Source organism: Tympanuchus pallidicinctus, unplaced genomic scaffold (assembly GCF_026119805.1).
Source record: "Tympanuchus pallidicinctus isolate F22 unplaced genomic scaffold, pur_lepc_1.0 scaffold1, whole genome shotgun sequence".
Lineage (NCBI taxonomy): Eukaryota > Metazoa > Chordata > Aves > Galliformes > Phasianidae > Tympanuchus > Tympanuchus pallidicinctus.
The window spans coordinates 76,143,190-76,278,640 of NW_026294618.1; the positions used below are offsets into that span (position 1 = coordinate 76,143,190).

At 40.7% G+C, this 135,451-nt stretch overlaps 5 protein-coding genes across 10 annotated transcripts; 2 read left to right on the forward strand and 3 right to left on the reverse strand.

The window, feature by feature from the left end:
• Positions 1–27,827: 27,827 nt before the first annotated feature.
• MEMO1 (mediator of cell motility 1) lies at positions 27,828–51,842 on the reverse strand. The gene is made up of 9 exons (XM_052673372.1): positions 51,693–51,842; positions 41,954–42,035; positions 40,303–40,371; positions 38,258–38,370; positions 36,803–36,914; positions 36,180–36,322; positions 34,952–35,028; positions 29,727–29,831; positions 27,828–28,502 (listed from the first exon to the last, which is right to left on the reverse strand). Exons 1-9 carry the CDS (start codon positions 51,751–51,753, stop codon positions 28,371–28,373), a joined length of 894 nt encoding a protein of 297 aa, XP_052529332.1. The 5' UTR covers positions 51,754–51,842; the 3' UTR covers positions 27,828–28,370.
• A 5,790-nt stretch (positions 51,843–57,632) lies between these two features.
• On the reverse strand, positions 57,633–61,796 carry DPY30 (dpy-30 histone methyltransferase complex regulatory subunit). Its single transcript, XM_052673457.1, has 5 exons — positions 61,641–61,796; positions 61,419–61,491; positions 61,285–61,332; positions 60,054–60,196; positions 57,633–57,867 (listed from the first exon to the last, which is right to left on the reverse strand). Exons 2-5 carry the CDS (start codon positions 61,452–61,454, stop codon positions 57,795–57,797), a joined length of 300 nt encoding a protein of 99 aa, XP_052529417.1. The 5' UTR covers positions 61,455–61,491; positions 61,641–61,796; the 3' UTR covers positions 57,633–57,794.
• A 2,229-nt stretch (positions 61,797–64,025) lies between these two features.
• SPAST (spastin) lies at positions 64,026–95,602 on the forward strand. Of its 5 annotated transcripts, none has more exons than XM_052673217.1 (17): positions 64,028–64,628; positions 68,553–68,639; positions 69,854–69,937; positions 74,948–75,043; positions 80,919–81,106; positions 81,947–82,080; positions 82,370–82,463; positions 83,912–83,986; positions 85,599–85,670; positions 86,178–86,253; positions 86,815–86,906; positions 88,170–88,249; positions 89,019–89,061; positions 89,689–89,768; positions 92,010–92,080; positions 92,881–92,921; positions 94,216–95,602. In XM_052673217.1, exons 1-17 carry the CDS (start codon positions 64,223–64,225, stop codon positions 94,336–94,338), a joined length of 1,842 nt encoding a protein of 613 aa, XP_052529177.1. In that variant the 5' UTR covers positions 64,028–64,222; the 3' UTR covers positions 94,339–95,602. The 5 variants fall into 5 exon arrangements, with proteins under 5 accessions (XP_052529202.1, XP_052529211.1, XP_052529194.1 ...); XM_052673224.1 differs by having other exon boundaries at positions 68,556–68,639; XM_052673242.1 differs by lacking the exon at positions 74,948–75,043 and having other exon boundaries at positions 64,026–64,628.
• A 5,319-nt stretch (positions 95,603–100,921) lies between these two features.
• On the forward strand, positions 100,922–112,698 carry SLC30A6 (solute carrier family 30 member 6). 2 transcript variants are annotated; one of them, XM_052684251.1, is made up of 14 exons: positions 100,922–101,028; positions 101,823–101,909; positions 102,730–102,814; positions 103,719–103,761; positions 104,558–104,623; positions 105,052–105,132; positions 106,332–106,367; positions 107,422–107,516; positions 108,316–108,364; positions 109,188–109,307; positions 109,578–109,680; positions 109,961–110,008; positions 110,554–110,622; positions 112,180–112,698. In XM_052684251.1, the coding sequence occupies exons 1-14, from the start codon at positions 101,026–101,028 to the stop codon at positions 112,675–112,677; spliced, it is 1,383 nt and encodes a 460-aa protein (XP_052540211.1). In that variant the 5' UTR covers positions 100,922–101,025; the 3' UTR covers positions 112,678–112,698. The 2 variants fall into 2 exon arrangements, with proteins under 2 accessions (XP_052540211.1, XP_052540220.1); XM_052684260.1 differs by lacking the exon at positions 100,922–101,028 and adding an exon at positions 101,327–101,520.
• Positions 112,699–118,207: 5,509 nt separating this feature from the next.
• Positions 118,208–131,677, reverse strand: QPCT (glutaminyl-peptide cyclotransferase). Its single transcript, XM_052699837.1, has 7 exons — positions 130,888–131,677; positions 127,252–127,398; positions 124,848–125,129; positions 122,180–122,356; positions 121,239–121,338; positions 120,634–120,750; positions 118,208–118,626 (listed from the first exon to the last, which is right to left on the reverse strand). The coding sequence occupies exons 1-7, from the start codon at positions 131,221–131,223 to the stop codon at positions 118,481–118,483; spliced, it is 1,305 nt and encodes a 434-aa protein (XP_052555797.1). The 5' UTR covers positions 131,224–131,677; the 3' UTR covers positions 118,208–118,480.
• Positions 131,678–135,451: the final 3,774 nt, after the last annotated feature.

The following is a 135,451-nucleotide window of genomic DNA, read 5'->3' on the forward strand; positions in this document are numbered from 1 at the left end:
CTGAAGGATGATTGAAAAGCTGTCAAGGGAATATCTATGCAATGACTGTACAGGGAAAGGAATATGAAAGGAAGGTGGAAGTGTGAGCATAGCAGCCTCTTGCCCATTCCTCCCTAGCTGCTGCTCCTGTGCAGTGAATCCCACACAGAGCCGTAGGGAGAGGCGAGGATCACTGGTCCTGGCTCCATGACAGGGGGACAGCAGTGCCCCGACACACACCTACCATTCTGTATCACACACATAAGCTATGCAACTGTTTTCTTGGCTTACAGTTGACATTGTCTTGCTATTTACGAAATCAATAAACTGTTTTTGTTTGTTGGGCATATGTTCTTGGTTAAAAGGTTTACTGAAACATAGACGTCCATCACAAAACATGTGGATGTCTTTTGGTTCGGACGGTCGAATTTTTAATGTCGTAGGAGGTCATATTCAATTAGAAATACCATAGCATATTAACAACACATGTACAGCAGCTTTGGAATTGATAATGTGCCATAACAACCTACTTAACTTCATGAAAGGTTTTAGAGGCTTTTTGTGAACTGATGTACGAACAAGAACCAGCACACATTAATTGTTCCTGCAGCCTGCTTTTGAAGATGAAAGTGCATCTCCATGCGCTTGCCCAGCTGACGCAGACACCAAGCAGACATCTCTCCTTCTCTCCTGTACTCTGCTAGGAAGAGCTCTCTGTGATTGTGCCACCCACTGAGTAAGCATTTGCCTCTAGAAACTTCTAAAACACAATATGCATTGGTAACACAAAACAGAAATTTCTCAAATGTTAGGATGCTTCAAGCAGCATCCTAACATTTCCATTTTTCTTTCCCTCTTCTAGAACTCGTGGTCACTCTTCAAATACTGATGCTGTGGCTCAGAACACGCTTTTCTCAGAGTGCCACATACAGAAAAGCCTATCACACTGAGAGCAGATAAAATCAGATTTCTCATCATAACAGCACTAATAACCGCATTTGATGACAACAGCGTGGGGCTGTGGAAAATGTAAGGGTGCAATATTTATGCAACCAAATTCAAGTTTTGAAACATCTTGGCGTCAGAAATTATGCCAGATCGTGTCACTTAAAGCAGTTCAGAGCAATATGGAAACTATTCTTCAGGTTCAATTCATCAACAACAAAATAGATGCAATTGAAGATTAAAAAAAAAAAATAGCAGTTAAAGTAAGTCAATTAGGCATTTCAAAAGAAATACTTAAAAATTGAAAAGAATAGTATTATACTAAAACAGCTGAAAACTACAAAGTGTAAGTTAATATATCACTCAAAAGAGCAAAAAAGCAACTCCTATTTTGCCTATATTTAATTTTGTTGGAAGAGAAAAAGCTGCTAATCAATTATTTGCATAGCTCTATCTGAGCTTGGCTGCTATATGGCATTTTCTGATTCCCTTTCCATTTTAGCATGTCCGTTCAAACGTTCTATCTTATCTTCTTTCTTTTTCAGCTGTCCTTTTAGATTAAAAAAATGGCTTTTTTTTTACTTTGAATCTAACAATGAAAGATGACCAGAAGATATATAAGTATGTTTCTTTCTTTTTTTTTTTTTTTCCTCGGGCAGGGGAGAGAACCTTCTCAGCTTTGTTCTTCAACAATTTCTGAGCCAGACTCCTCTATTAAAAAGACACAGAGAAGTCATCAATAAAGATTAATTCCACATTGCCAAAAAATGACTAAAAACCATGAAAACCTATTTTATACTATGGTACTGTAATGAATACCTTCAACCAGCTGACTGTTGGTTTTATGTTGTGAGCTTTAAGAAGTCAAAGAAATAGAAGGAATGTTTTTCTGTTAAAAACTAAGGGTACATTATCGTTGGTTCACTAATTTCAAAATGTGGACTCACTGGCCAATGATCATTTTCTCTTTCTTGGAGCCAGACTAATCAGAATATATCATCGTAAATCTAGCAGCTGCTGTGTTTTACTTGTTTTTTTTGTTAGTGAGATTTAAGTTTCAGGTTTTGTCTTCATTTTGTAAGGACCAAGTAGTGCTCATCCAGATTTGATGTCCTTCATTTCTATTTCTGTCAGTGATACAAACAATTCTTGTGTTTTTCATTGTGGAAGAAAAGTTCTGCCATAAAGGGATGCTGCAGCAGAAAAGTTCGCATGATCATTAGAGTCACAAATCAAATGCTGAAGGTCTTTCTCCTCCACACAGAGATTTCCTTTTCCTAATTGCAGTGATTTCAAAGATGCGTGCGGTAGGATGCTGAAGTAAGCTTTGGGGAAGAATTCCTTTCTGGCAGATTTTAAATACAGAATGCCTTGATGTCTTTTGTTTGGTTCTGAATTTACATGCTCCTAGAAGAGTTTTCTTCTGCCTACCTGTGTGGCAGGTGGCACTGGAGCCTTCCAGCTCCCTGATGTTGCATGAAGCCATGACTCACAAAACTCAAGTGCTGTGTGCTGGCTGTTGGAAACCCCTCTAACTCTCTCTTCACAAGGCCCTCAACAAGTGGGCTTGCCATGGTGCCAGGGCTGTGCAGGCCTGGGGCTACAAACAATGGTGAGGCAATGTGATGACCACAGCCTTCTGCACTGACCAGTGGACACCAGGAGCCTCTGGTCTGAGCACCTGAGCTGCCCTAAACTCTGCTTTGTGTGGCTTTACCCCTCTTTGATGAGGATTATGTTGACGTGGCTGCCCATGTCAGAAGGAAAAAAAAAAAAAAAAAAAAAGATTTGAGATTTGTCCCTTTTCACTCATTGTTTCTGGAGATATTTGAAGCATGGCACCACTGTCCCACTGAGTGCCAGTGGGGTGTGGGTACCTAACCCCTCGAGGTGCTCTGGAAAATCCCAGACAAATATGAAATCAAGTGGTGCTCGGCTGTCAGCACACATTCCAGCAAAGGCTGTATGTCTCTCATTTGCAGGCTCCAGACTGTCTCTAACCGTTTGTGCCTCTCTTTTTAGCATGAGAACAGTGCTGCTTCAGGGAGTAACGGCACATTTCTGGGCCATTATAAAATAAGACCCTTGCTGGTCTGAAGATGCCCTGGCCAGCAACATGAGGACAACAGATCCCACTGAAGATAGTTTCACAGTCTGGGTGTCAAAATACCTCTCAAGGACTGGGCTTCCTGTACAAGCTTTTGCTATATTCTTGGTTTGCATTTCACCACTCCTTTTTTTCCAATCCTTTGCAGCAAGCTATTTTTCATGAACATTGAGCCAGCAGGAACCTACCCTGCTTCAACTTTATGGGAGTTTTGACAATTGAAATGCACCCCATCATGTGTTTCAAAGCAAATCTCAACAATTCTCCTTCTATCCCCTTGCTGCGAACTGCCCAGACATCTGATCCAAATTATGGCTTCAGCTGGCAGCAATAGGCATTTGCTCAATGCAAATCAATTGCTCCAAAGTTTATTTAATCTGTGCAATACTTTTCAATGGAAGTTTGAAGCTCAGATTGGTGAGAACTCTTTGTTATCACTTACTTCCAACTAAAGACTATGAATTTCTCCACTGTTTTCAAAAGAAATGGGAAATTAATTTCCTTAAAATTTCTTTGTTTAATGGGAATGTATCAATCCCAATGCAAAATTTAAAAAAGTGGAATTGCTTAACCTAAAAATGGGATATTGCGGTACAAACCTCAATTTCTTTTCAGTTGTCTCTTAGTTTCCCTTTTATTGTTACACTGCAAATTTTATCATGCCAGATGGGCCATTAAAAGGCTATGTCCATAACACAGAATCACAAAATTGTAGGGGTTGGAAGGGACCTCTAGAGATCACCTGGTCCAACCCGCTGCTTAAGCAGTTCCCTACAGCAGGCTGCACAGGAAGATGTCCAGGCAGGTTTTGAGTATCTCCAGAGAAGGAGAATCCACAGCCTTTCTGGGCTGCCTGTTCCAGTGCTCCATCATTCTCACAGTAAAGTTTTTTCTCATGTTCAGTTGGAACTTCCTGTGTTCCATTTTGTACCCGTTGCCCCTTGTCCTGTCACTGGGTGTACCTTTTGATATCTTTTTGTCTTTTCCTCTGAATTTGTATGTTAGGTTTTGTTTGTTTAAATTTTGATTTTCATCTGAAGTTAGAATGAAAACAAGATTCAAAATGCAAACGTTTATCTCGGGTCAGGAATTTCTTTCGTTCTGAATTTGATCACAGATCTGTCTGGATGATCTCATTAGTTGATCTTGTATCACTCACTGGATCCCAAAAGATCCACCTCCAGATTTACTTTCCTCTCAGGCTGTGTGAATCTGGACTAGGACACATCTTTCAGTAAGAGTCCATGCGGCTCAAGGCAGATGGAGTGCTGTTATAGTTGATCTCTGGTTGAAATTCCACATGCAGGCTCTCTCAGATAGTGAAACTGGTGGCACAGAGTGCCCTTGCCCAGCTGCCCTTCTTGGGGATCCACCTCTGCACGGGCACTCACAGCTCATCACTTATTTCCTCCAGCATAACAGAGCAAAAATGTATGCAAGGCATATACATCAAAGGGCGCCTTTGCCACTTAAGTATCCTCAAAAAATTATACACAAATTATCCTGAGCTGTGATGTACCCACAGCAGGTCCCATATATGTCTATAAGCCTTATTTTTCAGGCTGCCTAGACCTTCCATTGACCTTGTCTTTATCACAGCCCCTCTGGGGCAACTGCTTAGAGCAACACATTTTTCTGACCCTTGTATACCCATTGTTTACCCAGTCAGACGGAAATGTCCAGTCCTTGTTTGTGGTAAGAGAGATTCTGCAGCAGTTCCCTTTTCCATATCATTTCAGGCTGGGCTTTAAAGTCAGCTGAAGCTGATATCTCCAGACTGGGCACCTTGTGATGGTTCTTCAGTACATATCAAAACTTTTTTTTCTGATCAAGGCTTTTTCTGAAATTCCTTTCAATATCCTTTGTCTGAATCAGTTGAAAACTTTGTTCAAGATGGATGGATCCCAGAAACAGAGGCAGTGCAATATGGATTTCATACTCAGATGTGATGCAAGGATGCTGCTCAGATGGAGATTGGGCTTGGAGGCTGGCCAGATGCAGATGGTGCATGCTACTCTCTCAGCATGCATCCCAGCCTCCAACAGGATAATTCCTTGTTTTCTAGGATCTCCTTGTTGTGGGAAGCCAGACAAATTCTTTGAGAAAATCACCCGTTAGCCAACTAGCTATTATTACTAAACAATCTTTCTAACCTTTTCCATGACAATTTCCTTGAGCACAAGGCTGACAGAAGTGATTTATAAGCCAAATTTTTACATAACAACCCAATCTCAAATCTTCACCCATCTGACCTTGAGGATAGCCAAGAAATCATCACCCTTCCGCTGTAAGACTTTGTGCCTCCTCCCTCCCTAAGTCCAAACATCTGCTGTTCTTTCCATGTTAATTAAAGTTTGTATTTGCTTTTATCTCTTCTGGAAAGCTTTGGGTATTGGTCACCTGAATTCATTTTACTGGAGTAGATGGGTCTGATAAGATTTGATGTTTGCTTTGAATCTTTCACTATTACTACTGGAGAAGCAGACAGAATTTCGCTTAACTCTTACCCTGCTGTTACTGCGCCTTGTCTGGCCCTCGTGTTCTGATCACCTTATCTTTTTAAAGATATCATGATTAAGAATATTGAATGAGCTTCTCTTTTTGGAGGCAGATCTGACTTATATATATTTAATGAGGAGAAAGAATGGGTAGACTGCTTCAAAAATAAGCAAAACGAAATAATTTTATTAAAAATTATGCTCCCAACGTATGACTTCTTCTAACGGAAAATGTTTTGTCCTTTTCTAAAATAAAGAAATGTGAAGTGTGTGTTGTACAACACTGCAGTGATTTATCTATTTCTCTTATGAAAGTTTATGTCTTTCTGTAAAAATTTCCTCATATCCATTCCTTGACAGTATAGATTATCTGCACTTTTTTAAACTTCTTTTTTTTTTTTTCCCCTAAAATGAGGTTTTGGAATCATTCTGAAAGAGAGAAACTTTTCCTTTGGCGAAGCCCTAATGTTGCAAGGTCCTGTTGTAGGAGATTATTCTTTTACATCATTGTCTCAAAGCTTGCTGGGGACACAGATGGACAAGTCCAAGCAAGTCCTGGGCAAGGGTTGAGAAATCCTTTGTCTGAGGGAGGCAGATGGACAAGGCCAGAGAGAGAGAGATAAGCTGCAGATTAATGGCCAGGAAGTGGTCTTTTGTGTGGGCTTATCTCAAGAAAGATGGCCATCTCAGGAGGTGCTGCACATGACTTACCCAAGCACCCAGGAATGCCATGATGGCAGAAGAAGGATAAAAAGGGGGACCTATGACCATGAGGTTGAGGTTTTCTGGCAGCAGATTCCTCATGAAGAAGAAGAGGTTTCTGACATGAGAAGCCTCACGACCTGCCTCTCTCCCTCCTGGACTTGCTCTGCGCTCTACCTGCATGCTGAAGAAGAACGAAGGTGTCTGCCATCAGATTCCTCACTACGGAATTCCTGCATGCTGACAAACTCCTGGGCCTGCTGCCTGAGTGCTGCTGCTTCCTCCTGGACTGGCTCTGTGACTTCTTCCTGCTACCTGCTTGCTGCCCAAGGCTGGCCATGCTGCTGCTGTTCTCCCCCCCTGCTGCTTTTGCTTCGGACCTTCAAACGTCATGCAACGGGACTGCTGCTGATCCTGGTGGTGACTATCCCTACTTTACACTATTCTTGCTTTTTTCCTATCTTTTCTATTGCCCTCCCTTCCTTCCACGTCTCCCTGATTAGGATTTATAATGGACCAACATTTGAACCGTTGTTTCTTAATCTCACGCCAGGTATGTTATATTAAAAGAACCTGCTCTCCCTCCTATAAATTGGAGCGAGACACTTGTGCATGGATTTTTCTCAGCATTATCATGGCTTCAAACTTTAAACAACTTCAAAAATGAGGCATTATCAGATTAGAGCTCAGGATCTTATGGGTTATGGATCCCCCGGTCTCACTTTGGAATGTGAAAGCAATTAAGTGACTGTATCTTTAGCTCAATCAGCTGTGGGTTGATTTCCACCCTGCTATCAGCCACACATAGATGTCTTGGGCAAGCACTTGCTCACCTGCATCATGCTTTGCCCTGGCACTGTTGCAGGTGACACAGTTGTCTTCTCAGCTGCTCTGCGTGGTGGCAAGAGCAAAGATACCTATGTTTGACTGTGCCCTGCATCACTTTTTTTGTTGGCATCATGGTGTCTCAATAGTTTGTCATGAGTTTCCTCAGAAGAGTTCACATTCTGCCCAAATGTGCTTTGTGCCAGGGAACAACCATAACAACATCTTGTAAAGTCTGGTGAAAGCAACACCATCAGATGCATCTCATTAGTTTTCCTCATAGACGTAGCTTAAGGAGGAGATTTGATCCAACTGCCATTAAACTAAACAGAGCTGTGCAGGGGGTCTGAGAGAGCCATTTGTGTTCAGAAGGAGCAACATCAGCGCTGATATTTCTTAGCTCTTTGCCCGCTCCAACTGAGGATGTCTTATGAGGTTAGAGAAGCCAGGAAGTGCAAGAAGGATGGGAGGCAGGCCCCTATGCATAAACTTCCACTGCCATTTTACCCAGAGGATCTGTGCCCAGTTCTCTGCTCCTCAGTTCAGGAAAGACAGGGATCTTCTAGATGGTCTTAGCAATGCCTGCTTCAGCAGGGGGTTACAGGACTTACCCTGGGAACAGGAGTCAAGGGTGCTTTAGTCACAACATGCCCTGAGGAGGACAAGCCCAGCTGGTTGTTTGAATGGATCTGAAAATAGAACAGAGGTGTGACTTGTTTCTGGATTTTACCTTGTTTTTGTTGTTTGATTGATGTGTCCTGGGACATGTCTCTGTACCTAGGAACTGACAATTGAAAGTGGTACAGACTGAAGAGAATGCAGCTGCTGTGCATGTTGAGCCAATGGAGATGCTGGTGTAGTGCCTATTGGCAGTTTTGGTAGTTAGTCTGAGCCTTGCTGGTTGGCTCCTTTTTAGTTTCTGCAAAAAATATTACTCTTGAGAGCAATTCAATGTTTGGGTCTCTGCATGTACACTTCATCAGATAGACTCATCTTTTTTATAGTGCATGTTCCAAGTGGAGATAGATTTATGTTTTGTGCCATAGATGCACTTGAGTAAAGACAATTGAACTAATGGTTTAATGAGTAGGGAAGAGATGTTTTACTTAAGTGTGGTGTAGAACTTGCAGCTCTGGCTTGATCTGATTACTGTTCAGGAAGTGGTTCCAGGTTGTTTATTGGTGTTTTGAGTTCCTCTTTTGAACACTATAATATTTAATTAATTTTTATGTGTCTTTTATATAGATAATTTGTTCTCTTGGCAGATTCTTTAGTGGATGATTCTTTATTCTGGAGGAGTGATTTGAAACACTCTTAACTAGAAGTTAAACAGGAGACATTTGGAACTTCATCCTTTCTGCTAAGTGATTTAGTCTTGGCTCATGGTTGGTGACATTTCCACCCTGAGGAAAATATAATTCACCAAGTTTTAGTATCACTCTCTCTGTGGTCCATTGAACAAGTTTTAGTGCAGGGATAGATAATTTATTGTCTGTCTTTATTGACTCTAACAGAGCTGTAGATAAGAGTTGGAACTAGTACTTGATAGGTTGTATTTTTTTCAAACCTTTTCTTCCCTTATCTTTCTAACATTCAGCATACACAATACACATACTTTTGTACTGTTGGGATTTTTCCTTGCAATATGGTTTTTCCTCTGTTTAAGTAGTGCTGGGAAGTATGAAAGTGAATATTCATGTTCTGTAAACAACACAGAGAGGACGCAGCCCTGGATCTTTGCCACAGTGTGAAGTTCTGGGATCCAGAGGGCTAACAAGAGATGTAACCTTAAGCACTACCAAGAGTACAGAATAGGAAAAAAGAATCTGATAGGAGCTGTGGGATGACAAAGTTTGGGGTAAGTCTGCTTGGCTCCTGACACCCCCAAATGTCTGCACCGGGTCCTTTCTGCCTCATTCTGGGCTTGAGTGTGGGGCACAGAAGGTAAATGGCAGTGTCAAGGCCCTTATGGGACTGGGTTTTCCTGGACCTACATTTTGCAGAATGTGTATCCACTTGTGGCTCATCAGATCTCATCAAGATTCTTGCAGCATCTCACCTGTGGATCTGCAAGGATTGGACAGGATTTGATTCTCTTGACATTGCCCACTGACCCAAGCAGTCGTACTCCCAGGATGTCACTCAACATTAGTGGTTTGTCGCTTGAGTTTCACAAGATCTGTTGGCCTCTTTCTCAGGCCATCTGAAAGAGACTTGGGGAAAAGTCTTGCCACTCACTGATTACCAGGCCTCTGTCCTGAGGCTTATGGAGAGAAAAGAGGAACCTCTGGGGGATGAAGCAATGAAGGGTTTTGTCCCTTCTCTGGCTGTTATAGTTAGGCGAAGAGTTGGCAAATAGACTGCAAAGTACATGTGGTTTGGCTATGAGTCCTCATCATTCCTCCTTTGTTCTCGGTTGGGTTTTCTCTCTGAAATATGCGGCTTTGGCCTAAAATACATGTGGTTCTTCCACTAGGTTGATTTCTGTTGATGGGAGGTGCATTGTGGTTGTGAATTGAGTGATCTTTGGTCTCTTTTCTAGGTGCTTTTGGAGTAAAGGCTGCATTTGTCTCCTGTGTTCTATTATTGTATAATGCTTAGGAAATGAAACAGGGCTTGGCCTTGTCAATCCCAATAACTCATTATTAAAGCCTATTTTAACTAAGTCTTGGCTAAGAATATTATGAAATTGCTTTTCTGGCCTTTTCATTTTGCTCATTTTAGGCTGCATGTAAGAAAAAGTTTCATTTTTTAGAGAGTGATAACAGGATCGTTTCTCACAACAATCTGTTGTGTGTCTCTATCATTCCTGATCACACCATCTTCCTGAGCAGACTTTTTCAGTTCAGGCAAATCTGAAATTATTCAGATACTTAGAAGTTTTCAAATGGACTGAAACTGATAAACTTCAGCATGAGATACTGAAGACCTGGTAGGAGTCACCTCAGGACAAAGCAATCACTGCAAGAATGCAGTTGGCAAAAAAGGTGATCTGAAGATGAGAAAATGGAAAATGTAATGGGTAACTTTAAAAAGCATAGTATGAAGATGGGAAATTGTCAAATGACTGAAGGAAATTGTCCTTGAAAAAAAAAAATCCTGATAGAAATAGTTGAACAAATTGCAAGTATCTGCCAGACAAAGAAGAGTCAGCTTAGATTTGCCAGCCATAAATAATGTTAAACCAGTTTGCTGTCCTTCTGCGAAAGGAATAGCTCTTGTGGAATTGGAAAAAGCAGGAGTTTCCTTACCTTGTGTTTCTATCCAAACCTTACTTAGATCTGTCTCATTTGATACTCTCAACAAAAGTTAGGGAAGCATGAGTTGGATGAGTCACTTTCGGACTTTTCTAATGTAGATTCATGAGAAAGCTCAGGATCCTCCCTAGTAACTCTTAACTACAAGCTACATTTCAGAAACCCTTTAAGGTAGCCCTTGTTGAAGCCTAAAGGCAATAATTTCAAATCACTGGTTTACACAGCATACCAAGGATCAGTACAGAAACTGCACACCAGCCCTCAAGGTAGCCACTAGTGGTCCAGTGTTAAAGTGTAAATAGAGGTGATCACGTTGGAATCTCTTCTAGATTTGCTATGTTATTAGCTAATGAATGTAAAGTACATGGTTCTACAAAGCCACAGATCACAGCTGACAATAGAAAGGTACGAAGCTTTCTCCAGAAAACAATCAAAGAGGACTAAGACACTAACTTAAGCTGAACTCTATCAACAGTGCTGTTCTGCTGGAAGTAGAGCAAATACTATTCTTGTAATGGTGAGACTATAGATTGTAAGACATAAGAAATGACCATTCCACTCTACATAGTGCTTGGTAATAGTTCAGCTGGAATATTGCCTGTGCTGCTCTGGCTTATCTGTCTGTAGCTGGCAAAAGCCCAGTGAAGAGTAACATGATTAGTGATCTAGAAAATGCAATTTCTGAAGAAAGATTGAATGAACTGGGTTCTCTAGCCAAAGGAAAAGAAGACTGAAGAATTCAGGAAGTTCCTTTGTGTCCTTAAATATACATGAAGTCGCTGTATGAAGAAAAGAAATAAGCTGTTTCAAAATGAGAAGGATAATAAATAATAAGATTGAGTTACTGCAAAGAATATTTGAGATAAACATTAAGAAACATATTGCAATGCTGGCGGTTATAAAGCAAGGCCTGTGGGCTACACAGCGCTGCAGTTCTTTGAAGCAAAGGTGCAAGAGCACCTTAGGGTGAGGGATTGACTGGTCTCAGATGCCCTTTTACAGCCTTTCTTTCTAGGAGCCTGTGAAGTTGTCCAAATTGAATGTTAAGAAGATAACTTCTGCCAGTGGGTTTCAGCCAGCCAATGTAGCCAGCTGTCCGCAGCTTAAGAGGCAGGATAATTTACAACTGGCAGTTCTTCATAGTACTGCTTTATGGTATTACAAGCGAGTTTGCATTTTATTTTACTTGCTAATGACGTAGATGGAACTATTTATAATTCTGGGTTGTATCTGCTATTTGTTTTGCACCTGGGTTATATCTCAGTTGTATTTTGAACTTTTTATGACTCTGTGCATTTTTGCTTCTAGCAATCTACTTCTACATCATCGTGTGTCTTGAAATTCTTGTCTGAAATCAGATGGGCATAGTCCATCTGAACAGCTTTTATTCTAAACAGATGTTGTTGCCCCACTGCTTATGCACTTCTAATCCTAAATGTTCATGGGCCTGTGCTAACTTCATGAAGTTCAACAAGGCCAAGTGCAAGGTCCTACATCTGGGTCACGGCAAACCCAAGCACAGATAAAGGCTGGGAGGAGGATGGCTTGAGAGCAGACATGAGAGGAAGGATTTGGGAATGTCAGTTGAGGAAAGATTCAACATGAGCTGGCAGTGTGCTTTTGCAGCCCAGAAGGCCAATTGTATCCTAGTTTTCAAGAGAAGTGTGACCAGCAGGTTGAGGGAGGTGATTCTGCTCCTCTACTCCACTCTTGTAAGAGCTTTCCTGGTGTACTGCGTCCAGTTCTGGAGCTCGCAACACAAGAAGGACGTGGAGCTGTTGGATCAGGTCCAGAGGAGGGCCACCAAAAAGGTCAGAGGGCAGGCTGAGAAAGGTGGAGCTCTTCAGCCTGGAGAAGAGAAGGCTCTGAGGAGACCCTATAGCAGCCTTCCAGTACCTGAAGGAGGCCTACAGGAAAGCTCAAGAGGGAGTTTTTATGAGGGCATGTGGTGGCAGGATGAGCGCAAATGGCTTTAAACTGGAAGAGGGTACATTTAGACTAGATGATAGGAAGAAATACTTAAGGGTGATGAGATACTGTAACAGCTTGCCCAGAGAAGTTGTGGATGCCCCCTCCCTGGAGATGTTCTCAAGGCCAGGCTGGATGGGGCTTTGAGCAGCATGGTCTAGAGAGAGGTGTCCAGACCTGTAGCAGGGGGATTGGAACTAGATGATCTCAAAGGTCCCTTCCTACCCAATTCATTCTGCGATTCCATGCTGAAGAGCCTGGGTCCCAGCACTGATTTCTGAGGGATTCTACTGATCTTACAACCATATAAATGTAGGATGGTTTGGGTTGGAAGAGACACCAAAGTTCACCTAGTTCCAGCCCGCTGCCATGGGCAGAAGTGCCACCCACCAGCTCAGCTGTCCAGGGCCCAATACAACCCATCTTTGAACATCTCCAGGGATGGGGCACCACAGCTTCTCTGGGTGGCAGTGCCAGGGCCTCACCTCGTGCTGAACAGAGAATTCCTTCATAATGTCTGGACTAAATCTGTTCTCTTTCTTTAAGATTTAAACCATCCCCCCTTGTCCTACCACTATACTCCCTGATAAAGAACCTCTCCCTGCTTTTATTCCCCTTTAGATACTGGAAAATCACTATAATATCTCCCTAGATGTCTCCTCTCTGTTGATAAAACTTTGTTTTCTATTATTCAACCACTTATTAATACATAAAATGATCTTCCTTTTAGCCCCATGCAATTGAATTCTTTTACAAAAACTTCAAAGCAACAGCATGGCTTTACTCTGCACAGTGTTTGTCTGTGTGACTGCATCTATTCTGTGCCATGTCCCTAAGTGGAAGTCAGGATTGCTGATCTGTTTCCTGATTTAAAAATTAGTATTGCATCTGTCATCTTTCATTTCTATGTCACCACAGCTGACATATTACATATGAGTAGATTATATGTCTCAGTAGTAGTTTAAAGACTTTATATTTGGGTTCCAGCTCTATTCATAGCTCCTGTGTGAATACCTGAGACTTAATTTAATACTTTATGATCCCTTGTGTGAGTACTGCTCAGATAAATAACCCCCTCACGAGAGGTACACACTGCTCAGGAGTGAACGGGGAATGCTGCTTTGCTGTGGGTTCCCTGAGGTGAGGGCTGTGGGCTGTCCCCACGGACGTCCCACTCCTGTGGCGGGACACAGAACCTAGTTCAGGCCTCACTGTGCTGCATGCAGCCCTGGGAGCCATGAGCCCTGAGAGCAGTGCCAAAGCAGAGCCCCAGTCACTCATAGGCTCAGCTGCATTTTGGGTCTGGCTGGTGCTGGAGTTTAGGCTCCCTGGAGCCGTGGGGCTGCTTCCTTTAGCCTGCCACTCTGAGCCGGGACTGGCTAGCAGCAACCAGGGCAGACCTGTGGGATGGGCTCAGCACCTGGCTGAGAGCAGCCTTCTGCTGTTCTTGGGGAAAGGTTTAGTCTCTGCAGCTGGCAATTTTATTGCAAAGGGAAGGAGATAGGAAACATCACACTTCTTACCGACTTTGCCAAAAGCACTTAAAAACAACTTCAGAGAAGGTTGTGACCCCCCCCAAACGCCTTGCTTAGAGTGTACAACATCCCCTTGTAAGGGAGTTAAACCAGACTGATGGCAAAGGGGAGAGAAATCTTCTCTGACTTTCTGTTATTCAGAACTCCTCAGTAACAGTTTGGAGGCTAATTCAGTGTGACTTGGAGCTGACCATGGCTGAGCTTATGTCCAAGCCACAGAGCTGGGTTCTGCAGCTGAAAGCTTGAGTTATTACAGCGTACAACACAGTCCTTCCAATTAAACAGCACAGGCACAGCATATGGCAGGGTATGAGACCTACTTGCCTGCCTTAGGTATTCCTTGTGGAAGAATGAGCTTCACATGCCAGAAAATTGATTGTTTTCTCTGTTTTTGAGTCATACATGTGTAACTCCAAATCCATTTCTATCTTTAGGAAAGGAAGAAGACACTCAGTTTTTGTAAACTTTCCTTTTTCAATTCAATTGATCCATAATCAGACTAGATCCATCACGTCACTTTCTTTACATGAAGAAAGAAGTGGGGGGGAAGAGAAAACCATCCTTCCCACTCTTTTTATAAGGAGCAGGAAGAATGAGTGGACTATGTGTGGAGGGCCCTGCCAGCACTGCTGTGTTCCTGTTGCTCTCTCATGTCTGTACACAAGGCCTCAGCGTGTCAAGTCTTACAATGATTAAAGATAGTACAAAAGTCCTGCTGTCATGGGAAAACCACTGTTTCTATGAAGTGCAACCTACAATCTACCTGAAACAGCTCCTGCCTAAGGGGAAAACACAGGGCATCATCTCCTGTACCTGTAGATATAACTGCACATTGCTCTGCACAGTGACTCTAAAGGCTTTGGAGGGCTTCAAGTGCAGGAATGAACTGAGCTTGAAAATACTCGTATATTGACCCTGTACTGCCAGCTGCCCTGGGCATGCATCTATTTCCATAGACGGGGACAACATAGGTAGCACCAGGTGCTGCAGCACAAATCCTGACAAATTCTTAGCAGCATCTCCAGAGCAGGTCAGATGCAGCCACATCTGGGACAAACAGACCTCAGGGTTGTAATTTCTAAAACGTGCCCCTGATGAAGTACATGCTCACTGAGCAAGCCAATACAGATCTTGGGCCAGACCAGTCATATTCACAGCACTGCCAACTACACAGCCAAAAATCTCAAATCAGACTCTCTCTTTGTATGAATGAACTGGGCTTATGGCAATGGGATTAAGAAAATACCAGCGACTTTTTGCCTTGCTTGAACCCTATAATCAAAACCAAGTAACTATTTCCAGCTTTTCTCAAGCATCTGACATCTAGAAACTGAATTATTGCTTTTATTCAAGCCTGAGGTTGCCTTCCATCCCCTGGGTTGTGGATACCAGGGCCCTCAGTCCCTCCAGTACTACAGTAATTGCAGAAAACCTACTCAGCTCCACAGAGCACACCTGTAGCAGAAAGGCAGTTCTGCTTTTGGATTTTGTTCTTATTAGCTACAGGATGAACTTCCCTTCTCTGACAGCCAGTCTGGGAAACCTCATGCCACCCCATAGATGGGTTCAGCACAACTACCTCATTGGAGAGGAATCACCCACAGTTTTTCTATAAGGGTCACAGATGAAGGCACAACAAAGACTGTGAGCATGCAGCCAATGCCTGTATCATACGCTCACGAGGCAACAGGGCCTTGTTTCCACCAGGTTTGTACTGGGGCAGCTTTATTCCACAACAGCAGCTTGCTGCATCTGCTGCAAAGCACAAAGAGGACAGGTGGGAGGATGTGTGACTCAGAGAGCTGTCAAGGGCCTGGTCTGTGTTCCTTGAATTATTTTCCCTTTGCATCCGAAGGCTTAAAGAGCAACGTTCAAGTAGACCTGTGCTCCATGCCCTGAGTGCACTCATCCGTCAGCTGCACAGCCAGGCCTCTTCTTGCAGTGTCTGATGTGGCTTTGAACGTCCTCCAGCCAAGAAAGGCTCAAAACCCTTGTGTCTCATTTCCTGAGCATGTTTTCAAACCACTAATTCAAAATTCAGGCATTACCGCAGTGCCTGCTTTATATTTATGCTTTTAAAGGATAAAATGAGTGTTGTTTTGTCCTGAAAATACAAAGCATTACCACTGGTCCTCAAGGTAGGACACTGTGCTTGAGTGCTAAAGTTGTAGAGAAGTGTGCCAGATCTTTCCCAAACATCCACTGCCCAGGGATGCTTCACATGGAACTCAGTGACCCCAGCTGGTACCTCACACTGGTAAGAAACAACCATACAACGTTTAAAAGGAAGTAAAATGAGTGAGTTTTAATATGAATGTTGCTTCTGCTGTCAGATGTTTTTTGATTAAAATACCACCAGAAAATATGTTCAATAAGATTATACATTTTAATGGAATCTCATTGCATAGGATTCTATTACTTAAGACATTTTCTTAGAGATCTAAAAGGCTAACCTAACTGGAAAGTCTACTAAAAGAAACCAGTTTTGTAATGCAAAACTCTCTTGTCCCAGGATTTACTTTTAGTACAGCGTTTTTGTAGATTTACCACTGCTGAGAAAACCTTGTGCACTGTCACTCTAAATTTAGAACTGCATGCTGCAGGAACACTGAATAGTCTGTTCTGATCTTCAGGACAAAATAATATTTTTACTTGAGCACGAAACAGTGCTCAATCCTCATCCCTTTGTGGTTTCAGATAAGGCAATCTGGCCCACAGCAGACAGAAAAAGCCTTTTTTGAACTGACATGGAACAATGTTTTCTTATTCCAGCATAAATTTAAAAAACTTATTCCTTTTCAGGTTGAGTATTTTATGGTTCCAAAAGAGAAAAAGATAACAGATAAATGTTTATTTTGTCATTGCCAAGGAGTTGCTTAGTGTTGTCCTTAACTCTCCAAGCATGACACCACATCCAAATAACATTTCATTTTATCTGAGTTGTGAAGAAGCCCAACCACCTACCCCTAAACCCAAGGGGATCCATCTTATCATCACGCAGGTCACAATGGGAACAAGATCCCACACTGACACCCTGCTTGGCTTCCCCCTATTGCCAATGCCCTGACACACCAAGCTGCAAATACTTCAGACCCTTGCATCAGGCTGGATGAGCACAGACTGCTCACTTGTTGTGGACTCCAGTGATAGTGGGCAACACCAGCCTTTGGGAGCTGTGCTGGGAGCTCCCTGCCAAGGGTACCAGGCACCAAGACCAGAGGGTTGACCTCCATCAACATGAGCCCAGATGCCCTGATCCTGGAGACACTCAAGGTCAGACTGGATCCAGCTCTAGGTGTCCCTTTTACATCTATTCTATGATTCTCTTTGAAACTGCCCACGAGGGGTGCTGTGCTTCGTGTATGTTTTTTTCTTGGGTTTTTTTTTGGTTTTTTTTTTGTTTCCCTAAGAAATATCTCCTGAGTATGGAAGGAGAAAAATGGTTTGTGCCATCGGCTCTATCTGCAAACTCTCTTCTGCTTCTTGGCACTGGAATTTATTGGTGGTGTTTTGGCACCATTGTGCACTCTGGCTGAGAAGATTAGTTGTTTTAGTTGTTTCTAATTAATACCGAATTTTAAATAAGTTTTCCATATAAATTAGACTCTTACACACTTCAATACAGCCAGATGGACGGAGCCATCTGTCAGAGATTAACACTCACTAAAGGCCCACTTAGTATTAGAGAAAAAAAAATAACAGTTCTGTAGAGTTCCAGTAAAATTTTTGCTTTGTACATGGGTTGAACAATTGCATGTGAAACTGTTCTTGTTTTCAAAGATCAGCATTTATGATTGCTTGTATAATACTTTGCTGAACTCAAAAAAAGAAATGGTTGCATGATTAACCCATTTTTACAGCACAGAGACAATTCTGAGGGCCACTGGTCTGAGATGACACTGTAAATTCTGCAAAAAACTTTGGAAAGCAAGAGATTGTGTGGCTCACATACGTGCAGATAAGTGGCAAGCAAATCAGGAATCGTTGTGGGAAAGGTTTAAGCCCAAAGTCATAGAATGGCATAGATTTGAAGGGACCTCATAGCCCACCTAGCCTCACCCCCCTGCAGTGGGCAGGGCTGTCACCACCAGCTCAGGCTGCCCAGGGCCCCATCCAACTTGGTCTTGTGATGGGGCACCCACAGCTTCTCTTTATTCAGAGCCAGGGCCTCTGAGTAAAAAATTTCTTCCTAACATCTTTTAGTTTGAAGCCATTCCCCCTTATTCTGTCACTATCAGACTGTGAAAAAGCTGGTTCCTCTCCTGTTTATAATCTCCCTTCAAATACTGGAAGGCCACAATGAAGTCTTCCTGGCTAAACAAGCCCAATTCTCTCAGCTTGTCTTCATAGGGGAGGTGCTCCAGCCCTCTGATTTTTCTGACTCTCCTCTGAACCTGCTCCAACAGCTCCACATCTTTTTGTGCTGGGGTTTAAGACCTGGTTTTGGTACTCCAGGTGGGGCCTTACAAAGGCAGAATACAGGGGAAAGTCTTTAACTTTAGAAGACAGCCCTAGATAAGGTCAGCAATGCAGAGTTCACTGTAATTTTGTTTGTCCTGTTTCTGTTGCTGTCAGTGTCAGCTAGGATGGTGATTAATGGGATCCTTTTTTTTCTGTTTCTGGAAAGGTCAGGTGTGGTCAGATAGGTGACAGAACAGCCACCACTTTTGGACTGCTAAAAAAAAAAAATGTTACCTGAATTTATCTTAAGGGGTCATCTAGATAAACACTTTCAAACTGGTTGTGCTCAATGCAATTCACCGTATGCATTTCTACCACTGACAGAAGCTAGCTCAGGATGAGAATCTGGGAGGCATGACCAAAGTCACACAGCACTGACCAGATGCAGGCCTCACTGCATAAAGGGGACTTGAAAAGGCAAGACAACCGGAGATCACTTGGCTTCGCTTCAGTGACCAGAAAAACACTGTAAGAACAAACCAGATGACACGAAAGATGCCAAGCAGATGAGTGATGGCAAATGCAGATTAATGAGGAATAAATATGAAACCCACTTCAGGTTTCTCCTATAAGAGGGTAAAAGTGGAAGTTGTTCTATGTGAGCAATAGATGTGCTTTGGCTGCAGAACAGCTCAGTTTCCTCCATGCTGTGCTTGCCAGGGGGAGTTGGCCGACTCAGGTGATCAACCCTGTCAGATATGTCCAGAGTTGGTCATGGAATCATTAGGGCTCTACGGCTGAGAGCATGGAGTACAGTTACTGAGTTTGCAGATGACTGGGACAGGAGGCCTGCCAGCATGCAGGAGAGAGCTGAGGCACTCAAAATGGTCTTGCTGAAGTAGAGAAACTGTCTAAAAACAGGAGGTAGGGGGAAAAGGACAACAGACAGTGCGAGCCTGGCATGGGCTTCTGGATGAAAAAACACTTGACAAAGCAACGCCTGGCTACATGGCTTTCTTATGGAGTGGAGGTGTTAGTGCAAGTCACAGCACCTTATTGTTGCAGGGAGGGTGAGCATCACATCAACTTGTACCACACAGCAGCAAAGTGTAAGAGAACACGAGGCGATGTTCCCTCCCGTGGCACCAGTCTGGGCTCAACAGAAGCACCTCCTCAGGTGCTGTACTTCAAGGAGCTGAGTACCTCTGCCTCTGCTTTTAAGGATAAGGAAAATAAGGCGCTGCCTGGCAAACACCAGGTTTTCAGCCATATGTAGAGGCTGTGAGGAAGACCAGTGCACTCCTCTCCACACTGTGTGCCCACCGTGAGGGAGTGGGGGAACAGATGCCCAGCTAGAATCCACTCTGATGAAATCAAGATTAGGCTCTGCTTTGTGTCTTTGCTATGTTGCTCAGGGAACTTGTTAGAAAAATATTTTGTTTCATTTATATAACAGTTTAGAACATCTTAATCTCTTTCATGAAGTGTACGTGTAACAGATACCTGAAGATTTAATTACACCTCATTTATCAATTAAATGGATGCACGGCCCCCCTCTCCAAGGGAATCTTTTCTCCCCTGCAAATTTCTTTTTAGAGTCACACTGCAGGAGGTGATGTATTTGCCTGCTGTGCCAAGGGGAAGAAGGCAGTTAAAACAATAGACAGTTATTCCGATCTGTAGATGAGAGAGCTGAAGAAGCTCAAACCTCCTTTGAAAAGTCCCAGGGGACAGAGCCTGAGTGCTATTCCTAACCCACACATAAAAAGAATTGTGAAATCCCTTGGTGAAAAATCAGCCATGGCAGTGACTGCACAGCCACACAGCTGCACTGCACCATCAGGAGTGCAGTCAGCAGATGGAAGGATGACATTATCCCACGTCACACCTGGGCACAGCGTTCACACTTGGATCCCCTATGTTCAAGAGGCACACTGAAAAACTGAGGCACATCAAGGTGGTAAAAGGGGCTGGAGTCCTTGATGTATGAAGAAAGACTGAAGATTTCTTCCATTCAGCCTAGAGAAGCAAGAGCTCAGGCTGTTTCATCCAGTCTTTCAGTACTTGAAATGCATGGGTAGAGACGATGAAGGCACTGTCTTCAGAAGGCATGATGGGATGGTCATGCTGTTTCAGACCAAATTACATCTCTGCATACAAGAAAAAGCTCTCTACTATGAGACCAGCTAAAGGCTTTGATATGTTGTCCAGAGATGTTGCAAAATTTCCTATGACAGGAATCTGCAGGGCTTGGCATGACAAAGGTTGGGATGGTCCAGCTGCCTTACTTTCAGTAGGCACTGATGCAGCTCACTTACTCATCTCGGCCAAGCTGAGCTTTGCCCGTTTTCTCTCAGCAACCTCTGTTGCTACAGGGACACAGCTCTGGGATAGCACCACATGGGCACAAGTCTCCCTGCTGCTCAAGGCATGTCCCTGGCCTTCAGCAGCATGTGTCTGGAAAGGGCTGGGTGAGGCACGATGTACCACGGAGATGGGTGCCACCAGCAGAAAGGGCAATTTGGCCATAGAAAGGGAGGAACTTGGATTTCAGAATGCCTTCGCTGGCCCAATGCTGTTCCAGCTGGAGTCAGTTGAAAAAAAAAAAAGAAAAAAAAAGGGAACATGGCTTTTCTTTTTGTCCGTTCCAGTCCAAATTATTGGTCTCTCACCTTCTGACTTCATTTTGAAGTTCTGCTTGTTTAAAATATGAGCTAGGTCCAGCCTGAGATTTCTCTCTCAGATAAGATGAATTTAGCAGCTAAAAGAAACCCTAGTCATGGGAAAGCTCAAAGCTCATCTGTCAAGAAAATCAAACCTAGCAGTGCATTGTTGTTGTTGCTGTTGTTGTTTTTCCTGGCTCCTATTCCTTTTTTAACAAAATAATCTTGTAAAATCAACTGGCAGATCAGATAAATGAAACTCATGCCTGGGGTCAGCTGGCACAGACATTTGCCTCTGGATGCAACGGGAGCACCTTTCCTTGATCCCAGCTCCATCCAGCTGCAGGAACCATCAGTAGCACTGACCCATGCCTTCGCTTCAACGCACAATGGCTGCATTGTGGGGTTTGATCCACCTCCTGTTGATGTCAGTGGGAGCTCAGTCAGATTCAGGTGTTCTTCTCTGAGTTTTGCAGGAGTTGGCACCCATGTAGAGACAGATGCGCTCACAGGCCTTGCCTGCACCATGTACCAGAGCTGGGCTGAAACAAGGATTTCAATATCTGCACTCAGCATGATTCAGGACTTGGGCTCAGCCCACTGAAACCCATCAGATCTTTGCCACTGAATTCTACAGAGATGAGATGGCATTCTTAACACCTCATCCTCTAACTCCACTTGCACCAAAGCTCACAGGTAGCCTTTCCTCACACTACACATAGAACAAGGCAACAGGCAAGCAGTAGGACAGCCTTCAGCTGGAACTCCCTTCTAGTCCCTACCTGAAGAATGGCTTTTCTGAGGCAGCAAACAAACCCAATAATCCATGCATGAGTTGCCAGACACAAATGGGTCCATGTCCACGGACTGAGACAAAGCTGCACAATCACTACAACTCTGAACAATTGCTTATAAGAAATTTGTAAGTAATAGATGCTGTTGCCATGCTTTTCTGTAGACGGTAGGTAATTCAGTAGGTGAACATCTCCGACATGATTTTTTTCCTCAATTTTTTTTCCCCCAAATATTGTAAATTGACACTTAAAAAAATGAGCTTTTAGACTTAGCTACAAAATTCAGAACAAACCAGAAAATGAAACATTCTGATATTTTGCAAATAATAAACTTCTACGGACTAGCAAGGACCAGAAATATCACAAACCTCTACCAGAAAATCCCCATCTCTCCACTGGCAGCTTGCCCTCCCTCGAGACGCACAGAAGCCCAAAGAAGCCCGACACTGACATCTAGCGTCAACCAGGCCACCCATCCCTCCCCCCGAAAATGAAATTTAATATTAGTTTAATATTTATCACCTACTTTTTAAACAGAGGTACTGAGGACCCAAGTCTCCCTTTGTGGTCAGCATTAATCAGATCACTGACGAGCTCAATCGTAGGCCAACAACTATTACTGAAGATTTGCAGCCTTCTATTTTACACGCCTAAAGAACAACTTAATCCACTCCACGTGGCTTCAAGTTTCTCATCCTTTTTGTACAAGTCCACAATAATAAATTTATACTTCCTCACTGCACGTTTATTTGCATTACTACTGTAAAAAAATCATAGGGATGTGAAAGCACAAGCTGTATGCTTGCTTAATAGTTTTATGTTTTCACAACCACATGGAAGAGAAATAGAACCAGAAAATGGCCTTCAATGGCTGCCAGTTTTTGAGCTTGCAGGAGCAGCACCTCAAAGCCTTGCGTCCCTGCAACCATCCACAACTCAGGGCACTGCAGCCCTGGCCTCACTCTGATTCCCACTGCAAAACCATGGAAGACTGAGCTGCTGTCTGAGCCCCAGGGCACAGTCCTGCGCACAATCTGTTCTGCCTGACACAAGGCCACTGGCCCTGGTGGCTCCCATTATGCATGGAGGAAGGTGACCTGTGGGCCACAGGATTGGAAATGGGTGGCTGCTGCCACTGTGACCTCTCCCAGCCATGTTCTTCCACACAAGGATCATGCGGTGAAAGAAGGGTGCTCCAGACCCCAGCAGTTTCAACAGACCTTAAGCAAAACTCTGCCTGCAGCAGAACAGACTTTGTTTAAGCTGAGACTCCTGCTGAAGGTCACACATCTCTTCTTGGAGTGATGGCAGGATTTCAAGACTTGCAGATCAGCAGAGACTTGCCTTTAAGCAGAGCAGGTCTGAGCCTGGACAGAGGAGCACCCACTTCCCTTGAGCAGCTCCAGCTGCAGGCCTGCAGAGCAGCCTATGCACCAGCCTAGCCCAGCATTCTGCAGGACGGCAGAGTTAGGCACACACCCCTCCATACAGCTGCTTACATCCTTTATGTTTTACATAAATACATATTTCAGTGAACACAATAATAGTCCTGATGTTTCCACAAAGTACGTTTGTATCTGCTGCAGTATGTGCTTTCCACTTAATTACAATTATTTTCTTACACAATCCCAGCACTCTGGACAGTGAAGATGCTCAGAAATGCATGGGCCACATGTAGTCCACTGTTCCACCCTGCATCCCAAGTAACTCTCCTGACAGAGAAAACACTGAGCACAAATCAGCACTGGGCACTAACCACAGACATTTAATTCAGAACTACTTGAACGCAGCACTCAGCTTTCAGCCCCATTGAGAACATTTCTCCCACTGCGTCACTTCTCCCTGAAAGTATCACAACACTGGTAAGCACCTTCCAGCTGTCTCCTTTACAGTTGCTATCTTTGGCAGGATTGTCTCCCTGAGTTGTGATTGTGAAGGAAAGTACGTCGTCATTAGAGTCACAAGACTTTAACAGCAACTCACCTCAGCTAAGCTTCAGGGCTCACTGTCTAAGCCTTTGTAATTACCTATGGAGACAAAAGGAAAGCAATCAGGTCAGCATTCCCCTCTGTGCTGCAAGAGCTCAGTAGAAAAATATGATGAGTGCTTTTAACCCAAGGAAGAGTACTGTTGTTCTCAGCTCTTTGCAGAGCTCAGCAAAGCCATTTTTCATTAGTTTGAAATTTACCACAGAAAAATACCTGATTTTAGATTGGGAGAATTCCTATTTTAACACAGTGTTTTATTTTCTTTTCTCATAGGTCTTTGCTATAAACAGCGCAGATACAAGTGAAGTCTGTAATGTCGCTATTGGCTTTGCTCACAGCAGATTTCATGCTCCAGCTAACTCTGTATTGGGATTTGTTTGTTTGAAGATAGGAATTGCATAATTTTCCTTCCATGAGCAATGAAAAATGCAGACAGAACTGCTCATTAGGAATACATATTTGCTACCAGTAGCAACAGAGATAACAGGCCTGAAACAATTATTTTTGTCTCTTAAATCCACCAAATGCAGCCACCATCACCTCAGTGACCTGGAGGCAGTGAGGGGTTTCCATTGTCATCTTCACACAAAGGCAGAGGCACCTTTACTTACCTGTAATCTGAAGGTATCAGTGTAGGACTGTCACCCTTGAGTTTCACCAACATGAGCACAACTTGACAAAAATGCCCCCAGAACACCCCTGCCATCTGAAGCAGCATTAACAGACTGCCCACTGCTGCAGCAAGGCAGGCAGCACTTGTAGCACTTCGGCTCCCAGACCTGACTGTAAACCAGCTGATGGCACTAAGAAGGAAACAGCACTTATTTTCTTCCCATTGCTGCTTATTCTATTCATTCTCTTGTCATTCTCAAAAAGATACAAGTCTAAAAAAAAAAAAAAAAAAAAGCAAGTAACCTGATAGACATCTCTCTAAATTTAGCTCTGTCATTACTATGGCATTTTCATTCCAAGAGGTGTAACAGGAGAGGCATCGTGAACCTTGCACTAGGGAGTGCTTAGACCAAACGGGTACCCAGACATGCAAGGAAGAGGCAAATACTAAGTTTGCAACTCATGCTGGAGTAAGATAACCTCAAACAACACCAGGAATCTGGAAATGCCAGTTGTGTGCAGGGACAAATTCTTTTCAGAATTGGATAAAATCAAATAAGAGAAATAATAAAGAGAAATCTTGAGAGAATAAAGAGCTCTACAGTTAATTAGAATGCCATTGAGTTTGCATTACTGACAGACTACAGCCAGCTCAATCCTACACACCAGTTCCAAGCCATAAAGTTTTGCAACCACTTATCGAAGAGGCCACCTGGCTGTACTGTATGCCCAAGCAAAAAACATCCCACATATCTAAGGAACAGTAAACTGGATCACAATGCAACAGTATCGTGAATGAATCTATATGAACTGGAACACAGTGCAACAGTAAACTCCACCACAATGAGACCCTATCACAGGCCAGCTGAAGGTTCAACTTCAGCACATTTTTCACAGAAGTAGGGAAGGTCACTGTGCAAGGGACTCCAAATTCTCCACAAGCATTCCATGAGTAGTTTGGGCAATTTCTGACACAGATCACATATCAGGGGCACAGCTCCTCTTGATGCAGGAAAAAACATTCTTCTTCTGGTAATAAGTGGGAAAAAACACATTATGAAATGAGAAGAACCTTGCACCAACCACTGAAGACGGGTACCAAGGGACCAGGAGTCTGCATGTGCCAACATCAGACAGCAGCAGGCTCTTGCTGCCCTCACTGCCCTTAACACACTGAACATCTACACCAAAATGTTGTCTGGGGAAGAAGTACTGCTCCGTTTCAATGCCAACAATGCGGAGCTGAAGAATCAGGAATTAAGTAGACAGTGTTTTAAAACACCTTCTAAAGACAGTATTTTAAAACAAGTCCATAAAGCTCTACTGTAAACAGCATGAAAACAGAAGAATGAGTATTTTGATCAACGTCGATCGATGCTTTCATGAATCAAATACGTTTCCAGCATGCCAAAATTTGCAATAATGAGTCACTTCCCTGGATGTAATCATTGCACCAGAAGAGTGGTCAAATCCTGGTAATCCTGTGCAAAGAGCGGCCTGCACAGAAATGACGAGGTGGTCTGTGGACAACACTGCTGCGTAAAGCAGACCATCTTTGTCTCAAAATGCTATGCTTAAATGTGGATTTGAGTGAAAACAACGCGTGCAGTAAAGCTAACAGCGGAAACCGCAGTCTTCAGGCAAGATCTTCTCAGTTTGTTGTTATTTTTAGTTGCTTTTCCTTCTGACATTTTAAACAGACACACCAGGAAACTTGAGTGGTCAAGTCAGCTCCCTCCAACCCCACCAGAAGTCAGGACCCAAAAAACTGAGTTCTTTGAAATCAGATTGATACATTTGATTTCACAAACAGTTAATACTGGAAAAGATATAAATCTTTTTCCAGTTACAGCATACTTCACAAAGTTTAAATGCCTCTGAGGGGGCTTCTGAACTGTCAGTGCTGGTATTAGTAGGCAAAGAAAGTCCCATTTTAATTAGAAACTTTATTTTGAAATACATTACACAGTTTACATGTGAAGTGCTTTCGCTGTAAGATACTTCAAAACATTGCACTGAGCAAAATGGCTGACCGGTTTCCTTGAAGCTCTTCCAGATATGTTTTGTTTTTATTAACAATATCTTACAGAACTAAGATGCAACTTAGGCATTTGTATTCAGAAGCTATTACTAGGTTTACCTTAGGGAGAAAGTACATGCTTAACTGTTCCAGTTAACTATGTGCTTCAGTAATGATGTTAAGGATTTGGCATTAAGACTGAAAGAAACCTGAGTCCTAATTAAAACTCATATTGAACAAAGATTAAAAACAAAAAAAACCTTCTGAAATTACTTTTTTAATAAGGCACAGTCAGACATGTATTTATAAAGACTGGCTACCAACTCAGTTTTACTTGCACAGCCTCCTTGCTGCTGTGTCAAAAGCAGTCTGAAAATTGTTTGACCTGTCTGCTGCTGAGAATTTTCAAGAACAAGGCAGAGCAATAAGGCAACTAAAAGAACAAAGAAAGGAAGTTCAGCATTTGTGATGGATTCTGAACATCTGCAGAGTAGTTCATTCTGTAAATGGAGCATTCATCTGTTGTTATTAAAATGGTGGTCAACTGCGACAAGGAAAATAGAAGTGGTGCAAGCAAGGCATGTTTGCAGAAGGAATATTGCAAAGGTTATTTTTTGTTGCTGCCTGTGAGGTTTTTGATCCCCCTCCCCCACTTCCAAAAACTCAGGACATTTGCTATGTTTCAGGTGAAGAGCATGCAGCAATTCCCACAGCTTTCCAAGATAATCTAAATTGAATTCCTAAATTTCCCTCCATTACCCAGGAAAGCTGAACATAACAGGAGTTTGCTTGACAACAGGTCAAATATCAGTGAATGAAATCTCCATTTAGATAATGAGCCAGAACTGCCATTCTATTTTGCATTTCTTATTAGAATGAAAGAAAACCTTCAGGAATAATAACAATTCAAACAATTATACCATTATTTTGGAAGAAAGTTCAAGAGCTCATAAGATACCTTGTTGTTTCAAGAACATGAAGGAACTCAACCCTCAGAGGAAAAAAAAAAAAAGGAGGAGAGGAGGGTGCAGGACAGAGGAGAGAAACCTTACCTTCCCCTCCCAGTTAAATCCTTGAGGAATAATTGCTTGAGAGTACCACCGTATGGCTTCTGTGGCCTATGAATGCTTCACAGATACTCTAAAAAACTATCATTTTAAGCTGCTTGCTTTCAGTTTAAGTCACTTAAAATAAAAATACCGCATTCATTCCCCTACGATAACCAAACCAAGAAAAGAAGTCATTAAAAGCATTTCTGATACAAATTTGTATCACATATTAAAAGATATCTTATAATTCTGTAAAACAATTAAAACACACAAGTTTTTAAAAATTCTTTCGCACAGCTGAACTCAGTGCAGATTTAAGATAAAAAAATCTGTAAATGAAATAAGCATAACAAATGTTGAATATAAAATACATTCTAAAGTATTTTACAGAATGGCTGAATTTCAAGCAAAGAACTGAGGATAAAGGATGTTAATGACAAGCAGCCACATACAGAACACAAAGCAATAAGTTTAAATCAGACTATTTTGGTTTGTGTAGCCCTTTATTAGCAACTAAAATAGAAGATATCTGTTGTACATCACGGGTAGTAACTGACTATACTGGAGTTTTATTATATTCTAATACAGGATCATTTATAAATGCGTTGTTTTCCTTTTTTCCTTTTATTAAAAAGCTTCCACTCCTTTTTTTCCCCATTTACAACTTGCAAAACTATTCTGAAAGCTGAGTACATGTGCACAGGTCTGCAAAGAGTGCAAATTTAGGATATGGTAAATGCTTTACATGTCGCACTTGTAAGGACTGTCTGCCACCCATGCCTTCACAGCTATTATCTTTCCTAAAAATCACACAACGTTTTGATACCACTCTTCCTTCCATCGTCCTAAACAAGAAAGCATTTTTAAATGAGTTGAAACTAAGGAAGGACTACACCTACTAGAAAAGAAGTTCTATTAGTTTGAGGTTTCAGTATACCCAAAGACCAGGGACTGTATCTTTGTAAGGGCTAGGCTGGGACCCCGTATACAGAATGTGTGCAGGTGCCATCCCTGAGCATTCAGCAGTTCAGTGAACCATAAGTGCTCCAGCTGCGTAACTCACTGAGCTGTCTTGCCAGTTTCGACACTGGCTTGATTGAGCGTAATTCAAAAATGAAAAGCTCATATTCATTCCATTCTTCTGGAGCTCATTGATAGCCTGGAGAGAGGAAGGAAAAAAAAAAAGGGATCAGACCTCAGTTCTTTCCCCAGCCCCTTGAGGGCTCTGGCCCCCCAATGTACTACATACATCCATGCAGCTCTATACAGCAACACCAAACAACCTTTCAAAATAGATCCTTTGCAAACCACTTACACCTCTATGAGGAATTTATACAGAAATACAAAAAAAATTGTTAACAGTTTTTAGACAGTATTTTTTCCATTGAAGAAAAAGAAAACACCTGAAATACATTTTGTGACAACTGGCAAAAGCAAGCTAACAGAGTTTAGCCCAGTCCCATTGCAAAACTCATCATTATTTGAGGCTGAGTTAAATATTTCTGCAGTTAAGCCATAATACTGAATTTTTATACTCGCATCTCCAAGTATTGATATTGTTCATATGAACTTCTAGAGACCACACTTTAAAAGGCTCTTCTAGATGTTCTACACAGACTACGTTTCCAGAGAATTATATCTTCCCCTTGTAAAAATGTTAGTGTGCCTTATATTTTAGATTTAAATTGTATTAAAAAAAAAATACAGTGAGATTCTAGATTTAAATTGTATTTAAAAAAAAAATACAGTGAGATTCACTCAAGCATTATGATAAATCCGCAGCACTCCATCAGTAAACCAGCTGTGACCCATTTCAACTAATAAGTTAAGGCAGGTTTATGCCTGCACTGCATCAAAGCAAAGAAGTATAAAATACCAGTTAAGCTGAACTCTAATTGCCATAAATTTATGAGTTAACGGTGCACTGCACTCATTCTTACAGAAGTGCCTTTGCATCATATTTGCAAACAATGTTGTCACACATCACAAGGCATTCACAATAGCTAGCTAAATGCAATACTGAAGAAGAATATACACAGAAAGTGCATTTCTAAGTACTGACTCGGAAGAATAAGAACATACTTCTTCACAGAGATGGATTTTATTTTAAATTGCCAAGAGAAAGTGAATAACTTTCATTGAGATTCAAAAGGATCATGGTACCTCATCTCCCTCAGGCAACTGAAAGCCTCAGGCTTTGTAAGAATATTTGTCTACGAGCAAGACAAGGAAATTAGAGACCGAACTGAGAATGCTTGGAAAAACAAATTAATTCAGGACTTGCCATTTTAGAGCTAAGGAATACTTCAGCAATATTACATGTAAAACAAATGCAAACACGTTGCTAAACGTTACACATCTTAATGGATCAGACGTTACTTACATTTAATAATACGCCAATAGGATGTCTTCCACATATTGTATTATGGTATTTCTTCAAGTAATTGCTAAAAGATACAGGATCTAGCTGCTCTATAATGTTCATACCCTGAAAAAGAATTGATAGCAATGATTATTTTACACATTCATAAGCAGGTACCTGTGTAATCACCTACTTATGAACACAGAGGATTTTTATTCCTCATGTGCTCTACTTTCTATCGAGGGCATCTCAGCATGTGAGGGTCTAGCCTGCAGCCTTCCTGCCATCAGCCCTTAAATTACAAAGGCAGGAACTCTTCCAAATCTGTCAATGACCCAAAGATCTGTGATACTCTCCTTACAGGTATCAATGAAGTTCACATTAAAAGTCTCCTCTCGTAGACCAGTTGACTCCCACCTCCAAGGATCCCTGCTTTCATAGGATTTTGTACTGCAATAAGCAGACACAGTTACTAAAAAAGCAAAGCAGGAAGAAGTTTCTCCTCCATCTGTTTTCTCTGCTAAATCTTCCAAGACAGAGCACTTCCCTGGAACTTCTGGATGTCAAAAAGCTCTAGACAAATTATACATGTGCAAATCAAGCACACAGACTGATGTTTCCTAGACATATCAAGCACACAAACAAGGCAGTTGATCTGGGCACAGGAGTGCCATTTGCTTAGAGCATAAAAATCAGATCCAGAATATGTCTAAAGCACTGGCAAGTTGGGACACCACAGAACCCTAAGAGCCAGGAGACCATGCTTCCATATTCCACAGGGCCATCACATTAATACATTCCTTTCCAACCACAATGAGACCCACGATGACATGGGGTCTATAGGAAAGCTAACACTTGCAAGGAAAACAAAACCTCCCACGTGTGCAAATATTGGCATTCTCAAAAGCAAATGGAATCTTGCAACTACACACACAGCCTACTCTTTTCCTATCACCAAACAGCGAATCATACATGATGAAAGCAGTTCAAAGCAGGTCAAACACTGCTGCTGCTGTCCGGGTTTCACCACAGTTTTGTTTGGCTACACCAGTGTCCATCTTCTGCTGCTTTTCCTCCCTCTGAAAATGATTAATTCTGTTCACCAGGCCAACGAGCCCCAGACACTTACTAATCAGTAGGACACATAGCTGTGCTTCTTAATTGTAGCTGAAGAAGCAGGAAGGTTTTTCTCAGAGACCAGAAGAAAAGCATACACTTTGCATGGGAACAATGGGAATTTTATATTAGAACGCTACATTAAAAAGGAAGAACAGAGATAATTTCTCCAAAGATTTCTTCTGTTTCTGTTTCCCAACCACTTCTCCTGATTTTGTGAAGCATAAGTGATAAAAGCAGAAATCATGATGCAGGAAGAAGTCTGTCTGAAGTCTCCACGTCAGGAGTGAAACCTCTTTAATACTCCGTAAGGGTGTTGGCTGATGTGGCAGATATACTAATTATTCAGACTGGATCACAGCCGAGAATGGAGCTGGAGATTCCCATGAGCATCAGGGGAGGATTAGAAGACAGCAACCATAACCATCGCTTACGTGTAATTTTAATTAAAAACAGACGTAAGATGATTTCATAAAAAGATTAACTTTACAGAAAAATAAAAGCAAGCTATACTGACTAACTGCTGGCAAGAGCCCAGTTCTTGTAGTGTCACAGACAAGGTGTTCAGACCCCTGGCTGGTAATCAGCTGTTACTCACACTCTAGATCTACAGAACTTAAATGAACGCCAAAAACAAAGGCAGCTCCTCTCTAAGTAGCAATGACTATGGATACTGCTGCATTTCTAAGAAGTTTAAGAAGCACGTACTCAAATCATGCATTTATTGCTGAATTGTACATGTGAATATACTAAAGATAGCAGAACCAGATACTGAATGAGCTCAGAAGAACATATTTCATCCATTAACAAACCATTTCATGACTCTAAAAGAAAGGCTGCTCGCCTAAGAAGCTCACTTTATAGCCATAAATCACTAGAACATACTGTGCACGGGTATTTGAGCATGTCTCAAGTGAATGAATGAGGATTTATAAGAATGCCACATAAGCTTATTTCCATGCACAAATCAGCTCTGCAAGCATTTAGAGCTACACAGTTCATCCCAGCAAATATTAACAGAGCTCCATACATTGCTGAGTTGATACAATCCATTGGAGATTGGCAGTAACCACTATCCTATCAGCATTCAGCACCACTGGACATTCCAAACTTCCAAATTTAAGAACTGTGGCAGAACCAAGCTTGGTTCTTCATCTAAAATGACTTTGAGGAACAAGAGAAATACTTCAATCAGGTGGTGCTTTGTTTGTTCCAGAAATAAGTATGAAGCTAGTGAGAAACTTTCAGCATTTGGAATAACTGCTCTAAACTCAGCTCAGCTGAATTAAAAATATATGACAAAAATGTAAACTATCACAAAGCTTTACAGGTTATCACATAGATATTACAGCATATATCAGTTAACCAGGCATGATAAATGGCATCTACAATTACCTAGCATGGTGTATACAATGTAATTAAACACACTTAACCACCATTATCACACTTAGGGAAGCAGAAACTTGGTGTCAACACTAGTCAGTCCAGCTCGCCTTGTACACCAGAGTCACCCAGACTAGGAGATAAACATAAAAAGTAACGGCTGGGCACAGCAGAGACTGAAGAGGCAGGCAGTCAGGCTGGAAGTCATAGTCTTGCATTACACCTAAGCTAAAAAGACTTCTCAGGTTGGAGCTCTCTGGAAGTACTAACACACTGGAGTGGTCGGTAAAAACCACCTCAAAAGCCAGCCGTGCTGTGCACTGCTTCTCCACAAAGACAGCTGGCTGCTCCTGAACAGCTCCCCTTCCAGTATTCAGAGGAACAGAATCCTGCTGACTCAAGTGAGATTCAAGGCTTCACAAACAGACACAAAGTGAGCAACCTGGCAAAGAAGGTTGGAATGCATAGTCTGAAATCTCTGGTCAGCCACAGTCGAAGAGTAATTACTCTTCAATGATGCACTGCAGAATACTCTGCTCTTATTTAAGAAGCAGGCAAGTACCAGGTTATAACATACAAAGACAGTGCTGTACATCCGCTGCTTAATTACAACTGTCCATTTGAGGCTTCTCCCTGAAGGTACCCCTGTTAAAGAGGAGGTGTGGTGCCCCTATCAGTGATCACACTGCAAAGCAACAGAAGGGGCACATTAAGAGTTGCTGGGGAGAAACTGACATCTGCCCAGCAATATTTACAACTCTGTATCTTCTATGCTCGAGTCTCAAGTCTTTAACAGAACCACAGTAAATGAGATTTCTCACAGTGATTAAGAGGTTGGAAAAGCTCTAGTGCCAGGAATGGTGAGGGTTGTTTATACACTAGCTAGGAAAAAGTCACACACATATACCTAAGATGAAGTCTAAGATCACAGTTCTTCCATAAGGCTATTTCTAAAGAAAACTCATTTTTATCTCAACACAGAATACTTTCCTGCTTACAAAGTCTGCTGCTTTGCTGGCTAGTAAATAATTGTAAATTATTGCCCTTAGCTAGCAATAATTTTATTGGATCAGCAATCACAAAGGGTGACATCTCCTCTGGTTTTAAAACAGCTTTGTCTCTAACTTCATGCTATTTTCTCTATGGAGAGGCCCAGAAGTTATAACCGTAGTCTCTGCAGCACACCAAGTGACATTAAAAAACTCAATACTTGAGATAAACAAGCAAACAAAAAAGTCACTGAATGGGGCATATGAAATTGAATAGAGTCATCCAAAAAGCTGGGAGAATATGACAGGCAAATCTTCGTGGCGCTGTGCTTCATGTCCTATTGCTAGAAAGAAATTCCCTAAAATCACTAAAAACATCACTCTGTATCAAGTTAGAACATGGAGTCTTACTATGGAATTATGTTTCACATATGCATGATATGAACCAACAGGCAAGAAAGTATACTGCCACAAAGCATGGTTAGTTTTCCAGTTAGAATTAAGACAAAGACAGTACTTTTCAAGTCACTACACTGTGTGCAGTAGACAACAATTTCACCAGAGCTTCAAAAATGTCATTTCTTTTTGGCTGAATAACTACAAAAAGAAACAGCCCAAAGCAGCATATTCATCAAAAGTAATTAAATTCCAAAGTCCAGCCTTCTTCACAGAAACAAGCAAGAGGAAACTATGTTCGCTAACGCACTTTTTCTCCTACAAAAATATGCAGAGCTGCAAGTTCTGGGACTCTACACAGAGAAACCTCTCAACTGACAATAGGAATTAGTAAAAATGGCATTGAGTGAAGGCAAATTTACTGCTTCTATTCCAGCAATGATCGGTGAAAACCAAAGACGTCAATACAGATACACAAAGAAAAAAACTCCAGAGCTCTCTCCAACATATTTTACTCATTTCAGACAGGAGAAAAAGAGATAATGAATAAATGCTCCTTAAATAACAATAGCTGCCTCTTCCAAAAGATTTACAGAAGTTGCAGAAACGATCCAATATTTTTAGTTGAATTTTGAAGCTGTGTTCCCAGGAAAATTACTTCTACTCTGAGTTAAATATTATTTTGAGGGTTAACACATTTTTTTTTTCCTATTTAAAAGGAAATATCTGACTCCTATGATTGCAAAGAAAATGTAACAAAACCGGTATTACAGTCTCTTGTGTATTTCACATACATTCCAACCATTTGCCAAACCTAGAACATAGTATGGTCTAGCATTTTTCCCCAATCAACCGTTACAGAATAGAAGAGAGGTAAGACTGCTCCCCCAAGAAACAGGGACTTGTGTTTACCTCTAGAGCACAATCCCCTACAGCCTTTCCTCTTCATAACGGATGATGCTGAAACCTTTAATACAATCATGAAGATCACAAAGCTGTTTCAATATGCAGCTATCAAGTCTGTACTACCACAATATTTAATAATTTTTGCTGTTTTTCATAGGCATAAGAAGGTGCATGGACAGGAATTCACTGGGGGAATTGTAAGTAGGTAACATGCATGTATTCTCATAAAATATGCTTATTAGATTACACCCACAATGTACCGTGCACGCTCAGTAAAACAGAAGATATTAGTAAAAAAAAAAACACAGTTAAGTTCTTTCTCTGGTAAGCAAAGGAAATGCACACATACAATAAAACAGCCAACCTGTAACACTTTGTTAGAGAAGTTTCCGACGTGTTCAAAGTAATGTAAAGTACAGGAGAAACTTGTTAGTTCCACCAAATCTGAAAACTTACCATTTTATCTAGGTGCTCAATGGATCTATAAATTTCTCCTTGGGATTCATCATAGTAACTGTAACGGAACCTCTGACCTTGAAACAAAAATCATGTATAAAATAAAAAAGGGAAAATTTGTAGCTAAAACACTCCCTAGTACTTACAAATTAATTGAAACTGTAATATCTGTAAGTAGTACTCTTCATTTGCTTTACACCTTTTAGCTCCACTGAGAAAATTTTAGGGCTACCACAGAAGCAGCCCAGAAGCCAAGCAAAAGAACTTAAGAGAAGGGCAGCTGTACTTGAAAAAAAACCAAAACCAAAACCAAACCTGCTCTGTAGAACTGACACTGCAGTATCACTTAGTAGTGGCCTGTGAATGCCTTGGACTCAACTTCTATAAGTTTACATGTAAAGTAACATTTCTTTTTGCTATTCCTCTTCAGACAAAAGGTCAACCCTGGAGTCAAGCTACTACTGCTCACACAATAATACCCACTGTAAATAAGGTTACAAGAAAAAGCTCATGATAATCCAATTAAACAGTTCTAGATGACTCATTGGCCACAGCTGAACACAGGTCACTCTTCTACAGCTCCACCTATTCCACAGTTCAAAGATGAGTAAAACATGAACTTGGTTATATAAGGTGACCGAAGATGACCATGAATAAAAGGGAAGAAGGTCTGCTGTGTAACATGAAACATCTTTGTGAAGCAGTTCCCCTTTCCAGCAATTGTTACAGTAAAGGGAAAACAAAGCATTAAAGCAGAATGACAGATGTCAAGGCTTCTGGAATCTATCTAGTTCTGCCACCATGAAGAGGGATAACTCTGCTGAGTTGGCATAAGTATTCCATTTGCTAACTTACCCAGCAATAAAATATACAAAACTTATTTCCAAAGGGATGCTGTCATGTCCAGTGAATTGTAAACTAGTTAGTTTTGCAATATCCTTTGAGATGTTTAAGAGTAAAAAAAAAAAAAAAAGAAACTTCAGATATTTCATTGTAAGTGAAAAGATATTTATAAACTCGTATTTCTTCACCACTTCTTTGCTACACTGAAAAATATACTATCACTTCATTTTTGTCTATTGCTCCAACTTTCATTTTTTTTTTTTAAGTTTCAAATACACATTTACCAAAAGTTAAAATGTCAAATTGTGTTTCATGAAAGACATTTTTTAAGAAGCAAATACAAAATATTAATCATACTGCTGTCATGGAGAGATGTGAAACTTACCCCAATGGCAAAAGTCAGAAGAAACCACAAAGAGGTTACTAGGATCAGCTAGGTATTTACTGAAGAGTTTTCCAAATTCCTGCTCTTTTGCCTCACTCAGTGCTCCGACCAACACAGGAATAATAGTAAACTCATCCTTATGGCTTGTAAGCAAAAGAAAAAAGGCTGTAATTTAAATGACATCTTAAGGTGCTTTAGGACTTGCTAAAAATTTGCAGAACGTTTTAAAAGGATGTTTTAGAACTATAGTACACGTGATAAGGATCACACTCCTAAGTTGCTTTAAAACCTGAAACCACTTCAGTTTCAGAATATAAACCCCTCCCCAAAACAGCATTTTTGCTGCAAAATGGAAACACTAGGAAAATGAAAAGACACATTGAAACCAATAAACAAAAAGAAAATCTCCGTGTACAAGTACTGTCCAAATGTAGACTATTTTTCCAAGCAAATAATACTTGTCTCTGACCCCTCCTCCCCAAGGTTTTCATTGAAAGATGGGGAACTATGGTAGGAAAATCCCTACAAAGAATATTACCTCTTCCGTCTGTACTTTAAATGTCTCAACTGCATTTTAATGCACATCATGGACCTCTTGTATGAGAAGTAATTAACCCTAGTACCTTTCCATGGCTTTAGCAGTATAAGGCAAATGCATTTCAATACTGTGTTCATCTTCATCTGTCTGTAAAGACATACGCTCAAACATTCCGGTCTTCCACAGTTCTCCATAAACTGAAATGAATCAAAAATATTTATATCATTCACAAACACACACAAACAATAAAGCAAAATATAGTGCACCATTATCAGAAATAAGCCTAGTAAATCAAATTACTTGTCTCCAAGAGCTGTCAACATAAAGCATTTGATTTCTGCATCAATTTAAGATTAAAGTTATGTTCAAATCATAAATTATTTAATTCACAGAATAAAGGCGTGTTAAATCAAGTCACCTTGTTAGTATTGAGATTTTCAGTTACTGTACAAGATCTAATAATAAAGCTTCATAGCACAGTAGAACATAAGAAATATACATGCACTGCCTAGACTTTCAACTCTGATCATATATATATATATATATATGATGGTGTAGTTTAGGAAAATATATACATATTTTTAAAGTTGACCAGCTGAGCCATTGCTGGATGTATTACTACTACAGCTATTGAATTATGAGGTCTAGAGAAAGCAAAATCTGATTAAGTAACCCACCCCTATAAGTTAATTTTCATTCTCCTAAGCAAACTTGGTGGTATGCAAACAGTGATCTCTGCATTTGAAAGCTCTACCTGGTGGGTCACCTGATGTAGAGAACTGCCTCATCCTCCATTACAGAAATGCAAAACCTGAAATATTTGGTACCTAAGGAAGATTTTGCAGGCACCACACAGGAAGCCTGAACTAGCTTGGTTAATCAGTGATAACGAGATAGCAACATAAAATTGGCTAAATACCACTAGATTGCTAATTAGATACTGTATAGTTTAGATATACTTTGAAACATACACAACTCAGAATATCACAGCCATCCTCACTGCATCTTTAAACTTACTGTCAAAGACCAGTCTTTCATGGACTAAGTCCTGTAGGCACTGCATCAGTGTAAAAAATAAGTCACATGCAATAGAGCATCCAAATAAAGGTAGTTTTTTGTTCCTTTATTAGAAATACACTCAAGCCAACTACAGCACTGTGTTTTTTGCAGATAGGATACTTCAGAGAATGCTGGAGCACGCGTGTGGAGGGGCTATTAATTTAATGCAGCACTTGTTAATTTTGTGATTGCTTTTTAAGATTTGTCAAGAAGCACAAACTCATACTGATAAAGATTATTTAAATAAAGACTGAGAATTGTTCACACGCAGGAGCAAAAGGCAATGATCTTAATATATTGGTGCCTGCAACCACCAGGATCATCAAGAAGTCAGCTTTCATTGGAGTAAAAAGTTTCACATTTGTATGCCACACAAAAGCAATGATGTGCCCAGCACCACAAGGGTCCTGAGCACTGCACTGTCACAGCTAATTCTAAAGCCCCAGCAGTCAACAGCAAGTAAGCTTTATTGCACACTTACTCTTTTGGTCAATTCGGAGATCGTACAGAGGCGTTCTATAAATGTCCACACTGGAAAGTGCACATCGGGAAAGGGGCACGTGATGGGAAGGCCCAAGAATGAAAATTTTTCGGCTACAACGATCAAGAAAAAAGGCCCAGAATTTAGACAACAGCAATTGTACAGAGACTTGGTTTCGAGTGACAAGTTCCACAAAAATGCTGACATATGAAGTGATACTTTCAGCAGTTACCTGGTGGTTAACAGCAGAGCTTTATTCTATTATGAATCAGACCACAGATCAATCCTTGATCCAGCCTCACTCAGTTACTCAGGAACAATCATAAGACCAGTGCAGTAATACTTCATGTAGCTTTAAACCTCTTAAACAGATTATATACCAACACTAATCACCTAGCAACTGACTGGAGTCATCTGAAGGCAGAATTACACATGATAGCCCTTTGGTCCAAGGAATGAATTGAAAATCTAACTCAACCTTCAGTTATACACAGTCAACGATTACAGGTATGCACTCTCAAATGAGGATTATAGATCTATCATCTATTCAGAGCTGTTCAATAGTTTACTTGATGAGCCTTTACTTCACGCTTTACCAAATTCCACTTTAAGCTAATCTCAAATGGTGTATTTGTCCAATTGTTGCATTAAAAACAGGGATTTGGATCTACACACTTATAGCTTCAGCTGACATTGCCCTGATATTCTTCCACCCATCATCAAGATATTTCATGAAGTCATCAGTTCCTGGCTCTTGCTTAACTATTAGGAGCTCTCCTGTCACAGAACTTCAGAAAAATCTACAGGAAATTCAGCTTTTCAGAATCAGGATCACATGATATTTCTGCACTGAACTAAAGTGGTGGAGACATCAAAAGATTTTCAATTCTTCTTTCTTACATGTGAAATAAGAGCAATACTAAAACGCTGTACTTGTTTACAGAGCTCATACAAACCAAAAAATCTAAACGTGCAATAGTTCAGTTGAAAGATTAATTACACTCTAGTGAATTCTAGACATCCCATGCAATAAAACAGGAACTGATCCAGCAAGTTCAATTAACTCACTGTATCACTGAACCTGGGGAATGCAACTTGATTTAGTTTTAGAGAAACCAGTTCTCTGGCACACTAAATTATCTTCACTTTGTTTACAATAGTTTAGAGTGCATGCTAACATTGTCTTTGGGAGTATGACATTTATCTCATAAGCAATTGATAGAGCCAGTTTTTAGACTGGCATTACAAGATCCACACAGTGAGTGAACATTGGAGATGTTTTAAAATTCTCATTGAACAAATGTTGCTGTCAAAATAGGCAAGACCTGTATTTTTTACTAGAATAAAATCTCTTCATATTTTTAGATGAAGACACAGACTACAGTGGGGGTAGTTTGTTGGTGGTGTTTCTTTTTTTTTAATTTTGGGGTTTTATTTCTAAGCCTGTGCCATTAGTAACACAAATCCATTTAAAACTATTACAATAAGTAACTTTCACTGACTTCAAATATTATATACATGCAATGGTTACTTTTTCTCCACAGCAGAAGAGAATCCTGGTAGCATTCAGCCCACAATCCTGCACTGAAAAACCGATGCAGAATTGTGATCAAATACTTCAGTATACTTAAAAGAAAACAAAATCATCCACAAAAAAATAAAATGGAAACTAAGGTACCCTGTGACCAGTAAGATACAAAATAGCTCAGGCTCTTCGAAAAGCAATGGAACATTGAGTAGTATAGCAAATTTTATATTATTATTTGTTGAAAGAACACCTTTAGCATCTCCCTACTAGAAATGTAGCTGCCAATAAATCTCCACATTTTTGAAAATACTGCTTTACATGTTCTTCCTCAACAATATCACACTATTTTTTTTTTCCCTAAGATTCAAACAATTTGAGCACCGTGAGGTTTAAAGAGTAGAAAATGAATGTATAAGAGACAAAAAAAAACAAACAACCAAACCTAAAAATATAAGGAGAACAAGTAGTACTGCATAGACCTCATTGTAAGATTTCTAAAAGAGAGTTTAATACTTACGTAATATTAGGATCTACTTGCTTGTAAGCATGGGCTGCACAAGATCCACAATAGGTATAACCTGCATGGCTGTAAATCAAGTTAAACAGTATTAACTATGTTTAACATTTTTGTAAAACACACATAATATTTATATTTTTATTAAATATTAGCATTTTCATCCCCTAATAGCTAGAAATAGCAAGAATAATCCCCAAACCATCTCATGGAACAGCTGAAGAGCACTATTCCAATACTGAATGCATGCATGACGTATTTGTAAAAGAGCTAGCAGTAAACATGCAGTAGGCCTCCTTAATCAAAGCACCTTTCATTATTTATAAAAGATACAGTAAATCCACTGCATAACTGCATACTGTCAGAAGCTCACAGTAATGCTGAGAGTGCAGCCATAAGATATGGAAATAATACAATGTTGGAGGAAGTCTTCCTAACCAGACACGTATAACTCAATATGGAGGACAGTAGAAGAATCTGGCAAAAGCAGACTATGTGTTACAACTGCAAGGAGAATAAAAATATTAGGTCAACGATGAACACCACCCTCAGCAACAGAATAAGTGGGCACAAGGAAGGGAGTGGAATGCAGCATGATGCATATACACAGATAGTATCTAGAGCAGGTTATCCTCAAAATTATCCCTGGATTTTACTTCAAAAGGGTACACTACTGTAGACTAGGCGGAGAAAAGGGAGACAGAGTGAATCAGCCAGGTTAACAGAGCCTTCAAAAGGTTCCATCTGACGCGAGTCTTTCTGTCCTTCACAAAGATTTTATTAGCCATATTCCACCATTAGAGATATCAAAACAAAGGCATAGGTGAATGAAACAATTCAGCAAGGCCACAGAAGTATCTCCAACGGTTCTGGAGAAAGAATTCACCTCATCTAAGCTGCAGCTAGAAAGTCTTTCTCCAGATATTCCTGCAAGAAAAGAGCACGGCAGACTGGGGACAATTTCTTCCATTGATTCAGTACTATTATGAAATACTTCTAACATCACGTTAACACTATGATCCAACAGGAAATACAGGAAGTGAATTAAGGTGCATTTTCTAGAATTTCCTTCCTACTCACAAGGAATTGGAATACTCAGCATACCTTTCTTATATGTATGCCTTCACTACAGTCATTAAATTTAGTTCTACCTAAATAACTTAAATGATGCTTGTTTCTCCCGTAGACCAAAACAAATAAAACACACCAAAAAAAAAAAACAAAAAAAAACCACCCAACAAAAGCAAACCATTTTTGACTGCTGGAAAATGTTTCAGTGCAGTTTTAGCTTTGCAAAGTTGTTTTCTCTTTGCTGACTTCAAAAATAAATGTACGCATGGCTGTTCAGTGCTATAACTGCATTGAAAGAGTCATCTTAGGCTACCGCTCCATCTCTTATCTTAGTGGATCACAAGGAAGAGATTATTTCTTCAATCCATCTGCAAAACAAAACTGACTATATACTAAGATGATCATGGATTTATGCTACTTCCGCTTCATTTTCTAAATATTATCTGGAAAAAAAAACAAACCATCCACATGACATTCCTTTCAGCTATAGTCAAGATTTTCCCAGTTTTCAAAAATCACTCAGAATAAGTATGTATTTAGCAAACCAAATATTATATACGCCAAAAATAGTCTTCAAACTTACGGTGCAATAATGGCTCTAGCAGGTCTCTTTGTGGACTGTACTTGAGAAAGCCAGCCTTCTAGTTGTGCATTCAGCTGGGGTCCTATGAACATATAAGGAAAAACTGAAGCCATTAAAAAAAAAAACAAAAACCAAAACAACCATATATATAATTTATATTTATTATATATATATATATATATATAAATAACATATATAAATATATAAAACACCTCCATAATCAATAATTAAAATAATCTTAAACTTCAAGGCCTGTGTCTCAGTCCAGAAAAAGGAAGTGTAAAAACCAACATGCCTGTAATGTTCAAGTTTGCACTAGAGAAGTTCCAAACTCCCAGTCCTTGAAGTCAATTTATTCTACATCCACATGCTGTCTGGATAGATGCACATCATTAGAAAGCATGGCCACTGATCTCAAAAGGGAGCTCAGTAGATTATTTATTCTTCCAGTAATCGTATTCACAGAATTTAGTAGTGATAAGACAACATATGCCAAGAAAAAACAATATTGGAAGATGGTGTGCCCTATACATATTGAGATGATGATGGCCAACAGTAGTATGATAGAATACAAAGCACAACGTAAAGCATGTTGTAAGCTGGAAGAACTGTAAAGAAGACAGCTTAAAATAAATGCTAGTACTAACTCCACAACAGCTTCCAATCATACACTACAAGTACATATACTTCTTGACATAAACTTAGCTACATATTTCACAGACCAGATCTCATCCCCTCTCAAGAGCAGCATACAGCTACACAAAACATTGCCAATATGCCAGCTTTTGTAGAAGGGGGTGGTAGGAGGGGAAAGGACTTTCTTTGTGCTTGTAAAGATTCCCATTTTCTTACATGTAGAAGCTGAACACTTACTGCAACTCCTTTCCCTCAATCTACAATCACCTCCAGGGCCTCAGATGCAGCCTACACCTTTAATGTGGCACAAGTGGCATGCTGCAGTGCTGTAACCTTATAAAGCAATGAATCTGTCCAAAATACCCACATATCAATTTAGTTCTGCTGCTTCTACTGCACGCTTTTAAAATTAAAAAACAAAACAAAAAAACACCTTTTTTTTTCCTTAATTCTCCCAAAACGTGTTCAAGAACTTTCTAAAAAAAGCTCTTTAGGAAAGAACTCCTTGAAACATCTCCTAACCAGAGTCTTAACCAACCCATGAATCAGCCCCAGCTTCGCCCTTCTCTCCAAAAAGGACTCGGTGCAACTCTACAGCAGAAGTGCCAGGAGCTTACAGGCAGCCTGAGATAGACTTGGACTCACCCCCAGCCAATGTGTTTGGCCTTCTTTCATTCCTTCTCCAGCAGCTATTTTTGATTAAGAAGGCAGTTAAGACGATTTATCTTTCATTAAGACAAATCAGGTAACTCACTGGACAGTTTGAACACAAGGTGCAGAATCTTTGGTAGTTTTCTAACACTCCATATGATTGTTCAGAGAGGACCAAAACCAGAACTTCTGCTCTTACAGTGTAGTGAAGTAAGGTGTCCTGTTTGCTCGGTCTGCTGGTACAGACTTCTCTTTCTACAGGCAATAAAATCACTGACAAGTCTGTGTAACCCAAGGGATGGAACTTCTATCAGTGTTTACTCAAGGATGGAGTAACAGGTTTTCTTTCAGCCTTTTCTCCCCCCTTTAATGGTGACTTTGAAGATCATTAACTCAAACCTAATCCTGCAGTTTCCCTATCAACTAATACATCTTTTTGAAATTACTTGCATTAGAAAATGTAAGTAATCAAATCCTTTTCCAAAGGAAGCATGCAAAGGAAAATGAAATAACAAACAAACAATAAACCCCCCCCACACATACCCATCCAACCTTTTAGTAAAATAAAACCCAAATAAACCTCAGTGCCCCCAGGAGAACTCGCATTACTGACAGGATTACCTGCAGCTCCCTGTTCTTACAAATATTTTCAGGGGGATATTCTAGCACTGTAATTTCCTTGTTAGCACATTACCCAGGGACAGAAAGCTACTGTTAGCATCAACTTAAATCGTTCAGAGAGGTTTTTCTTTCAGTTTATCAAACATGACAGCGCTTAAGGCTAAAGTCAAAATATTTGAAATGAATATATACAATATAAATAAGCCCACATTATCACAGTAGGTATGTTCTGCCATATGGGATGATATAATAGGAGACGAATAGCACCGTAAGTTTTCTTCATATGTGAACGTGAGTTAAAATAGAAAAAAGCTTTTGCAAACAGTCTCCAGATAAGTGAAACAATCAACTCTTCAGCTGGCAGTGTTGCCTGTCTAACCTTGCGCTGCAGGGGTGGGAAGGAAGAGGGGTTCCTGTCTCTTCAGTACCAGGTAGAAAGCCCAGCCTGGGAAAGCTGGCAGATAGAGCAACAGTTTGGCTTTTTTTTTAGGCCTCAGAAAGCCTGCTGAATTCTGTGAACAGTCAGCGTGCTTCAGCATTAATACTGCAAGATGAGACCTGTCCTTGACTGAAGAAAGATTAAGCAAAAACCATGAGCTTCACTGAAACAAGTAATATTATGACAGGATTTCAATCCTCTGAAATAAGGTATAAGTATGCAACTAAAGAATGTTGACGTTATCTATGGATATTTCACATCCTGTTTTGTTTAGCAAACTGGCAGAAATTCCACCAACTAAGAATAATTGTGAGTACAGACCAAGTCTCCAGCAGACAGATGTACAGGGACAGCTACAGACACAGTTGGTTCAAGTTTCCTGCCTAGAAGCTGCACTTATTTTTACAATCAACATCATCCAAAGCAGTGAGCAAAAAGGAATCATTCCATTAAAATAATGGTTAATAATGGTTAAACGGTGTTACCTCATGTATCAAACATGCAGCACTCACACACTTTGGTTCATCACCTCTATTTAGACTCTTCACAGTGCAGGCTTTGTAAGCTGCACCAAAGCAACACATGTTCCACATAGCCAACCTTACATTGCTGGATGAGACTGAAGCACTCATATGCCACAGCCAGCAGAATATATTGGAAACTTGCTCTGGACACAGCCACCACCATTACCAGTGCAAAACCTCTCTTTTCAGGCCGGTGATTTGAAGTCTCTTTTACAGTGGGTGTCACTTTCATTGGCAGAGCATAAGGCTCAATCAAAATTCTGAGCAGTACATGGGACACCTGTCTGATCTCTCAGTCATGCATATATAACAGGTGCAGCAGTACAAGTAGTGGTGGAGCACAGTGACAGTAACACTGTTTATAACATGATTTGTTCTCAGAACATGGCTAATTACTGCATATGTACTGTGAGGAAATGCAGACTCTGTCCCCAGCTTTTATGCTTCTACTTTCAGCTTTTGCCCATCTAGCCATGCGCTGTTCTACAGGAACCAAACCTCTTCTTCACTGCACCTTACTCCTTGGATCTTCTCGTTATCTTTACCTATAGATGGGAAAGTCTACAGAAGTAATTCTAATACATTCTACAGCAGATATACTTGTTAAGTCTCTAGTCTTGTGTCAGGTTAGAAAAACCGAGGTCAGTAACAGTGAAACCTTGGGGGCTACCACAAAGCAGTTTCATGATAAACTGGAGGAACTCCTATGCCTGCATTTTCAAATGGGAGTCTAAACCAATCCAACTGTCAGGCAGACTTCAGTTTGGAACGTGACAGAAGACTGACTAGTTTCTCTTCTTAGTTACAACTGCAGAAATATAACGGTTGTTTTAAAAACTACAGGTTCCACTCGAAAAAAAAAGTGCTTATTTCAAACGGCAAACGCCAAATTCTTGAATAAAAAACAGGCTTTGTACTGACAAAGACTGGAATTTGTCAGGAATAGGAAATGGCTTTCAAAGGCTTGTGTTGATAAGCACATTCTCTGCTGCTGTGATATAGACTTTTCCAATACTGAATACTGATGAAACACTGAAATCAGCCTAAGAGCAAGGCAGAAATTTACTTAGGCGAATTGCAGGACTGCAAAAGAAAACATTAAAATACAAATGAAGATTAGACTTACGATACATAAATTCCTACTTTACACACTGCAAGATGAACATAAAACAGCAGGTAATGCTTGAATGAGGGAATATAAAACTGAAGCCACAACACTGAAATCTGCTTTGGTGGCAGTTCCCACGGGCACGTGCCAGCTTTCCTGTATTCTACCAGTTCTAATTTGCTTCACCGAAAGCTATTGGGAAATAAATAATCAAACACTGTCTACATCCATTAAGAACATCAGCCAACACGCACCTACTTTATGAAATCCTCCCCAGCTAGGCCATTCAGAGACAAAACAAACGACCTTCTGTTCTGTAGCTCCAAGAAAGTGATTTAGACTCTAATGTGAAACACTTAGGTGCTAAACGTAATCAGAATTTGTGTAAGTATTCACAAGGTGATACTTGCAGGACTGTTTTAGGAGCACACCAAACATAAAGCTCTTTTTCAATTTTATTTGCACCATAAAAGGTGAAGCTTTACTTTCTTGGAGTGTCTTGACTTCAACTGTGTTTAAGTGATCCAGCTAGAAACAATAGCCAGGGAAGTGTATTTAAAATTACTTCAGTATACTTTTGCACTGCACAATGTTGAATAGAGAAGTCTGCACGTTAATGCTGGATCTCTTACAAATTAATCATGGAACACAACAACGCATCCACTTTTCCCATAAAATTTCTAAGAAAGAAGATCAAAAGGGGAGAAACATTACATGCAGTCTTTAACCTCTCAAAGCAAATACTGAATTCTTGAGATAATACAATTAGTTGTTCACAGATTTTAAGGTAAGAACAGTTGTGCTTGGCTGCATCTGAAATGTGCCAGCTAATGTCACAACAGTAAGACTTTGTGGCCAGTAATTAATTATCTTGCAAACATTATTAGTGAAAAGAGCTGTGTACAGCAGCATCAGGTCACTATTTCCTCTCATTTCACTGTCCCTCACGTTTTCTTTTTCTCCTGGATCCACTGCACTTACCCAAGACAAACAACATGGTGATGTTTACATGCATTACTTCCGCAGTATGTTTATGAATGCGCCTTGGTGAGTTACTCCAAATTATGGGAGCGCACCAGGCTTACTGGCACACCAGATTATGGACTTCCAAAAAACTTGGATGAAACAGCAACCAACTCCCTTAGCCCTCTCCCATACCCGCATTCACAGTCTAACAGCTCACAAAGCCACTCGCATCATTCACTTTTGGCCCCTTCTACCACCACAGACACTCGGGCTCAGCAAAGCACTGAGCAGCGGCTCTGTGCTGAGTGAAGGCAAGATGCCGTGGCTCCAGAAGTCAGTGGGAGGCACCCCAGCAGCCACATTTGTCTTCAGAACGCATGCAGAAGGCCTGGCAAAGACCTGACACTCATTCGAGAAGACAGTCGCTGAGTAGAAATGGCTGTAACTGATGTACACGCTTTTTTCTGATAGTGATAAGAAATGAACACAAGACAACCATAAGGTTCTACCCCTCACTCAAATATCTATGCAGAGATAGACTATTTACTTGGCTCATCACACAAAGTAACTCAGGACTGCAATGGCCTTTCAAGTCAATGCAGTGATTACTATGCCAACTTACATTTGCATTAAAAAGCATACAGAAATTAAGGTCAAAGGATTTGGTACAGGCTACCAGAGCCACACTTCTGACCACAAGGCTTAGTCACAGAGAACAGAAATAAAGCGTACCTAACACGATGACAAACCCATTTTACAGGACAAATTTCAACTCATGCAGTATTGTCACCTACACGGTCAATTTGATTTTGCTCACGTGATTTGGAACAACTCACTCACGTCCTTTGTGTTTCAATTGTATCAGGATGCCACTGACTGGAGAAAGGTTGAGACAAGAGGACTTATCACACACTCTATTAAGGAGTGCTGTAGTATTCGATCAGCACTTCTAGGAGCCAGACAAGGCAGGCTGGCTGCCAGTAAATGAAGTGTGTTAAGCACCCCGTGTGACATCTCATCTGTAACGGCACGCTACACATAACGTAAGAAGGAAAGATAACCGGATACACAAAAAATAATGTTTATCCTCATTTCAGGCATGCATGGATCAATGTCCCACAGAACTGGCCAGGTTGGCTGGGGCCCTGCGCAACCTATCTAGTACTTGATCCAATGGTTGACAATGCTGCCTTGGGTAGAGGTGCTGGAACCTGACAACCCTTGAGATCCTTTCCAACATAAGCCACTCTATGATTCTATCTAGGAAAGCATCTGTCCTGCATTTCAAGCCACGGAAAATTATGCAATTTTTGTTTCATGTTGTCCCTAATCGTCTCCTTTTCCCTGCTGGTCAAAATCAATTTCTCAAGAGATCTGAATGCTAAGCAATTGAATTAACCCAGCAGGATTTTCTTCCAAAAATAAATCAGTGTACAATTTTTCACCACAGAATGATAATACTTCAGAAATATACATGCATCTGTTAGAGCAGAGCAACAGGTTCATCATTTTGTCTACATTAGTATGCCTGTATCTAATTTTCGCAAGCAGTTTTAGCAGCCACCATACATCAGGTTGCTAGGCCAGAGAAGCAATGGCACGTCACGTACTTTTTCAGACTTTCAGTAAAAAAACAACAACATACAGACAGAAGTCTGGAAGTGACAAAAAAAAGTTACTTAGATCAGTAGCCTACTCTTAGCATTGGTCACAACAGTACATTTTCAAAGCTTACTTGCAGAGCTTCCCTTTTTCAGAGCTGCTGCTAAGTTGAAGGAGGAACATTGTTCTTAACTGTCTGACCAAATACATCTCATTAGACAAACGCTCTACAAGTCCACATCTAAAGTCCATTAATATACTACTCAGACTGATGTGGGACAAACACGAACTTCCCTACACCAAGAATTCTAGAAGATATGTGATATTCTATCATAATTATCATCATCCAGAACTCAACTGCAGAAATTTATTAAGGAAGTTGCTTTTTAAGTGTTCTTTTACAATAGCACGGTACGGATGTAGAGTACTTTGGAAGTTAAGCACTACCACCACCATGAAGCGTCCCCCAGCTTCATTGACAAGCAGAAGTTGCAGTGCTTTCTGCCTGTGACATCACCCTCCCTCTCTCAACAACGAAGTTGTTTACTTACAGCTAGATATGACACACTAATGTGTAGGCACGCCTAGATGTGCATAATCAGGCAGCCAGTCTCAACAGCTCTGAAAAGTTTGTTAACATCACACAATTAGGTGATGTATTCTCACTAGAATGTAGCGCATGTTTATATTTTCCAAGGCAGAACACCCAAGCAGTACATATTCCATAGCTGGAGAAAACAAAGTGGAATGAGGGTTTATTTTCAGCTGAAGCAATTGTTGCCCTACAAAAACGATTGGTCTTCAATGAGAAAGAACAGTATTTCTTGTAAACCCTTTTAAGGGCATCCTTTCAAGGATATCCTTTAGCCACAATTCTGTTTTCCATTTCAGATCTGTTCTTCACCCTCTTCTCCCTCAGCTTTCAGGGTCCTCTTCTCAGCTAACTTAATCTTTTTCCCAGATCAGACATCGACTGTCAGATCTTATAAATTTTTGAACATGTCCTTCAAGAACCACATTTCTTGTTGCCCCTTTTGGACAGATGTAGCAGGCTAATAGTCATCTTATCTATGGAGCGAGATGAGGGTTCCCAAAGTACCTGCTTGCTCTGCACAAGGGAGCTCAGCTCTATTGAAATAGAACAGTTTTCAGGAAATGGGAAGCTTAAATGCTAACCAGTTGAATATAACCCATCAAATCGCTTCTGGGCCTGGATGGTAAGCACAGAGGGTGTAGGTAGAAGAACTTGATTCCTGCAGAATCACAGGAATGCAAAGAACTATCGCTATTCTAATTCCATGGTAAACAAATGCCCTCTTGGTCCTCATCTGTTTCCTGCTCACTTTTCATAGACCCTCCCCAAGTAGAATTCAAGAATGAGTTCCCAGGCAGCAAACTACATGTAGCCCCTATCTGCAGCCTCACACACCCTACGTAAATGGCACACAACAGCTCTACAGAAAGAAACATTAATAAAGTTCTCTCATTTATAAAAGAATCCCCCCAAAAGGTAAAAACATCACCCAAAACTTGCAGTCTATGCAACATTATCCACCAACCCCAAAGCCACACACTAGCAGTTACAATTTAACTTGTCAGAAGTACCATCAGCACAACTAGTTAGAACATGATTCCCTTTAATATCCTTGTTTGGTTGTTTTCTTGCAGGGAGGTGCCTGCCACCCTACCCAACCCCTCCCCAGCCATTAATAGCCACAGGCAGCCAGAGAGTTTCTGGATGTCCCACTACAGACAAGTCCTACTGGCCAAACTGGTCACGCAGACCTACAGAGATGTAGTCCCACAGAACTACCTGCTGAATTCACACAGGGAAAAAAAAAACAACAACAAAAAAAAACGCCGGCAAACAGTAGCTATGCCTCACGAATTAATTATGATGCAAAAGTAGATATTGTTTTATTTGCAACCTGGAATGAAGCCAGCATCAAAATCAAAGCTACAAGATATAGCTAAGGTCCTTTAGCAATTCCACATTGCAAAGCCATTTTCTGCCATATTAATAAACAAAACGACAAGAAGCACAAACAGATGTGATGGTGTCACCCAGTCTTAACATTCTGATGTTCTCACGTTTAAAAATACCTTTGACACAGTCCTGTTTGCTTGCTAGAGGGCAACTGCCTTTCTCTCCAAACAACTGGAAAACTAAATTCAAGCTGTCTGCTCCAGACACAGTTTGGAGGCCAGTTGTGCAATGGACACAGCCATTATGCCTCCAACGTGAGGCTCAAAAGGAAGACAGTCATTCTCTATTGTTGTCTGGAAGCAGACAGCCACAGCCGACAGCCCTGCTCCTTATCTCACAGCCTGCATCTTCCGGTATCACCTCCCCCGTGTATTTCTTTACTTCCTTTCCAGGTTTTTTTTTTTTGCCTCATACCTTATTCATTACTTTGGGAAGGAGAGAGGAAACCGCTTCATTACAGCCAGGAGAAGTCCTTTATAAATATCAGTTTAGGATTCTGAATACACAGAGGGCTTTGACTGCACCCTTCCCCTATCTCTGCAACCCAGGTGTTCTCTACAAGAACCTCTCGCTCACCCACATTTCTGCAACGGTCTTTATCCCCAGGGCCAACAGCGGACTGTCTGCTGCACGTCATTTCAGTAACAGCTGTGGAAACGCAAGTGGGATTCCCACACAGCTCCAAAACCCAGCAGAGGGTACCGCCACGCACACGTGCATAGAAACAGAGCCATTCCTGACTTCTGACGTGAGGGTGGGGAGCTCCCCCCCTCCAACGCACCACCTCCTTTCTGCTCTTTTCGCACCAATATCGCATTTAGAAAAGGCACACAGCCCGCTCCGTACAACCGCTAGCACAAGAGGAGCTTCGGAGGAGCAGCCACGAGTCGGGCCGCAGGAAGAGAACGAAGCCTCCTCCTACCCCCCAGCCCGGCACCGACCCCTGCAGCACACGCTCCACACCCTCTAAACCCCAAGGAGGAACCCCGGGGCACTCGGCCCCGGACACAGCGCCGGGAGGGGCACACGGCGACACGAGCGGGGGGGGCCGCCGACACGCCGCCAGCCTCGGCCCCCGCTTGCCGCGGCCCCCCGCCCGCCACGTGCCGGCCGCGCCGTCGGGGCGGGGCTCGCCGCGCTCCCCGGCCCCGGCGCAAAGTGCTGATTCAGCCCCCACCCCCCGCCCCGGGCCGCGGCGCCGCTACCTGAGGCAGTGTACCAGCTGCCGGCGTGGCTGGCCTCCCGGCAGAGCACCCGGTTGGACATCTTGGTGCCGGAGCCGCCTATGGTGTTCGGGGGAGCCGGTGGGGGACGGGCCCGGCCGCGGCGGCGGCGCTGCTCCCCCTCCTCCCCCGGCGCGGCCCGGGCCCGGCGGGCGGAGGCGGCGCTGCCGGCGGCGCCTCCGGGCGGGCGGACGGGCGGCGAGCGGGAGGGGGGCGCCCGGGGGCGGCGGGCGGGGCGGCGCTGGCCGGTGCCGCGGGGCCGCGCTCGGCCGCAGGCGCTCGCCCCGCGGGAGGCGCCGGGGGGGGAGGCGGGGACGAAGCTCGAGGCTGCCGCCGCCAACTCCGCGCCGGCGGGTGGGGGACGCGGAGAGAAGGGGGACGCGGCCGCGACTGGGTTTGGCCCGGCTCGGCTGCCGTGGTCTAAAGGCCGCGCGGGCGCCGCTCCCCCATTGGGCACGAAAGCAAAAGCCTCGCCGCCATTGGGCGCCCGGCCCGTCCGTGCCCGCCCCCCGCTTTGACAAGCCCGGAATGGAGCGGCGGCGGCGCCTCCGGGGGGAAGGCGGAAAGGGGCGGGGCCCGAGGTGAGAGCCCCCCGCGGATTGGCCGGCCGCGTTGCCGTGGTTGCCGCTTGTGCCCGCGCTGATTGGCGGGGCCGTGTCTCCGTGGTGGAAGGGAAGATTACGAGCGCGGGTCAGATGAGGGGAAGGCCGCGCCGGGGCTGGGGGGAGGGGGTAGCGGTGCCGCGGGCAGCCACGCCCCCAGGCCCCGTCCAGGCCACGCGCGGGGCTCGCGGCGGCTGCTGCCGTTGGGGGCGCGCGACCCTCCGTGTGCCGGCCCGGGCCGTGCGCGCTCCCGTTCCTCGGGGTGCCCCGTGCCGGGAGCGGCGCGCCGGCCGTCGGTGGCTCCCGCTCTCCGCGACGGTCACTTCGGTGCGCCGCCGCTTTGTTCTGCGTTTAGCGAGATGTGCCGGGCTCCGCGCTGCTTCCGCCGAGGGTGCCCCGGAGTGTCTGTCAGTATTCTTCTGCGGACGGCCCTTATGGCTTCTCCATCGGGGACGTCAGATCCCAGCGGCAGCGGTCGCAGGCTGACGGAGCAGAGTTCTCCGGAGGACCTCCTTGGGCCGAAGCTCCCTGTTCTGAGGCAGCGCGATTTCCCACCCGCTCCCGTCCGTACGTGCACGGCTCGGCTTTGCCACTGTGGCACGGGAGTACTGTGTAGAAGTCTCTAATTCTCGGCTTAGTGCTTCCCCACCCCTTTAATGGACTGCTGCTATGGAGACGCCAGGCTTAGCTCAAAATGGCTAATAAGGCGAATTGGAAAGAGAAGCGTGGCCGGTACGAACGGGGGAAGGGAAGAGGTCCTTTTTGCCACTGCTATATGCGATGCGGCCAGGAGAGAGGGGAGGGCGGCAGCCATCCGTGTGCAGAGGTACGCCGATGCGCTGTGAGGTGGGAAATGTCTGGGTCGGCTCAGGAGATGCATTCTCCTCCTCCCCGTGCCATTTTGTTCTTTGAAAAATCTCGCAGCCGAAGCTATAAATGCAGGCAGAACGCACGACTTGTTCGTTTTTTGAACGGCAGGACAAAAGAAACACGGGGATACAGGCACCGCTCGAGGTGCATCCGGTGGATCAAAAAGGCCAGCGCTGCGGCTCAGTGCTTCACTTCGTTTCCATCAGCGAGGATCCTCCCCTGCTCCCCCACCATCAGCCTCACCATGAGGGGCTGTAACACCTGGGGCCTGCACTGAAAACAGTGTTTGTAAGGGGTTGTCATGAGGAGATGGGCACTGACCGTCCCAGCAAACACCGTATGTTTTCAAGGAGCCATTACTGCTTGATCCCTTCAGTATGCAGTTGTTACTTTAAAAACAAAGGTTGACGTGGACTGTAACTGCTGGCTGGACTAGGAATATTATCCCACCAAACTACTGTAACACAAAAATATCTTGGCAGTTAATTTTTTTTTTTAACTGGGAATCATATGGCAAATCTTTTACACAAACTTAAATGCTGTGAATATTTCCTGAACTGACTATCAATAACGTAAACCAAATGCATCAGAAGACAAAATAAGGGGGCAAAAATCAGAATTGTGATTATATGCTACAAAAAAGGTTATGCTGGTGTATAGCTAAAGCATTTAATGCACTGTTGTCCCACAATCCAGCAGAGGAATTATAGGTTAATAGTACTTTTTTTTTTTTTAAATTATCTGGTATTTGTCTCTATGATTTAGAGGAAGAGCTTTCATCCCTAAGCACAAAGCAAGTAAAATATAAGAACTTCCAAGTGAGTCTAGACTATTTAATGGATAAAAACATTGCTATAAGATTACCATTTATAAGAGGTATCAATGCCATGTAACTCAGTGCCTTGATTAGTTCTAGACATGCAAGCACACCCACACGCACTCCTAAGTGACACCATTCATATGACCACAGCAAGCGACTTATTTGCTTTTCCAATACAATAGGTCGTAGATCATTATCACACCTCCAGCTCTTTCTCTGCCCTATTCTTAAAGTCATATTAGAATTCTAGAATTTTCGTAAGAAGATTAACTTCTCACACCATTCTGAGTTTGTTTTATAAGCAAGCTATGTTTTGTAAGGGCTTTTTTTGTTTGTTTTATTGCCTTTCTTTATGTATCATTTTTGATTTCTTTCCTTTTTCCTCTTCAGCTTGCCTTTATACATTTCTTCAGTATTTCTCAGCTTTGTTGTTGAATTCCCCTTGGGATGAATCCCTTTTTTCCTTGTGCTTCCTTTTTTAAACCTTTGCTTTTTGCATTGACAGTTATTTCTTTGATTAGACGTTAGGTATAGATTAAGTCCCGTGTGGCACGAATATGTTATCAGCGTAGATGCAAAGAATGACTGTATCTCAGTGTTAACAGGTCATAGAAGACAAAGGCTTTTTCAGATACCTAGATTGTGGCATATGCCACCACTTGCAAGAGCCTATTTGCTGGGGAATCTCTGTCCTTTGTTACCAAGTAACACTACAGATCCAAAACCCAGTAAAAGTGGAGGACATCCTCCTCAATTTCTACCTTTTCCTCACAAAGCCTGTCATCTGCACTACTATGGGAGAAATTTCCACTGGCAAGGGTGACACGGCTTAGTTTCTTTCATCGTTCCTCATCCCAGGTAACATAAAGCAGTAGTCAGTGATTTGTGGGTTCTTCTTCATGAACTTTTAATCACTGCCTCCTGATCATGAATAGTTTCTTTGTTTCTTTTAAGGGCTGGTAGGGAGGCAGAAATAAAAGCAGGCAGCTCTTCAGATAAACAGGAGAAGGTGGTGCTGGGGTTCCTGGTGCTCAGCACACAGAGGAATGGAAATGCTTTAGCCACAGGCTGAGGAACTGGACTCAATGAGTGCTGTTGGAGCATAGGTCGAGAGCTTCTCCTGCTTTGTTTGCAATTATTCTGAACATCACTTGTACAGGGAGAGGTGACAGGAACACCTGTTCAGCTCAATTTCAGTCATGCCTTCTCTGATGTGCAGGGCAGGGCTGAGTCAATGCATAGACAGATTCCTCAAGTCAGCATTCTCTTAAGCACAGACTCTCACTGTATGTATATTTCTGCTGGCAGTTTTGTCCCTACCTGGAAGCATGAAGGCAGACTGTGGCAAAAATGACTTGCAGTTTGGTGTGAACTCAGCAGCAGGGTTTTCCTAAAGTACATGCTATGCTTTGCTTGGATGACTCAGGTCTTCAGCTGGCCCAGTTTTCTAGCTCTTTTGTTTCCCTGTCTTTTTCTCTTGTTCTCTTACACATGCTTTATTTTGAGTTCTTCCCTATCTTGCTTTCCACATTGCCCATTTCCAGTCTACACCCTTCTCAGGAACTTGTTCCCTGCCATTGATATTCTGATTCTTTCCTCTTTACAAACTGTCATTGCCAGCTGTCATTCACCACATGAGGAACCTGTTGTTGCTAGCAGTCCTTCCTTCTAGTGTTAAAAGCAATAAAAGCAGCCCCACCTAAGCTTCATATTTCTTAAGAGAAATGTTACCACTTCCTCTATAAAGTGATAGCATCTCAGATCATTTAAGAGGATAATGTATTTTTTTTTTCTGGTTACTGAATGGTAACTTTTGTATATTAGATCTGAAATGGTCATCTTGGAAATTGTGCTGTACTGCTAATCAAAAATTGCTTTATTTTCTGCTGAATTTTATTACCCTTTTGAGGGTATGCTAATTCAGTTACCCAGGGGACTGCAAAGAAAATGAAAAAAGCAGTTGTTCAAGAGATATGGCTTTCATCTATTTAGCAATGTTACTAAAGTTAGTGTTTTCCTTCATTTCTTTAAGCTTTTATCTTAATCATTTGCAATGCCTTACATCTATTCTCCATTTTATTATTTAGTTCCTATTTTTATAAAAATAATATCATTGGTATATAGTTTATATTTCAAAACTAAATACATTTTACCTTGAAGCCTTCAGAACTGTTTTGTTTTTTTTTTTTAAAAAAAAAAATCATATTCCTTTCTTTCTGACTTAAAATGGGATGCATGTGTCATACCTCTTCATATATATATATTTGTTTCTTTGTTGCCAGGAAGAGTTTAAACAGGTAAATGCTTTAAAAAATGTATCATTACTTTCTTCACTTTGAAAACTAGAATAATCAGACATGATCTGATAATAATAACTCACTATCTTCTTCCTGTTACAGGATGTTTCCCATGTGGGTAGTCCTAGTTGCTGAAGACCAGTTCACAAGTAAAGGAATATGGTTGCACTTTCTTACTGACGTGTCACACCCTTCTATGAGTTGATAAAATACCTTAAGAGCTCCTACATTCACTGCTGCTGGTAATATTTCACCTTATTTTCTTGGACGAAGCTTCTCCATGGAGCAGCTACAGTAAATATATTATTATCTTGTGAGCATGGCTTTTTCATTCTCTTTATCTGGTCTCATTGGGAAAGCAACAGCAGGTTATACCACGTACCAAACATGGTGGTGCCAATTGAGTAGCTGGCATGCTGCTGGAGGAGTGGCTTGCCTGAAAGCTTGTACTGATGCCTGATGAGCCAAGAGCTGTTTTCAAGCTTTTGTGCAGCTACCTGAAGGAGTCCAGTGTAGCCCAGCAGTCTAGCCCATGCACACATTGTCAGTAACCCAGTGAGCCTGTTCTCCAACTACAATATTCAGATTTTCATGTCTTTGATGGTATTTTTAAATGCTTTTTTACTCTGTTAATTCTGTCTTGTTTTTTCCCCCAACATTCTTCTGCCACACCTTTCTAATATTGTACACTGAGCCCTGTAGCCTTCACCTCTTCTGAGGGGAATACAGGATAAACAAGAAAGGCACAAAAAGATGTTAAGAATAGAAAATGAAAAGAGATGTTAGCAAAACTAAGGGGGGAAAAAAAACAAGGTTTAGTCTTTCACTGAGTTAGATCAGAATGATGCTTGACAGAGAAAGAATGCACCAACTAGGATTAGCAGAACAGAGAATTGAATTACTGAACTGTTAAAGTCCCTTTAAACTTTCCGTCAGCTAAATCCAGCACACCAGCCACAAGAGATCAACAACAAATGCTTAACAGCACACCATTAATAAAAGCACCTGAAGTGTTGGACATTGTCTGCAGGTGAAACTAATCGTGTTTTAAACTGAAAACTTCCCAGTGTTCTGAATTAAGTTCTCTACTTAATCCATCCACAAAATGAATTCTAACTACTCTTAATTTACATTGTGTTTAGATACCTTGCACAGGAAGGTGCAAAATAAATTAAGTTACAGACATTATGACCACCATATAAATTGTATTCCTTTGTTTCTTGCATACAGATGACGTATCCCCAGTGAAGTATTCAGCCTTTCATCCAGTAGTGCAGTGTCAGTATTTTATTTTTAAAGACTCTGACTAGCTAGTTTAAAACAAATGAACAAATAAAATGTCAAGTGTTCTTTATTAAATAACTCAAAAGGTAAAGCACATTGTGTGATTAAGAGAGACAATACTACTACTTCCAAAGGATTTTTACAGCAGAAAACAAGTTGTGACAAATAAGCATTTCGGTCTAGCAGCCAAATTGTCCTCATTATAATGGAGTTAATTTCGGTCCTCAAATTGTGACTTGTTTTTTAAAAGATACGCTGCTAGAAATTCAATGGGATTTGGCGGTCTGTAAAAAAAAAAGTGTAAATCAAAGCAATTAATTTTTGTTATATGAAACTGGGTAGGTGAAGAACTAATCGCCTTCTCTGAAAAGCAACGTAACTCCTCTCAAACACCTGGAGGCACTGCCTTAGGGACAACCAACTACCCAGACCAACTCAGGAAGTTTCCAGTTTACACCTGGTCAGTAAGTTTTTACTTAAGGAATCCTGGTGGCCATTAGTTCCATGCTATTAAATTGCTAAAACAGTTACATACCTGGAATGAGGGGATACAGTATTTGTGCTCACAGTCAGTACCTTGTTGTAAGTTGGATGCATTTATCGATTTCTATAATTCATACTGCATCAAATAACACTTAATCAGTTCCTGCTTCTTTTTCTTCTTGTGATTCTTGTGGCATTTGTGCATTACAAGTGTTTGCGTAGTTTCTGGCAACTACTATTTCCTGGGCCCTTAGCCCAAATAAAGCACTAATGTGCTTTAATGTCCTCAACCCCATCTTAAAAGTTACACGGCTTAATTATGTGACCTATGAAGAATCTCCTCCTTTTTTTCCAATTATGAATTTTCTACCTAGCTCAATTTCATTATTGTATCAGAAGAGATGGAAAATGCAATCCATCCTTGCTATTCATGATTAATCATATTTCTAATATATTTTCTCTCAGGCTGCAGTACTGTCTATTCAGTCACACCCTGCACATTCTCTACTTTTTTACATTGTGCCAGAATACAGGAGAACTGGAATTATGCAAAACATTCAAAATACAAGAATGTCAAAGGTTTAAATAATGACATTGTGTTTTTATCCCTTCAATTTCTAAGTCACACAAACTGTAACTAAGTTCCAACTCTTCATTTACTCACAAGATATTTTTGTGAGGGTAATTCTCAATTTATAAAGTTCCTGTGCTATTATTTACAGGCTGATCAACTCCAAAACAAAACAACAAAAAACCCCAAGCTGTTCTGTAAAACCCAGTATCATTAACAAACTGGCACTCATTTTTTCAAGTTGTTACAAATGATCCTTTCCATGATTATCGTGTTGAGCTTTGTTCACCACAGAAGTTCACCATTTACTTTCACTCTACGTCTTTCATCATTCAACCAGTTCCTCCCATATGAAAACTTTTCCTTTTGTCTCACAGCAACTTAACTCTCATTAACAGCCATTAGTGACAGACTGCCAGAAGCTTTTTGGAGATTTAAACTGACTCTGTCATCTGGATTCCTGTTTACATGTGTCTGTTGATTCCTTCAATTAACACTAAGAGACTTGAAGTGCTGATTCCTCCCCAGATGAACTCAGTCTGCAGCAGACCTCCCACCGATGGCAACTGAAGATCAGCGTGCTGCCTCGGGAGCAGGGTGTACCTTCCTACATGCTCTTTTGTTTTGCTAGAAGCCTGTACAATCAGTTCAAATTCATGGCTCCTTCTGAGATTAAGGCACCGCTGATGGTTGTTCTGGCTATAGGTACAGTGAGGCCATTCATCCATACCAGCTTTGGAAATGTTATTTCAGCAAAACTGAGAAATGGTTTATATGCAGTGTGACTCATAGTTGAGATAGAAATTCATTTGGACAAGATGAACCACTTTATTATTGTTAAAGAATATGCTTCTGTGTTGCCTGATAAGAGATTTGAGGCGCCTTAACAGAACAGAACAATCTTTACTCAAAGGATGAACTATTGTTTGTTGTATTACTGTGTTAACACCGCAGGGTCAACCTCATCCATTAAAAAGTGTTTCAAACTTCTTAGGAGAAGCTATGTCCAGGCCTGATTTGCATTTGTTTCTTTCTTTTGAATGGCAAGCAGAACTCTTTATAATCCCACACGATAGAAATTTTGTTCAAAATTAGAACAGCTTCTTCCCTTGTTTTTATAAGGTAAATTAAGTGATAAAATTTATGAAAAGTAGTCTTTTCCCTACAAAAACTTTGCAGTAGTAAGCCACATTGTGAGCCAAGAAATTAATTAAATAACCTTAACCATGCCATATGCAGCTAAGTGAGGATCACATCCTGCTACAATCACAGCATTTTATGAACTTGTTGAACTTGTTTCTTACATCTGTCAAGCTAACGCCATATCTGGTGTGTGAGATCAACAAAGGTGACAAACTACCCAAGTTTGAGACCTACTTTCTTCCTAAGGACAGAAGGAACATTTCAGTATCTTACCTCTCTTTTGCAAGAACAGCAAGTCCCTGTAGCAAGATAGGTACAACAGTCTGATCCAAGTAGGCACGTGTGGGTAATGACTGAAGATCCACCTTTTGCTTCGATGTTTTCTCTGCGTTTAACTTCTCATTTTCCACTATTCTCTGAAGGAAAAGTGAATGAATATTGGTAATAGCAGTCAGATCTGCTTTGAAGTATATGGGCAAATAAAGTACCTGTTTCTCTGCAAGCTCACTGAAAATAACTTCTTTACATCTTTTAAGAAAATGTAAGTGTGCATTTTTCCTTGGACAAGCTTAAACCAGAGGAGTCTCTGTACAGAGAAAACAGTCTTAGGAAGGTATAACTTTAACATGACCAGCTCCAACTGAATGGTTCCCGCATGCCTCCACTTCCAACACAAAATGGACTCTGTTAATGCCAAACACTTAGAGACCATAGTAAAGTATAGGATAATTTAAGAAAAGATACACAAAATGGTTCCAGGTGCCTGAAACACCTTGAAACTATGAACTCCAGTTAAAGAAAAGACACACTACTGCTGCCAGCATACAAAACACATTAAACACCATCTACAGAGATCTACAACTATACAACCCATGTCCTATGACTGCAGTGGAAATGGAGGAGTGCAGACAGTTTTCAGGGAGCTCGGTCACTCAGGATGTTTGAGAAGTTTCTGCAAAGTCTTCACATACAGCTTCAGCTTACACAGAGATGAAAGCTCACAAACAGCAGTAAACAAACATCTTAGAGTTATTATTCCAACCCACGCTGTTACCCGCGGCAGAGGCAGACTGGACTCTGTCTGCTCTGTCGGCACAAGTAATTACAGGTAGCTTAGATTACTGTGATCCCATGTTCCCATTTACAAAGATATTAAAAAATCCCTCCCTTTGATACTTTTACAGAAATGCCATCAACTCCTATTCTCCTCTCTGTAATGAAAGCCTGTCTGCCTTTTAGCAGCATGGTCTGTTACTGGCACAGACAGCCATCACAAGACACATCTCAAAGGAATCTCATCAAAACGTTCATTACTTACTTCAGCAGCATTCTGTCCCACAGAAGCAGCACAAGACAACGCACTAACAGCTGACAGTGTAAGGCAATCTGCTGGTGCAGATCCCAACTCACTTTCTTGGGAACACTGGCTATTAAGTTCAGACCCAACATTCAACCTCAGGACTGTGACCCCTGCTACACTTGAAAGTAATAAAGTCTGCCTTACCTCTACATTTTCAGTGAGCCCATATTCAGAATGGGGATTTTCTGGAACCTGTAAAACGAACACACGGTCAGCAACGCACAACCGCTTATTTCACACACGTACTGACAACGCACACCAAACGTTTCTTGCCGTACCTGCGGCTGCCCCTCCATGATCTGTTCTGCCTCCATGGTTTCCAATGTGGGATTTGCTGGATATTCAGGAATCCTGGAAAGCAACAACACGAACCGGTCAGTAGGCTGAGATCGAGACGAGACAAGCGTAGCGTTTTCTTTCCCTTCCCTCTTCCGCTCGCGTGTCCGCTTTACAGTACCAGTACCCCGGGACCCCCTCCTGCTACACCGCACCGCTCTCACCCGCGTAGATTCCTCTGCACGCTACTTCGCGACGGGACGGCAGAGCCTGCCCGTAGCAACCACAGCCACCGGCGCAGGTGTCGTAAACTGTTCGGACGTAAGTGAAACAGTCGCTCCGCAGCCGCCGCGCTCCAACAATCTGCGCCTGCGCAGAGCGAAGCCCCACCCACCTCGGCCGTCCGTGCGAGGGGAAGCGGGACAACGGCGGCAGCGCCCACAGCAGTGACGTCACTTGGGCGGAGCCTATCCCGCCACAGCCCTGCTGTTGGCGCTCCGTTGGGCGGCGGGTTGCTTTGAGCGCCCGCTGCGAGGGGAGGTGGGTCGGGCAGCCTGGTTGCCGGGAGGTGCTCGGCCTTAGGGCGAGCAGCTCTGAGGGTAGCATTAAGTTTTGCTATAATGTTATATCAGCCAGAAAAGGTTTCCTGACGGTACCTTCTATGCAGCGGCATTTGGTTTTGAGGTAGTTGCACCATTCTAATTCCTACGACTGCAGTGACTTGCCTGCCCCAGTTCCTGAACCTTCTGCTGAAGTGCCGTGTTCTAACTCCTGTATTTTGAGTCCCTGATGTGCAGGCTGAGCTCTGCTTTTTCACAGAAAAGTCCCGTCAGGCAGACGAGTTGATGTAGCCATTGCCCACTCCTCAGTGCAGGTCTCATGTCTTCACTGGTGCTCCTCGGGGCTTTTGCTGAGATGGATTGTCTCAGCCAACAGCAGAAAGCCATCTGTTGCTCTCATTTGGCTTGGCTTCCTTTGTTTGTCTACAGCTTTAATTTACAAAACACACACACACAAACTATTGCTTTCATGGCAGATTATCAATTAAAGTAGTTCATGGATAGGTCCAATGAATATTACAGCCAGCTTTAAATAGGAAGGCAATTAAACGGACTCACAGATGACTGAAATATTAGTCATAATAATGAACTGAGTTTTTTAGGTTCTCACTAGAAGCATTATCACAATTTCTGACACGTCTACTTCTTGAACTGTGCTTTGGCTTAAAAAATAATTCTCTTAGCAGGTGCACTATTTAGCAGTGTGTAGTTCTACATACCATGACAAAGTCAGATGCCTTACGGAGTTTACATTCTCAGTGTTTTTAATAACAGTAGCTGTAGAGACTGAGTCGTCAGGATTGTTGGAGACTCACTGTCCACACACTCTTCCCCTTGCCATTCAAGCTGTCCTTCAGTTTGTTAATAATTTATTCACTGACTGACTCTCCTATTATTTTGCATAGGAACAGGATGATGGTGTACATAACAGATGGGCAGTAGAGATGGTACATGGGTAGTCTGTCACATGGCTGATTATACATGACTTCTTTTGTGTACTACGTAATATTAACGCTGCTTGAAGTTTCTAGAAGCTTGTTGGTATTCCAAAACCTCTGTCAAATTTTTAGGTAATTCAGCTTGTTAATGTATAGTTCAACTCATAATTTCAGTTTAACAAAATAAGAAGTGGGGTTTTTTTTAGGTTGTTAAGCACATCATTTTTCTTAACAAAGAAAAAAATACTTAATGAACATTATTGCATTTTTTTGGGTGCTGATAGGTTACTAGCTCCATCTAATAAGCATTCTAGGCCACAAATATGTATTTTGTTGTATATTATTATATAATTAATTCTGTAGTTTAGACATTAATAAAAACTAATACTCTTTATTAAAATACAATAACTCATCTATTTATTTTTAAAAAAATACACATTACCAGGGCAAATTTCGTTACTAAAAATACCTGTATGTGGCATAAACAAGCAATGAATAAATAACTTCATTCATTTTTCATGTATTTCTATACTGTGGGGGCAGTGCAGATTACTGTGTACAGTGCTGTTGTGTAGTAGACAGATGGTCAGTCGTGATGCAGAATCACTGCCTCTCCCTGTTGTGTGTGTGTAAGGTGTGATGGGGTTGGGATTGGAGCAGAAGAAAGGATGTGCGATGGCATTGCATGTGCCAGATGCAGATGCTCAAGCAGAAGGTGGCGATTATGGCTGTCTGCCCTGGATGCCAGACTCGTTGTGCCAAAGCACTTGGAGGACTTAAGGTAACAAAGGCACTAAGCAGCTGGGGGATATGTCTCAGTGGGAAAGACCCATCAGGCAATAAATATTGCCGTTGCTAAATAATTGATAAGGCTGACTGGACCAGCGGGGCATTCATCCTCACAACGAGAGTAGAAGGCGTTGAGGTTTATTCCCAGAATGACGTACGTGTGCTTGATGTCCGCGCGCAGCTCCATTACTCCTCCCCGGGACTACATTTCCCAGCGTGCATCGCGGCCGGCCTACGTCTCCCGCGGGACCGCACGCAGCGCCGCGTCGCACCGAGCGCGTTGTGCCCGCCCCGCTCCCACCCCGCACCGCCCTCCGCGAGCTGCAGAAGCCCCGCGGCGCCGACCCCGCCTCCTATTGTCGCTGCGGCTGCTGCGCCTCAACAATAGCGGCGCTGAGAGCGCTGCGCCTGACCGCTGTCAGCGCTCCTCCCCCGGGGTCGAGTGAAAGGGGCGTCGCTCGCCGCCGCCATGGCTGGTTGTTGTCAGTCGCTGGCGGCGGGTTATGGCGACGGCGGTGAATGAATTCTCCGGGAGGCAGAGGGAAGAAGAAGGGCTCAGCCGGCTCCAGCTCCGCGCCTCCCGCCGCCGGGGCCTTCCCCTCCGCGCCGTCCGGGCCGGCTCCCCCCGCGCCGCCGGCGGGGGCGGCAGCGGCGGCAGCGGCGTCCCCGCACAAGCGGAACCTGTACTACTTCTCGTACCCGCTGTTCGCTGCCTTCGCCCTGCTCCGCTTCGTCGCCTTCCAGCTCGGGCTGCTGGTCGCCTGGCTCTGCGAGCGTCTCTCCCGCGGCGCACTCATGGCCGCCAAGAGCAGCAGGGCCGGCGATGCGCCCGAGCCCGGCGGGGCGGCCGAGCGGGTGCGGGCGTGCCACAAACGGGCCTTCGAGTGCATCTCCATGGCGCTGCGCATCGACGAGGACGAGACAGGTAGGGGCGGCGCCGGTGCCCGCGGCCGCTGTGCGTCCCGACCGATGCGGGGTTGCGGGTCGGGAGCGGCCCTGAGGAAGGGCGGCCCCGTAACCTTAATTACGGCCTTCGGTTCGTAGCTGTGGGGTGCGGGTGGAGCTGGCCCCCGGTTTAACGCGGCCGCCTGGGCCGGCGAGGTGGGTGCAGCCCTCCAAGTACTGCTGAGGAGCGGTGGGCGCGTTGGAGACTCGTTCCGACAAACAGGCGCCATAAGCAGCCCATTCGGAGTCACTAGGAAAAGGCTCGTGCTTGGGCAACTGCTGGTCTGCTTTTATTTCTTCATTTGACAGGCTTTCTGTGGTTTAAAAAAAAAAAAAAAAACAAAAAACAGAAACAAAACAACACTTCTCACAGTGTAACTGATAGGTGGGCTTCAGGAAGATGAATGCAGATATGAGGGTGCTGCACCTGTCTTTTGTGCTTGTTTTTGTCTGGAAGGGTAAAACAACCCAACCAAATCACAGTTCTGCTTGTGTTTTTATTTTGGCTACATGAGTAACAGAATCACAGAATGGTTTGGGTTGGGAGGGATCTCGAAGCCCACCAGTCCCAGCCACCTGCCATGGCAGAGCTGCCCCCCACCAGCTCAGGCTGCCCAGGGCCCATCTAATCTTGCCCTGTGTGCCTCCAGGGATGGGGCGCCCACAGCTTCTCCAGGCAGCAGTGCCAGGGCCTCACTGCCCTCTGAGCAAAGATTTTTCCCTTTGACATCTAACCTAAATCTCCCCTGTTTTCATTTAAAGCTATTCTCCCTTATTCTACCCCTTTCTACCCACGTAAATGGTTGATTTTCCCTCCTGCTTTATAAGCTCCTTTTAGTACCAGAAGGTCACCTTCCATCAGGTGAGCCTTCACTTCCATCCGCTGAGCCTTCACTTCTCTGGCCTGAATGTTTGGCTTAACTGCAGCAGCACAACTGTCAGCACCCAGAGGCAGCCCTGCTGGTTGTGCATGTTCTAAAACCCTTAGGGAATGTCAGCAGACCTCACTCTACCCTTTTGACTGGGTTGTCAGTGCAGCATGCTAAAGAAGCAGTAACACTGAAACCCTTGTAGTAGGCCTCTGCTGGAAGTGGCCTGCTGAGCACACCGTCTGAGCTCCATTACACTGAGGGTTTGGGAGTTGGCAGCATTAAGCTCTGGGGAAAGGAAAGCACTGTGAGTGCATTGAGGTCAGTTCAGAACAGATGCAAGGAGCTCAGTGGTGCTGATGGCAGCTCTGTGCAGTGGCCAAGGCTGAATTGCTGTTATAAGACACAGCTATGGAACAGGTGGCTTGCTGACTGGGAGGGGGAACCTGCAGATCTTCATTTGTCATTGACTTGTTTTATAGGTATTCTTAGAGTTATCATATTTGAGTTAGTTGCACAAGGTGTATACTTTACAGCCAATACAGCAATCACAATTGCATTAGCTGTATCATTGAGAAGGAGCTCGGTTTGCTTTAATGCACAGATTGACTGCTCATCTGTTTTGCTCATACCACTGTTGTATGTTGTACCTTCTAACTTGTTTGTTATTTAAATAGCTTCTTGTAACTTTCAGTAAAAACTGTGTAAGGCGTAGTACATGAAATGGTTGGAATTTCTGGATTAGTTAATGTTGTGTCAGTTATGTGGAGTTTTTGCTGTTCTGGAAGCTCAGTAATTATGATATCACTTCAGATAGTTTTTGTGCTTGTATATTTTTTGGGAAATCAGTGTTAATGTTTTGGCATTTTCAAACTTCAGCTCAGTGCCCTGTATTTCTCTGGGCAATTCCCCCCTCCCCAGAAAGAATGGTGTGGTGGCTGCCAGCCAGTGGAAAAGGGTGGGTAGGGAGCAAGAGGGGTAGAAGTGAGAACTTGTGGGCAGAGAATAAAGGAGTGAGGGGGAGGGGAACACATGGCAGAAAGGCACTCCCTTAGTAACTCCCCACAAGCAGACTTACACCCAGCAAGGTTCTGAGCGATGCAAGCCAGCCCCCCCACGCACATACACCTGCCCTATTCTGCCTCTAAGTTTTTGTTTCTGGGCGTGATGTTACACAATATGCGGTATTTCTTTGGCCAGTTTGAGTTAATTGTCCTGTTCTCACTCCAGCTTTATCTCTGGGGGAGTGGAGTGAGCAGAAGAAATCTTCGAGGCTGTGCAAGTGTTGCTCAGTGACAGTCAAAATGAACAAGTGTCTTGTCAAGACTTCAGTTACAGATCAAAACACAGCAGTGCAGGCTACTGTGAAGAAGACTATCTCATTACAGTGAATCAGTGACTTCTGATGAATGTGGCTTTTTTCGTGCCTTAGCCCCTGGGAATGTGTAAGTGGTTCTGCGTGGGCACAGTGCTGCCCTTGCAAGCAGCTGGGTTGGTGCTCTGCTTTCAGAGCTTCCTTCTGTTGGAAGGTGGAGGTGAGATTTAATGATGTGCTTGGCACGCCTGGGACTGCTCCTCAAAGGAGCAAAGTGACTCAAGCAGTAGTAAGGGTGGCTGGAATCACTTCATGTTTCTTTTCTAATGGTTTTAAGCAGCTTTAAACTTGCACTGCAGTTGACACTATTTCTGTAGGTGAGAAGGAAAAATGTAAAGAAAGGAGGCTGCAGGAGAGATGGTAGCCACACAGCTTTTGTTATTTCACTTGCATAGCTTTTCTTAACAGTCAGGGTGTGTGAGACTGGTGGGAAACAAGCAGAAATGATTCCCAAGGTGTGCAATGCATGCAGCTGTAGAAAGGTGCTGCTCCTGCTTTCTGTGTTGGTAAGGAGGATGAAGTATGTGGTTAGCTGCACAAGAAAAGCTGCCAAAAGTTAATAAAAGATAATAATCTGGACAGGGAGGAGGAGTCATCTTAAGGTTTTTCTCTTGAAATGTATTGAAATATTTTCCTGGCACTGAAATTTTGTAGAAAATACACCTGGGACTGAAGTTATAGAAAGGTCTGAATAAAGAGGCAACACATTCACTGCTAGCTGGCACTTATGAATACTTTTGTTACCTCTTCTGAAACCAAGGTCATAATATGTGAAGACTTCATTCTAGGTATTTCTTGTTCTTCTAGCACTAGGGGCTTCTTAGTGCTCATCAGCACTAAGAACGTAAGTCTATATTCCTTGCTGGAAAGGTATGTTTAGTTATGGCACTGCTCACTTGAAAAAGCATCTGTCAGTATGCAGCAAGATAGCTTTTGACCACAGGATATCTATAGGGAGGGAGGAATTACGCAGATCTGAGTTACTTTCAATAGATCATTTGTTTTCAAGGTGCTGGATAAAACAGACAAGGGTGTAGGCATGAGGATGGACTTATTCTTTTCAAGACTGTGTATTTTACTTCATGTACGAGTTGACATACACCCGCAGTACAGCAATTTCATGATAGAGTGGAAAAAAACCCAAATATACCCATGGCAAATGAACTGCTCTGGGCAAAACTGAACCACAGGTATCTGATATCATGTGGGTAGTACCTCAGGCTCATTACTTTTCTTCTTGAATTTCAATACTTCTAGTGTTACTTTGGTATTAGGTGTCCCTGGAAGATTAACATGCATGTCTTGTTTTGATGTTTCAGAAGGGAAACAAATCCACACTTCACCATTTCTGTTGTGGTTCTATTTCTGTGTCGGCTTTTTCTTTCTCTTCCTCCCCACAGGGAGAGTGATCTCGTTACGCTAGTCGAGGTATTTTCTAAAACGGGCAAAAGTGATTTGAGGCTGGTGTGATACCTGTTGTTAATAGAGAAGCTCATTTGGAACTAGAAGTAGATATGTAGTTGACGGTGTCCCTTTAAGTGTTTCCTAGAATTTTGTCCAAATAAGTCTTCCTTCACTTTGCTTGTTTTGTGGCATTATATGGAAGCATTCCTGAGCTTTAATCCGTTACATAAAATAATGGGTTCACTTCCTTTTTAAGCAGGACAAAAGGAACAAGCTGTTGAATGGTATAAGAAAGGAATTGAAGAACTGGAAAGAGGAATAGCTGTCTTAGTTGTTGGTCAAGGTAAGCCAGTTTTGAGTCTTGTGAAAAAGATTTGCTTTATTGATCAGTACTGCTTTATGGCTTCCTCAAAAATGAGATACAATTGCTAAATGTGGTAGGTGCTAGGAATGGTTTGCTGTTTCTCATTCTTGTTTAAGCTGTGAGTGAGCACTGGTCCATTTCTCTGTTCTGCCTTAATGTTCTGTCTGTAATGGAACTCTTGCTTCAGGTATTACAAAATAATCAGTTCATCTAAGAAAAAAAAAGTTGTGAGTCAAATGCTCAATTTCTTAATATTTTGGCAATTCCTTTGTGTGTTTTGATTTGGTTTGCCAAACCTGGCATTCTTGAATTAGTTCGTTTTCTCACTTATTCAGAATTTTGTAATCTCTGCAGTATAAACAAGGAAGAAACAGTAAAAGCCTCACTGATTTGGATTAGCCTAAAATTGTCTTTCTAGATAGCTTATGTCAAAATATCTGAGCACTTCCAACAAAGGAAGTAAGCTATCTGTGTATATAGAAGCATCTTGAGCTGTAGCATAGGAGCCTATCTGTAACACAGAGAAATAGTTGTAGGGAAAGGTTAACTAAAGATCTCTGTCCTCAAAATAATTTAAAAACAAACAAAAAAACCTCCAGGGCTGCTTTAGCAGACTGCTGGTTTGTTCCTCAGATGTGTTCCGAAATGTTTGTGAGCAGTGTGTGCTGATGTTTTACCTATGCAGCATCACCATTGGCATTTGATACAGCCTAAATTGTGTAGTTAAAAAAAAAAGTTCAGCTTGAACAGATCTTATTTTAAGTAAGTAGTAATATAAATATCTGTAACTCTGAGTACTTTGAAATGTAAAGGGACACAGTCAACTGAATTTAAATCTCTTCATATTATCATAATAGTGATTTTAAATTGTATTTGCCTCTCAGTCACTTCTCAAGCTTCTTAAAAACCTATTTTATTTGACTCTTTTTTTAAGAAAAATGTGGTGGAGAGGAGTGTATGTTAGTTCAGTGTGAGATGTAAGAGAATAGATGTCCACCTCTCTATGAGCAGTATTGTGAAACATTGCAGCAACAAACTTGAAAATCTTGATTAAATAGGAAACTTCATTAGTTATTTCTTAGTGGAGGGGGCAGCTAAGGAGTGGGAGGAAGAAGATGGATGGCTGGATGTCAGTGTTTTAGCAGTTTAAAAAGTTAATTTGCCAAGTTTTAACATTGATTTTTCTTTGTAAGGTGATCAGTGTGATCGGGCTCGACGTCTGCAGTCTAAAATGATGACAAATTTGGCAATGGCCAAGGATCGCTTGCAGCTTTTAGGTACCAGTTAAAATTCATGACTTTGGAAAGTTTCTCATTATTTGCACAACTTGATGGAATCCATTTTTCCAAAATGTCTTTGTGATATTTATGGTGAAGGAGTCATTGTCTGTAGGATCTCCAAACTAAGTAATGTTTTTCAATGCTGTTGAGTTTGAAATTTCCTGCCCTTAAACTGGGTGAAAAAGTTATTGAGAAGTCTTCATAGCTTAGCATTCCGAACTTGTAAACTGGGGAAATGTTGTCAATGTTGGAGTTGGTTTAGGGCTTCTGTATAAGAACTGTAGTAAAACTTGTGATGTGTTGCTGATCATAATCAGCACTAATAGTGCACCTTCTGTAAGTGCAACTTTTTCCTGAAATTCTGCTGTCACAAAAAATTCTGATTATTGGTACGTACTATAGTAATAATTCCTTAGTATTATGAAGATCATAAGCTTGTGAAATACTTATTCTTGTAATCTTTATCTGTTAGTGTTCTATTTTAAGTCTAGTAGGTAAGATCACTTCTTTTTGGAAGGATGATATTGCACAATTTTGGCTTTATTAAAATTGAGTTTTTTGTATAAGCTGTTAATGGTCAGAGTAAACAGGGAGGGTTGGAAATGGCATCTTACTGTGCATGGTATAAAGTCAAAAGCCTACAAGTGCACAGATTTTTGTGGTATATCCTCCAACCTGAGAATTTTGGAAATGCGTTCGGTCAATGAAGTGGAAATAAGGATATTTAGTGTTCTTTTAGGGAGAACTAACAAGTGAATGTACTTGGGCTTAACTTGCATGTCTGTAGCTTTCATCTTGCACTGTGGTGTTTCCAGTTCCATTAACTCGCTCTCCTAGGAGCATGTAGAGCAGCTGGAAAACTGATGTTCCTTCTGCTTGTGCTTTCTGATTCTGTCATTGTAAATGGTGACTGGTGGGGGTGTTATGGCAGCCACAAGGAAGTGAATTCTTTTTGTTCCCCTCCTATTCCAGGTGTCCTCTAACCCTTTTCCTCAAAATGTGGAGGGAATATGTAGTCAAGGTTCCAGCTTCTTTGCTTTGCTGTAGGCTTTTATCTGTAGAACCTTCGTATGTCCAAGAAAGTGGCTATGTTATTTTGTTGGGTTTTTCTTACGCTCAGATGAGGTCAAGCTGGTGTCTTCATCTTTTCTACCGTAATGTGTGATCATGTGATATTTGGATTCTTCATTGAGAGAGTAGGTTGAGAGGTAAATGGGTAGAATAGTGTTTACTGCCTAAGTTGGTGTCAAATATGTATTTTTGAAATTATCCCAAGCTTAGTACTTCAACTTAGTGCAAACTGAACATGAGTCTCAGTCTGCTTCCAACAGTATGTGTGAGAGTAAAGCTTAGGAAGGAGCAAGTGAAGTCATTTGCCCTCTGTGAAGGAAAAAATGTTGTTTTGAGAGGTTTTCCAGCTGCATTACATCCTACAAGCTTCATCATTATGGATCTATTTAAGGAATATTTGTTATAACATTTAACCTACTTTCAAGTATTTTAAAGCTTCTTTTAAATTACACATCATTTTACCTGGACTTGGTGGTAATTTAAGGTAGTATAGAGTTGAATTATATGTGTTATTTCTAAATGTAGCTTGTTACTTTTAGTAACAGATATCTGGAAGTTTTCTGATGGCTTGTTGATGCTTTTGCAACTGAACTGAACCAGAGGCTGTTGGAGCTGTTAGGATTCAATGAGGTTATTTGTCCATGAATTGAGCTCTGAAGGTCAAGGAGTAAACTCTTTTTTTTCTTGCCCTTAGGAGTTTTCTCTATTTCTTAATGGTACTTTATTGCATTAGCTAGCAAGATAAAACAGGCTTAAAGTAGACAAAAATATCAAATATTTTGTTTGACAGACAAAGACACAAATGCAGATTGCTAAACAGAAATTTTATTCAGTCAAAGTGATGCCAGTAATATAACTCGATTTTTGCTTTCTATACTTGGGTTTTAACTGTCACTTAGAAGTACTCAGTGTTTGTCTTTCAAAGTGTTGGGTCATCAGTGAAAGGTGAAGATGATGGCATTGGTCTTTTAACATTTGAACAAGAGGATGTAGCTACTTACATGTTTTGATCCCTGTTGCATCTGGAGTGTAAATTACTGTATTGAATTCTGTTTAAAGTTTTATTGTGACACAGTTTGGAAGCTGAAGTTATGCCAGGTGTGCTTTGGAGAACCTCAAGGTGACCCAGTCTTTTAGCCAGCAGAATTGGGTATTGCCATTGGTCTGCCCATCAGGTGGCTATCAAATTTGACCACTTGGTGTTGGTGGATGCCCCTTTTTTGATAGGGATTTGGTGCACTGTGGTTTAGGGAATGTTAGCTGTGCAGCTGCTAAGGTGAGTGGATAAATCCTGCTCTGGTAATCTTCACAGACCAGGTCTGTCCAGGATGGCTGATCACTCAAGTTAGGATCATTATATTTGATACATTTAAGAGTCACAGGAGGTTATTTGTTTTCTACAATCAATACATAAAACTTATCATTTTTCTGTTGCAAAAAATGGGTAACTGCAATGTCTGCACAATGCAAGTCAGTTCTAATGCTGAAAGTGCTTAGTAAGAATATGTATTCTCCCATTTTGGGGAGATTTTCTGTTTGGGGACAGGTTGTCTGCACAAGTGTATTTCTGGATACTATGTGTGGAATAATTTATTTTGGTTGAAAGAAGGTGTATATGGCACATAATTTAGATACTTTTCATCAGTCTCCTATCTGGTAATAATTCTGGCCAGGTAAGGACATGAACTTTAAGAAACATGTTTTGTGACAACCCTGCTTTTTTGGAGATGATGGTGCTTTTGCTTTAGGGTTGTGTTATGTGATAAGTGATTTCCAGTAAAAGAAAACATTACTTGGAATGCTACACAGATAAAAGGACAGCTGCTGCGGTGTTTATTTGGTAGGTTTATGCCAATGTTGTACCATTAGGGAGAAATAATGAGATTCTATGAACTGTTGTCAGCCTTTCCAATTTCTAGGAAGAAAACATTAAAATGAACAGTGATAGAGACCTCTGAATTCCCTGAGATAATATTTAATAGCTCCATTTATTTTTTTTCTTTATTCTGGAGGTCTCTGCAGCTATTCTGCCTTTGAAGAAGTGATATGATTGCATTATATAATTTTATGTGGCATATTCAAATGGCATGTTAATATGTAGCACGCTGGGAGGAATTGTGTGAATTGGAGGTGGACAGCAGTTGGGTTGCTTGGTGATGGTTGCAATTCTGGAGTTCCTGAAGACATGAAACTGTTCTGGAAGTGTAGCAATTGATAAATATGCTAAAACCCCAGTCTGAAACTGTAGTATTGAAGCAAATAGGGCTTCCTGAATTCCTGCCCAAGCCAGTTGGTTTTATACTTACTAGAGGCTTTTTTGTGTGTGCGTTTTGTGAAGCTGAGAAATGTTATCTGAAACTTAACTGCTTATCTAGTATCTTGCCATGTCCTAATTTTGTTTCCCAAAACTTTGTATGTGCTTCCCATTTAGAGTGTGTCGTTGGGAAGGGAACAGACTATTCTGCCTTCTCCTTCAGTTGTGCTGTGCCCCCTGTGTTTACAGTCAGTCATGCTCAGGGAGCTTTTCTGAGAAATGAAGTTTCAGTGCATGTGCTGGTTGGCAGCTGTTCTTGTGCAGCCAGCATTCTTGGTTTTACTCTACCCAACTTTTGAATGCTTTCAGCTTGCAACATAATAAACTCTGGGTGCATGTGCTAATCTGAACTTTATATTTTCACACTTTCCTACCATTACTGACTTTTCACTCTATACTGCATCTCATTCAGTTTGGATGTTATTCTACGGATGTTAACACTTTACATCTTTGCACTCAATAGTATTAAAGATACTTCTTGGGGAAGCTAGGGTGTAAGTGACTGTGAGCAGGTAAAAGAAGAAAAAAGTGGGAAAAGAACTGTAATAGATGAAGTGAAATTTAGGAAATGATTTTGCTTATTGATTATATGATCTGCAAGCTCTCAATGGTGATTCTCCCCCTATCCAGCATGAGTGTTTTCAGTAGAATTCAGCTTCTTTTGTATTAAGTTCCTGTATGTTGCCAGAAGACTTCTATCCTCTGCCTTAGCTGCCTGTTTTCCTGCAGCTTCTTTGTGATGTGTGCCTTGCAGTCTCACTGATGGTTGTTTGCTTTTTTGAAAAGGGGCAGAGTTGAGTGCAAGGTAGAGGTGGGAGGGCTTGTAAAGGGGCTGTAAAGTGAGAGCAGTGGTAAAAGCAGTATTGGTGAGCTGCACTGAATTAATGATCCTGAGAGATGATTCTTGATTAGTGCAGGCTGTAGCCTTGCACCTCTTTGCTTTGTGCTTTGGATACTTTATTGTGACTGGGAGTTCTTTTCTTTCTCCTTAATCTTTAATCTTATAAATCTTGTATTTGGCTATTTCTGAAATTAATACTCTTTGGGAACTCAGCTTGCATGACAATTTTATCGACTTTCAGGGCAACTGTAATTATAAATCTTGAAGACATTTGAATGATATCTGTGTGGTGTTTTCCTTGAATCAGTGAAGATTTTGTAAAACAGTGGATATTACTGATTAAGCAAAACATTTAATATGCAGAAATTTGAAGACTCCTTGCAGTTGGTCAAAAGTAAGGCCTTGGGGAGGACTTGCGGAAATGGGTTATCAGCACAAATCTTAGTAGATGGAATTAAATTAATCCTGACCACCGCTTTTGGCAAGTAACTGCAATCACTAAACTGTAAAGATTGCTGTGATGAACTCAGCCAGAAGCGGCTAGTTTTTAAGCAGTTCTCAGTCACGTGTGCACTGACAGCATTTCTTACTAGCTTGCTAACTGTGTAGAATAGATAGAAATACTCTTTTTATTTTTAACCCGATACTGAATATAACAAAGCCAAAGTTGACATTTGTGTGTTCAACATACATGAGTTTTCTTGGTTCATTTTTGTTGTTTTTTTTTTTTTGTTTGTTTGTTTTGTCCTTTTTTCTCCCTCTCCCTCTTTCTACTGTGTAGAGAAGCTGCAGGCAGATTTGCAAATTTCCAAGCCGCAAATGGAGGTCTATAATGACAGTACTAACCTGGCATGCCGCAATGGACATCTCCAGTCAGGTGGGTTTGGCTTTACCAGCACCTAACTATTCAGGGGATATTTTCCAGTTTCTGGTGTGTTACAAGGAAAATAATGTGCAATGCTATGTTCTGGCCCCTCAACCCGTTTAAAAACCCATTCCATATTTCTGTCTAAGGACTATGTGAATACATCTCATTCTATCGGTGTCTGTGACAAACTCGTTTTATTTTGTAGTGCGCAGTTCTGTCTTTAAAATGACTGTCCTTGCATCCTCTTCATTAAATCAAGTATTAGAATCTGAGACTACTTACGAATGCTGCATTTCAGAAAATAAATTTGGATGTTATATACCCAATAGCATTAAACCTGTTTTAGAAAGTGTTAAAAAACAAATGTAGATTATATATTGTGCCTGTATAAGCAGCTCTTTGGTTAGGGTATAGTACAAATTAATGTACATTTGCATTAAGTTCCTTTTAAAATACAGGGATTTATAATCTGCAAAAGCAGTAAGCAGTTAAGATGGGAAGGGGGAGAGATGAGGGGACAGCTGTGTTTTTTGTCATAGAAAGATGGTTTTATCCTTTGCCAGAAGACTGCACTAGGAACACTAAGCTCTCGGAAGCAAACTTGTGTAGAATAGAGTTGCTGTGAGGTTTGTGAATTGTCTTCAAGGAATGTGTTGAAACAGCAGCCATAATCATGATTGTCATAATCGTGATCTCAAATGAAAATTTATACAGTAGACTGTGATGAGGTTGAATAAAATAGTGAGCTGAGAAGCAATAGAAATCACAAGGCTTGCCTACTGAGGAGCAGTATTCAGGTTTTTAGAGTAATTAAGTTTAATCATGTGGTTTACAATAAGTTTTGGTTTTTTTATTCCATTTCTGGCTCTGAAGTCTTTTTCAAGCTTGTCTTTGTACGTTCTTATGTATGAGGAGTTGAATTAGTAAAACTGTTTTGTTCAGCACCTCTAGACTAGAGCATGTGGTGTTTTTGTTAAAATGGCATTTGTCAAGAAAGATTTAGCAAAAATGGCTCTCAGGTATAATTTCTTACTTAAATAGAATTTGAGAACACGTTATCTTAAATGATCCAGTATGTCTGGATTTTTTTAGCTGACTGGCATAAGATTGAATGAATGAATGCATACACGTGTGCATCCACATGAGAGTAGATAGCAAGTTCCATCTGATTCAGTATTAACAGTTTTTTTTCTTAAAACACATTCCTTTGTTTTTGTACCTTTTTGTCAACATCTCAAAATTGTATGGTGCAGGAGAAGAAGGTTAGCCTGAGCTTTCTTTCCTGTTAAGACTGTTACTTCTGTTAATTAAATGTTAGTACAACAGCATTGGTGCCTCCTGGAGAGAAAGAAACATTTTGCCTGGTCTGTGACAGGTGTCTTTATTTACAGAAGTTTCTGTAACAGAATTGTTCTGCAGCAGTCATTGCTGGTAAGCATATGGAAAGTGATAACAGTGAATTTACTCATGTGGTAACATACTTAGGTGATTTATGGAAGTTGCATGAGTGAAACACTTGTTCAGAACTGTTCTACAAGGAGCAGAGAAGCAGCTGTGAATGGCCCTGTGAAGGGCATTTTCTGTTTTTGTTTTGTGTGTCTCTTACACTGTTTGAAAAGATTCCCATTCCTCCAAGGCTGCTGCTGGGGTTGGAGAAGCTGCAGGCTGTGTCAGATTGGGTGCAGTGGAGGCCTTCTGACAGAACTTCACTCACAGGGAAACTTGCATTTACTCAACTCTGTGACAACTGAGATGAGACAGAAGGAGGAAAGAACAGGACATTGAGATAGTTAGGTACCAAATATCTGCTGACTGATTACATTGAGCAAGGCTTCTAAAGGCTTGCTCCATCTCCATTTACCTTGTAAAAGATACATTTCATATTCAAAATACGTACGAATCAGGGATTTACCCAAAGTACTGAACCTCTTCTGCCATTCTAGATCCCTGGAAGAGCTTCAGAAGTCAGCCTGTCAGTAGCTGTTGTGGCCATTCCCTAGTAGACTGTATGTGCTCTGTCTCCTTAGTCTTGTTCAAGAGAATGTGTTGCTACTGCAACTCATTTTGAACTACCTTATCAATTCTGCTTCAGTCTGTTGATCATCTTGCCTCTGTGCTTTCTTAGCACATTGGAATGAAGTTAGTATTTTCAGTGACAGCAGTACTGGAAAGAATTAAACTACGTGAATAAAGCAAAACAGCCAGCTACTTGGAGATAGGAGGGCTGCTATTATTGAACAAGCAGAGGTACAGAGCCTACAGGGTTTGGATGTAAGCTTTGTTTTTTGTACCTGCATAAAGCATTACCTGTGCTCTTCCTTAATTAGGCTGTGCTTCTTCTGAGTGCAGGATTTCATTAGGTGTGATGCATGGTCAATCACATATTTAATGTCAAGAAAGGGCTGTTTAGCAAAGGAGGTGAGATGTAAGACATGTTCTTTTCTATTTAACTCCTAAGGTGTTTAAAGACTTCATTTGTATCTTAATTCTACTTGATATTATCTTCTTATGTTTATAGTGCACAATTCTTATATTTCCAAACTGGTACTGATTTGAGATTCTTGCTTCTTTCTAAGTGCTATTTGTATGGATTCTAGATGGACATACTTGATTCTACCACAGATGTCTGTGAATTTGTTACACTTGTTTTCTAACTTACCTGAACAGCTGGAGATTCTTGTTGAAAATGTGTGTGATGAGAGTTTTGTAAAACCTCATTGTAGCAGTATATAGCCCTCCACTTGCAGGAGACTGCCCAGGTGCTTGTCTTAAGAGTCAGCCTTCACGCAAAACTTTTTGTCCATCCCTCTTGTGCTCATAGTGGTCTTTAATTAGATTTAAGAAGATTTAGCTGGATCTCTTTTTTTTTTTTTTTTTTTTTTTTTTTCCCTTCAGATGTGTATTCCTCTTTGTATTCTGGGTGGTAGGGTTGTTTTTCAGTTTCTCAGAGGTTACTGTCTTATCTCTAGAACCATGTCTGTGATGGGGGGCAGGAGCCCCACTGGCCCGGAAAGGGAACGGAAAGGGGAAAGGACAGCAGCAATGGTCTGAGGAGGAAAACAAATTTTGTTTACTAATTATAATAGTGAAAACACAAGTTAATTGGGATTGAAACTAATAAATCAAATAAATAAAAGAATTTTCTGAAAACCGAAGTTCTTCCTCTGATCTGCTGGGGAGCAGAAAGAGTCCTGTGACTTGCAGTCAGTTTTATCTTTCCCACTGACCAGAAAATGGAAATGGGGCAGTGGTGTCTTCTTGGAGCTATAGTATGTTTCTGTTTACCTGTCCCAGAAGAACTGTCAACCATCCATGGAACTGCAGGATGAACTCTTCAATTCCCAGTGCTCTGCATGATGTTACAGTGTGGAATACTAGTAACAGAAATTGTAAAACCATGACATCAAGCTAGATGGGGAAGATTATTAATCTTGCAAAAGACAGCACAATATTGTTGTTATTAGAGTAACTCTAATATACCATTTTTACATTTGATCTGTTATTAGTGAGATATGCCTTCTCAAAGGCAGTATATTTCTGGTTCTTAACATAATATTAGTACTGCATAAATAGCTTGTATTTTGTTTTCACTTCATAAGTTTTGCTTACATGTCTTTAATCGTAAGCATGAATTGGCAATATTCTCTGAGTTGCAAAAATTACATTCTTAAAAAAGCCTTTATTATTATTAGGAAGGATCCCAAAATAGAAGAACAAATAGCAATAAGATTTTCTGACACCATAATTTGGCCATAGCAGCTGTTTGACTAACGTGGCTCTACTGGGAAAGCATCCTGCATTGGCATAGTTGTGCTGGCATCCAGGATATGGAGCATGGGTATGGAGGTTCTTGTTAGCCACTGAAGTTTTCTGTTGTCTTTTATTACTTGATTGTACGTAGTTGAAAAAATTGAGTATTATCTTTGAAGAAATTATTATTAGGGGGGACCACTGTGATTGTCAAATCTGAATACTTTTTCCTTACAATTGCTGTGTATATTTTGCTGTGCAGTGTTTGCAGAAAACATATAGCTGTGTGTCTTAAAGACTTTGGTTTGTGTAACACTATGTAACATTTCTAGACCAGTGGATTTTTTACAGTATTTATTATTATTTTGAATTTGAAGTCCAGAGGCTACATACAGTATGTTTTCTTAGTTAATTTATTTATAAATTGTTGATAATATATAAGCAAAGCCTCCTTGTGGAGGTGAAACTGAAGAACTATATTCAGAACTGTTTCTGCAGCACTTTGTGTTACCCAGTAGGACTGACCACAGAATGTCTAAGTTTAGTAGTTTTGATTTCTGAAGGTACAAGCAGTGTAAAAATTTGTGTTCTTAAACCTTTTCATGTTTGAAGTAACAAATTGTGATTTGTTCTAAATGTTTCTCTTTTCCATGTTTTGTTCTCCCTGTGTTTCCACATTCCTGAAATAATCGTTACCCGTGCAATTTGTATGATGCTAAAAATGGCAGTGTGTATGTATTGCTCTTCATAGATAGGGAAAGCTTTGGAAAAACGTGAGGGTTGAGCAGCATGTTAGAGTGAAGGAGCTGGAGAAAAATTACTGTAGCTTCTTGAAACTGCCCCATATTGACTTCAAAACCAGCTGTGCAAATGAAGCTCAGAAAATAAAATTTGTGTCATCTTCTGATTAAATTGGAAAAGTTAAAATGAGTAGCATTTTTAACAGATTGATAAGCTGCTTTTTGAACTTGAGCTTTGAAGTATGCCTCACTCGAAGAGCTTTTGACTCAGTAGTTATTGTGCAGGAATGACTAAGTGAAAACTCAATTAGTTCAGATCTGGATCTTTGTGTGATTTAGTCAGGAAGCATCTTACAGATACAGTTGACTGTATTCTTCAAGTTCTCTCGTATTTTGCATGTGCATCTTCCAGTACTGTATTCCCCCCACACAAGAAGACAGATGCTGTGCCTGGATTTTCAGCAGTTAGCCTGACCAGTCTTTGTGCCTGCTTCTCACCTCTTAGTCTGTCTACATCTGTGTCTGATGTTCTACACCTGCCAGTTCTGAGCCAATGAACCCTCTTTCATCCTGTATCCCACAGAGAGAATGTAGAAATCAAGAGCTATTTGTTTACTCTAGACTGGAAATGTCTTTATTTAGAGTTTAATCACTTGTGGCCAAGATGTTAAGATGAGTTAAATCTGTCACCAGGTGCAAGACCTTTCTGCTCCATCATGGAGGTGAATTGGAGCAAGTGTAGATGAAATGATATTACACCACTGAATTGAAATATTTTAAGATTCAATTTGGACTATGGGAAACTGTTTCAGTGCTGTCCACACAGAGTTTATTTACCCCTTGAGACTCCTGAAGTGGAACAAAGTTGTAAGCAAAAGGTTTTAAGAGTTTATTCCAGGTATAACTATTTTAGTTTTCCCAATTTAAAGTGTTTTGGTAAAGCTTCTGTGTGTGGAAAGTGCTAGACAGTGCCTGATAACATCACTTAAAGAATGAGTGCTCTGCATCTAATGGCTTGAAATTCCATGTTTTCTTGTAATGATTGTTTATAGAAGTTTCAGGGAAGGAAAGTATTCTGACTGATATTCTGTTGATTTCTATCTTAGGAAATTGATGGTGCTTTTCCCTTGCATAGGGGACATAGAACTTAGGTGTCATCAACTTTTATAATATGGCAAGATAGTGTTGATACTGAGAGCTCCTAAAAATTTGAAACTTAATTTTAGAGGAAAGCTATAGCTAATATCTCCTTAAGAGTGTTAAACCTCTTTATAAACTCCTGTTAATCTAATACAATACTGTATTATATGTCAACAGTACTATCTTTAAATTAGGGTTCTTATTGAAGTTACAGTTGCTAAAAATGTTCCCATGACATTTGGTTTTCTTTATAGAAAGTGGAGCAGTTCCAAAAAAGAAGGATCCCTTAACACACACAAGTAATTCCCTTCCACGTTCAAAAACAGTTGCAAAAACTGGATCCACAGGCCTTTCAGGCCACCATAGAACACCTAGCTACAGTGGGATATCAAGTGCTTCTGTGTCTAGACCAGCAACAAACCCTACAACTTCAACTCACAAGGTATGGTGACAACAGGTATAGTGGTGTTTGCTGTGGAGATCAATGTAAAATCCAGAATGAACTCTACATTTGCTGCTTTTTTTGCACTGTTGTGATATGATTGCAACAGGGTTTTGAGGAAAACAAATTAGAAAAAAACACCCACCAAGAGCAATAAAAAAACCACAACAAAACTAAGCAACAAACAAACAAAACAACCCAACACTTAAATCATAAACATCAAACTTTTGGCTAAGCCTCTTAAACTGGACTGCAGAGTGAATTTTTGAAAGCAAGAGTCTTGGAGAGTCTCCAAAGTCTTGGAGAGCAAGGGGATTTTTGTTGTAACAAATTGTAATAACAAATGATAATACTTTGTTATGAAATTGCATGGGATGCTGAGGAAAACTGAGCTGGCATAAAAACAAACTATACTGACAGTATGTAAAAGACTGGGGGGGAGCTCCTACTCCAGAACTGTAGATTTTATCCCTACGTTTTCCTTCTCCTAAACATATATACTTGATTGTATTAAATCGTAGAATGGCTTGGATTGGAAGGAACCTTAAAGATTCTGGTTCCATATTGCAACCAGACTGAAAAGCAAATTATTTTTAAATTGTGGTTGGAATACAAAAGTAAGTTCTGTACTATTAAGGCTGAAAAATGCTGTGTTTCTTTTGCAATATATCCTGCCTTTCCCTCCTTATTTTCTCACTTTGTCATGCTACTCCCATATAATACAGTAGATCATATTATGACATATATGTTTAAGCATGACAGCACTACTGTTTGTAGATATTTAGTACCTGTAACAGTGTAAAATGTATCAAGGCATTTTATGTTCTTCTTCCTCTCTAGGCTGCTCCCAAAAATAGCAGAACAAATAAGCCTTCTACTCCTACCCCTGCTGCTCGAAAGAAGAAAGACATGAAAATATTTAGGAATGTGGACAGTAATCTTGCTAATCTTATCCTGAATGAAATTGTTGATAGGTAAGTTTGAACAAAAGTAGGCTTTTTGCTGCAGAAAGCCAGTTTTTCATTCAAAAAATCTCTGTGCTCTCAGAATGAGAACTAGTAATACGTTTGTTGTTTCCTTGTTACCTTAGCAAAACAAGGAATACTCATTTAAAAAAAATGCATATTTCTTGAAATGTGTAGCAGTATAAGTTGTAGATTTTCTCGAAGTAGTTCTTCATGGTCGAATACGTTTAATTAGTCAGCTGCAGCTGAAAAAGAATCTCTCATTGTTAGACTAATTAGTATTCTGTTTCTTTGTTAGTGGGCCAGCTGTCAAATTTGATGATATCGCAGGGCAGGAACTGGCTAAACAAGCTTTGCAAGAAATTGTTATCCTTCCTTCTCTTAGACCTGAGGTAAGCAGTTTGGTGTTATCACTGTGGCAGAGTCAAAGAAATGAATTGTGCTTCACACGTGAAGAGGGGATTCTGATACGCTGTCAGTGTTGAGTAAGATAGTTATCCGTAGCTATTTGATGACAGCCTTCCTGGGAGAAGTGTCTGCATGTTCATACGTGTTAGAATATTGTGATGAATTTTCACCTTTTGGTTAGTCAACATAGGTAGGATAAAGGGATTGAGGTGGGAGCCTGAAAATTAGTGAAACTGACTGTTGCAAATAGTTATGGCTATGTGTGGAGATGTAGAGGACAAAGCCCAGAACTGAAAGAGTTAAACAGAAACAAAATGCTCCTTGTAATGAAATAGAGGAAATGCATGTTGGTTGGCCATCCGACAGAAACTGGCAGCCATTTCTAATGATGGATATTATGGAAAAGAATGTCTATTGACAGTGGTCTTCAGACATGGTGCACATGCAAGTGTCTCTGTAACCATTCATTTTGTTTGTTTATTGGAATTATTAGAAGGTAGAATTAAGGAGTAAATCAGGACTAGAACTCTGAAACTTTTGAACCTGCTAAAATGTGACAACTACAACAGGTGTATGCTGTGGGAAAGTGTCGATTTGCTTGCTGTCATAATAACTGAAGTAATTTTGTAGTGTAGGAAAAAATCCAATGCTGAGTGAGATGGAGGAGATTATCAATGGTGTGTTGAGAGGGTAGGTGGAGATAGGTAATATTTTAAATAGTTTTCAGGTCTCTAGGTTTTCCTTTTTAAAAAAAACCCAAATATTTCATATGTAGTTAATAGGAACACTGCTTTAACTCTCCTACAGTGCATGTGCTTGTGCACATACCCACGTTTTTAAATGGAAATTAATGCTTTAAACTTGATAAGCTGCTCTGTCTCAAAGAATGTTTCTTGTGTTCATTTCATGGTATGTCTATACATGGAATGATTGTGGTGAAGTTTGACTGTTGTGTGAGCAAGTAGTGAGGTGCATTAGGGCAAGGCAGTAATGAAATGTAACTTCTCTAAAACTCTGTACAGTTGTAGCACTGTTACTACTGCTACCAGTCCTATCCAGTGAGCCATTCCTAAATTTTTAACCATTTTCTTGCAGAGGTAAATCATAATCACATCTTTTTTCCTGTCTTTCCCCTTCACCCTGCCAAGATTGAATGGCTTGCTTTTCCTTTGTCATCACAGTTAGTTAAAAGCAGTGTGTTACTCTAGGAGCTAAATGGTGGCTGTGAATGCCGGCAAGACAATGAAACATCTTTTGGTGTTTAATAAAATTAAGGGGTGGGGGGAGGGAGGGAGTGTAGCAAACAATTCTCATTCAGAGTTTAAAGGAATTACTGTCTTGAGTCGATGTGATGATCTAACCAAGTGTATATTTACTGTTTGTAACACTTAACTTCTTTTTGAAGTAAACTTATGATTATGTATTTTTCAAGTTATTTACAGGACTTAGAGCTCCTGCACGTGGATTGTTGCTCTTTGGCCCACCAGGAAATGGGAAGACAATGCTGGTGAGGAAAAATTCTGCATACGTGGGTTGGTGGGCTTCAAATGTAGCCATTGGGGTGGCTGGCATTCAGGTTTTCTGAACTTCCTTGGTTCTGTGTGACCTTCTGTGTTGCATTATTTTGTGCTATTCTTAAAGCAGTATCTTTTGTGTAAGTTAATTAAATTCTGCTTTACTGGGAAGCTAATGGGTGTAATGTCACTGTTATGCTATCAATGCAGTTGGAACTCGAACCAGAACTTCTCCAACTTTATGTGCAGTAGAAATGCAGTGTATGTACATGCATTAAATTTCCTGGACTTCTTTGGTATATTTTACTTTCTGAAAGATTTAAAACTCACTGCAACACTGGGGAGTTTTGTTGACATTGAAGGGCTTGGATTAAGATCACTGTGGCTTACACCAGGGTGTTCCTGACTGGAGAGGAATGTTGGTGAGGTTGAAATGGTTGTGCTCAGTGGGTAGTAGAATAATATCCCTTAACTGGGTACTTCCAGATCTAGTAGCAAAGGGGTTTTAATAATAAACATGAGTTTTGTAGTAACAAACAATACAATGTCCCTGGATAAGTCCTTGCAGTATTGCCTTAATATGGAAATGCAAAATGATGCATTTTGTGGAAGGCCGAACTGTTCTCAACTGAATTCTCTTCAGTATCACAAGTAATATCTTAAACTAGCAAATCCAAGTTTTGTTTTCTGAGAGAGGAAAAGTAACATTGTTTGTATGCAGCAGCAATTAAAACACTCTGTTCTCTATCAAAATATACAAGAAATGCAGACAGTTTTTTGCACTGGAGAGGAAGCACAGTAGCAAGTTTTTTGCCTTCCATGCTATGTGAGAAACAACAATAGCTTGAGAGCTGCCTGGCATCTTCTTGTTTTATGATGTGCTGGGTTCAGGGAGCTGGAGAGATGGCTGTGCATCAGCCAGGGAACGTTGTGACAGTGCAGCTGAGCTTGGCACGTCCTCCCTAATCACGTGGCGTGCTGCAGATGCACGCTGCCTTTGCTGATTATGAAGCTGGATCTGCTCTGAAGCCCTTAATGGAAATACTGGGCACTTTTCTTGGGCTCTTCTGTTCTGTTCTACCTATTTGAATATAATTGCTAATCAATTTAAAAAACAAAATATAAAGCAATACCACTCTCACCCCACTCGCACACAAAATGCTTGTAAAACCAAGTAATAGTAACTTCTTGAATATGGTTATACTGTTAATGAAGAAGGTACTCTGAGTATGGTAAAAATGTAATTTTAATGCGACTTGACTCATGCTACTCTAAATTGCTTCTCTAAATGAGTTGAAATTGTTGTCAGTGCTTACTTATGATACGCTAAAAGGAGCAGGAGACTGCTGCTCTTTGGTGAGCAAATTGTAGATGGCTGTGGAGATATTGTGATTAGAGAAGTATAAGGAAGTCTGGAAACTTTTGTAGTGGTTCTGTTGCTTCTCTGTTCTGATTTGTGTGTAAGTTGTCTTTAGCACTTGCATGGTATTCCCTCTGAAGGAGTAAGGATTTTCAAATCACTATGGAGAACATCAGTAATTGCTGGAGAAGTAAAGAGGCATCTTCAGTGTGACATTTTAAAAAGCATATTTTTTTCTGCCCTAGGCCAAAGCAGTTGCTGCAGAATCAAATGCTACTTTCTTCAATATCAGTGCTGCAAGCCTAACTTCAAAATACGTAAGTATTAGCTGTAAACTGCATTAATGAGAAAACACATGCCTGTGACTGGGGCTTATAAAGACCAGAACTTCTGATAACTCTTTAGTGAACTGGTTCCCTATAGTGACTATGAAGTCTTCAGAGACTTAACTTGACAAGTTAAGGGGAAAAAAAAAATTGTGCCTGTGATAAGACAATTTCACTGGATTTTTCCTGTTTAGAATGGCACTGACTGTGACAGAGATGAGTGGTATTTGTTTTCTCCTCCTTTAGAAAAAGTAAAGGAAGCTTTTATAACTTAAACACCAAAATCTCTGATGTCTTAATTGTGATCATAAGTTTGAACCTTTCTTTTAAAAGAGAAAGAACATGACTGTATGTAATACTGAACTAGTAATAATAATAGAGTACATACCAGTGGATTGTGTGACTTCATCAGCATTTTTTCCTGTAAGCCTTTATCTTAGGGGTCTTATAATAAATGCTTTCTAAATTCCTTCCAAAAACAGTTTGTTATTGTTTCAGGTGGGTGAAGGTGAGAAATTGGTGCGTGCTCTATTTGCAGTAGCCAGAGAACTGCAGCCTTCTATAATTTTTATTGGTAAGACCTTAAATGTTATTGACCTTTTTTTTACTCTTTTTAAACGTATTGACTTTCTAAATTTCAATTACCAGTCAGAATACTTTGGGTAATTCTATAGTGTAGAGCATATGTCTTGATTATGACCTGCTGGCTAACCAGTAATTCCAAACACATGTTAATTGTTGTTACTGAGGTGCTAGTAGTGGGAATTGGTGCCATCAAAACCATAACAGGCTGTACAGTCTTCACAGAGAGAGTCCTTTTGGTATTTAACTTCAAGCATGAAAACAGGTTTTGCTTGTTCTGAAGAACAGTTTATATCCAGCAGGATTTTTTTTCTCATTTGTGTGTGGTATGAAATGTTTAAATAGCAACACGCAGCATGGTAAACCGAGTTAGAAAAATAAACAAGCTTTTGAGCTTACACGTTAAAGATAAAAGATCTGTCTGTCTCTTAAGGAGGAAAAAATACTTGATCTTCCTTGCTGGAGTCTATGTTAGTAAAAGAATTTAAGCAAACATGAAGACTTTAATGGATGTTAAACTAAGGCATGTTTCCTTTTTTTATTTCTTTCTTAGATGAAGTTGATAGCCTTTTGTGTGAAAGACGAGAAGGTGAACATGATGCTAGCAGGCGTCTAAAAACAGAATTCTTAATAGAATTTGATGGTGTAAGTATCTAGTCTAAGTATTGCATGATTTTAGGTGAGTTGGCCAATGTCATGGTGCCAGTACAAGCTGCAGATGAAACACGAATAGGATTTGGCTGCTAGGACTTACCTTGACAGACAGTGTGTGTTTTGTTTCTTTTTTTCTTGCTGTTAATTCTTTATTTTATTTTTTACCTACATACTCTTGTCCTTTAGGAAATTGAGTCTGGCACGAATAAAGGAGCTGTGAGAACAAAAAGATTGTTACCAGGAAAGAGTGATATTTCAGGGTCAGGCAGCATTCAATCTTTGTTTGCAACTGCATGTTTTGGCGAAATGCGTTTCTGGCAAAGCAAGAGGATTCAGTGGGTTTTAAGTAGAGTTGTTGCATTGGTTGTTTTTGTTGTTGTTGGTTTTCTTGCTTTTCTTTAAGAATTCTGTCTCACCAAAGTGTGTACTTTGTTAAAGTGTAAGGTGAGATTTGAGGGATGATAATTTCAAAGAGTCTATTCTGGATCATTGGTATACACAGCTCTGACAAATCAGAAATACTCAAATATAGAAATACAAATCAGAAATAATTTTTGTGTTAGCGTGCTTTTTATTGTTCGGTTTTTGTTTGTATCATGACCTAGAGATGACAAGATGCAGTTAAATATATTTAGCCTCATTGTGTGTAATATCCAGGAAAACAAAATGGATATTTCATTGTTGTGGGGGAACCCACAAATGAACGTCAGAATGCTTTTGTCACACAGCACTGATATTTGTATGGAAAAATCTTACTTCATTTTCTCATAATGCAGTGGAATGCTGTTGCAGCTGTGTAGCAATGATAATGAAGTACAGGAGGAGAAGATAATTGTATAGAGAGACATAACAAGATTAGGAAAAACTTGTCCAGAGTGGGATGAATCAGGGCAAATAGTACAATGTGGCAATAAGATACAGAAATTACTGTCCAGGTGTATTCAAACAGGGTTTTCTTTTAAAATAAGGAGGAGAAAATCAAATGTCATTTTCGAGTTAGGGAGACTTGAGATCAAGGTGGAGCTTTATTACACAATACTTCGGTGGATTGTTTTGGGCTCACTTAGCAATGAACTTGAGCACTTTGTCTTGTGCTTTTTTTTCCTTTGAATTTAAAACATTCTTTAGATAAATATGAAAGCATTAAAAAAAAAAGACATACAGCAAAATCCTGTTGGTGCAGTGAATCAGTGGCAAGTTTTTATAACTGAAATGTGTATACTGAAAACTGTCTTGCATGTCTACATTGTATAGGTGCAGTCTTCTGGAGAGGACAGAATACTTGTGATGGGAGCAACAAACAGGCCACAGGAGCTTGATGATGCTGTTCTCAGGTATCAGAATGTCTCTTTTTGAGTGTGATCATGGGATGCTTGTTATGAACAGCTGGTTTTGCTGCTTAGTTTCTTGATTGTAAATTTTTACTAATTAGGCAAAGCTGTTTGACAAGAATAAATTTAGCTTCTCAGAGGTGCCTCTTCTCTTTTGGGATACATCTGCACAAGCATGACAGTTAGTTGTCTAAAGCAGCAGTGCCTCTTAAAACCAAGTCAGTATTTTGTAACTCTTTTGCATCTCTCACCCTGCTTTTTTTATTTGGAGCTTGAAGAAGAAATTTGATGAATGAAATCTAGTACTTACTCTCCATGAATATTTGACTTCTGATGTTCTCTGCAGTTGAAGATTTTGCTGTATATTTGCCATAGGCCTTTTTTTTAGCTAAAAGCTTTCATGTTTGCTTGTCTATTCACTTTTGACCAAGGAAAGTAAGTTTGTCAGCACTGTCTGAACAAATAAATTGCATTTTTAAAAATTCCAAAGACCTCTTGTGTGCACTGAAGAGATGCATTGTTGTTAGTGAGAGTCAGTGATGTTTTTACTTCTTGAGTGTTTCCTCTTTGGGAGGAGTTTCATGACCTCAGCAGGAGTAAGGTGACAACAGCAGCTCATGCATGTTGATTTTGTTGTTTTTCTTTTAAACCTAGAGTTCTGCTTCCTAGAATTAAATGATGGAAGTGAAATCTTGGTATCTATCAAGCTGTTAGATCCATATGCAATAGAAAACCAGAAAAGCATGTGTATTTATACATGTTTTTTTTCTAGACGGTTCACCAAACGGGTATATGTATCTTTACCAAATGAGGAAGTAAGTACTGGTTTCCATGATTTACTTTGAGATATATTTTCTTTGAATCAAAAACAGAAGCCTCAAAAAATTAACTTGCCCTGGATGATTGCAGTTTGGTGATTTTAATTTCTGGCCCAGCCTGGCCCCATAAACTGTGCTGTAATTCTGGCAACTACCTTAAGCTGTTGCATTTTTATGCTTGCTACCAGCAAATTTAGTAGTAGTTACTCAGTATTAGTGAGATGTTGCTTACATACTGGCAGGCATGGACAAGTCTGATTTAGGGCTTGCAGGAGCAGGTTTGGTTGGCAGGAGAGAATATTTATTGCAGAAGATAAAGGTAGCTTTCTTAATGTGTTATTTTCAGTTGAGCAGCAGATTAGGACTTTTGATGAGGATTCTAACATGGTACCGTGTGCATCTTTAGAGCCAGTGTGATCCTTGTTCTTACTATTAGCAAAACCCTCTCTCTTTCTCTGAAGAGATTATTTTGTACACTCTAATCACAAAAGCACTACAGGCAAGTTTAAGTCAGTGAAGCACAAAAGCTAGCCCAATGAACACATAGTTTTGTTATTGTAATAAAATTTAAGTGTACCATGAAAAAAGCCAGTTTTACATACGATAAATGTATCATCTTTTCAGACGAGATTGGTTTTGCTAAAGAATCTTCTAAGCAAACAAGGAAGTCCGTTGACCCAAAAAGAGTTGGCACAGCTAGCAAGGTAAGTATTTTGTAACTATACTGAGTAAATATACTCATCTGCTAAACTCATTCATGCTGTTTTATTCCCTCTTAATTTGTCTGACACTGATCTTCAGAAAGTGACAATACTGAGAATGCGATGTGTGCATTCTGGAAGATGCTCTTCAGTAAGAGGATAGGAAATTGTTTTCCTTTTATGATTCTGTATCCATTCACATATATATTGCATATATATATATACTATATATACTTTTTTTTTCCACCCCTACACTACGTAACTGGGTTTTTGTTGTTGAAACATGCTCATCAATACTTGTATTTCTGAGAAGTGATGGAGATGCTTCTCTCCACTGATCTCCTCTCCCCCCTGTCAGTCTAACTCTCATTCATAATGTAAAAAAAAAAGTACCCGTTTTGCATTTGTTATGCATTTCAAATCACAAGCAAGTTTTCTTTTGTTCTGTTGTTGGGATTATCGAAAATATTACCAACATAACAGAAGAAGTACTGAGTAATTTTGTGCTTTTCAAATTTCATGTTTGTTTGAAAAAATCAATTTCCTGAAAATTGTTTCCTTTAGACGCATCCTAATGTCTTCTTCCTTTTTAGTTTGTGACACCAAAACTGCACCTCATACTTAAAGTAGTGACTGTTTCACTTATACTCAACATTTCTTTTGTCTGGTTAGCTGTGCTGTGCAAACACTCAGAATACAGTTGGTCCTTTTGGCTGTCAGGGCATACTGTTGACTCATACTGAGTTTACTAACAAACAACCTGAGAATTTCTGCAGGTCTGTCCTTCAGTCCCTTGGCCTTCAAGGTATTCAGGATTGTGCTGTCCCACGTGCTGAATCCAGGATTTGCTCTTGTGAAGTTTCATGTATCCCTTAAATTAAAATGGCTCTAAGGTCTCTCTACTCTGAAAGGAATCAGTGGCTCTTCCTATTTTAGTATTGTCTGCACTCAACTCCAGTGTCCAGAAATTGAGTAGTCCAGGTTATTGATTTAAAAAGTAAGCAGGCAAAAAAACCCCAAACCGTTAAGAAGAATAAGCCATAAAACTAAACTCAAGGAACACCACTAGTGACTGGCTAGCCTGATAGTACCTTATTTACCACAACCCTTTGAGCACATCCTGTTGGCCTATTATCCATTCCTTGTATTGTGTACTTGTATGGTATACAGCTAGACATTTTGTCCAAAAGGATACTGTGAGACCCAGTATCAAAAACTATTACTTCTGATAAAAAAAATCCTGTTTGCGGCTTTCCCTCCATTCAAAAAGGTGGAAAAAACTGTCATAAAAGGATATTAAGTTAGTGAGATATGACTTTCTGTCCATGAACCTGTGTTGGTTTTGGCTGCTTGTTATAGCCAGCTTCAACTCTACAGTTGGGTGAGTTTTCATATTGAAATCATTTTTAGGTAACTTCTTACTTATGTTAGCAGTATCTGCAGCTTCCCAGTTCAGTGGGGAGGTTTATTCTTCAAAATATTAAACTGTTACCTCACATGAAAAGACTGCAAATTCTGAGTTGCTTGCCAATTACTTTTAGAGTATAGTCTCAAATATGGGAGAAAGGCACTCCACCAGAAATAACTCTGCACTGTAACTTGCTAAACGAAGACGTATTGCTTTAAAGACTTGGAGTTACTGTACTGAATTAGTAGATCGATTTACTCCTTGGCATCCACTGGTCAGTTGTTCCTGAGGCTTTTCATAAGGAGCATACTGTGAAACTGTCACTTTCAAAACCAAATACTGTTATTGGGCTTTTACAAATATTTCCTTTTGCCCTTTGGCACCAATATTAACTAAAATGCGTATTGTTTTAGTCAGAAGATTGATTATCAAATCATAGATTTTATGTGGTATTGGATTCTCATTATACTGGGTTATGAGACAGTTGAATTAAATGATGACAAACTAGCAGTAAGATGTTCTCGTAATAGAAGCTTGACTTCTGTTTTCATCAACAAGTCTTAAGTGGTTGCTGTCATCTTGCTTTTCCTTGCATTTTAGGCAGAATTTGAATATCTGTGCCTGAAATTTATCTGGAAGAGATTGCATATAATCAGTTACACTGAATGCGCTACTAGTTTATTAAATTTGGAGGACAACATTAAAATAGTATTTCTTCTGATCAAATAATGTCTTAACCATGTGTAATTAAACAAGATGTTTTTAAGCACTTTTTCTCCTCTTCCCTTCCTCTCCTCTTCCCCCTTTTTTTTTTTTTTTTTTTGGTTTTTTTCAAGAATGACAGATGGATACTCTGGAAGTGATTTAACTGCATTAGCAAAGGATGCAGCATTGGGTCCTATCCGAGGTAAGCTTGCACAGCTTTTATGTTTAGGCTTCTAAAAAACTGCACTACCCTTGAAGAAGTTGAAGATGTTTATCTAGAGTGGTTAAATTGGTGTATGCATTTATATACACAAATTTTACTTTGGCAGATCGCTTCACATGCGAGTCCATGTTGAGAAGAGATCACAGAAATTATTTCTTCCACCTGATCCTGGCTTCCAAATAAAACATTAAAAAAAAAATTGCCAGTCTTGCCGATCTCACCTACATTCTTTGTACAGAGATTTTCAGAGCAAAAAGTTTGCTGTACTGTGTTGCTACCATAACAGTACTTTGAGAAGAGAACTGTAAAATGAGAAGGGCTACTGAATTGATGAGTTCCCACTAGAACTGGATGCAGTGAGATGCAGTGTTAGGTGTCTACCTGATTTATTTCTGTATTCTTGGCTGATAGTACTTTTCTTTGCTGAGAACTGTGCGTGTTTTGCTGGTACAGAAGGTTGTAGGTCCTAAAAATAAAATGGTGGAAAGCAGCTGTTATACTTGGATGCTTCCCTTTTTGAGGAAGGATGTAGTTCTGCTAACGTCTTGTACTGTATCTGTAGTGAGTCACTTTGGGAGCAGCATGGATGTTCAATGGGAAGAAAGGGAATGAAGAGAAAAACACCACCGTGTACTTTTCCTTAAGGAAGATTATGTTGTGGCAGATAGGCATGCATCTTGTTTGTGGTGTTCCTATTAAAAGTACGTGTTAGTATGTTTTAATTGTCAGAAGAAGTAGGCTTTTGTACAGAACTCAGTGATCTTTCTTTATTTTCACAGAATTAAAACCAGAGCAAGTGAAGAACATGTCTGCCAGTGAGGTATGCTGTTCCAGCAATTGTTTTCCCTTTTCAATGGAATACATGCTCAGCAGAAACTTTTTATGCCTCTTTACTTATGCCTAGTATCATACAAAACACAAGTGTTTTTTTTCTTGGCTGTTACATCTTTGTGATTACTTCCTTACTTAAGAAGGCTCTTTAAGGCTGTGACTGGGAAGAAACATCTACCCTGAGATATCAAAGGTTGTTTGTGGGGCTTGGTTATCAAGTTTGAGTGCCTCTTTTTCTACTAGTTGATCTCCAATATTGTTAGTTTCAGCAGATTATCCTGTCTTTTCCCTTATATTGAGCTGGAATTTCATGATACCTCTCAGATGACATCAGAGACCTGGCTTTTGTTATTTTTTTCAGTGTTGCTCTCTCCAAAACTTCCCGGAAGTATTGTACAAAATGCTTTTTTTTTTTTTTTTTTTTGTCTTTACGTAAAACGAGTCATTTTAAGAAGAACCTCTGAGAAATTTTAAATCTCTAAACCTAAATGAAAAGGAAGAAATTGGCTCTTTAAGAAGTCTTGTACTCAAAAGTACTTGGAAATCAGTGTTATGTAGGGAAAACTATGAAACGCCCATTGCTTGCTATTTCGGCCTTAGATATCAGAGCTACAGTCAGCTGAAAATGTTTTTTTTCTGGGAACTAGAAAACATCAGTGTGACTTTACTGTAAGTGCAAGTTTACTTCCAGTAGCCTATAAACTCTAGTCCCAATGAAACCTGGAGGATCAGCACCATTTGTAGTGTTAATACGTATTTGATGATGTGACTGCCTTTACCTACCTGTGTCTGGACATACCTCTAATGAGGAAAGGCCCACTTATAATCATGTTCTCAACAAACTGGAAGGTGTGTGTTTGAATCAGAGAAGGGAGATAAGATTTCCTTGGCTGACAGCCTGCTGTGATCTTGAATACATTAGTTGTTCATCTTTTTTTGGGCATGGAGGACCTTTGGTGCCTTATTCTCCTGGGGCACAAAGGTACACTTTGAATGTTTTAAAAATCTCACATTGTACACTTCAATCAGTCTTGTGTCCTGATGTGCACTGACTTGCACCACCTAGTGGAATAGGAAACAGTAACACACACTCATAGGCTATCAAGTAACAAAGCTAACGTAATTATCAAACATATTATAATAAAGTAAATACTGATAATCTTAAATGACATGAGACTGCATCATTATATGAAGCATGTTAGAATTAAATACCAAAGTACTTTTTGAATAAACTGAAGCATTTTAACTGCTTGTGATCCTAATGTCTTTTGCTTTTCTTCTAGATGAGAAATATTAAATTATCAGATTTCACTGAGTCTTTGAAGAAGATAAAGCGTAGTTTGAGCCCTCAGACACTGGAAGCATACATTCGTTGGAACAAGGACTTTGGAGATACCACGGTGTGAAACACTACTTTAAGTGGAACGGAATGCTGCCTAAGGAGCAGGAGTACAGACTACTGGAAAGCAGCCAAAGTTTACAGGACTTGGCAGATCTTTGAGTATCTGCGTTAAAACTTGAGAATACGAAAAAAATTATACAATGTGAAATAAATTCATCAAAGCCTCCTTGCCGTTTAGTGAGGATTTACACACTGTAAGTAAGAGCACAATAGGACTTTGGATAAGATTCCTACCAATCTGATAATAGTTTGAACAATATGCATATTTTGTTTCAGTTGGAAGGCTCTGATGATATTGATCATTGGAAGACCTTTTCCCTATGTTGTGTGTTATTTTCGTTTTTAATTCTGCCATGACATTAATGTCTGGCTTCCTGATAACTACTAATAGTTGGATTTTTTTGTAACCTTTGGTTCTGCTTTTGTCTTTTTTTTATTTTACCTTTAATGTGCCAAATAAAACAAATTCCCTGTGTAAAGATGAAGAACAGCATTGGGGGATTACAACTATTAAAATGTAAAATGCAGCTGGTCTGTTATTATTTGTCTTTGTTTAGTTGTATGTGAGTGCATTGTTCATGGAACAGTTCTAGAAAAGACCTTTGATAGCAGAACAGCAAAAAAAGAAAAACTACAAAACCAGTTCAAACTGTTCTTTTTTTTTTTAGTAAATGACTAAATAAAAAGTAGACTAAGACGTTCACTTACTGGCAGTATTTTCTCTTAATGCAATTTGTAATGCTTCCATTGGTAGAATGTTAGCTTATGCTTATGGTGTGCAACTTGAAGGCCAGCTGTTTGAGAGAGTAAGTGATGCTAATTGTCAAGTTTCAGAAATGTGTTTCTACTTTGTATTTTGGTCTGGCTCCAGCCATTGAAAGTGAAATTTCCATTGTGTAATTTTTTTAATCTACACATTTAACCTTTAAACATAAGGCTACATGTTTAATACATTGCAAACATTAATGTTTTTATAGCTTTCATATGTTTTGGTTTATATATTAAAGTATGAAACACTCAACTGATCTGCTTTTTTTGAAAGAAACTGCATCTTTGTACAAATACTTGGATTTTTATTATATAAATGACAAACTATTAAAAAAATGTGAGCCTTTAATTACTGTAATAAAACATCTCTGCCTTTACTTCTAAAGGCCTGACATCTTGTTTACAAATTCTGCATCAATCAAACACTGAGATGTTTGTAAGGCAGAATGCTAGTTCCTTGTTAGAACAGTTTTAAAATTAAAGACATCTCTCCCAACTTAGTGATATTGCAAAGTTGTTTATTGTTTACAGTTGTTTTAACTAAATTCATTTATCTGTTTCATTTCCTTTTGGTCTGAATGGCACATTTTGTCCTTTTCACTTATTTTATTGGAAGGAGTAAGTCTTAAATATTTCTGGGGCTACTTGTTTGGGAATTGACTGTATTTTTATATGTGTGGAAAAAATATAACTGATGCAGTACAAATATAGCAATACCAAGAGATGGCTTGGTGTTTGCTGCATGGTATTTAGTACTAGGCAGCTGAAGCTGTGTAAAGCTTTTGAGATGCATACATGCAGGATACTTGGGATTTGTACTTTTTTTTTTTTTAAATCAGGGATGCTTTTAACTTTTTAAATTGCTTTTAATTTTAATATAAGACAAGATTGTGTTGCACTAGTATGCCTTTTGAAACCACTTCTAACCTTCTAACCAAACCATTTCTAGCCTTCTAAGGGTATGACTCTATCAAATGTGTGTCTGATATAAATGAAGTGTGATATCTGTTACGCTGAATAACCTTCCCAGAGAAGATATGCTGGAAGATTTTAGTTTGTCAGATCTCACGTCTTGCTTAGCCTCAATTCTGCCTTCTTTTGAGTATCCTTGTCTGTGATTTCTGGCTAGTGTAACTTGTAATTGTCACAGACTTGATGGTGTTAAACACAGGTGTTACTGTTTTATCACCACGTGCCAAATAGCTGAACAGATAACAAATGCCTCTGGTCTTCCTATTGATCAAGCTTGCAAATTTTCCTTGAGTTCCTTTGCAAATGGGAACTCTGAGATAATACTTCTGTGGTTGTAAGGGTTCCTAAGTATTTGTTATCAAACTCAATTTTCCTCCCTTAAATTTTGAGGAATATAGTGGTATTAATTTCAGATGTGTGTTGGGAGGTGATAGGTACCTCAAATGTAGAGGTAGAACACTGCATCTGCTAAAACACCATGAGCAAACAGCACAAAGGGTCAGAAGCCTGAGCTGCTACCTCAGAAAGGAAAAGAACAACTGGTTCAGGACTGGAGAGTGTGTGACACAGTAATGGTTTTTGGTATCTATCCTGCCTTAATTGTTTTCTATGTAATGGCTGAATTGAAGCTCTGTGAATGACTTCTGGAACACAGTAAAAAGAGCTTGATTCTGTTCATCTGTTTGCCCCCCAACAGCTGCTGTATTTTTTTTTTTTTTTTAGTCCATAACCAAGTGCCATTGGGTTCATGAATTGCCTTTAAATTTCATTTACACATCTACAGTATTTCTTGAAGAGTGTCTTTTAATAATAATTCTGTTCCCCTCGGGTCACCTATCCTGTTTTCATATCCTGTGTATGTTACATACACTGAGTAATTTCCAGCTCAGTGATTTTCATCTGTGTGCTAGATTAACTATGTATAAAAGCAAATCTAAGAACTAAGCAGGGAGAGGGGAACCCACAGCTCTCCTATTTTGTACAGGACTTTGCAACTCTATATGTCATAAAATCAGATTGTGTTCTAATACAGTATCTTGAATTAGGATAAGCGGAACAACAGCTTGGATGCTTTTAACCTTTGTAAAGGTTACATTTGCATTGACTCTAAACTGACTTTTTTTTACCTCCCTGGATGAATCTGTCCACTGCTAATGAATGACTTGACCCACTTCTTAGAGATTATTAGGAAGCAGCTTGTCTAGCTTGCTGTACATGTTTTTTTACTGGCTTAAAGTTAAACACTTACTGGAGGGAAGGGAACAAAAGTGTTATGAGACTGCTGCTTTTTAAAACTATCTTTTTTGTGCATCTTTGCCTATTTTATTAAGCAGGAAATACCTGTTCTTTCTACCTACTGGAGGAGCAGTGTCTTCTAAGGTAGTGGGTTGCTTGAAGTAGTACACTTATGCACTTGCAAGTCTTACCTGTTCTCTTTGTCAGAATTATAGTTTGATGCATTAGGAACAAGCAATCCTCCCCAAAGCCTCTTATCAACTGTACTAAAAAAAGTCAGACAGTAATAGTTTTGTTGAATGTGGCCTTGCAACTTGCATTATTTAGATACCAAACGTGATAGTAACACTCGATAACTGGAATGGAATCTGAAGTGGGAAGGAAGTCCTCAGTGCACTAATTAGAAGCAGATGCTGATTTCCCTGTTGGATTCTTTTGAATGTGATTAAAATGACAGGTTTTTACGCATACAACTTCCTGTGATAATTAAATTTACTTTCCAGTATAGAATAAATTGGTAGCTCTTTTCCTGTTCTAAACAAGCAACTTTTAGCTGGCACAGCTGTCAAGTACATTTTGTGAAATTTAAGTACAGGGAAGCCAGATACGTTGGCAAATTTAACTGAAGTGTCTGTTTCGCAACTGATACGGAAAGCAGCATTCTGCTTAGGACTTCATTACCCAATTGGTGAAATTTGTGTGCTTCTGCTGCATGTCTACAAGACATGGATAATCACGTAGTTGTGCTTAAGATAAGTTTAGCTATTCTAATGCTTTAGTGATGTTTCTGCATGTGGCAGCTGTGGGAGATGGCAAGCTGTACTGTAGGTTACAGATCTTCATTCTGTGATGGTCTTAAGCTCCTGCATTTTTAGTTCTTGAGTCTTCTATTTCTGACAACTGGTAGGAAGGTAACAAGCAGACAGTAGAACATTTCCCTTAGTCATTGTGCTTGTTAGAGGCAGTTACCAATTTACCAAGTTACCAGGCTCTCTTGAGCTGCTGGTTAGTGTTGAAGGATGTTGTTTTACTCACCTACTTGAGTCTAGATGCTCATCCTAAGAGATGACCAGATGAACAATAGATAAAATATTTTAAAATAGTATTTTCTTTTAAATACTGTAACTGTAATTCAACAGGACACAGAAGTAAACTAGTTTCCTGCAAAGACAGAATCATCTAAAGTACGGGGAAATGTGTATTATATTCTTCCTGCTTCTCTTGTAAATTGCAAATTGTCTTGGTGTAAACTGTTTACTTTGTCAATAACTACCTCCTGAGTTCAGCAATAATTGACAAGGTAGACATTCCTCCAGTGAATTAAATGTATTGGTTAAATGCTGTGGCTTCTGTCAGTACTCTTCAGTTTCGTCTTTTTGATTTGTAAGTTCTTGACATGATGTCTGGAAACAGGTGATTAGTTGTAAGACTTTGTCTTCATAAGAAAACATTTCTAAAAGTTTTGTTTCAGAGACTGGCTTTGAAGAAGATTAACTTTTTTCATAGTTGGTTAATACAGGTTTATTCTTTCAGGATGCTAAAGGCCTAGTCTTGGTTCTGCAGGGTTGTTCTGGTTTTTCGCATTAGAAGTGAGAAGTACTTGATCTAATGCTTGCATAAATATCGAAGGGGCTGAGAATGTGGAAACTGTTTTTGTCACAATTCAAATTTTTATTCATGTCTTCATGAAGGGCTACTCAGTGGCTTCAGAAATCCGGATTTAAGTGACAAAACTGAAAGATGGAGGCGAATCGCTATGCCCTACCATGTTAAATACAGTGAATGACTCCTGTTTGGGATGGGGTTTATTCATGTCTTTTGTTGTGATGAGGGACTTTTGCTTCAGTGTTCCCTAAAGAACTTTTTCTGAAATGTTGACGACCACTTTATTAATAAGCAATGTAAGACAGCATGATGAGCAGTCGCATAGCATTAGCTTCACAATAAAATGTTGCGTTTATCCTTTTCTTACTGTTCTTGTCTGTTTAGATAGATTGTCTGTTTTCAGATAAAATATCCAAAGCTGTGAGCCTTCTTGTTAAACCTGAATCTGATTAAATTATTACTGCCTTAATAAATAAGTAAAATCAGGTGTTGTATGCCTACTGGATGATGGAACAATAAGTATGTAAATATCTCAGTTTCTAAAGGACTTAAGTTCTTAATACTAATGTAAGCAAGGGCTGCTTCCTACATTAATTTACTGAAAATATGCTTATCCTAGTCCTGCTAAATCACAGTGGAAAATAAGAGCTGTTATGCTAATTGTAGTTGTTGTGGTGAACAGTCCTGAAAACAGCAATTTGCACCAACTTACTTTGCTTCAAAATGCATAGAGGTTACAAAAATCCAAGCAGACACGGATTCTTTGAGAGACGGTGCACAATTAAATTTAGTGAAGAGCCAAGAAGCTCAAAACAATATCCTAGTACTTGCTATATTGGGATCTACAGAGATTGTGGATTTGGCAGGATATCCTGATCTAAGTGTGCCAGACTCATTAAAAAATGAATCTTCTCTCATTCTAGCCAAGATAGCAAGACTGTGTGCCTATTATCAGATGCAGACATTGCAGATGGAAATCTGTTTATTTCTGTATCTTAATGCCTTAGGGTTGCCAGAAAATGTAAGGGGAAAAAAAAATATTTTTTTCACTGATGCTATTTCAGAAAGTTTCCAAATAGTTTATCAACTGTGAAATCCAGCATCTTTCCTGCAAGAGCACATGTGGCTTGGGAACAGGCAAGAGTTATGCAACCCTCTGTAAGTCATTTTTCATTATGTAATGGTAATGGAGAAAATATTACTTGGTGGTGAAGGCAGAAAGATAGAATTTAACGAAAATTCACCGCAGCTCATGTAAGTGATTTATTGCAGGTGCTGTGGTGTAGCAACAGAAAAAGGCAGTGGGAGTTAAAGAAGGCTGGGACTGCTCTCACAAGCCAAGTGTGTTGTTTTACCCAAATATTTTTAAGGTTTATTTTATTTTTGCAAATGTATGTTGTAGGCGCAATATGTTCTTCTTATAATGTAACGTTATCAGTGTCAGATCTCAGTGATTTCTAAAAGACCTCAAACTTGCCTTGGTTGTGCAATATCGTGGCAGGCCATTAGTTCTGTTATGTGTAAAAATGCTTTGCCAGTAGGTGTGGTGTGTATCTGATCTGAGCTTGGAGAAGAAAAACAATGGGGGAAAAAAAAAAAATCTGGTAATGCATCAGCACCGAAGTTACCAAACAATTTTTGTGGCTTGTACCATATGTCCACAATGTTACCCCTACCGTTTTTGGGGCCGCAAATTTGTGGTTTTAACTCCATGACCTGTCAATATTGCCGGGTGTATTAGATATATTTTTATTATTTTGTATATATTTGGATAAATATTTCATATTATATATTTATAATATCATATATTAAATTATAATTAAATATTATATATTTAATTGAACAAGAGGGCAGAGAAACAAAGCCGCCCGCCCGCTCTGAAGTCGTTGTGGAGCGCGGTACCCCGCAGCGAAAGCGGCGCCGAGGGTAAAAAGGACCTGACGGCCGGGGCACGTGAGGAGCTCGTGCCGCGCCCAGGCGGCGCTTTCACTATACGTCACATCCGGTTCCACGCGCGCCTGTAAGGGTCCGCTCGTTGCCACAGCGACGGAAGCCCCCTCCGCCTCTTCCGGCCTCGCATGGCGCCGTCTTTTCCGGTGCGGGGAGTACTATGGTGAGCTGGACGCGGCAGGGAGAGACGGGACGGGCGCCGCGCGTGGGAGCGGGGTGCTGAAGGGGCCGGGGCGCCGCTCCCGGGCGGGCCGGGGGGGTTTCGGCTCCGAGCGCGCAGCGCGTCGTCTCTCAGCGCCTCTTGCGGCTCTTCTCTCCCGCCCCGCTCCCGGGGCAGCCCCGCCGGGCCCGCGATGACGTGGCCGCCCGGGTCCGCCCCGCTGCGTCGGCTCGGATCTCCATGGGCACGGCCCGGGGCGTCCCCGCCGCAGGTGGCTTCTCCGGGGCAGCCGTGGCCGCAGGTGCGGGCGGTCCTTGGCGTCCTGGGGAGGGCTCGGTGATGATTTGCATGGAGAGAGTGTAGTAAGTGCTGGGCTTCTGCCCCGGGGAACGTGCGTTTGCAGTCTGTGATACTGCTTGATACTCGTGGTACCGAAGAAAACGTGGGTGTGCCTGCAGATACTGAGAGCAGCGTGAAATACAGCTTTGTTGACAGGTGTGTCTGTAAACCGATTGAGTCTGGTTAGGTAACCAGCTTAGAAGCACCCCTCTGTCGTGAATGCTGGTTTGTGTCCACGTGAAGTCAGTCATCGTTTTGTAGTAACAGGACGTGTATTGTTATAAATAAAATTGCTGTTGAGAGGCACAGTTCAATTTAATGTTAATTATATCAACGAATTGGAGTGAGCTTTTGTTATGGAAATAGTTCATATGTGAAGGCTTGGTGTTTTTGTTTTTTTTTTTAAATTTAAACTGGGGTTTAGGTAAAATATTTAATTAAACTTTACCTTTCTCAAGGGGACAATACACCTGTTCCGCAAATCACAGAGGTCATTGGTTGGAAAGCTAACACATGAATTTAGGCTGGTTGCAGCAGATAGAAGGGTGAGTATTTCTTTTGAAAATAAATAATAAATATGTTTGCTGTGGTAAATTGAGATACACTATTAATTTAAGCAAATTATGGAAAATATATTAAACACATAACTGTACTTTTAAAAAGAAGTGATTATTTTTTGAATTTAGTTTCACGTGGAGCTTATGCATCAGATATTATCACAGTAACATTGTCTGCTATAAATACGTTTGTATGCCAGAGTGTACAGATACTGCATTATTATTAGTGCTATGAATAGTAAGGATGCTTTTCTATTTTTAAATTGAGTTGAACTTTCTGTGAAGTTGGAGTCTGTCCCTGACAATTAATTTTCCCCAGAACTGTGCTTATGTTTAATGCATTAGGTAGAACTGTGAGTTGAAGATGCACAGGTGTTCTTGGGACCAAAGTTGTAGCATAGAGAATGGAACCTGCTTAGGTCTTTTGGCTGTCCTTACTTACTTACTTCTCTGTCAGAACTGAGAGCAGGAAATAGGAAGGTGTCATAATTCTGTCTTGAAAAGTCATGTAGAATGTGCTACAATTAGATGCACGTGCTATGGAGGGGTGTTTTTTCAGATTAAAAAAATGTAATACGTAATGCTGTTTGAAAATGAGTTTGGAGACAATCTGTAAAATTAAACTAAAATATGAGATTTTTGCCCTAAAGTGAGTTGTATGTTTGTGGGAGAAACAGAGAGAGTTCTGTTTGCATGATGAAGTGCTGCAGTATTGTGTTCTTGTTTTTCTTTTTTGAAACAGCATAGATGTATTTTTGTCTTGTATTTTACATCTTCTGAAAATTTACACGTTTATTCTCCTCAACAGTCCTGGAAGATCCTGCTGTTTGGTGCTATAAATTTAATATGTATTGGCTTTCTGCTAATGTGGTGCAGCTCTACGAACAGCATAGGTAGGTGGCTCTCTTGCAATGAAGCTTCTAACAGCTACACTGTGTTTCTGCACTCATGAAGCTTCAGAGTACTACAAATCAAAGCTCTGTGCATATTGGAGTTGGGTGACTGAGAAGCCAGGTTTGGAAGTTGCCTCCTTTTCATTTGCCGTCGTTGTGGAAGCATTTCTTGCAGAGAGGTGTGCAAGGATTTCCAGACTTCTTGTTGTTTTTTTTCTATGTAGCATCCTCTGTCTATAAGACTGAAAAAACAGAATTCTAAACTAGTCCTCCAAGCTGTTCCTTATAGAAGTAACACTAGCAACTCAGAGATATCCTCATTTGCAGTTGGTTGAAGGCAGCTGTAGTGTGGCAAAAACATTCTCTAATTTCAGGAGTGCCTCTTTTTAATGTTTTGTATTTTTCCTGTTCTTGTACAGAGGCTCCAAGATGCTCCCTATCAGCAGTACTGAAAGTAGAATGCCCCATATTTTCAGTTTGTAACATAAGTTTTCTTGCTATTTTAGATGAGTTAGAGAAGCAAAAATAGTGAACCTACTTTTCCCTGCAGTATTGTATGTAAGAGATTTCTTGCTTTGGTGAAATGTGTTACAAGAAGGTCTCCCAATTTCCCTGTGTTTAAGACCTTAGTCACAACTATTTATTCCTGGTAGCTGAATACTTTCTGTAGCTGGGCATTTAGTAGAATTTGGATTGTCAAAATCAACCTGTTCATGGGGTGAGAAATGCTTCTGTTTTCAAAACATTCGTATTACGTGCACAAAAAGAGAGTACTCTGCAGTATCAGCAGAGATGATTTGCTTAGATAGAAAATGGCATAGAGATGCAGTAGGGGGATTTAGCAGAAGAATACAAGTGACTGAAAAATTATAAGTTTAAAATATTTGCTTTTTTTTTTTTACAGCTTTAACTGCTTACACATATTTGACAATCTTTGATCTTTTCAGGTGAGTTTTTCCCACTTAATTTTACAGTTTATTTGTGCCTGGTTTTGTTTATTTATGTACATAGAAAATGTGTTTATGAACACATATCAGTGATGGAACACCAGCTGGTTTAAAGATAGTTTAAATGAATGTAAAATTGTACATCACAATAAATAGATGAGGAACGCTATGGCTGTGTGACAACGATCAGATTCCTGTGTTAATTTCATAGACTTTTGCTTTGTACTCTTCATTTGTAAGTGTGATATCAGACAATATAAAGAAGATTTTCTCAAAATACCTTTCCCTGCTAGATAGATTTAGGTCTGACCTCACGTTGCCTCTGGTATCCCTTCAGAGAAACTCAGTTTGCATGCAAAATAAACACTATTTGTGCTTGTCAAGATGTCAGTGGAAACTGCATTACATTTGGGGTTGTGACAAACTTGATTTAGGCTGAGTGATGTGCTGCATTGGATGTTGATGGTGGCCTTTGAAAGTGCAGCATGTTGTCAGTATGACATTGGCAGTCTCCTGATATAAGGACTTAGACTGACTTCCAGTTTCCTAATGTTTCTGCTGTCCATTTTCTGGGGACAGCTTAGATGTCTTTCCAGCATCCCTTCTGTTTCCAAACAGTCTTTTCTGGATTCACTGGAAACCTCATTGGGATGGAGATGAAAGGGTTGAGTTCATGGTAAACTGTTACATTTGATAATTCAGTTCTGATGGCTGGTGTATGTGCGTCTACTTTGGAGTTTGTGAAGGCCATACTTGTTTATTGCATTCTAATTCTCCCCTTCTTTTTCTTCTTCAGTTTGATAACATGTCTAATAAGCTACTGGGTAATGGTGAAGAAACCCAGTCCAGTCTATTCATTTGGGTGAGTACTGTTAACAAGATTCAGTGTTTGATAATACAGCATTTGATTCGTTGTTGGATATCCTTGCTTATGTTCTGTAACAGCCACCACAGAGAACTGATACGTGTAAAGACTGGTTCTCTGAAGAACAGGCACAGTATGCAGGAGGAAAAGGAAAGGGAAGAAACAGGAAAAAGAGCTGAGAAATGTGTAATTTTAAGCTGGAAATTGTAGTCTGTCTTCTGTCAGAACAAAGGCTTGTTTGTGGTAATTGGAATTCGGGCTTAATTAAAAATTGTGTTATGTCGTGAATTTCCGGTTTCTCCTCCTCCTCCTCTCTTTCCACTTGAAAGAATTAGAAATAGTAGGTCTATTCCATTGCTTCTCTATAGACTGCAGTGCATTCAGAGAATTGTTGGAAGTTCTGTAACTTAATTCGTAAATTTCAGGTTTGAGAGGTTTGAAGTTCTAGCTGTATTTGCTTCTACGGTTCTGGCGCAGCTTGGTGCTCTTTTTATACTGAAAGAAAGGTAGGGATCTGCATGTTTTTCTTTGATTTTTCTTGCATAAGAAGATAGTCCACGTTGAGAATGCGTATGCATTCTACCAGTGCTATCTGTAGTGATAGATTGTAGAAAAAATATTGATAAACCTAACCTCGAATTTCTATTATTACTCTGCATGGGAACTTGAAATGAAATGATAGGAATTGATAATTGGAATTTAACAACTGTCAAGGAAAAGACGGTGTTTTTAGGAATGATATTTTCCAAGCACTGTTAGGAATTTGATGTAATGTGTCTCCCTGTGCATCTTGACTTATTAAGCTAATTACTGAAGAAAACTTTTTTTCCTGTAAGTTGCACCGTGAAGTGAAGCAACTTAATGTGTTAAGGATCTCAATGTTTAAGCTAGCAATTTCATCAGTCCCACAAAATTTGCTCTAGCTTTAATTTGATGTACAAAAGGTTCCAGGTGTAGGTGGTGTTTCAGGTGTTTAGCATCAAAAATTATTTAATTCGTAAAAAATGAAAAGGCTTTTGTTAACACCTAGAATGGAGGCAACTTATCTTCCTTTTCCCTTTTGGAAGGTTTTATTTCCTCTATCAAGGCATGTATCAACAACGTAGAAATGTTACAATGTTAGTTGATCTTTTGTCCCAGAATACACTGGAATGGATTTTAATAATGAGACACCATGAAAGCCTCCAACTTTTCTGGCACTGGCTTTAGGAAATTCCCTAAACTCATCCTAGGTTTTTCTTTGTTACAGCTGAAGGTTGTTTCTTATCTCACTGGTGGGTAAAAACACAACAACTTTGTATCCCCACCACAGAATCCAACCTCTGCTTTGTTTGACCTTAGTGAGAAGCTGTAAGTCAGGGATTTCAAACTCTTTGTTCTGATTACCTGCAGTAACAGTGGAGAGAGTAGCAATACTTTCTGACATGTTCATTTACAGGCATCTTTTTAATGTGTAGACAATACCTATGATCACTGTTGTGTACGTGGCATAGTGTGGAAATAATTGGAAAATTTATCCTGCTTCATCTTAGTGATACATATTTTCATAATTTCAAAAACTGATGTGCTTGCTTAAGTAATTCATTTCCCCAATATTATATCTGTTAGTTTTGTGTGTGGATGCTATTTTTTCAGAACATAAGTATGCTTCAGTTGTCAAGTCTTTATTGTATAATGTAACTCAAATTTTCCATTGTTTTTGCAGTGCAGAGCGATTTCTGGAACAGCCTGAGATACACACGTAAGAAATTATGTTGATATATGAAATGAGAGCTTTTTCATTTTCCCTTTGTATTCCTATTTCTTAGTCTAGCATGTTGTAGTGGAAGTGCTGAGTCATGACCTGAACCAGTGCTTGAGCACCTGGTAGGAAGGCAGGGCCAACCCAGGAGGAGCTCAGCTACATGCAGTGCATCTGAGTGACTGGAAGGAGTGCATCCTGGCTCCTCGCCTCCCCCAGACCTCATTTAAGGGAAGACATTAGGCATTTGCTATCAATTGTTCTTTGTCTCCTATAGTTTTACAAAATTTTAGAGGTAGGCAGTTAATGTGGCTTTTTTTTTTTTTCTTTTTTGACATTTGGAGGCTGGATGCAGAAAAAGCACAGGTTAGTGCTCACGCTGTAGGAAAGGCTCTCTGTGAGCATGCAGGCCTGCTGACTGGCTTCTCAGTGCATTCATAGTTTGCAAAGTGTTGTAGTGTCTGCTGCCTCTTGCTAAATCATGCATTAGGAGGCCTGGTATGTTGGAGGGAAAGATGCTGTAATCATTAGGGAACTGGATTTATTACAAAGATGATGATGATGATGACTGCAAAGAACATAGGAAAGGGAAAAGAAGGGGTAGAAGATGTGGTGAAATAGTAGTTCTAGTAAAGAGTAGGGGCCTTGTGCCCTTTCTGTAGGAAAACAAATATTATTTCTGCTAAAGGGACAGTATATTTATTGAACTTCAAAGAGCTGTGTGTGTAAATATACAACTGCAGGTAAGGCGTACATGTTTGTGTGTATGTGCATGTGTACATACACACGTGTGCAGTTAGGTACTCAACATGATGAACATCGTGTTCAGTGTGATGTAATAATGCATGATATTTGGAGATTTCATTTTTTCCCCCTGGAATGCCAGTATGCTGTCAGCTATTAGACAGCATGGTAATTTATCTTACTTTCACTTTTGATTTCAGTGAAAGCTGCTAAGAGACGTGGGTATGGCACTGTTAGCAGTAATTACAGCTTGGTTTCATGTATGTTGTTGATAATGTGATATAGCTATCCTTTTTTTTTCTCTCCCTAGGGGACGACTACTAGTTGGTACTTTTGTGGCTCTTTTTTTCAACTTATTTACAATGCTTTCTGTGAGGAATAAGCCTTTTGCTTATGTCTCTGAAGGTATGTGATTAAAATATACTAAGAATTAAGAAAAGGTTTTAATGTTCCCTTTTTTGTGATGGTCTGGTAAACTTCCTTAACTAGCTGGTTTATGTTACTATTACTTCTGAGCTTAATGCAGTTTAGGATTACATTCCAGATTTCATCACTGGTTTGCTTACATGGCTCTCAGAATTTCTAGGTAGTTGTTGCTGAAAACTGAGTGTCACCATAATGCTGAAGTGCCCTTTATTTTTTATCTTCTAAATTCAAGGTTGTATTTCAAATTTTACTTTAAAAACATTTTGTTGGTTTATTCATGGATGGGAAAATAAATAATAATTTCTCCCAGTACTTTTACCTCCCACTTTTCCACTATAAAATAATCTTGCAAACAGTCTCACTAGCTGCTGAGACACTGAGTATTTTGAATGCCGGTCAAGTGGGAGAAGTTGTTCTTTCCATGCTGTTCTATATATTTTGCCATACACAATGCTTCATTTCAGTGAATGTAATTTTGTGTAAATTGTGTAATTATAATTACTATATGTGCATTATACTTTATGTGAGGTAGAGATAACTATGTTGAATGTAACCTGAAATTATATTTGTATTTAGTCATTTCAGGTTGTTATATGAAACAAGCATTTTACTTACTGCCTAGAAAGGCCAGGCTTTGTATTGTTAATATGACAGCAATTCTGCTGAGGTGCATTAGTTTATTCACAGTGTAATAGGTTCTTCCCTTAAAATAAAACTTGAAGTATTCCCTAAAATGGTTTGCTTTACTTGTAGTCATTTTATTAACTTTCTTTTGAAGCTGCAAGCACAAGTTGGCTTCAGGAGCACGTTGCAGATCTCAGTAGAAGGTAAAGCTCTGTATTTTTTAGCAGTTAACTTCTGGGTGGCAGTGTTGTTTTTTGTGCATAATAGCAATTTTGAAAGATGTTGAGACAAGAGCTGTTGCATTTTAGGCAGCGTTGTCTATTGATCCAACTTGTGGACTCCAGCCAAAGCATCATCTCTCATATTTCCAAGATGTGTCAATCTCATAGGAATACATCTTTCTGTATAACCTTCCTTTTGAATGCATTCAGTACATTGTATATAATTCTCCTTGGAAGGGGTGAGGTAAACTAGCTTTGCTTGGTACAGATCTGACTGCATTTCTCAACACCTGTTACCTATCTGGTCAATATATCTTAGAGTGATTTTTTTTTTTTTTTTTTTACTCTGTATAACAAGCAAGCAGCTGGGATGATTGCAGTTTAAGTGTAATATGTGAAGCTGGCTATGGAATCTCCTCACCTATCCAGCAGAAAACTGGAGAGCCTGTGTCTTCCAGGCGCTGATTCAAAGTTTCTTATTCATCTTAGCTTTTAACTCTCCTGCTGTACTCTTATCTGAAAGCAAGACAAAATCATTTTCAAATATTTTTGTCAGATATTAGAAGTGTTTACTTTTAGTTATATGTACCTTTTTGAGTACTTATGCTGTTGATGTGAAAATATGAATCCCAAACTGTTGTAAAATGAGCAGAGTTAGAAGGGCTTTTAGGGTTCTTGGAGGTATCATTTGCTGTGACTGCAGGGTGTCGCATTCTGAAGTAGTGGGTCTAACTCTTATGGTTTTTGTGGTTTGGAAGTAGTAATGAACAACTAGCTAACAACTGCTTGTTTGCTTTTGTTTCAGTATTTGTGGAATCATCCCAGGACTGAGTAGCATCTTTCTACCACGGATGAACCCTTTCGTCTTGATTGATATTGCTGGAGCTCTAGCTCTTTGCATTACATATATGCTCATTGAAATCAAGTATGTATAGTTGTTTAATGAAATTCATTTTATATCCATTCTGAGGGAAGTTGCTTTTTTTTTACGTGCAAAGAGTGTTCTCATCAAAAGCTGCATTATGTATGAATGAATTTGCAGTTGCATTAATGTATTTGCCATTTCTCAAAGATACATAGTTAAGATCTTCTCAATTAGTATGTAGTTTCATCTGATTTTTTTTTTTCATTCATTTAAAGTCCTCATGCCTTTCAATAATAGCACTCCCTTTTTTTCCTTATTGTTTTTCTTCAGCAATTACTATGCTGTAGACACAGCGTCAGCTATAGCAATAGCTTTGATGACATTTGGTACAATGTACCCCATGAGTGTCTACAGTGGGAAAGTACTGCTCCAGGTAAGGCACTATTGCAAAACTGTTTTGGGAGGATTTCAGTTCTGTTAAACGTCCTTATCTGTTTTAAGGTTGTAAATGGGAAATGTTCCAAGAGGAATGTTTGATAAGGGGCCAGAAGAATTGTAAAGACAGTAAAAGCGTTCAGCATGAAGTAATAAGAACGCGTTGTGTCATGTCCTTGGGCTTGTGTAGGTAAACTGGTCTTAAATAAAGGCTCTATTATTTAATCAGAGCCAGTTAATCTTTAGTGTGACTTTTTTTTCTTTTTTTTTTTTTCAAGACAACCCCCCCACATGTGTTTGGCCAGTTGGATAAACTTCTTAGAGAGGTAAGAAGTCATTCACAGCCGGTGTTAAGTAAGCATTCGGGAGTATGAAGAGTTTTTATGACTAATCCAAGGTGATCCCTCAGAGATTTCTTAATTTTTTTTTTTCAATGTAGAAAATGTGGAGTTTATTATCTAAGACAAGTAGTGTCACAGAGGTGTCTGGCACATACCTTTTCTAGCGGTGTGTGTTGTTGGTCAGTTGATTCTTCTAAGTTTTAAGAGGCTTACCAATGTAAGTTGAGAGAAAGAGGAGTAAAGAATGCTGTTTACAGGCAGCATATCAAGTTTAGACGATGTTTCAGTTTCACAGTGAGAGCTACTTTAACCTGAGCTACTTATATCCACTTTTTCTGATGGATTTGGATGTTTAGAGGAAGTGGTAGATAAATATTTTTTTTTACAGTTAACAGATCTGTTCCATTTTGTTGCCTGGAAGCTGTTGTTTCGTTAATGAAAATGTTGGTGTTAAGCTGTGTGAATAAATATTCTAAGAAGATCTGAACTTTTCTAACTTCTCACATTTCTGGGTATTTGTGGAAAATTAGGTTTCAACTTTGGATGGTGTCTTGGAAGTTCGAAATGAGCATTTCTGGACATTAGGTTTTGGCACTTTGGTAAGTAATGTCTTCGTTGTCTTTAAAAAAAAGTGTATTTAAATAAAAGGAGTAAGATATTTCTTTTAAAGAAGAAAGAAAACAAATGCATTGAGTCAGTGCTCAGTCTTTTTCTGTGATTTATTAAAAAAAAAAAATCTTATTTTCTCCCACCGTATGTTTTTTTAAAGCGGTGTTATTGGTTAATTCTATTCATGTTTGTAGCAGCTCTGAATTTCAGACCTTATCCTGTATTTTGGCATTCCACACAATAGTAAAGACATTTTTCGAAACATGTTAGTGTAAAAAACCTCTCTATGAAGAGAAAAAACCTATGGACCTCTATGCACAAAAGACCTGCAGTATTTTCAGCATTTATGCATAACAGAAAAAAAAGTGCAATGCAACTACAGATGTACACTGATATTCTACTGAAAGAAAGAAGGCCTTTTTAGTGATCTAGAATGATCACAAACAACTCAGTTGTTCCTGAATTGATGTTGTGACAGTCAGAAAATTAGAACTGTTAGATTTCTTTTTATTATTTCTACTTTATTGTTCCATTAAGCTACTTTTTGGAAGGAGAAGAAAGACTTGGTTAGACCTTTGCTTGTACATTTTCTACTGGCACCTTCCAGATTGCAGTAGAAACTTCCAGAGACCTGAGTACGCTCTCAACTGCTCCATCTGACATAAAAATACCCTGAATTAGGAGAGGCTGTGAAGTATTTTTTATTAAGCATGAACAAAAAAAGATGTGAGGGGTTCATTTTGTGTACTTTTCCATCAGTAGTTCTAGGTGAGCAATGCAGCATTACTGAGAGGTAGGCAGGGATAGCTCACAGACACTTATGCTTTAAGGAGAAAGTCGGTCTGAGTTCCCTGAGGGGCAGTGTCTTTCCTTCATTCTTGCTAGTGGTTTCATTTTTAGCATCTGCTGTGCACTTTGTTGACTTTGCCTTCTGTCTGCTCCAGCAGCCTAGCAATGATACGTTTTCTTTCTGCAGTGTAGGAAGTTACGCACAAATGTGCTCAAGAACTTCTTTACAGTGAGGTGACGGAGCACTGGAACAGGCTGCCCAGGGAGGTGGTGGAGTCTCCTTCTCTGGAGATGTTCAAGACCTGCCTGGATGCCTACCTGTGCGACCTGCTGTAGGGAACCTGCTTTGGCAGGGGGGTTGGACTCGATGATCTCTGGAGGTCCCTTCCAACCCCTATGATTCTGTGATTCTTGAGTGTGAAATTGAGATTTGTCTGTGCTTGCTTCTTTGCTTGGGCCTTTTTTGTTGTTGCCTTTTGTTTTCATGCCATCACATGTATTTTATAGCTCAGTTTGAAGACTCAACTCTTCCTGAATAATGATCTTGATGTTGTTCATGAGGTCGACACATTAGCAAAGATCAGAATCTGTTCCAGTAATGGAATTCTTGGATATGCTTCCCAGTTTAGTTAATAATCTCCACTGAGAAAGGTCTTTGTGTGATTCTCTGCAGGATAACTTTGCTTCTTCTTGAATGCTTGTGGAGAACCTTATGAAGGTGCTAGTTATCAGCCAACTTACTCTTATCATTTTTTTAGGCTGGATCAGTACATGTCCGAATTCGAAGAGATGCGAATGAGCAAATGGTACTTGCCCATGTCACTAACAGATTATACGCATTGGTCTCAACCTTGACTGTTCAGATTTTCAAAGATGACTGGATCAGACCTACCTTATCATCTGTGCCTATAGCAAACAACATGCTGAACCTTTCGGATCACCATGTTATTACGATGCCGTCTTTGAAAGCTGCTGACAACTTGAACCCTATTACATCTACTCCAGCAAAGCCCAGCAGCCCGCCGCCGGAATTCTCTTTCAATACACCAGGCAAAAACGTGAATCCAGTTATCCTTTTAAATGCTCAAACAAGGCCCTATGGATTAGGCCTTAATCATGGACCCACACCTTACAGCAGTGCACTCAACCAAGGATTTGGAATACCGGGAGTGGGAGCAACTCAAGGATTCAGAACTGGGTTTACAAATGTCCCAAGCAGATATGGAACAAACACTCGTGGTCAATCCCGACCATAATAAACAGCATTATTTATTGTACTTAAGGGTATTGACTTATTTTATTACCCAATTTTTATGAACATTTGGAATGTCAAAGCATTCTGAATGGCTGGGAACAAGTGCATTGTTCATATTTGTGAAATGGTTAAATTGCTTTTTTTCTTTATGTTAACAGTAGCCTGCGTAATGCCACAAATGTTTTCCAGACTTATGATACTTTGCAGGTAGTTTTTATAGTGTCTACTTTCATTCAGCTTTCTACTCACTCTCCTTTTTTCCCCAAGAATGTATCAAGATTACAGCACAACTACATAAGAAAGTAAATTTGTGACAAAGTAATGCTTTTAACTAATGAGAGCAACTTACTGAGTGCTGGATGGTTGAGAGAAAAGGAAACCGCAGATGTGCAAGACTGTTTTGGAGGATGTTTTGATTGCTATATTAAGCCACGTTTTGGCAAAGTCACAATTAGTTTTTCCAGGGTTGCAGAAGTCCATCAGTTCTCATATTGTGGCCATTGTAAGGACAATCTGGCATTTCAGATTCTAATTAATTTTATAGAAATTCAGATGGCTCAGCAACCATTTTCTAGCTGTAAGTTTTCCACATCCATCTCTGATATTTCTTTTTTATTTAATTTCGGAATAAGCAATATACTGGGAAATAAAGGATTTCAAACTTAAGATTTTAGAAGCACCTCTTTTTTACAGTTAGCCCTGCTTAAAGATACAGAACAGATGTCTGTTTTGTTTCTGAAGCCAGTATTTCATTTTTTCACTATGGAAAGTATTCGCTGATTTGATTGTGACTTTGTATTTTGCTTCTTTGTATCTTTCCTGTAGTTTTAGGAGAGAGAGATTAGGTACTTCTCTGCCTAAGTTTGTGTCCAGAATACTGTCAGTTCTTACAGTCGGTGCTGGAGTGCTTAACATTCGGGGCACACTGGGAACAAGACTGCCTAACTGTCTCTGCTTTTGCATTATTGTTCTACTGTGCATATAGAAGGCCCTATTTCTTCACTGCCTTTCTCAGAAAGATTTTCCCTCTGCTTGTTTTTTCTGCTCTGCTCTGATGGTAATAGGGAAAGGCTTTGTAGAAAAAAAGTCAGCTTTTTTTATTTTTCTGTCCTCCCTTGCAATACGCATCTTTTAATTCCCCAGCCAGTACCTCCTTTGCATTTTCTTCTGCATCTCTTGGCTGTTCAGGAACGGGTTGCCCATTCCTATCGTTTCACTTGCAACTCAGGGTGCTGTTTCTTGGCTTGCACCTCGTTATTGTGTATCTGAAGTCTCTCCATTTGTCCCAGGTAGAGAGCCGTAGTATCTCAGGGACTCCAAGTGTAATAATGTTTGTTACCTGAAGCTAATGAGTTCGATAGAGAGCAAGATCTTGTTCTCCTGTAGAGCTGAGCTGAGAATCAGCTGCCTTCATGTGAATTTTCAAGATCTGTGGCCTCAACGTTGGCTGAGGATTTTTCCTTTTTTTCCATCTGTGTTTTTTCTCTGCTGCCTCTGACGCGTGGAGAAGGGCGTCACTCCTGTGAACAAAGCAAGGTGACAGTCTGCACAGAGGCCCCTTGCTGGGATTTTGTAGTCTGAAGTTAGTGTCCAGACTGCCACTGGCATACAGTAATGTAAGTTACACACGGGGGATCTGACTCTGTACTTAATTTGCAGCAACAATAATAGTTTCACTGCTGTCTTTGAATACGTAACCATCAGGAAAACATCATTTCAAAATCGTGGCGCTCCAAGGTCGGCGTTAGCTCTGTAACCACCATCCTCACTGCTCTGTGTTCATGCGTAGTCCATGGGACGTGCCGTTGCTGCATGGAGACTCACAGAAGTACAGAATGCTTCAACAGAATTCCTGTACCTCCTGGCTGCTGAACTGGGCTGCACTCTGCACCACCTGCAACAGCGTAGTGCCAGCAGGATGTTTACATTTACTACTCTCACGTGGCCTATCGCAGAGTTGTTCCTTACTCCAGTTTCATAAGCAACTTTTCCATTTTGGTGACATTTGAAATATATTGTATTATATTGCTTGCATGCCTACTTGTTTTTAGTAGAAAGTTAAAGCTTCATTTTATTAAAAAATAAATAAAAAATGAAGCTGATCTTTGATTTAAAATGCGAAGGCAGAATGGAATTCCAGAATTCTGAGTGCAATATAATCACTTGAACAAAATTATTTTTGGAGTGATTGTTTATATATATATATATATATATATCTCACATGTGCAGATGATAAAGGTTCTTTTAGAGATTAGAACAGCTTTTTAGCTGCTTTATTGTAATGAATATAATTCAGAACATTTGTTAAATCAACAGAGAGTAAAATGTCTCCTTTTATAAGAGGAAAATAAAATCAGTGTCATCCATGAATGACAAGGAAAAAAATGGTAATTTGTGTGCAGAATGTTGTAGTTATCTTTCACTTAGAGAAACAGATGTAGTTTATGGGATATACTCTGAAGTGGCACCCATCTACACATTGAACTGTAATTTTTGCTGGGCCTACTGCCAGTGTAGATTGATCCTTGTAATATTTCTACCAAAAGCATTTTTACTGCACCTTATCTTTTCTAATTGTATTTTATTTATTTGTTGCTAGGTGCTCACAATCAAAACAATTACATGGGATGTGGCTATGAACTGCTAATTTGTTTTGTCTTCATTCCTGGCGATAGGATTGCTACTCCAGTGAGAGGAAGAAGAGGACTGGTGCTCACTCTTGCCATCATTTCTGCCTAGAGAACAGTCTGCATTGTTACTCCCTTAGCCAGTTCTTGCTGTGTATGCTTAGGATCACTTCACTTGTAGCTAAATGCAGCAAGTGCTGAAGAATGAGGATTGTGCATCATTACTTTCCTTGTGATGAACTTATAAAAGGAGTTAAAGCTCGTGTTACAGCGCACATAAGTAGTGTAAACCCAAACTAAAAACCTGTTGAGCTCTGACTCTTCAGTTTGTTCCCTTCTCCCTTGTTAATAACTTCATGCACCTTGAGGAGGACTGTGACAAGGCAGTGACAGCTTCCCAGGAATTGTGGATTCATTTTTTACTTGACAGAAGTGTGGCTAACCCTATTCAAGGGAAAGTCCTTCGCTGATTTCTTTGGTTTTAAGATTACTTAAAATCTCTCCTGGTGGTTTCTCTCCCCTGGTGCGGCCATCAGACAGGGAAGGAGAAACCATCCAGGGAAATGAACTTCAGCATAAAGCTGGGCTCTGAATTCTGAACTGATTATACCCATACTGCACTGCCAGTCCTGGTCTTGTCACTTGTCACTCGTACCTTCCCTGCCATTTTACCAGACTCGAGTTGGTACAGACTGTCTCCTACCTGCTTGTTCTGCTTTGGCATAGAAGTAGTGAGGACCCATCTTGTATCGTGTCTTTACTGACAATTTTTGGAGCTTTAGATCCGTAGTCACGTGGCTGCTGGGCTGATGTACATTTTCCATCAGTGGTTTTCAAATGAATGACAGGTCATTTAAGTTGCCAGGATGTTTAAGTTGCCCTCCTCTTTTAAAAATGACAGCTGTGTGCCTCTTGAAGGAAACCCTTTCTGGGCCTCACATGTAGTTCGAGAAGAAAGAAAATCATCCCTCTTTGTGTTAGAACCACTGAATCTTATTACAGCAACCTCTGTGTCATTTCTTTGTACCAAGTGAACTTCAGAGAATGGCACACTCAGGGACAATTATTTTAAACTGCATAATTATAATGCTGTTTCAACTGCCTGTAATAGATTTGAAAAAAAAAAACCACCTAGGCTTTCTCCAGTTACAACAGCCCCCTGGTCCCACGTTTCTTAATGAGGTCCGTTTTAGGTTAACCTTCACATTCTTGAAGAACCAGAGTAGCAGTGTGCATTGCACATGCATCATGAATTTTTCAAAGCATGAAGTACGTAAGAACACAAACTCTTGTCTCAGTTTTCTGTATACAGCTCTGCTGTTCTCTGTTTTGGTAACTTAGGCTGCTCAGTGTATTCTGGTTACGGAAGATGGCTATTTGTAATCTTACATTGGGGACTGAAGTAGAGGGGAATGTGATCACAAATAGATCCAGTAGCTTTGATGTAGTCATGAATGTGCAGTTAGATTTATTTGAAAAAGAAACACATCTGACCCATTTTTAGGACTTTATTTGTGTTCTACTTCAGAATTTTCATACACAGAGAAACATTTCTCACAAACAGTAAAATGATGGGAAACATAAAATGTTTTTTTTTGTTGTTGTTCTATCTCAAATACTAAAGACAGATCAACTTCCATTTTCAGGCTGCTATGTAATAGTAGCTTTTAACAAATTTGCATTGTTGTAAATTGTTGGGGGTTGGACTCGATGATCTCTGGAGGTCCCTTCCAACCCCTACAATTCTGTGATTCTGTGATTCTGTAAACGCAAGTTCCCATTGGAACTTTAAAATGCCTGTAAATATTCTGCTTAGATTCAGAAATCTTTGATTTAGGGAAATGGGAAATGGTAAAATACTAAAATAGAAGCCACATCTGATATGCCTATAGCTTCACAGCTTATTTATTTCCTTTTCTAAATCTCTGTGTCCAGTATAGAACTTTCTAATGAAGGAAGTTCAAAACAGGCAAATACTGACATCATCTTCTACTAGCTTAATTAACAACTATTATTATATTGTTTTATTTTCTTTTTCAGATGTCCTCATCATCTTCTCCCCACAGGAAACCATAATCCTGTATGTAGCTTTTGGATACTGCTGTTCTGGCTTCTTCTGTTACCTGATGTCATTGCAGGTAGATTTGTGCTGCCATAGTGCTACACTAAATGTATTGAACAGTTCCAGTAAGAAATGTACAAGTGCAGGGTTGTTAGAATGGTGAGTATCTTCTGATAGAGGTTCTTGGCTTTTTGATGTCACCTTCTCACTCCTGTACTTAGTTCAGTCTTTATAGGTAGCACATTGCTTTTAAAATGGTACCTACATAAAACTGCAGTTTCTAAAATGATCACATTCATAGTATGGCTACTTCTGATGTAATCTATGTTACAAACAGTTTTCCTATTATTTTGGGTGAAACTGTGAATGATTCTGAGGCACACAAACGCTGTGTTTGGTCATTGCTCCCACACAGTGCCTGTTCTGTGTGCAGCTGAAGCATAGTGGAAGTCCCCACAGCACTTCCCACTGCTCTCACTCCCCACCAGCTTCTCCATCAAAAAGTATCCAGAAACGACTGGGAGAAATTTGATTTTTGTGCTGTGTTCTTGTTTCCTGCAGCCTCCCCCTGAGGGGAAGGAGGGAAGAGAACAGAGAGAGTAACAAATCCCTGTTGTGTGTCAGGAGTTCTTGCAGCTGATTTTGTGATCATGTGATTTGGTTCAGCCCAAAGCAAAGTTTGTTTTAATGTGATTTTTTGCCTTTTTTGGTAATGTATTAAAAAACTTCCATTGCTGAAGGCTGCTGAAGTTGGTAACACCTTGTAAAAAAATTAGCTGAACACATCTGAAGGCATCCCCTGCTGGATCTTAATGTGTGACATAAAAACGGTGATAACAATGTGGGAAAACTCTGGAATTTTATTTTGGTCTATCCAAAGGTAAGACATTGAAAGATCAAATTATTTCTGGGCTGAAACTAATTTTTATTTAATGCCATATTTTATTTCTTTATATGGAACATTGAGCTGGGAACAGCAGAAACAGTAATCAGTGTAACAAGAGCTATGGCCGTATTTTGCTTTGCTTCAGTGCACTCTGATGTAATTAAATAACAGAAGGGAAGGTGAGCAAACAACATTTAAAATGAAGTAAGATTTGCAGCCTACATTTCTGTCACAGGTTTAGATATTCCAGTACGAACACCTGGAGGATTTTGCTGAGGTTCTCAATAGTGGTTTGGTCGAGGTTTTCTTCAGTGTCCTCCATAGTGTGCCATACTTCAGGAAAAGGGGACGGGATCAGATGTAGGACTGGAACCCCTGTGAGGAACAAAGTGAAATTTGGAAACCACGTTGGAGAACTTCTGTTAAGTAAGTTGATACACCACTGCTTATTGACAGTCAGATAACTACTCAGCTCACTGTATACCACTGCAGTCCTACAATCTTTTTTTTTTTTTTTTTTTTTTTTTAGTCTGTGACTACAACCCATCCGTTTCACTATTTGTTTCCTAAAATCCATACCCTCCTTCAAGCACTATCTTTTTTAAAGTATCTGCAGCTAGTAGTTGTACTGTGATACCTGCCCCTTTGTTTTTCCTGGATTCCATGCGTTGTAGTGGCTCAAGTTGTGTTTAGGAGCTAGAGAAGGGCAGAGAAACCACTGCAGCTCCCAATTACTATGTTCTTATGCCAGCGTTAGGATTTAGCATGTTTTTGAAGCAGTTCCTAGTCCTCTCCTTAAGTGGTAAATTAGAATGCCTGTATTTTTCTCCCTGCAAACAGAACCACTGTTATCCTCACATAAAAGGATGTACACTTTTAAATGTGTTACTGTGTGTGTGTATGTTGATAGATCTGAGCCACCAGTATGCTGATACATGATGCAACTTCTAGATAAAAGAACTTAACTCATTCAGCTGTCTCCTGATCCCTCTTTCAGGACAGTGGTGGAGCATTGTTTCTGTCCATCTTTCCTGTTTTGCCGCTTTTCCTCATTTTTCAGCCACAAAGAGGAATCTTTATTTTCACTGGGTGTTGTTTATATCATTAGAAAAGGTTTTGAGGTGTAGTCCCTGACCGGTTTCTCCCGTGTAGATTTTCTTATGTCCCTGGATATGTATGTGGTAGCATGTATTTCATTGCAGCTGAGTCCTGCCTTCCAGAAATGAAGGACTCAGGGAACTGAAAATCCATTGAACAAGAGACTGTAAGTGCAGCTCAGGTAAAGGAGTGCTTGCTCAGAAGTGGGGAGGTATGACTGCACTCATCTGCTTGCAGAGCTGTGTACTGATTCAGCATTACTCAGTAGTTGTAGATCACAAGCAGACGTAAACAAAAGATCTGGATATGGAAGTATCTCCCTTATTCCCTATGTAGATTTCCTATGTAGCAGCTTTGAACTCGTCTTACTTTCCTTCTGACCTTGTCCTTCTCTAGCAATGCAACTATTGTAGTCCTTGCTTATGGTGGATAGCTTCAACTAGAAGAATGTGCTATATTTGCTATTTGCTATTCTTTTGTGGCTCACCTTTATTTAGAAGGTGCCACACCTAGTACTTGAACATCAAATCCACATCTTGCACCTGGGCAAGAGCTTTAATCACCAACCTGTAGCTGTGCAAGTTGGGTAGCACTAATGTAACCACTTTCCCTTTCTTTGGCTGCTTCCTGAATGAAAAGAATGAACGTGGTGCCAGTGGTGTGGGTGTCTGCTGGGAGAGATCTTGGGTAGGGAAAATTTCAGGTATGCACTTAGTGCACATTATGCATGTTGTGTCCTTTGCCATTCTTACTGATTACTATATACACCTTTCCCATCTCTGCTCTAGTAAATGAGAGTCTAACTTGAATATTTTAGCTTTTGCAGGAGTTAGTGCCTTCAAATTTCAACAGGTAATTGTGAGCATTACTCAGTAAGTTTGCCAAAAGATCTTCAGAGACTTTTGTGATCTTTGCAAACGCAGCCCTTTTGTGTGTCTCGCTGCTTCTAGAAATAGTAAGCAGCAGGCTGGTGTGGTGTGTAGCGATGGCCCATTGGGTCAGTTACTCATCTTTGTGGAACACTGTAGTGCTGGCAGAAATTTCCATTATTTCTGTGCCATTGGAGCTGTGCACATACAAAATGATGGTAAGGATGGTTCTATCTCTGCTTTTCCTCTATGTTTTTCAAAGCTATGACTAGGCCTGCGTAACATTGGAGTTTGAAGCCACAACCTGGGGCAAATAAGCTGGAAAAAAGCAAGTTCATATGCATCTGTTTATTTACTAAATGGAGCTTTGGTTATTGAACTTGTATTTTAAAAGCAGCATTAGAACTGCCAGTACCTCTCAATAGAAATGGAACGTGGTCATCCTCAACCAAGCCTCGATATACATTATTCTGGAAATACTGTGTTTCATCAAGGTGATTCTTCAACAGATTCATACCGTGTAGCTTCTGCTCTGTAATTCACAATGGAAGTGACTGTTAGTTAGTGACTGTGAAGTGACTGTTACAGCTTTTGGACAATATAAGGCATGTTACCACAAATGAATTTTTCCACTCTTGTGGAATCTTTTTCCATTAAGCAAGAAAAAGAAGCTGGTGACTGTCTTTTGCATTTGTTTAGTACTTAGAAGACCCCAAGACTGATGCTGTTACCACTGATTTACAGAAGTAAGAACTAAAACACAAAAGTGAAGCAGAACCCAAGAGTCACAAAGTGGCCATCAGAATCGTGTTTTCCAAGTGTCTGTGAATCATAGTTACTTTATTAATTAAACATGTATGAAGTTATCAATTTTGAAGATGCACCAAGTTTAATGTTTGCATCATTAAATATTAGAACTGTAAACCAGAAAAGTAATCTAAAAATCTGATTTACATGGCTTTTTCCTTTGAAAACTATATCCTAAATCTTTAAATTAAGAGCCCATGCCCCTCTCCTTACCAATTGCTTGAAGCCTCTGAAACCATCTGCTAGTGTTTGGAAAATAATTGGGAAAGACAGGGTTTGGTGCGCCTATTAAATCCAGTAGTACCAGCAGGTCCTACAGAAGAAAGAATCTTTAGCACAGTATTCTGAAAGTTACCCACCAGCAGCAGCAATGAAATCTCTTGGTTCCTGTGCAGATGATGCCTGGGTCATTAACAGCTCCTTACAAAGATCTGGCTTTTCTACCACAGTACCTGAGAAGAACTCATTAGCAGAACCCTATTCAGACCCAATGCATCTTGTTGCCTTTCCAAGGAGGAGGGACAGACTGTTTGTCCAGTCCTCTTTCTGAAAAAGGCTGTGTTGCTTTGTTTACAGTCTCTAAGTTATATTCCTTTAAAAGAATATGTTATGTGGGGAGAAAAAAGAGAAAATTACTTCTTCCCTGGAGAACAGCTTCTGTCAAGGGAAAGACATTATATGAGTCACAAGATAGAGTGACAGTGGCGGAGCAGTGAGTTGGGAAACCAGAAGGGAGCTGACAAAATGTTTGTAGCAATCAAAGAGCAACCCTGAGAGCTTGCTGTAACTCTGAGATGTCTGACTCCGAGGCTGAGGTGGGGGGCTTTTTTTTTTTTCCTCTTCAAAGAATCTTATTAGTTCTGTGCTCTTTAGTGATCATGTTGAAGAATCCCTATTAAAGGAGGTAGGTGCCCTAGTTCATACTGGAGTAAATTTGAATATTACATTTTTTTTCTACAAATCCTCATACTTGCATTGAGTTTTGTGCTGGTCCATCTGAAAAGCTCTTGCCAGCTCTGTATTTTAGCATGTCTAAATTTTTCACAAGCTTGCCTCAGTTTAGGTGAGGTTCTTGGTTTCTTGGGTATTTGGCTTAATTGATTATTAAACAACTGCAGTTTGCTATTACTCCTTATGGAGGTGAAGACACTTACCATGCCCTGGAGTCTGTTTGTGGTGGTTGAACCTGGTGGATGTGGAGTAGATACCATTTTTTGAGCCAAGTGTTGAGACCCATAGAGGGAATCAGAAGGGGACCACCGGACAAAAGCTTCTTCTCCATCAAAAAAGATAAGCTGAAGTGAAAGGTCTGGTCTTGATGTTGAGCTTGTCTGTTGGAAGAAGTAAAAGGTGGCAGAACTGATTCTGGCCAGAGCATTGTGTAAAGAAAGAATACTGCAGTCAGATAAGCCCCTTTGGTATGGGTGTATCTTCAGGGTACTGCATGCAAGCCTTCCTATGGCCATTAATCTCAAACATGTCATGGTGACATAGTAATCAATTATTATTACTTATTAATCTAGCACAATGACACATCCCCCACCCTGGCATGATTTTTGGTTCTGGTTGGAAGTTTTATTCAGCGGATGTAAGCTGAGTATTTTGAGAAAAGTCTACAAAACCAAGTAGCCAGAACATCATTTTGAGCAGCAGAGGAGACATGTCAGCAACGGCATCTGAGGTGAGTGCTGTGAATACTGTGGCTGTGCCTCAAAGGAATAGTATTCCTGCTACAGTTCTGAAGTGGAGATGAATTATGAAAGGCTTATGGTTTGTTGAGGGACAAAGAGCAGTCAGTCATGAGAATGATCATTTCTTCTTCTTCAGGGATACTTGCAGTCGCTCAGGTAAATTTACCCCGAAACCAAAGAGAGAGGAATAGATACGCTCTTCCTCTTTGGCCACCAACAGTATCACAACAGTGAAACTGTTGAGAATATATACATGATTATTGTATTTAAGGTCACAAAGGAGACATCTATGTAAAATTCCTTCTCAAGGCAGAAGGAGCCTTCTTTTTTTCTGTTTACTAACTGAAGCCTTGTTTGTTCTGGCAGCACTTCCTAGTAACTTACAGCATGGCTAAACCCAGCTCAGCTCCACTATACGGGAACTGTGATGTTGGCAGTTGCTGTGAATATTTTAACCCCTCTATGAATAATTTTTTCTTCAAATGGAATTGCATGATGTGGTTAAAAAGGTGGGGTCACTGGCAGCAGTCACGTCCTGTATGGGCCACAATTCCCAACTGGCTGGAGCTGATCCAATGCAAACAATAGAGGAAAACCTCTATAAAATGTTACTCATGTAGGCAAGATGATTATTGATTATGCCCACAGCAATGTATGGATTTTTTCTAATGGCACTGCCTTGCTGCCCTTTGTCCTTTGCACAGAACAGACCTCTTCTGATAGCAGTTGTTTTCATTACATTTTGGAGGAAATGGCATTAACACCATCTGAATTTTAGAAAGCAGTATTTGCCATTATTATTAGTGCTTAACGTGTTCCTAGATCTGGATAATGTAAAGAGATCTCTTTGCCCTTTTAATTTTAAAACTTACTCTTGTATAACTGAAGAAACATCAAGATAAAGATCGCAGTTTCAAGTATAAATAGATTTGGCTGAAAGCATAGCAAAGTCTGTTATGCTGCTGTGAGCAGAGCAAAAAGGTCACTGCTAATGGATTAAGCAGATGGGTCCCAAAGTATATTTTGTTAATGGGCTGTACAAGTGATGGTCTGTGCAAAGTAATTAGATTGCTTTTCTGTCGAATGCCGTCACCTTAATGAAAACTTAATCAAGAAATAACGTATTACCTGCCAAAAAAAAAGAAAAAAAATCTAATCTTTAAATTGACATACTGGTTGTTCCATAAGTAACAGGCAGGCTTATTCTAAATGAAGCTTGTAAATGGAGTCTGCGTGTGTTCACAGAAGTGCTTCATTTTTGCAGTTAAAACCCATGGCATATCCTTAGTCTTTCCATTTTTAAATCTTCTAATGTCAGAAGGCACCAAGTCAGTTCTGGAGACAACTGTAAACAGCTGATCTCAATACCTGAACTGAGTGCATTCCACTAGTTAGCAAAACGTTTGAGGAAGCTTCCTGTGGAAATCTGCAGGTGTTTGGTGAGCATTCTGTCAGTAGTAAATACCGAGCCAGTAGATGGCGCTCGTAAGTCTGTGAAATAGCTCCGAGAGATTTTTGTGCCCAGCAGTGGCAGTGCTGGGAAGCAAATTTTCCTGTGGTCAGAGTCTGATAATGTAATCATATTACTTGTCTGCATTCCTCCACTCAGATTGCTGTCGTTCATCTATTAAATAAACGACTCAAACCGATAAAGGAAAACAGGAAGAAAATGTTGAAGTTGTTATGAGCTGGGGGCATGTGACAGTGTAACTCCTCCACAGCAATTGGTTCAGCTGTCTCCCAGTACAACAAGGAGACTTTAAAAATGCATCATTCAGAAAGAAACATAGTGCTTTACTTAATAGGGTAGGAATGGCTGGATAGGATTCTGTGCTTTTTATGTATAATGAAGAACTATATCTCATTAAGTCTATTAAGTGTGTTCTCCATGTGTAAATTGCTTTAATACAGTGTATATAAGATACTCACACTTTGCATGTGAGTTAGTAATGTTATCCTGTACTAAAGCACACGTGTACAGATCTCTGTTCAGTTCTTCTGGAATACGATGGGGATCTTCCTATAGGCACAGCAACCAGGGAATCAGACACAGACCAAAAGGGAGAGCACGGAAATGCCCTCAGGTCTATTGCTATTGCAAAACCATATGAGAAGGAACCAAGCCAACTACCTGGATGGACTGAAGCTTGTTGTCCAGGGCGCGTGCCAGCTCCAGCATCATGGCACAGGGCACAGCTGAGTCGGTTGCTCCCACAAACACTCTTCCGTGCCACTGTGGGCCAAAGAACTTTGAGTCGTAGTGACAAGCGAGGACCAGGTGGCGCTTTGCAGAGGGGTTGAGAGTGCTGATGATATTTGAAAATGTTTGATACCCATAGGGTGTGTACTTCTGAAAGGTATCTTCTTCAATTTCCCAACCAGCCTGGAGTCTTTGAAGACGCTGCTTGATGTGCTGCAATGAAATATATATTTGTATATATACCAAATGAATATTACTGAAGGAAAGGTACTGCAGACAAATTATCAGTAGCTAATTAGCAATAGTGGCTCTGAAGCTTATTTCTGGTGTTTTTAATAGATTACTCTTATAGCAAAAATGATTATAATAATCATGCCACTGTATAAAATAAGCATCATCCTCACTGCCTTAGCCTACCCTCTGACTGGCTCACTCACTTTTCATCTCTCCGTTCTGTCCCTTGTAGTTGGAGTCTTGAGATAGCTTAGAGTGATTGCCCATCAAGGTGACGTTGTTGAGGTGTTGACCTCTGAAGTCTCCAAGCCAGACTTTTCCAGGGGTAATTAGGATCGATACAGCATTCAAATATAAACTCAGTTGTGTCCTTAAGTGTCAAAACTGGCTGCAGAGAACTTGCAGCTATTTTGGCAATTGCTATGTATAGTTTCCACAAATAAAACATTGGCGTTTTTGAAAATATTGGTATTTTTACCTTCTAAGAGAAATTTGCCTTTCAAGTGGCATAAGTTGCTTGCGAGGCTATAAAAGACAGTGATGCCTGTCAATTACAGAATAAATGAAGCATTTCAGAATGTCTTAAAAATGAGGCCCTTAATAAAAATTGATACAGCAGACCTAAGTAAAGGATGATTCATTTTTAGGTAGCTTCATGTTTAAAAGAATAAATCTAACTACTCAGGCTGTACTTAGTACAGAATTCTAACTGACTCTTATTAGAGGGCCATCTCTGTTGAGCAGCTGATTTTTATGTGTCCCTAGAGTGCTTCTTCAAGGCAGATTCCTCTCTCTCTAAATAAACATTAGCAAAAGCCTCTAAGGGAAAAAATGGAAATAGACTTTGAGGACTTGTCCTGCTCTCAGTGAAGTCAGTAAGAATGCTGCCATAAATTCTGTTAGAAGAAACTTCCATTTTGCTTGTGGTCACGTTCTGGAAGCTTTTATGGCATCATATGGCCTCCCCACCATCTGTAGGACTACATCAACAGAGCAAAGGACTTCTGTTATAGAGGAGTACGTAAGCCTGGGTGAAGTTCCCAGGGTGCACTATGTGTGAGTGGAACCACCCTCTCCCTTCCAGGAGTCTGATGTTTTTCCCTGTCTCAAGGGAGGATTTTTTTTTTTTCTTCCGCAAAAGTCTACTGCAATATATGCTGTTACCTTGTAACAAAATGGTCCTTTTTTTGAATGTAATTTGTGGTTTTCTATTCCAGGCTGTCCTGTTGTTTGTTTGTTTTTCTTCCTTTTTTCCCTTTCAGTTGGCTTTCTTCTAGTGTATGACTAAGGAAACCACAAAACTAAATGTATAGAAGCAACCAGTATAAAAAAAGCTGCGTTTTCCTCACCTACCATTTGTAGAGTGGCAAATAAGCTTATTGTAGTTAGGGGTATCATGGAGCTGTTGAGTTGATTCCTAAAGGGTAGATGATGGTTCTTGAGATGTTGCAAATGCCTTCTAAGTAATCTGGGCCATGCCAGTGCTTCAGTCTCTGGGCTGGCTGATATAAGTAGGAGTGAGTGTGGCACACAGCCTTGGAGATGCCTGCACTGTGAGATCCTACTCATGCTGAATCCTTGTGGCTGAAGCACAATATGCTGGAGCTCTCACCAGCCTGGGGCCAAGCACGATGTGGCTGTGCTAGCCCAGCACTATCATGCTGCTGTGCTGCCTATCCAGGCTGCCCACCTGTGTGGACCTCTGTGATCCCTCCAGGGCTCACCTGGATGGATTAATCAACTCTAACAGGACCTCTCCAGGACAAAGAGGGGGGATGTGTAGGATTCCAGGTGTTTGAACCACCAAAATCCTGCTCATGTGAGGAAATGGACAAGCACTGTGTTTTACTTCAGTTACCAGACCTGGGGTCAGCTTCTTAATTTGAAACCTGAAGTTAATCTTTCTTCTTGCCATGCAGCCCTGGGAAGTAATGCTAGCTGAAGTGCAGGCTGTATCTTGTAGACACTGCATGGTGTGCACTAGCACAATGGTCAGGTTCATCCACCGCATGACAGGAACTTGTCCCTTTGTGGTCCCTAAAGGCTCTACCAGCAAATAAAGAATAGGTGTGCTTAGAGGTTGGCAGAACTGTTTCCTTACCTGTCGTACGGCGTGATTTCCTGGTGACCCTGGGTATCTTTCAATCAGGATGGGGCGCAAATCGTTCTCCCACATTTCAGAAACATCTGTTTTTTCTGCAACATTTTGGATAGCATCAGGATGTAAAGTACTTGGTTGGTGAGAATACTGGAGAGAAAAAGGAAAGATTGCTGCAACTGTTACTGAAATTTTTTTAACCATAGTCGTTTTCAGAATTATGATTATATGAATTATGGAAATGTTTCAGTATATGGAGCTATTTTGGTTTACTGACAGTTATTTTAAGAACAGATTTTCTGACAAAAATTTAGAAAAAGACATTTTTAGGTTCTGTGGCTTTTCTAGCTCTGATTTCCATGTAAAATAAACTAATACTAAGAACATGGGAGAAGTAGTTTACCTACTAACCAAACTCTGCCTTTTATTGAGTTCTTTTTTCTGATATCTTAATTATATGTATTCTACAGTCATGTCCTCAACAGTGCCTCCTTCGAGTAAAGATTTCTTTGTGACAAACCCCACAAGCCTTATTTTGGCAGCAATAATATTTAGCTTTATGGTCTGTGCACATTACAGGGCACAGCACTGCAAAGAAATGCATCAGCCAGCTCAGTCCTAGAAGAGTGGTGCTACTGTGGCTCTATCCACAAGGGCAGAGTTGGTGTGACTGCACGGTGCAGTGTAGCTCTTTCGGAGTGTACTCAGGTCCATATCAGTGTTGTTAGCCTTGAGTTAACCTCAGAAGTGGCAACTTCTCTCCTGTGATGACAGCCAGTAGTGCTAGCTACTTCCCAAGTGCTTCTTTTCTCTTGCCTAGGGATGAATCTTTGGCACTGTTTGAGATTCCCTGGAATACCTGTCGCATCTTTGTGGGGCTGGCAAATCCATCAGGGATGAGCCTTATGATGTCCTGGAGCAACAGCTGAATGCCAGGTGGGAAATTCAAGGACATCTCAAATGCTCTTTGGGCACCAGGTTTGAACCTACTCAGACGCCAGCGATTGTCTTCTCAGGAACTTCTCGAGCCACCTTTGGTTTTATAGATAAACATGATAGGTACTATCATAGGATATTTGTATCCTACCCATTCCGTGTTTCTGTCACAGGGAATTCCTTCTGGTCCCCTCTCCCATTGGTATACCTTGCTGTGTTTGCTCATGCTTTGCTCAGAACTGCCATACAGGGTTGATGAAACTTGCCATTCTTCAGTCTGCCCCGTGTACCTCATCCTTTTTTCAGAAAATGAAAGACAGAGAAACAGGAGCAGGACAGAACCACAGTTTATAGTGCAGGAGAATGGTATTTTCTATGTTATTCTTCTCCTGTCTTACAAATGCTTAACTGTGGAGTTGCTTTTGGGCTGCTGGTGCATTGAGCTGATGTCTTCTTAGATGCATTTACTCTCACTTCAGCACTGAATATATTAATGACAAAAAAATTAAAAAATCATTCTTTCTTCCTTGCTTCCTCACATGCATTGTTTAATCTCTGTCTAAAATGACTGCAGAAAATCATTCCTTACCTGGTCATCAAGCATGCTGCCCTTCGGACCTTCTGCAGTTCCTGGAATTACCTTTTATCTTAATTAATTAATTAGACAAATATGGTTTAAAAAAAAAGTTGCTGTCTCGCAACTTGTCACCTTTCCTCCTTTGTTAGTTTGTGTTGAGCAAAGCAGATACCAGCACAGCTGTTTTCTGGACTTGACTATACATTAAGCATTTAATTCTCCTCATTCCAGTTTCCCAGCTGTTGTTTGTGTGAGGACCATTCCACATACATAGAAAAGGCAAAGACAAGAGAAATGTCAGAAGCGATTTGCTTAGGAGGAAAGAGGGGATGTAGAACTGTATGCTTTAGGAGTGGGAAGGACATCTGAAGAAGTGAAAGGCTCTGTGAGGATGCTGAATAGCAGCAGAGCTTTCCTAGTAGCTGGGGTCATGGAAACACTTAGCAAAGAAATGTTTTTGTTATAGTACAAATGTATAAAAATGCTTCAGAAGAAAGGAATACATTCTCACTCATACTAGTGAAAATACACTCAAAGCTGGGAAATGAAAGGCATTACAAAAGCATTCGTGAAGTAAAAGAATGGAGTGAAGTGTGCTGGTGGCTCATTCCTTGGGATTGCTCAGTCTGTTTGCTGCAGGATGGGGTGGCAGCAGAGCAGTGTGTTCATGGCAGGGCTGCCATTGAGCCATCTGCACTAAGCTGTACAAATGGCAGCTTCTACCAGCAGCCTGTACTTATCCTGCTGATTTGAGTACCTTCTGGCTCAGTGCCAATGGAAGCTTTCTTCTGAGAGCTGGTAAGTTTAGGAGCTGGTTCTTCCTGCCTGTGTGAGCAGGAGGGAGTGGGCTGTGCACTCCTGAGACGTCCAGCTTTTGGCTCATGCTTCCCTCCAGGGGAAAAAGAGCAGAAGGGCCGAGAATCTGATGAGAAAGAGGAAGTGGTTCCTGGTGGGTGCCTGCCAGGGCCGAGGAGTTCAAGTGCCGTGGTTCTATGGTTAGTGGGAGGAAGCATGAGCATCATGAGGAAGCAGCTCAGAGGGTTGGGGTGAGATGAGGTGCAGAGTGTGTTACTGTGGCTGAGGGGGCTGAAAGATGCACTGGGGCTGCACAGCTGTGTGCTCACTGCCACAGCTGAAGGTCTGCCTCACACAGTCTTAAATGTATGCACATGTAGGTACTCTAGCAGCTATTTTAGGAGTGTACATTCTTAATATGTGGTAGATGTATATGTATGAATAACTGTGTATATAAATATATACACAGGGAGATAACAGGAGTAGAACAGAATGACGTTTCTGCTGATTTTCAAAATTAAAACCCACAACCTCTGTTGAATGGGCACTGACTGATATCAAGGGGAAAGTGAACAAGGACTGAATAGGAGTGAGGGGGAAGGCATGAAGGTTGTCCTGGCTCTCGCTGAGGGAGGCAGAGAGCAGTGCATGGAGTCAGCGGAGCTCTGTGGTTCCAGGTGAGCATCTACAGCCACCCAGCAGCGGGGACTAAAGGAATACGATTCTGTGATTTTATCATTTTCCTTTTTGAAATCTGTGACTGCTTTAACTCAATGGAATTCACTGTTCTGCGATCAGCTGTGTTCCATGTGATTTGGTTCATTAAGAAGCTATGCTGGCATTTCGTAATCAGCCGCTGAGAACTGCATAGAGAAACAGAGGCTACACATGTTGTTTCCTTAAGCATTACCTCAAGACTTTTTTTTCCCCGCAACTTCACGCAGCGTTTTAAATGAAGAAGAATACAGAGTGGCCCCTACAAGACGCTAAAATACTGTATCTTCTCAAAATCCCTGTGTAGTTGCCATCATGTCAACCCCATCCTCTTTCTCCTACCTCAACGTGAATCCCCTCGGGAAGAGCTGCTCGTTGTCTCCATAGCGGCGTTAAGTCTGACGGGGCTCCGGGAGCGCAGCCGCGGGCTGCAGCCCCTACCAGGCGCCGAGCTGCTCCCACCCCGCCCGGCCGTCGGTACCCGGAGCTGGGGCAGTCATCACCCCTCACCTGCACCCACCCCGCCCGTCCCGGCGCAGCGCCCCCGGCACCGGGCCGTGGGACAAAGGACAAACCCGCGAGGCGGCGGAAAACCACAGCGGCCCGGCCCGACCCACCTTCTGCTGAGTCCATCCCGCGTCGCTTTCCCGCCCCTGCGCCGGGAGCAGGCAGGCGGCGGCGGCGGCGAGGCACAGCACCCCGGCCAGCCCCGCCATCCCCAGCTCTGCTGCGGGGAGGCAGCGCCGGAGGCTGGGCGGGAAGGAAAGAGGGAGGGAGGGAGGCGGCCGCGGCGGCACCGGGCTCCTCCCGGCCGCGGCCCTGCCGGGAGGCTCGGAGGGCTCAGGCTGGACTGGGCTTTGAGCGGCCTGACCTAGCTGTAGGTGTCCCCGTTTGTTGTGGGAGAGCTGGACCAGGTGGCCTTTAAGGGTCCCTTCTGATTCAAACGGTTCCATGATTCTGCGAAAATAGGTGCTGAGGTGAAATGTTGCAGCAGGTCAATTAAAATGATGAAAACAAGCAGGCAAGCTTCTCTGCACACGAGTCGTTTAGGTCAGGCGGTGTCACTGTCCTTGCGCTGTGCTTTTGTACAAAACTTCTGGCCTTTGCGTTGCAGAAATTCCACAGAAAGGTCTCCAATTATCACATTATTCTTAATGCTCAGGCTAGCCTCAGAGGACATTCAGGTTGGCTACCAGGGAAAGGTTCTTCACCAGAAGGTGGGTGGGCACTGGCACAGGCTCCCCAGGATGGCAGGCCTGGCTCCAGTCCTGCGGGAGTGCAAGGACTGTCTGCACCACGCTCAGTTCTATGAGCTCCTTCTTAGCTGGTTCTGTGTGCAGCCGGGAGTTGGACTCGATGATCCTTATGGGTCCCTTCCAACTCTGGATATGCTATGATTCTATGGAACTGAAAGGAAAAAAAAGGTTAAAATGAAGGCAGAAATGAAGGAGGGGAGAGCCTCATCCTGAGACACCACGTTCTGGAAGCACAGCATGGCAAGTATTCAAAGAGCCTGTGAGGCTAATAGCAGAGAAGCAGAGCCATTTGTCCATTTGCAGATCTTCGAACTAGATCAACAGATTTCCTAGAAAAGCTGGTGGTTCTGCTGCCCAGTGGACAGATGGGCTCTCTGCAGCTGACATTCTTACTGCCAAGTCAGCACCCTTATAAGTGGATACCAAGAATGTGGCTGTAACCAAGATTTCATAGATGGGGAAATAACAAGTTACTGTATAGGAATGCCATTTTTCCCACAGAATTCCATACCTCATCTTTGTTAGGAAATCATTCCAAATGTAAAACCAAGCCACCACAGAGTAGGGAGAAATGGGCAATCATTTGATCACCAAGAAAGAGCAGTGTGGACTACAAAGAGTGGCAGCAGCCTCTCAGACAAAAGCCCGCCAACCCAAGTGACAGCAATCTGAGGGAGGTTCAGGTTGAGTATCAGGAAAAATTTCTTCTCTGAAAGAGTGGTCAGGTGTTGAAATGTGCTCCCAGGGAGGTGGTGGAGTCACAGTCCCTGGAGGTGTCCAAGGAACGTTTAGATGTGGTGCTAAAGGATGTGGCTTAGTGGGGAAATAACAGTGGTAGTTGCATAAAGGGCTCAAACGGGATATTCTTAGGCTTCTTTTTCCCCTCTCCCCCTACTCCAGAGTGCTCACCAGAAACAGAGGCATATGTGTAACTGCAGCAGCAGTGGGAGGAGGGAGGGAAGCAGCAGCCCTTCCTATGCTTTGAGAGCAGCTGTACAAAGAGTGACATGAGGAGAATTTGTATCAAAGTATTTAGGCAGGGGGCATGGGATGGTAGCATCTGGGAAACTGATTTTTGTTAAAATACGAGTGGAATTGTTTGAGGTCATTGATCTGGATGTCTCAGCACAGACGCTGAGAAGGAATAGGGACAGAACTCAGTGATTCTGCTGCCAGTTCACCAAAATACATCCTGGTAACACTTCTGAAGACCTCTCTGCCCTCTCATTTGATTCTCCAAAGATTTTCCCATCTAACAGTACATACAAGACTAAGGAGACAAAGAGCAATAACAAATAAAAACATAGCATAAATCAGAGCAGGTCACAGCTGCAAAGAGAATTATGTAACTACTTTAGAAAATAGTTTTTTTGAAAAAAAGTTAAAACAAACAAACAAACAAATGTAACGAACATTTTGTTTTCCAGTGATTTGTAAAGGAGAAATGCATTGTTTAGTCCTACTCCATACTACCAAATTGGTGTCAGTGGTTAGCTGCTCTTTTATCTTATTCATTTGGTTTATTAACTTGAAATTCAAATAGATGTAGCTAGATACCAATTAGAGAATATATATGTATATATAAGAAAAAAAACAAGCATTACCTGTGAAAACACAATCTGTGCGCTGCTTCTTTCCTGTGCCCAGGCTGATGTGACACTGCCATCTGCTGAGATCCGGGAGCACAGCTGGCAGCAGCAGTACGAATGGAGCCTGCGCTTTCTGATGCTTGGCTCTTGCAGCTAATAGGCAAGGAGAGGAGATTCGATGGCCCCCGTTGTGCTTTCAGTCCAGCTAATATTTAGCGCTCCAAGTGGGTTGTGTGGGCTGAGATTTCTAGGCAGCCTGACCAGTGAGGGTGCAGCACAAGCTGCAGCAAAGGGTGGCGTGGCTGGTGTTACAAGGAGCCCAAAGGCTTGGGGACATCCTAAGAGCCTCAGCTGTTGTGATGATTGAAGGCATGATTCCATGTTTTTGAAGCCCGTACTGAACTTTTCACTGTTTCTCTGGAGGTGGATTTTAGGACAAAGTTCAGCTGAGGGCTCAAACTGAGACGATGAGGTAATTCAGAGGCACATCCACATTTCAGGATTTTATCCAAACCAAATGTGAGCCCCTAATTCTTTTTCAGTTCTCCTATAACAGAGGATTAGGGGGAAAACAGACCGTGAACTTCAACAGCAATTAAACATACAGGGTATGGGGTGGTGGTGGAGGGGGGGAGGAAGAACAGCTCTTTCTGCAGGCACTTCTGGTAGTTCTTGTGGATCTCGCACAGGCACATTTGCTATGCAAACTCAGTGTCAAAAATAGTGAAAAATAATCATGGCACTATAGGCTAATGGAATTTCTCAGACAAATGGTCCAGTCAGCTATCCTAGGACATTGCCTTCTTTGTAACCAAGACAGATGATACGCAAATGTTCCACACATCAGATTGGTGCACAGAAATGAATATATTCAGTTTCCATGTGCTGACACAGTGCTATAGAAGTAATCTCAAACCGGGATATAAAGGATGTGTTTTCAGAGTTAAAAAGCAGTTGTTCCAAATGCAGCTTTTCTACATTACAGACAGTGACCCATCTAGAATGAAAAGATGGAGTTTGAAAAAGTAAATAAATACAGCATAAGTTACCCGTATTTCCTGTCATCTGGCACCTAGAGGAGATAGCAATTAGTGAAGTGCAGCTGGGTTTGGTAGAGAAAGATCTCTGCAGTGAGAACAAGCTCTGAGACTGATGTGGGCTCTGAAAGAGATGAAGGACTTCAATGAATTCCACAGGAAATCACTAATTACGAGAGTCACAAACATTTCAAAACATAACAGTTGTGTCAGTTGGCACAGCCAGGGCTGGTGCTGCTGTAATGCTGCGCTGCGTGAGCACACAGGCTCCATTGGGCATATGCACAGCTGTATGTGCTTTTCTATACATAGCTGCTGACATGCAGAGCTGCTTTTAGACGTGTTTTGCTCTGAGATCTTTGCAAACAGACCATTTTTGGATGCTTAGGAGTATTCATTTAGCAGAAAGTACCGCTGCATGAATACTTATAACTGTTTGCTTTGTTTTGATGGATGCTTTCCCGTGTTCTATAATAAATCGATTTCAACTAATCCATCTTCTGTTCTCATTTCTGAAAAAGCAGATATTATGGCTTAGGGCAGCAAATTGAATGGCTCCAGCCTGGTCGGATGATACAAAGCTGAGCTTCTCCACAAAGAAGTATAATCTCTGTGCAGTGACTGGTAATTCCTAACGTCCATCTGGTAGTGTCCTTAAATGGCCGTTGTGGAGCTGTTACTCAGATCGCGAGAAGCTTTAAGCACTGTGCGGTGTGACTCCTTGCTGTGCTACACACAGGAACTCAAGGTGGTGGGGTGAGCTCTGTTTGTAGTGCTGGTGTGTGGGAGTCCCACTTCAGGAGGAAAAGGGAAATGAGGATTGCTCAGTTATCTGGTACAGAACTTTGGCGAGAACATCCTCTATTCATGGAATAGCCTCCATTAAAAAGTCCCAGGGTGTTTTTTAGCATTTGAAACCACTTAAAAGCAGAATGGGCGCTTATCTGCTACAGTTGGGGTTAAAAGTAGTTCCAGATTTCAGTGAGCGGCTTCAGGCTAATTTTTTATCAAGTGAACTCTCTCCAGTGGGAACGCAGCCTTCGTTACATGCCATATCAGCTGCACTGAGTGAAGTAAGTAGAAAGCCTCTGCTGAGCTGCAGCGGGTCTTGGGTCATGCCCCAGGAGCATAAGATGAAGGAAATGAAAAACGTTCGTTACAAACAGCACAAGTGACATAGCACTAATCAGCTTCTTCATCTTATGCACGCCGAGCAGAGAGCTAGAGTTCTGTCAAGTTCTGTTAGCAGCTTCCCTGCCACGCATGCATCATTTAAACTTCAGCAAATGATGATGATAG

Excerpts from the sequence above, each read along its gene's own strand:
- MEMO1 (XM_052673372.1), bottom strand. The coding sequence starts at position 51,753 with ATGTCCAACCGGGTGCTCTGCCGGGAGGCCAGCCACGCCGGCAGCTGG. Across the intron at positions 36,915-38,257 it reads TCTCCGAATTGACCAAAAGA|TTTATGGAGAACTGTGGAAG; the intron begins GTAAGTGTGCAA and ends GATTCATTTCAG. Across the intron at positions 36,323-36,802 it reads ACTGCTAAAGCCATGGAAAG|CCATAAGGATGAGTTTACTA; the intron begins GTACTAGGGTTA and ends TTTGCTTACAAG.
- DPY30 (XM_052673457.1), bottom strand. The coding sequence starts at position 61,454 with ATGGAGGCAGAACAGATCATGGAGGGGCAGCCGCAG. Across the intron at positions 60,197-61,284 it reads GGCTCACTGAAAATGTAGAG|AGAATAGTGGAAAATGAGAA; the intron begins GTAAGGCAGACT and ends CTTTTCCTTCAG. Across the intron at positions 57,868-60,053 it reads GCTGTTCTTGCAAAAGAGAG|ACCGCCAAATCCCATTGAAT; the intron begins GTAAGATACTGA and ends TTTTTTTTACAG.
- SPAST (XM_052673217.1), top strand. The coding sequence starts at position 64,223 with ATGAATTCTCCGGGAGGCAGAGGGAAGAAGAAGGGCTCAGCCGGCTCC. Across the intron at positions 75,044-80,918 it reads CAATGGACATCTCCAGTCAG|AAAGTGGAGCAGTTCCAAAA; the intron begins GTGGGTTTGGCT and ends TTTTCTTTATAG. Across the intron at positions 92,081-92,880 it reads AGCATTGGGTCCTATCCGAG|AATTAAAACCAGAGCAAGTG; the intron begins GTAAGCTTGCAC and ends TTATTTTCACAG.
- SLC30A6 (XM_052684251.1), top strand. Across the intron at positions 101,910-102,729 it reads TGGTTGCAGCAGATAGAAGG|TCCTGGAAGATCCTGCTGTT; the intron begins GTGAGTATTTCT and ends TCTCCTCAACAG. Across the intron at positions 102,815-103,718 it reads CAGCTCTACGAACAGCATAG|CTTTAACTGCTTACACATAT; the intron begins GTAGGTGGCTCT and ends TTTTTTTTACAG.
- QPCT (XM_052699837.1), bottom strand. The coding sequence starts at position 131,223 with ATGGAACCGTTTGAATCAGAAGGGACCCTTAAAGGCCACCTGGTCCAG. Across the intron at positions 127,399-130,887 it reads CGGGATGGACTCAGCAGAAG|TATTCTCACCAACCAAGTAC; the intron begins GTGGGTCGGGCC and ends TTTTCTCTCCAG. Across the intron at positions 121,339-122,179 it reads CAAACAGACTCCAGGGCATG|GACCTGCTGGTACTACTGGA; the intron begins GTAAGTGTCTTC and ends TTTCTTCTGTAG.